At 42.9% G+C, this 143,090-nt stretch overlaps 5 protein-coding genes across 20 annotated transcripts in view; 3 read left to right on the top strand and 2 right to left on the bottom strand.

Moving 5' to 3' along the window:
* Tceanc2 (transcription elongation factor A N-terminal and central domain containing 2) overlaps positions 1–27,534 on the bottom strand; it is a 38,676-nt gene extending 11,142 nt beyond the window's left edge. The window contains exons 1-3 of the mRNA XM_034502325.2: positions 27,380–27,534; positions 26,686–26,824; positions 15,289–15,430 (exon numbers count right to left, since the gene is read on the bottom strand). Coding sequence (XP_034358216.1) covers positions 15,289–15,430; positions 26,686–26,784 — 241 coding nt within the window. The 5' untranslated portion in view covers positions 26,785–26,824; positions 27,380–27,534. The remainder of the gene's footprint in view (positions 1–15,288; positions 15,431–26,685; positions 26,825–27,379) is intronic.
* A 12-nt stretch (positions 27,535–27,546) lies between these two features.
* On the top strand, positions 27,547–46,660 carry Tmem59 (transmembrane protein 59). Its single transcript, XM_034502324.2, has 8 exons — positions 27,547–28,078; positions 33,667–33,772; positions 35,506–35,600; positions 38,181–38,333; positions 40,152–40,233; positions 41,020–41,101; positions 43,334–43,442; positions 46,028–46,660. Exons 1-8 carry the CDS (start codon positions 27,890–27,892, stop codon positions 46,181–46,183), a joined length of 972 nt encoding a protein of 323 aa, XP_034358215.1. The 5' UTR covers positions 27,547–27,889; the 3' UTR covers positions 46,184–46,660.
* A 7,122-nt stretch (positions 46,661–53,782) lies between these two features.
* Ldlrad1 (low density lipoprotein receptor class A domain containing 1) lies at positions 53,783–78,268 on the top strand. 7 transcript variants are annotated; one of them, XR_013110532.1, is made up of 7 exons: positions 53,812–53,938; positions 54,196–54,340; positions 56,640–56,765; positions 58,831–58,968; positions 60,270–60,398; positions 66,648–67,534; positions 76,893–76,949. XR_013110532.1 is itself a non-coding variant. In XM_076934536.1 (6 exons), the coding sequence occupies exons 1-6, from the start codon at positions 53,903–53,905 to the stop codon at positions 62,043–62,045; spliced, it is 633 nt and encodes a 210-aa protein (XP_076790651.1). In that variant the 5' UTR covers positions 53,783–53,902; the 3' UTR covers positions 62,046–62,290. The 7 variants fall into 7 exon arrangements, 4 of the variants coding, with proteins under 4 accessions (XP_076790651.1, XP_076790649.1, XP_076790650.1 ...); XR_013110531.1 differs by lacking the exon at positions 76,893–76,949 and adding an exon at positions 72,452–73,928; XR_013110530.1 differs by lacking the exon at positions 76,893–76,949 and adding an exon at positions 68,236–73,928.
* Positions 75,944–97,410, bottom strand: Lrrc42 (leucine rich repeat containing 42). Of its 2 annotated transcripts, none has more exons than XM_034502792.2 (8): positions 97,265–97,410; positions 91,629–92,115; positions 85,011–85,142; positions 83,024–83,142; positions 81,838–81,926; positions 81,286–81,399; positions 78,224–78,308; positions 75,944–76,417 (listed from the first exon to the last, which is right to left on the bottom strand). In XM_034502792.2, the coding sequence occupies exons 2-8, from the start codon at positions 92,099–92,101 to the stop codon at positions 76,164–76,166; spliced, it is 1,266 nt and encodes a 421-aa protein (XP_034358683.1). In that variant the 5' UTR covers positions 92,102–92,115; positions 97,265–97,410; the 3' UTR covers positions 75,944–76,163. The 2 variants fall into 2 exon arrangements, with proteins under 2 accessions (XP_034358683.1, XP_034358684.1); XM_034502793.2 differs by lacking the exon at positions 97,265–97,410 and adding an exon at positions 97,107–97,162.
* On the top strand, positions 97,234–135,296 carry Ift25 (intraflagellar transport 25). 9 transcript variants are annotated; one of them, XM_076934538.1, is made up of 7 exons: positions 97,234–97,368; positions 102,943–103,042; positions 106,461–106,573; positions 129,341–129,447; positions 130,945–131,013; positions 133,223–133,266; positions 135,090–135,296. In XM_076934538.1, the coding sequence occupies exons 3-7, from the start codon at positions 106,476–106,478 to the stop codon at positions 135,201–135,203; spliced, it is 432 nt and encodes a 143-aa protein (XP_076790653.1). In that variant the 5' UTR covers positions 97,234–97,368; positions 102,943–103,042; positions 106,461–106,475; the 3' UTR covers positions 135,204–135,296. The 9 variants fall into 9 exon arrangements, with proteins under 9 accessions (XP_076790653.1, XP_034358686.1, XP_034358687.1 ...); XM_034502795.2 differs by having other exon boundaries at positions 97,258–97,374; XM_034502796.2 differs by lacking the exon at positions 97,234–97,368 and adding an exon at positions 97,563–97,696.
* The last annotated feature ends 7,794 nt before the right edge of the window (positions 135,297–143,090 follow it).

Below are 143,090 nucleotides of genomic sequence, written 5' to 3'. Positions count from 1 at the left end.
GACAAGATCTGTTTTGAACCTGAAGCTGACTGCTTCAGTAAGTCTCACTATCCAACAAGTCCTGGAAATCCTCCTGTCCCTGCTCTCCCACTGCCACACGTGGCTGTGTGGGTCCTAGTGACTGAGGCATAGATCTTCATGCCTACACAGCCAACACTTCGCCAACCACCGACCCCCCAACTTCCCCCCCCCGCCCTCACAAAACAAACCCTAAAGGAACACTTTTTATTTAACTAATATGACAGATCGATAGAAGACATTTTGTGGGCCCTGATAAACGATACAGCCGGAAAGAACTACCAGTGCAAGGAAAGGCTGATTGGGGGGGGGGGGGGAGCAGGGTGGTGTACTGCCATCTTCTGTGTCCTGACCCCTATGAGAGGGTCTGAGACAAAGGATCTGATCGCTCTGCCTATGACTAGTTCTACTCGTCTCCCTCAGAGAAAAATAGGAACCACAATCCACTGGCCATTCAAAGGTAACTCCCAGGCTCCAGGAAACCTGTGCAAGAGGAAGAAGCAAACACATTCAGAACGTGGCCATTCTACAAGACAACTGACAGGGTTGCTTCAAGCCAATGACATTGTTCACAAAAGGACAGCTTCAGAATCTGAGTCCTGGTTACCAAGTGTATGTGTGATCTAAATCCTGGACAGAATCACATAAATGGAATTTTGAAATAAACAAGAATATGGATATGCACTAAATGTTAAATTATACTAGTGAGTTGTTAATTTGGTTAAGCATGAAGACCATGTTTTGACTAACTACAAAATATATAGATGTTGTCGAGGTGCACACTGATGCCGTGTGCTGGAGCTGTGGTGTCCGCTGAGCTCAGGAGTCTCTAGCGTTGTCCATCACAGCAGCCAGAGCAGACTCTTCACTGCCTAGCATGTCTTCTGTGAGACCGATCCTACCCACGGTGGCACTACCTGCTAAATGAGATTCTCCTCATTTGTTTTCTTACTTTTTGGACATTTATTTATTGCACTTAGTGTATCCATCAGCATGATGTGTTTGTGTGGGCGTGGGGTCTTCTGTTTGCATGGCACACATCTGGAGGTCAGAGGACAACCTGTGAGAGCTGGTCCTCTCCTCCACCATGTCGGCCCCAGAGACCAAACTCAGTGTGTCAGGCTTGGTGACAAGTGCCTTATTTGCTGAACTATGTCTCTAACCTGGATTTTCTCTTTTAAAGATTTTTTTTCCCCTAAAACATAAGTTTGATTACTTTACTCTTCTGTTTGAACCCCTAAGTTCCACGGCCAACTCTTTCACAGGAGTCTTCACATCTGCCACCCTTCCACCCACTCCCTAGCTGCATTTCCAGCTGCCCTCTTCCGGTCATCCCACGCCAGCTGCTTGTAAGCCCCTAAAATGCTTGAGTGTATTTTCTTGTCTCTTTACTTTGGAGCACACATCCCTGCAAGCATTCTGCTGCCTGGAATGCTCTCGTTCCTCTTCGGCCAGCTAGCTTTCAGCTCTTAAAACTCCTCCAGGAAGTCTTCCTTAGTTACCACGGCTTTGCTGGCAGCCCACCCTGCGCCTGTGATCAGAATGATCACTAGTGTGCCGTGTACCTATCTGCCAGGCAACTGTTGCTCACCAAGAGAGCCTCTTGAAGAGCACACTCCTCTTTGGGTCTCCATTGGAGAGGACAGTAACAAGGTCAGGCTGGCTGAGACCCACAGGAACAGCCACACATACTTGACTAAAGCACTTAACAGGTGACCTGAACAAAATGGACTATATCACGTGGAAGGCTGGAAGGAGACACACAAGACACCAATAGACAGAGAAACCACCAGCAGAGAAATGGATCTGCAAACTCGGGGTGGCAACTCAGGGTTGTGAGGTTAATACTCAGGAGTGGTAGCAGGCCACCAAAAGCTCATATCCTTGGTTACATCTCAAGTTTGAGAACAGCCTGTGCTCTACATGAGACCTTATTTAAAAAGAAGAGGAGGAAGAAGAGGAAGAGGCTATGGATTTAACAGGATCTCATTTAAAAAAAAAAAAATCACAGCTGGGCAGTGGTGGTGCACACCTTTAATCCCAGTACTTGGGAGGCAGAGGCAGGCAGATTTCTGAGTTAGAGCCCAGTCTGGTCTACATAGTGAGTTCCAGGACATCCATGGCTGCACAGATAAACCTTGTCTCAAAACACACACACACACACACACACACACACACACAGAGAGAGAGAGAGAGAGAGAGAGAGAGAGAGAGAGAGAGAGAGAGAGAGGAAGGAAGGAAGGAAGGAAGGAAAAACTATAGTAGGTGGTTTTTATTGGAACATAAGTATTTCTAGACTAACTTTGAAACTCTGTTGCACAAGAGCATAAACGACTACGTTGAACTAGGGGGGGAAATCTACTACAGGTATACATTATAAAACAACATTACTTAAAGTTACTCAGACCAACACTAAAACGAATGGATGAATCTGTGAAATAAAAATAAGGCTCAGAAACAAATATTTAGGAATCTAACATAAAGTTGGGTGTGGTGGCATGTGTCCACAGCTCCTCAGAAGGCTCAGGCCGCATGGATAGTCAATCACTTAAGCCCACCAAGTTTGAGGTCAGTTAGGTAACATAGGGAGATCCCATCTGAGAGAAAGATGAGAAAGCACAGATTTAATAGTACTAAGAAGTTACTGAACAAAGGGAAGCAAAGATTTCAATTGAGCAACAGTCAAACCATCTCCCCAGTTATGCCAAACACACAGCCCCAAACTGCGTAACTCACTTTTCTCCACACGCTTGCCAAAGGCCATTTGTACAAGGTTCTAGGCCAGGCACCAGTCATGCAAGGTTTGAAAGAAACTATCGTTCCTCTTAAAGGGTTCTGTGAGCAGAGTCCTGGGGATGAAGAGAAGATAACAGTCCACAACAGCAAGTGTAACCTTGAGTCTAACCAGTTATTTATGAAGGCTTCTCATCTCTTGCTATGTCAGCACTGCTCACTCACACTGGGAGACACACAGTGCTCATTAGACATGTCTGAAGGTGTTTTTCCAGCTAACAATTGCTCAGGAGAGTGCTTCTGAAACACACATCACCTCAAAGCAGGGCCGCTCCCACTGCACTCTCCTCTCTAGAGGCATTCTCCTGTCCTTGGGACTGTTAACTCCCAGACAGCTCTTTATGCTGTTGGTCGGTGTTGGAAATGCTACAATCACAAGGATGGTGGCTAAGAGAGAACTAAGGGTGAGTACACGTGCTGAGAATCCTCTATGGATGTAGTTTCCAGCACCAGAATGAGAAATAAATAAAAATACAAAAAGGAAGACGACATTGCAGGAGTCAGGCACAGAGACTCTGCTTTATGCCCAGAACTGGGGACAGAGGTGAATCCAGAGGTCAGCTTTCACTCACCCTGTCAAAGTGTGCAAAGAAAACACATGAACAGAAACATTCCCCTAAGTGCTATTTAAAATAAGAGAAAGCTAGGATCAGCCTATGAGCTCACCATCAAGGGTCCATTCCAATGGTGACAAGCGCATAGTCCTACAAACTGGAAGAAGAAAGCTGCACACACCAGTAGACACCTGTAACCTAGCACTCTGGAGGTGGAAGCAGGCCAGGGTATACAGTAAGACCCTGTCTCAAAGAAAATCCACACTATAAAAAAGTAGAAACAAATAAACAAACACAAAAGGCAAATACTCTACCTATAGAAAGATAATCACTTCTCAAGTAAAGTTAAAAAGCAGAAGAGTATGAGCCAATATTTATTTTAAAAATTACATATGTAGATACATGTAAACACCATATTTGTTTATATACAGAGAAAAAAGTCTTAAAGGATCCACAACAAAATTATTAACACTTTCCTTCTGAGCAGCAGGCCTCTGTCTCGTCAGTTCAGCTCACACACCAAGAGGATGCACATACGGCCCTTAACAGCAGCAGTGTGTGCAGCCGGGTCCTTCTCTTCCCCTGGTACTCACTGTGCTCTCCTAGAAAAAGCATGCTGGTCTCCAGTTATGAGGGATTTAAAAAAAAAAAAAAAGATGCAGTCTTCTGTGTCAAACCCAGGGGCCTTCTCTGTCCCAGCACTACCTAGACTCCATGGCTTGCTTCCTTCTGAATGATTTTCTTCCAATCCTTCTTGGATACTATCTGTCACATCTGGGGTCTGCTGCCTCCACATTCTTTAACACGTAGTCACGTGAGGACCCCAGCCTGAACACTATCCCCGGCTTCTTACTCTCTCTGCTTTCTCTCTAAGCAACTTTACTCCTGTGGTCCAACTTCTGCCTGAAAGCAGGTATCTTCCAAATATGTATCTCTAGCCAAAGGTTCCCCGGGCATGGGACCACATCTGCAGTGTTTTACGGGACACCTCCTGTCACACTCGTTCGTGTTCTCCTGTCCTCACTTCCTACCTCCCTGCCTCTTCCTCCATCTCCCTCTCCACCCCTACTACCCCGACTCGTTCTCTTCTCTCCCTGGGTCTATTCAAACAGTTACATGCTTACAACTAGGAGGGGAAAGCAGGTATTTAAATATTCTAGGCAGGGCTGCTGACGTAGCTGAGTAGCAGAGCTTTTGCTCAGCATGTGTAAGAACCTGGACACTTCTGTCCCTGATCTGGTCCTTTCCAACTCATCTACCCCGAAGCCATAACACCGTGTTAAGGTAATTTGATGAGGATAGGAGGATAGCTCAGTGGTAACCACTTGCCTAGTAAGAGGGAGAGAAAGACAGAGAAAAAGGAGACGAGGAAGAAAATAGTGAGGGAGAATATGAATTGCAAAATGCCCTCAAGTTAACATCTAAGTATAGCATTAAAGCTCTGGATATCTGGGGCCACTCTGGCCTAGCCCCTCCCCTGTATCACCCTCTGCCATTCCAGCTCTTCCACAGAAATTAAAATTGCATGTCTGCTTTGGGTCATGCTGTCTGACCTTGTTACATTTCTGAGTCTTAACACACACGACCCCTGCCTGGAATATTTGTTGTTGTGCTGGAGATCAAACTAGGGTCCTTACAGTTTCTGAGCAAATGTTCTACCAAAGGATTTGAACACAATACCGTGACTCTAACAGCCTGTGCTGCTCCATCATGAGAGCCTGGCACAGTGGCCATTGAGGTGCTACCGACATAATGCAATGCACCTTCTTAGAAATCTTCAACTAGAGGACAGGCCCTGAGAAACAGCTAAAGGCCAGAAGGCTCGACAATCATGCCAGGGCAATGGAGTCCCTGCTTTTAGCCTTCAGGGGCCAGCATATTCCACAGAGCTCCCACAGAGGTGATGCTCAGAGCTGTAAGGAGGATCCACAGGTTATCAGTCTAGGACGACAACCGAGGAAAAGCCAGGTTACAGGGAGGGGTACAACACTTGTAACAAGAGGCAAGAATATCATCATAAGAGTGAGATGGAGGACTGTTGAGGCCCGAGCTGGCGCCTTACTTTGTGCAGCCAAAAATGTTGAGAACCGCATTAGTCCCTGTTCGGGCACCAAAAATGTTGCGGCCCTCTCCACTCCACGCTTGGCGGCCACTGTATCCCAGCCCAAGCTGCCGCTCTGGTCTGCGGGTCGGGGTTCAGCAAGAGAGAGAGTGAGGATGGACTCGAAAAATGGAGACCAGACAGAGTGTGATCCAACCCCGTTTATTCTTCAGTCTCTCTTCCTAGTCCAAGTCTTGAGTTCCTAGTTCCTAGTTATACTCCTTCAGGTGTCTGATTCTCTGTTACTCCAAATTGTTCTGAACTCTCCTGTTTGCCTCTCGCCTTTTATATGTCTCACTTCTAAGCCATGCCTTTAAGTCACACCTTTAATCATGCCCTTAGGTCTTATCTCTAAATCTGATCTCTCAGTCACACTCTTAGTCACACACCTTTAATCTCACACACCTTTAATCTCAAGGTATCTAAACCAAGATTATCAGAGTGTGCTCAGCTGTTGTAGGCTATTGTAATACAAGTCTCATGTCAGGGTATGTGGCTCAAGATGGCTGCAAAACTGATAGCCGCTTTCTGCTAAAAGTTAGCCCCCAACAGAGGACCAGAGAGATGGCTCAGCAGTTAAGAGCACTGACTGCTCTTCCAGAGGTCCTGAGTTCAATTCCCAGCAACCACATGGTGGCTCACAACCATCTGTAATAAGATCTGATGTCCTCTTCTGGTGTCTCTGAAGATAGCAACAGTGTACTCACATATGTAAAATAAATATAAATTAAAAAAAAAAAAAAGTGAGATGGAGCCGAGCAGTGGTGGCGCACGCCTTTAATCCCAGCACTTGGGAGGCAGAGACAGGCGGATTTCTGAGTTTGAGGCCAGCCTGGTCTACCAAGTGAGTTTCAGGACAGCTAGGGCTACACAAAGAAAAACCCTGTCTCAAAACAATAACAACAACAAAAGAGTGAGATGGAGAAGGGCCATCTGGTTGGTCTGAGGCAGTAGTAGAGCAAGCTTGACTGCCCAGTTTCTAGACAAATGTGGGCTGAACACATTTAGGACACAAAGGGAGAGTTAAGTAGTAAGAAACTATTTTAGGGAGTTGTCCAGTTGTGGTGCAGTCAAATGCTTCCCACTGCTCATGCATTGGAGGCCGGCTCCCCTGCTGGGAAATGGTGGAAGCTTTAGAAGGAGGGACTAATTGGAAGATCACGGTGTTGCATCTTTGAAGGGAGTATGCTCCTCCTTGTCTCTGCTTTCTCGTCGTGGGAGATGAGCAGCATGAGGTGAGGAGTCAAACACACAGTCTCTACCATGAACTCTGCTTCACCATGACTTGGGAACAAGGAGCCAAGTGCACATGGCTGAAACCCTGACCCTGGTCAACATGGGTCTCTTCTCTTTTGAACTTCTTAGGTATTGTCATGGCAACGGAGAGCTGACCACAGAGAATCTAACAACTATTGCAAGCCCAGGACAACCTTTAGAAGATGCAACAAGAATTCCCTGTCTTGTAGGTGAAGAGCCTAAGGTCCTGAGGGCTAAGTAACTTGGGAAGCATGGTGGAACTAGGGGCTGGTGGTCAAGGGCATACACAAGCAGCCCAGCATTTGCCCTATTCTGTCACCTCTAGTGATCAAACAGTCCTACCTTCTCCGCTTTCAATAAAAGAAAGAATGAGGTTCCATGACCTTTCCCCAAGGTTACAAGTTGGTCAGTAGCTACATCAAGGAAGTTAATGATCTGCAAAAAGTCATTATTTGCTCCATGAAGTTTATATTTTAAAGTAAACAGTGTCACTGCTGGTCTTGTGACCTGGGTCAGGTCCCCAGGGTTTAAGGTTAAGGGTTTCGGCATCCTAACACATTGTTAAGACAAATTCCCCACAGGAAGCAACCCTTTGCTGATTTAACAAACATTACTAAGTACCAAGTATATTGCAGGCCCAGGCTGGGCACTGGCCAGAATGCTGAGCAAAACAGAGCCTTGCACTAAGGATCACCAGGTGGGACTAACACACTGACTCATGATGCTATTTATGGGACCTAAAATATTACTGAAGAGGGTCTCCAAAGGCCCTAAAGAACAAACTAGTCAATTCAACTAACCAGGGAACACCACAAAAGAGGCAGTGTTTCCCCTGAGTCTTGATAATTACTCAAGGAGATAAGACCAGCATAAGGGAGCAGGAACATGGAATCTTGAAACAGTAAGCATAAGGGAGATGTGGTAAACAAAATGATGCCAAGAGGCACCCACATCACCTCTGTGACTGCAGCATCACCTCTGTGACTGCATTACTTTATATGGCAACGGGGCTTACAGGTGTGACTCAGGTTAAGGGTCCTGAGATCAGATTAGCCTTGATTTCCCATAGTGGGCTAAAGGTAATCACATGCGTCCCTTGAATTGGGAAAAGGTGTCTGTGTGGAAGGGGCAGAAGGATGGCTCAGAGAGATACTGGAGAGTTCTAAGTCACTGAAGATGGAAAAAGGGGACTGCAAGCTAAGGGACACAGGTAGTTTTTAAGAAGGAGCCTTCAGAAGGCGTGTGACCCTGCCAACAGCTTCCCTTCAGCTTTGCAGACATTCAGGTATCGGAAGTGGAGGACACAGTAAAGAACAACATCTTAGTACCGCTGCTCCTCATTTGGCTGTCTGACTTGGAGCAAGTTACTTTAAACTCTCCAAGCTTCAATTTTCCCATTTTCAAAATGGAGAAAATAATTATAATGACTTTATAGGATTGTTACATGGGTCAAAAGGGTCATGGATGTGACAGCACTTTATAAATATGAGTAGCTATTTACTGCAGTTAACCAACTGTGAGTTAACGCAGCGAGGCAACTCTGAAATCAGGTCACTAGATGGACAGAAGGCTTTCCCTGGACTCTCACACGTAGAGCCGCAGGTGGGCATGCCTGCTTGCCAGCCTTCATCCTTGCCTCATCTTCAGTTTGCTTGATACCCCTTGCCCACTGGCTTTATGATAAAGAATCCACTCACAGAGGCCCAATGACTGCCAAGCCTTTTCACGGCTGGCCCTTGGCTTCCCTGACCATTTTAGAGTCTTGGGGCCACACATTTCCAGTGTCTCTGAAGGCACTTGTCCCTAGCCCACATGGCACTTCCTGCCCTGCTTTTCTCTGCTCTCAACAGTCTCTTAGCCTCTCACAGTTGCCCTTCTTCCCACTTCCTTACCATGAATTTCCTTCCAGGTTCAAGCCTTCCCTTAACTCAGAGAATTCATTCACCTTTGTGATTCTAAACAGATGTTTCCTAGAAACTTACTTCCAAATATGTATTTCTAGTCTAACATTCTTACTTGAGCTGTGCACTTCCACTAAAAGAGTTTATAGAAGAATTCAAAATGCAGGCTGAGTGTGGTGGCACATACCTTTAATTTCAGCATTTGGGAGGCAGAGGCAGGAGGATCTCTGTGAATTTGAGGCCAGCCTTCATCTACAAAGTGAGTTACAGGATGCCAGTGCTGTTATACATAGAAACCCTGTCTCAAAATGATGTACTCTTACCAGTAAATGAACAAAGAACACAAACAATTTACGGGGGGGGGGGGAGGAAGAGTTAGAGGAAGAGGAAGAGGACAAGAGAGGAAGAGAGGAAGGAAGGACGGAGGACTGAAGAAAAAAAGAAAGAAAGAAAGAAAGAAAGAAAGGAAGGAAGGAAGGAAGGAAGGAAGGAAGGCAGGCAGGCAGGCAGGCAGGCAGGCAAAAAGACAAATGGCTGACAAGCCTATTACAAACACTTAGTCTACTTAGTAAATGAAAATAAGAATCTATTTCTCTGACCTATCTATTTTTTGGCCTGTTGGATTATTGAGAGTTTAAGAAAAATGAAGGCATGCAAATGAGAAACGCTCCCTGCGATCTAAGATTCCCAAGCAGATCAGGACAGGAGGCGCACAAGGCAGTCTAGATGAAGGCCCGGGGTAAGCTGAGCCGTGCACACGGCTGAGTGTGGTGGAATGGCAGCTAGAGGCTGAGCTGCCCTTCCCTTTCCCCTTGTTGGGGAAAACAAGAAACAGATAGAAGGTGAGCAGAGCCATGGAGAATCCCGCCCAGTCCGGTTCCTTCCCACTCTTGGACAAGCACATTCTACACTCCAGTTCTGTAGCAGTGAGGTGGGAGAAGAACACAACAGCACAGGCCTGCTGCCATGGGGTTACTGCTCAGCAAATAGAAAATAAAGAGGCAAATAATTAAATAAGTAATTACAAACTGAGATAAGAGCCAGGAGGGAAACCGGCTAAAAATACAGAAGTAGCAGCCAGTTCAGTGTCACTTATGCCAAGAGAAAGGGAAATAATGGTTTCAAATCACAGGTCTGGGAAGATGAGAACCGAGACAAGACACTGGATTCAGACAGAACAAAATCACTGTGTCCTGCGAGAGAAGTGTGAGTGTGGGAGAAAGAGAGAGGCCAGAGAAGGGCACTGTGAGCGGCCAGCATTTAGAAAGGGAAACAGGTGTCTGGGAAAGCGGGCAAGGACTGCTAACAGGGAAGAGGAGGAAGGAGAGCCAGTGAAGACAAGGCTCTGGTGACAGAGGAGAGGTACTGGGTCACCCCACTTCCATAGTTGGTCCTTGTGAAGTCCAGCTGTCTGCAGAGCTGTTTCTCGGCTCCATTCTCAGCCTTTCATGCTTCTATCACGTCTTGCACTGTGACCAGTCACACTCTGCTCCCATGGGTCACACTCCCTCCCTCACACCTGTTTGTTCACTGCCAGCCTTTCCCATGAGCTATCACCATCTACCATCACACAAATGACTTCTGTTTTTTCTCTGTGCTTTGCTTCCTTGTGTTACTGTTTTGTTTTTTGTTTTGTTTGAGACAAGGTTTCTGTATCCAGGAACTCACTGTGGAGTCCAGGATAGCCTCAAGCCCACGGCAACCCTTCTGCCTTGGCCTCCTCAGCACCAGGATTACAGATATGATCCACCATGCTCACTACAGCAGAGATCTTTGTCAGTGTCAAACACAGGCATCCATTACAGTGCCTGGCACTCGGCAGGGGCTGCAGATTCATTAGTTGATGTAATAAAATACTGTGGCAAAAGTAACTTAGGGAAGAAGGGTTCACTGGGTCGACAATTCCAGGTTACAGTCCATTACTGCTGGGGAGTGAAGCTTCCAGCTGCACAACCACAGTCAAGAACAGAGAGCATAAATTCCGAGCCCTGGTCTGCTTGCACTTAGCAAGCCCTCTTTACCACCACAGTCCAGGGCCCCACACCTGGGAACGGAACGGTGCCTCCCACAGTAGGTGGCGCCTTCCTCGACCAACTAATCTCCCAAAGAAATGTCTATAAGACAAGCAGATTCAGAAAATTCTTCAAGGCTCTCTTCCCACGTGATTCTAGGATGAGCTGACAGTTCAAAAGTAGCCAGCACAGCATACACTGAATAACTATTTGCTGAACAAATCCTGGATGGCCTCCATGTGGTCTCCCTTTCCCTGGTATCCCTCACCTTTACTTTCTTCTCTTAGCCACCAGAAGCTCCAGTTATGTATCCCATAGCTTAACAGCATCAAATGGTTACAAGTGTATTTGTTTAACCTTATAGGTTGCTAATAAGATATTCTATGAGACACTTTCATAAATAACCCTGAGTTAAAACCAAAACCAAAGACAGACAGGCTTGTTTGTCTAATCATTTTGGCCCTGCTGGAGATTGAACCTAGGGACTTGTGCAAACTACACAGGTGCTCTACCATCAAACTACATTCCCAGCCCAGCTTTCTTTCTTATGGGATTTCTCTTAGCCTATTACATAAGACATTATGATAAAAATCTCCAGTAGAGAGGAGACAGTAACTCAGCACTTTCTAAGCTTATCTGAACCCAGAACACTACCTTCGAGTGTACTAGAAGACAGGACACTGGCTATAAAGCTCAGACTGGGCTGACTGTCCAGCAGTCGGGTTTCTTTAAGCTGCTGCTGCTGCCCTCCCAGGCATCCATGTTCTAGGATGCTGTTTCAGGACTTCAGACCTTCCTTTCCTTCCTCATGCCTCAGCCTGGAATGAACAGGAGCTCATTCTGCCCTATTGCATTTTTAGACTAATCTTACTTGGCAAAATGATAACCTCAGCTATGGCTGACCGTACCTCCCTAGAAACTCTGACTCTTTCCTTTCATTCCAATGACAAATAATTCCCACTGAAATGGTTACAATCTTTCTTTAGTTTCAGCTTTATCCATCTAATACCTTTTTTGTTTTGTCTTGTGAAACAGGGTTTCTCTGTGTAGCCCTGGCTGCCCTTGACTTAGAGATTTGCATCCTGATTGTTGGGATTAAATGTTGCATCCAACATTTTTTTGAACATTTCCTCTGGGATATACTTTAGTTCTAGAGGAAATAGGAAATAGGAAAATAAAACAGGCTTTGAAATAAAGAGCTCACGAATGAGTCAGAATCAGCAGAAGAGAGAATTAGCAGTTTGGAAGACATATATCTGAAGAAATTACCTAGAGTGCTAAGAGAGATAACAGGATAAAGAATATGACATAAAAATATAAAGAACAGGTTCAACACAGTTCTACCTGTAGACGCTCAGGAGGAACTAGAGAAAATAAAAGCACACTTGAAGAGAGAATGATTATAAGCCAGGCATGGCGGCTCATGCCTATGACCCTAGCCCTTGAGAGCCTGAGGTAAGACAACCACAAGTTTGAGGCTAACTCAGGTACATAGTGAGTTTCAGGCCAACCTGGGCTACATAATGAAACTCAGTTTCAAAAAACCAACCAAAGAAACAAACAACAAATTGCGGCTTCCGTATTGGTTGTTGTTTCACTTTCCTGTCCTTTTCGGGATCTCTGACTCAGGGGGCTTCAGCTGCTGTGAGGGTCAGCCATGATGACAGGCCCATATGACAAGGAACAAAGAGCCTTCTCTGAGCAAGCCTCTAAAATGTGCATCTAGGAAGCCCCTTGGGTGACTGAAACTCTAAGCAACAGCCCAACTGGGCTTTTAAGAGCCCAAGCTCTTAAAAGACAAGGAGGGTGTGGAGCCTCTGATCACAGTACTTAGGAGATAGGGAGAAGAGAGTCAGGAGCTCAAGGTAAACTACATAGCCAGGAAAACTGTAAGAGCCCCTACCAAATCAAACCAAACCACTCTGAACCAAAACCACTCTGAACCAAAACCACTCCCATAAACTGGCTCCTGGATTTCGGACCATCAAAGAAACTATGTGAAACAATACTTCCTTCTTTCTTTCCTTCCTCCCTCCTTCCTTCCTTCCTTTCTTTTTTCTAAAAAAATATTTATTTATTTATTTATTTTATTTACATGAGTACACTATTGCTCTCTTCAGACACACCAGAAAAGGGCATCAGATCCCATTACAGATGGTTGTGAGTCACCATGTGGTTGCTGGGAATTGAACTCAGGATCTCTGGAAGAGTAGTCAGTGCTCTTAAGTGCTAGCCATCTCTCCAGCCCAAAACAATACTTTCTTAAGCAGCTAGATTTTAGGGCAATTTTACATAGTAATAGATAACTAATATATTGCCAGAACCAAGCAGTTCTGAGTTGCTTACAAAAAGCCTTCTCCATCTGGTCCAGACTGGCTCTCGGCTGCATTTCTTGCCACACTCTCTGGCATAGTACATTTTAAATACACCTAACAACTCGGAGCTTTTGGAACATGACCATGTTCTCTCTCCCACCTCCACCCTCCACTCAGTTTCCAGAATGCATCCTCTGCCTGACACATTCTTCAACACTTTCTTCCCTACTTCCATACATTTGGCTAACTTCTCCCCGTCATCAGAGCACTGCACTAAGCTACAGAACAAAGTCTTATTAAACTGCCTATGTTTCCATCAGATTTAAAGCTCCAAAGAGAAGGAAGCAATTCCTGTCTCCATTATACTCCGTAACTCCCAGCACACAGAGGATACTCTGCAGATATTTGGTGCTTACATCCCACAAGGTAGGGAGGCAGGAAGGCTAAAAGTTGAAACATAAACATTCTCAGGAAATGATCCAAATAAGACTTTCATCTGATATAACTGTAAAGGAACCAAGAACCCTCTGCATTCCATGCAATTTCAAGTTTGAGGAAGGCTCAAGTAAGGTCAGGGTTCAAAAGTTGGATGAGTTCCAATTCCTGCTAAGTCAAACCTTATGGTAGTTCTCTTCCGGCCCTTGGCTGTAATCTCTGAATACTGGACACACCCATTCTTGAAAACACTACACTATACTCAGTGGTCAAACAGAAACACAGTTTTTAAAATCATTATCTGTTCTGTCTTTTAGGACAATCCTAGCTTATTATGTTGAGATTTAAGATCTGATCACGTATGGCATCTGTGGTATGTGTCTAAACAGGATCATATATATATATATATATATATATATATATATATATATATATATGCATCAATAAACAAGTCATAAAATATTAAACACTAGTACCCTCTACTGGTGGAAAGACCTTACAGGCTCATGTGAATGATCATATTGCCCTCTAGTGACCACAACCTATAAAGACAGCAAATCCTGCAGCAGATGGGAGCATCTCCTTGGCTATAATGATAGGGTTTTATATTCTTTAAGCATCTAATTTCCTCAGATTCTGGTTTATATTACAGGGGTGCAACTCTAAGACTCTCGGGGGCTCCCTGGGGACTCTGTAAAGCTCTTCCCAGCTGTTAGTGACAGGGGCTGCTGCTCTCTCCTGCTTCTCAGGAACAGGAGGTCAAGGGGAGACAGAGGAGGCGATGGCTGCACTGGTGAGGGCAGGGGCAGCAGCTGTGAAGGACTGCCCTGGACTCCCCGGGGAGCTGAGAGCAGCTTGAGGAACACATGTTGTTCTTCCCTTCATATTAGCCACAGTTGTGTGCTGTGCTAAACAGGCAATTCAACGCGCTCCCTCCCTCACCTCTGAAATATCTCCAAAGCTATAATAAATGACACAGTGGCAAATGTTGCTATCATTTTGTTTTATAAACCAGGCTTCGCCAGATATTGCCACTGTTGACAGATTAAGCTGGGTTTCTTTCAAGATTTAACTGAATCACCACTTCCTCTATGAAGCCTTTTTGAAGTCCCCAGATTGTAGCGACTGCTCTATCTTTTCTGATCGCATACAGACGTTCCAGATCGAATGGACAGAGTGTCGTATGTGCTTGTTTATAGCTACAGTAGGGTACTGCTGCTGTTTGTCTACACCATCACCTCTCTACCAAACCCTCAGCTCCTCAAGGTCACAACCAAGTCTTAATCATTTTGCACAGTCATCATCAAGCACACTCAAGATGTTACCTGTATGAAGTCTATGTGTTAAATACAGATATTGGACACATGCTTTTCAAACTTTATATTATAACTGTTATTATATGTTAGCAACTCTGCTAACTCTAATCAAAAGGTGGGGGAGATATAGCAAGGAGGCTCAGTGGGTAAAGGTGCTTGCCACCAAGCCTGACAACTTGAGTTTGATCCCAGGACTCACATGTTGGAGGGAAAGAACAAACATCCACTAATGTGTCCTCTGATCTCCATATGTACACTGTGGCAAACACATACCCAACCCCATTCCCAACACACAATAAAATGAAAGCAAAAAGTTTAAAAGATTGAGGGCTGTGTTTTGTGTATTTTCATTTCATTTTTAGAAAATTTTTACTATATGTTACTATATTTTACTATATATTACTATTTCACTATATGTTACCATATATCACTATATTTTAACTATAAATTCCTAGCCTGAGGCTAGTACAGTGTTCTAAACAGCAGTCCCTCCAGCAAGTGTGAAAAGCATACGGGTCAGGTAACTCACGGTGTACAGGAAGAAGGGAGACACTCTGGAGGTACTTTTTAGGGCCCAGGAGCATACCTATCCTTGTCGACCTCAACACCTCCCTGGAGGGTATTTTCTTCTTTAATTCTTGTAAGGCAGCAACTAGGTTTTCTTTGGTTTGATCAGGAAGCTCCAACATAGTTTTCCATCTTTTTATGTCTTCTATAACCACAACTCTCTGCGAAAAAGAAAAGTTATTTGGAAAATGGAATCCTTTCATTAGAAAGACATTTGCCTCCACCTGAGCTAATGGCTCTCCTATTGACATGAATTATTGATTATGACCTGAACCAAAGCAGTGTGTCTGATGGCCCCAAATGATGGGTAATTGCTAAGAAGCAGGTCCTGCCTACTGCAGATGTGGAGAGTTGCATCTATTAGGAAAAGTCCAACGTTTCATCTCACTGAACCGGGCACCACGGCACTGCCCGTGAGAGGTGAAGCAGGAGAGGGAATGAAAAGTGGGTGCTAAGGAGGACCAACCTCACAACTCACTAAGTGTCCTAATCGACATGCTCAGAGCAGAGAAGCCATAAAGCCATGTTTACTTCAACAATAAAGATCACACAAACAGTTTTCCACATCCCAGAGAAAACTCAATATTATTATTTTGTTTGTTTGTTTTTGGAAAGAAAGAAAACTTCTTTTTAAAAAAAAAAAAATAAAAACTTCAAACGCACAGGAAGGTCAGAGAACAACGCACTACTTAATGAGACTATTATTGTGCCATTCCTCGGAAAATAAAGTCCCTGCCCTTCGAAAACTCGCTTCCCTGCATCCTTCCCGGAAGCTGCCACTTTAAGACTGGTCCTCGGGCTTCCTTTAAACACTAGGGATTAGGAATGGGGTAAGAGATGGGAAAGCTTTTGGACTGTTATGTGATTTTTTTTTTCTGTAATTTTGATGTAGGTTAAACTAAGAACTTTTTAGTAAACAAAATTGGCAGAGAAAAAAAATAAAAAAGCAAAGTAGCTTTTATAATTGAAAATTAAATATGTTAGAGCCGGGCATGGTGGCACACACCTTTAGTCTCAGCACCCAGGAGGCAGAGGCAGGCAGATCTCTGAGTTTGAAGCCAGGCCACCACCGCCCAGCTTCCAATGACATTTCAATACAGCCATGTTATAAAGACAATCCCATAAAAACCGTATCTCCTTCCCTTGGGCGAGAACATAGAAGCCAAGGGTGAAAGGAGGGTCCATCTGTGCGCTAGCTCCCAGCTCCCAGCCTGCTTGCATTTGTTTTGCTTTCTAGGTTCAAAGCTAGGAAGAAAGCAAGGAAAAGATTTGAGGTCAATCCAGTTTGGGTGTCTCTGAACAGGTGGGCATTTAAAGATGACTCTTCCCTGACAAGATGACTTCTGCAGGTCCCTGGAGAGCTCTCTGCTTGAGAATTCACCTGAAGCACCTACTATATTGGTAATGATTCTTCTAGCTGTCACTTCACTACACACACACACACACACACACACACACACACACACACTAATAAGGGGGGGGGGGAAGGAGACCTGCAGGAAGGGGGAGTAAAATAGAGTAACGGAATTCATGTGACATGTGAACAGAAGGGAAGGGAGTAAGGAAATATAATTTAATGTATACCAATGCTATAATAAGAGCTGGTGAGACAGCTCAGAGGATACAGGCGCTGCCAAGTCTCATTCCCTGAGCTTGATCCCTAGAACCTACAAGGTAGAACTGCAAGTTGTCCTCTGACCTCCAGACACCCACAATAAGTAAATAAGGAAATATAAAAAAGAAGAAAATGTCAATGAACCCATTGTTTTGTATGCTTTCTAAATACAAGATCAAAGTTTCCAGTTTGGGGCAACCTAGTCCAGACTTTCTCTGTAGGGACCCCAGAGCCCTTCTAAGAATACTGTGAATCCAGCCACTCTATTTAAAGTCAGGGTACCCAGCATTCTCTCCTATGATTACCTGGAAAAACTTCCCAAGGATAACAGCTTCCACTTCTCCCTCTGGCATTAGCCAGCAACTGTGTGCACTTTGCCAAGCACAGGTCTGGTCTAGGTGTTGACCAACCCCAGGAACAGAGTTGAGTTCTGCAACTGAAACCACCACAGAAGCCTCCCACTTCACACAGAGGAGTGAATGCACTTGTCTCTTCTGTTAACTTCCACCTTCATTATGGCCCATGGCAGGTGGTGGGTTCAGGATTCTGAAACTAGTCTTCGCATACTGCTTGCACATATTCCAGAGAAATGGTGAAGATTGTCACTTGGAAATGCCATTTTACATCTACTCTGTCCTTGGCCCTAAAAGACTCAATCAAAACTGAGAGGAAAACCTTTTCCTATGTGCTACTGTAAGTATTACTATTAAATGGTTTTAAAAAAGAGACAAAACCTAAGCCACATAAGAAGCTATTTTCTATTGGAAGGTATAAATCAAGTTTTTCTCACTCAGTATCTTTTAATGATGTTTCCATAGTAATATTTATGGTTAGAGCTGACCTACTATGCTAGCAATACTGACTCGTAATCCTAGTATTGTATACACACATCTTAGACTCTTGAAATCTACTTTCCTAACAGCTATTGAGAGTTTCTTCCCCGTGTATTTCTACTGTTATAAATACTGTCTCAGTGAACTCTTGACTTCTCTGTACACTATCTCCACCTGTTTACTTTTATCTTCTCTGTATCTTCATGCTCTGAGTAGCGGGTGCTGTGCTGTTTTGCTCTCCCACCACTGTTCCAGTGGAGTCTAAGGATCTAGTTTCCAATATCCTTATTTTCGTCCATCTGTATTACTCACTAGAAATATTTTTCTTTTACTTTTTGTCTCCTTTCTTATCATCTGCTAAACTACATTTGTTTTGTTTGGAGATAGATTCAATGTACCCTACATTGTCCTCCAGTTCTCCATCCTCTTGTCTTAACTTTAGATTGTTGGTACTACTGGTGTGCTCTGCCACCCTGGACTCTCAGTTTTCTTTATAGTTTTTTTTTTTTTAGTTTAAAGGTAATTGTACTTCTTTCACTTAAATATTGCCATTTTCAGAACAAACATTCAAAGAAATCTGGGCTGGTCTTACCGTTATCTTTCAAAGCTATTTTTTTCATATTTCTTTTTTTCTGTGTGATGTATTCTAAATAAATGTCCTTATTATTAAGCTTTCAATTCATCATTTTCTCTTTAGGTACTAATCTGTCTACTTTAATTTAATCTGTTCAGTATGTTTCTGTTTCAACAAACATGTATTTTTCATTGGACAAATTGTTTCACTTTTCATTTTTCTTTCTTTTTTTTAAAAGATTTATTTTTATATATATGATGAATACACTGCAGCTGTCTTCAGACACACCAGAAGAGGGCATTGGATCCCATTACAGATGGTTGGGGGCCACCATGTGCTTGCTGGGAATTGAACTCAGGACCTCTGGAAGAGTAGTCAGTGCTCTTAACTGCTGAGCCATCTCTCTAGCTCTCATTCTTATTTCTATTCTGTTCCTTTTAAAAATCTTTGTGAATATTACAAACATACTTAAGATTTCAGATTGTTCTCTGATCCTCATTTTTTTTGGAATAGAGAATTTATTACAGCTACCCATTCACTCGCTGTCTATGTAGCTTACTTTCTCATAGGGTTTATTTGAACCATGAATTCTTCTCTAAAGAGGATTGCTTTTTTGGGGAGTCTTGTGTGCTCTAGGATGTGAAGTGTCTTAATGGAAGGTCACATCTGCCTGTGTTTTTGGAGTTTCCTGGTTTTACATTAGACTTCATACTAACACTTCAGTTTATACGAATGGTAAAAGGTATCTTCTTTTATCTAAGACCCCAAGAAGATGGCAATCTTCACTGTTTTCTTCAACTTGAGAAGTTTTTGTTCACTGTTCACAAACATGGTAGACTTCTTTTAGTTTCAAATTCCACTGAGAGCATAGATGTCCACTTCATCTCCTAACAGATGAGGCTCTGAGGTCTGCCCCATACTGACATCAAGATCTAAGCATTACAGCCACTTTCAACATTCTCAAATAACTCAGCACCATTGTCTACTCACAGCTCCAGTTTCAATTTCCTGTCTCTTCTTAGACCTTAAGATTTCTCTTTCTATAGTCCAGGCTATCCTGGAACTCAGTCTGTAGATCAGACTGGCCTTGAACTTACAGAGATTTGCCTACCTCTGACTCTCCAGTGTTGGGATTAAAGGTATGCCTGTCTTATTAGACTTTTAATCTAGCATCTATACATGGTTGGAAACAGGTTAAGAATCCCAAATAAAATCATTCTGACTTATGGACCAAGTAAGTCCAAATATTTTTTTCCCTTCAAGACAGGGTTTTTCTGTGTAACAGCCCTGGCTGTCCTGGAACTTGATCTGTAGACCAGGCTGGCCTCAGAGTCAGAGATCCACCTGCCTCTGCCTTCTGGGTGCTGGAGGAGGCTTAAGTTTAAACTCTTACACTTGATATAAAAGGTCTTCAGGACTTGTAATCCTGTCAGTCTCATTATATGCTCTAGATACCATCAGCAGCTGCACTGCAGCACTGTACACCCACTCCCTAGGATGGTCTTCCTTTGCCTGACAGCCATTTGTCTTCCAGAGACTCTCTGCAGCATCAACTTTTCCTTGAAGCCTTCCCTACAGCCTTTGAACACATCCCTCTTTGTGTTCCATTTACTGTACCTATGGTTCTGCATGCACTCACGAACAAGACTACCTTTCCCACCAGACTACAACTTGAGAGTCCAAACAACTTCTTCTTACTTTATTTCCCATCCTCAATGCAAAGAAGGTAAAACAAAGCAAAACTGTTATAATAGTTTCAGGTCTGAAAAGTAAGGGCAGAAATCAGAGAGAGGACCAAAAAAAGAAAAGAAAAAGAAAAAAAAAAAAAAGAATTCTACAGATATCAACATATATCAAAGAAATATTTTCTTATTTTCACTTTTTTTTTTTGGTGGGGGCAGAGTGTGGCCATATACAGCCAGGTTCCTAGCTTTGAACTTACTAGACAGTTGAGGATGACCTTCAAGTTCCACGTTCAGAGTGCTGGAGTTACAGGATTATAAGTATATGCCACCCCTACTGTATCCATATAAAGCAGTCTTTCAGATTCTTACCAGCATTACTTATAACACAAACAGACACAGAGAAATGGATGCAGACTATAACTGGGAGAGCTATTCTGAGTATTGAACAGTTATCACTGGAAAGATACGCTTTTCATCTGGTCTTATACCTGGGGAAGGCTGCAATGCCAGGATCGATCACAGAAAATAATAACTCATAAGCAGTCATGTGTGCACCGTTCCACTGGCTGGGGCAGGAGACAACACACTGGCTGGGCAGCCTACAAGAGAAGGTTCATAAAGCATTAGCACTTTAGAGTGCTAGACCTGAATGAACCAGCATATTCTCTATCTTTTAATAATAGTAAAAAGAAAAAGTGTTCTTGGAACTAAAAGAAGAAATCACTTCCTAAAGGATCAAGATGAGATTAACCAAATTAACCTTTACCATTTAAATGTGCACGGCATGAGTTCCACCAAGTATCTCTTTTATTGAATGAGATAAGACTATGGTGAAATTACTTGTAACATGCTGATAACAGAAGTAAAATGATCCTAAGATTGTTATGCCTCCCCAGCTTGGCACTCAGAAACCTCTACTTTCTTTTTAGTGTTAGTGGGTAGACTATATGGACCCAGACTGTCTAGTGCAGATCCCAGCTCTACCATGTGGTGCTGCACATGGCAGCCGTAGGCCAACCACTCCACCTCTCCATGCCCTGATATCCATGCCCTGGTTTTTATTATGAGTTTTTGCCTGCATGCATGTCTATTTACCTTGTATATGCCTGGTGTCCTCAGAGGCCAGAAGGGGGCATCAGATATCCTACAACTAGAGTTTTAGACAGCTGTGAGCTGTCCAGAGTGCTGGGAATAGAATACTGATCCTCTCGAAGAAAACCCAGTGTTCTTAACCCCTGAGCCATGTCTCCAGCTCCTGGAATCTTCATCTGTAAATGATGAAGCCACAACTTTCACTGCTGTTACTACAACTTAAGAGTTAATATCTGCAAAGCATTAGCATAATGTCTGGCCTATAAAAAGGCTCAACTAATGCCATTATCATCATAACAATAACCCCATCTTGAACTCTAAACTTTTTTCCACATTTTTAATCCATTTATTTTGTGCATGCCTAGGTCGTAGAGCATATGCATTGGTCAGAAAACAGCTTCTAAATTGGTTCTCTTTTTCCACTATTTAGGTTCTGGTGGCAAGTGCCTTTACCATCTGAGTCATCTTGCTGGTGCTTTGGGGAACAAAACAAAACAAAAAAAGACCCACCCACAAACCTATGGATCTTCACTACATGTCAGGCATAAGGCTAAGTCAGCCCTCTCACCAAGCATTTATTTGTGAGTTCTCTGACAATTCTGCAGACTGGGTGTTATTAAGAGTTATTCCTGTCACTGATGAGGAAAACCAGGTTTCAACTTCAGCAGATTCTCCCATTAAACCAGAATGCTAGTCAGCCACAGTGGCACATGTCTCTGATCCCAACACAGGGTGGCCAGGCAGGAAGACCACAAGTCAGCTTGAGCTATACTGTGGTGCTCTAGCTCTAGACAAATAAAAACTAAAGCTGGTGCATGAGAAGAAGTGATTGGCAGAGAGCAGATCTAGCAAATTCTCTAAATCACACAGTTAACACAACTTCCTTTTAAAATGCTGCCACTGTACACATATAAAAGAGAACACACAGAGACACATGGAAAGAGAGCAGTAAACACTCATGGCTTTGTGTGTGGCCTCCCTTTATCTGGGCAAGCCTTCCTTTCATCCTTTAAGGTACTTGTCAAGTAGGCTTCTCTAACCACTGAAACAGTCATTTTTTTTGGAATGGGGTCTCATATAGCCCAGGCTAGCCTTGAATTTGCTAAGCAGCCTAGGATGATCTTAAACTTCTTGATCTTTCTGCTTTTATCTCCCAAGTGAGGAGATTATTGGCATTTGTCACAAAACCTGACTTGCTCTCTTCTCTATTGCCTATATGATAATTTTGTAATAAATCCCATTTTATATTATTATTACCTCTCACACCCTTATTGGAAGTCTCATGAGGCTTATATTTCGATCTCAGATTCCTCTTATGCTGGGCATAAAGCTGTTTCACAGTAATAGTTGTGGAAGAACTATCAAGAGTGCTACAAGGGTCTGGAGAGACAGCTGAGTGGTTCAGAGCACTGTCTGTTCCTCTGGAAGACCTGGGTTCAGTTCCCAGAACTCAGAAGGCAGCCGACAATGGTTTGTAATTCCAGATCCTTGATGGTCTGATGCCATTGTCTAGCTTCCACAGGTACTGGATGCGTATGGTGCATATATATGCACAGGTAAAATACTCATATACACTAAAAAATGAACAAAAGTTGAGAGAGAAAGAAAGAGAGAGAGAGAGAGAACTGAAGACTGGAGGCAGAAGACATGCTTAATGACTCTTTAATATATACCAGACACTAATATTTTCCAAGGGTACAGAGGTAAATATCTCAGAGTCCCTGTATGTAACTTATGAGCTAAGTTTCCAAGGAAAGTAGTTCTTGATTGAGTAGATAAATGAGAAATTAACTCTATAAAAATAAAGAGAAAGATTTTACAGGAAAAGGGACCAGCATTAAGTCAAAAGAAAGCCCTCACATCTTGAAAGAGACAAGCATAAAGGAAGGACCAGGAAAAGAAAGAAACAAAGGGGTCATGGCCAGAACGTCCTTGCATAAATGGAGAGCCACAGGCATAAGTCATGCTGGAGCCAAACAGGAACGATCTCATGTGCCATGCCAAAACTTGTAGAATTCTAGGTGACCTGGTTGTTTAGAAGCTATCCTACATGTCAGGTCTTGTACACATAAAACTAGGAGGGTCCGTGTGTTCAAGGAGCGCAGAGTGCAGCAGGGTGCACACATGCAGAGAGACAGGTTTGAAAATGCAGGAGTGCAATAAGAGGAAACACTTGAGTTATTCGAATGGCACACAGACTATCCTTCTCTGTCAGAGTGCTTCTGTTCCGGGAAGATGGACAGAAACACAAGTTATGGGAGTCAGTCCTCTTCTACCACGTGATTTCCCAGACTGAACTAAAATCTCCAGGCTTGGCAACAAGCACCTTTGCGTGCTGAGCCATCTTGCTTACCTGGCTCCAGCATATTTTAATCACTATACTATACTGTTTTCAAGACAATGGGATAAGTAAGAACATTCTTAGCAAAAGGATTATAGATGTATGGGGGCTGGTGCTAGATACAGTTCCATGGCAGAGTCTTTACTCAGCATTCAAGAGGCCTAGAGTTTGATCTTCAGCATGTCCCCACCCCAAAAACTATCTTGGCAGGCCCTCTTCACTGCTCTCTAATACAGGTCTGGTAAGTCTGGTAAGAGCACCCAGGAAAAGAACTTATCTAGGATCTAAGCCAAGTAGATCTAAGCCTTACCACCACCATTTTTAGCTCCAGATGCCCTCTCAGCCTTAGAAATCTAGACTGGAGGAGCAGGTATGTCAGTTACATACATAGAGAGCCTTGGGATGAATATGGTCACCTTGGCTAAGCATACAAAACAAGGCAGAACTCTGGGGAGCACAAACATTAGGAATCTCATGGATAAAGAAGCCAATGAGGAAAACTAAAAATAAGCCAGAAATGCAGAAGAGGTAAAAGTGACCAAAAGGACTCTGCAAGTTGTTCTCAGTATAGCACAATTCATTCAGCATTCACATGATTGTCTCTGTGTAATTTTGGGGGGTGGTGGTGTGATGGGAACTGACTTCACACATGGCAAACAGGCACTCTACCACTGAGCTATACCCTAATATAGTTCTTTTCCTTTCTTGAAATAGTCTTGCTATGCAACCCATAACATTCTTGAATGTTCCATCTTTCTGCCTTAGCCAAGGCCTATTAGTGTCTCCTGGTATGTGGGGCAGTGGGCTGTGAGAGGCAGCTGGGTACCTGGTCAAGAACAGACCTCGAACTCTGGATAATACCCTAATGGAACAGTAGATGTTTGGCCTTGCTCCTGGGCCCTGGTTCCTTTCACTTATCCACAGCCCCTCCCAAAGAAAGGTTTGTGGCCTTAGGTAACGTAGCACAGATAGAGGGTGTGACTACAGGCCACAGAGCTCCATATTAATGAGATACCTAAAGGCCAGAGGGTGTAGCCAATTAAGCATTCCTTCCCAGACCCTCCTCCTTACAAAAGATATTTAACCTCAGGCCCACTCTGAGGACACAGGGTACAGCTTCATCCACTTTCTGCCATGACAATAAACCTTTTAAAACCATGGACTTCTTCTCGTACTTGGGGCCTGCTGTGGAGAACCGTAGAGGGGGGCCTTGAACCAATGAGCCATCTGGGGGACAGATGCACGGGAACCACAGCACAGCCCAACAGGACCCACACCCACACATGGGCACCACAGACCCACACTGGTACACTTAGCTTGCCTGATTATTTGTAAATAGTCCTTGCTTCTTCCTAACTAGTTGGTGTACCCTTTCCCCCACCATGAGCAGGCCTGAGAGACCTTGTTTACCACAACAAGACCAAGTGATAGGATCTAGGTGGAGTTACCCACCTTGGCTGCCCAGAACTCAGAAGCAGAACTGCCCCTGGGCTTGCCTTGAGACATCTCTGGCCGTGACCTGGAACGGACTATGGATTAGCCCACCCATCTGAAACCAGGAGGGGTTGTGGGTTGAGTCTTCCCCTTTAAATTGAGAGCTGATCATTAAAGCTTTGAGCCTTGATCAGAGAACTTTGTCTTGGCTTTGTCTCTTCCCGCCACTTCCCTATTCTCAGCCTCTCTTACAGGTGAACCCGGTTTAACATTGTTGCTGCTGGCGGCAACAAGTTGGAATCAAGCTTAGTTCCAGTGAGCAAACAATATATTTAAGTCTCTGTGGTCCAGGGTGGACCTGTGGAGCCATATGAGTCATGAAGCCATATGCTACATTCTGGCTAAAGCACTACATATAAGGTGTCAGAGCACTATAAAGCATCATCTTTTACACTACACTAGGTTTGTCTAGAGCAGTGACTAGAGCAGACCTTTCTAATGCAAACTTCCTAATCCTTTAATAAAGTTCCTCACATTGTGGTGACTTCCAACCATAAAGTTATTTTCATTGCTACTTCATTACTGTAATTTTGCTACTGGTATGATTGTAAAGTAAATATTTTTTCTTTCCCAATAGTCTTAGGTGACCCCTATGAAAGGGTCATTTGACCCACAGATATATAGAATCCTACTTGAAACTTTATTATTCCTGAGAAAAACTTTTGGGATGGAGAGATTGATGGCTCAGGGGTGGTTGAGAGCAGGTACTGCTGTCAGTGATCTGAGTCTCAGGGGTCGTTTGGAAAAAGAGAGACACTGGAGGACATATTAAAGCCTTGCTGGCAGGAGAGAGATCCAGTCTCTGTGGACTGAATCTTGAAAAGCCATGCAAAAGCAAAAACAATAGTTGTTTTTTAGGTGACACAAGTTCCTCATTCCAAAGCCCCTCGTCTAATCTGTATGTTTTATAAAGGTAACATCACACCCCTACAACTTTAGTCTTTATTGTGTACTATTTGCTGTGGCCAATCTTGCAGGACATTCCAAGTGTGCCAGGCAGGACTGTCGTGTGACCAAAATCATGCAAAGGCTGTACAGCTCCTTCAGAAAAGCAACTCTACGGATAACAGGAGACAATCGCCGTTTTCTACAGCGATTTCTTCAAGGTTCAAGTACTTCTAGAACACAGCAGTTCATTCTGAGTTTACCCTAGATAGAGTGAACAACAGCTATTTCATCCTAATGTTCACCCTAGATATAATGATTCTACTACAATTCCTGCTACACACTGCTCCTGCAGAGGACCTAAGTTCAGTCTCCAGCACCTCAAGTTTCCACTCTAGGCAGTGCACCATCACTACAGCTCCAAAGAGACCCAAACATAACCTAGTGAACATAACCACACACAGACACACATAATAAGAATAAATCTTAGCCAGGAGTGGTAGCACACACCTTTAATCCCAGGACTTGAGAGGTTGAGGCAGGAGGATCTCTTGAGTTCTAGGTCAGCTTGGTCTACAGAATGAGTCTGGGCCACACAGTGAAACCCTGTCCCAAAAACTAAAATAAATAATAAATGAATCTTTAAAAACAAAAACAAACTTTGTAATCAAGGAGGGGTGGTGGTGATCCTAGCCACCATACCCTAAAGCCAGAATAATTGGATTAATTCAGGGTAGCAGAGGTACAGGAATTGATGAGTCTGTACAGGGTATGTGAGAAAAAAAAAATATGGTCCCTGAAGGGTGCTTAACAAGATTCCCTACAATGGAACCCATTGGTCCTGTCTCTTTATGACAGTCCTTTGCACATTTTCTCTGATCTCACATTCCTCCTCACCTTCAAAGACTCGATTGTGGCTTGCTTGTAAACCTTTTCTCCGAGTTTCTTCTTCGGGCTATTCTGGATCCTAGGTGTTCGAATGACGAATTTATCCATTGCTGGGGGTTCGACTATCTTCAGGTGCTTGAGGTGTATTCTATTCAAGAAAGAGGGTGAAACTTCAGTAAGATTGAGATGTGTGTTCCCAGAAGTGACACGCCTGGATTTTCTAAACACTCCTGAATTATGGAGGCTTCTGGATCATATTTACAGTAAGTAAGATTTCTTCTCGAAAAAGGAACTCTCTTCTGAAAAACTAAAACTATAGTTACGTTTACTTCCTGGGTTAGGTTCTTAGCTTCCAGAAGGGCACGCTATGGAGGGAATAGGATTCCAATACCCAGGATAATGGGGTGACTTGTGAAATCCTTTTCCAGTTTAGGTTGAGTTATGTCGGAGTTAAGGTTCCATTGGGCTCAGTGAACCACTCTTTGCAACCACCCCGCGGCAGCCCCAATCCTAAGAATTACTCTACGGCCCACAACAACCATCTCCAGACCCCGGAACAATACAGAAGCAGCTCCAGAAACCACTGTTCTATGGTCAGAGAACCCCAACCATGACCATGAGCAAGGATTTCATCCTTCCCTTGCCCACAGCACTCAGAGGCCTGGAAAGGGGTTAGCCAATCACAGCTCGACGTGAGACCCACCGGGAAAATCAGCCTGCCTACAGCTTGGTCTCTTGACCTCTCGAGACCTCCGGCCCGGCCACGGCCACGGCCACGCGTCGTAACTGTTTGTACACTTCTTCCCGGGCCCAGGTCCTCGCCGGTGACTCGCAGGAACTACACTTTCCAGAAGGCACTGCGAGGCGCGCGGAGGCCGTGGTTGAGGGAAGCAGCCCCACCCCCTACCCCCAGCTCGCTCCAAGCCGCGGAGAACTACAGGCCCCAGTCGGCCTGGCACGGAGAAGAAGGCAGGCGCCGCTCTGAGCCCAGAGCTGAGATGGTTGGCTGGGTCCTCAAGCCCGCCCACGAGAAGATTCCTGTCCCAAAGACAGGCCGGGAGGCGGCACCTTGGGCGGGCCAGGGCGGAGCCGAGGAGCTCTCGGAGGCGGAAGCGCAGGCCGGAGGGGCGGGGAAAGGGGTTGGCCCGGAAGAAGGAGAAACCCTGAAAAGAAAACAGCAACAATTCGAGCTGCTGTGACAGAGGGGAACAAGATGGCGGCGCCAAGGGGGAAGCTTTGGGTCCAGGCCCAACTGGGGCTCCCGCCGCTGCTGCTGCTGACCATGGCACTGGCCGGAGGCTCGAGGACTGCAGCGGCCGAAGCGTTTGATTCGGTCCTGGGGGACACCGCGTCTTGTCACCGGGCCTGTCAGCTGACCTATCCCTTGCACACCTACCCGAAGGTAGGTAGGGCCCAGCGATACCGAGTTCCCCTCATCCCTCGGTGCCCCAGCTCGCGTCTTTCCACATCGGTGTCAGCGCCGGGACCCTAGTGGTGAACCTGCGCTTCAGCTGCTCCCCCCTCGGCGTAGCTGCAGTTTTCCTTGCTCCTGCTGTAATTGCCGGAAGTTTGTGCTGCAGGACTGGATGATAGGCTGGGGGAGGATACAAAAATGAGAAATAGGCGAGCCCTCGGGAGCCTGCGGGACCCCAAGGCTTGCTAGGGTAGATTGAAGATGAACACGAGGTCTTGACCTACTAACAGCGCGGGGGTGGGGAGGGAGGCGCGGATGCACGCGTGCACAACATATTGCCTTCCAGCCCGGGTTTATTGCGCGCCTCTCCGGGAAGAAGCGCGTTCTGTTCCGCGAGTAGGAGAAGCTGACAATTCCTTTGTGGTCTAAAAGTGTGAAGTCAGCCTCAGTAGTTATGAGACACACTAGAAAGGCGGACTTCCTGTCTGTGTTGAGTGAGTGTGTGCGAGACGCTGCCGCTGGGGACTGGATGCCTTTGTGAGGCAGCAGTTAGGGGGTCGGTCTTCAAAAAAAATAAAATAAAGTAAAATAAACATCTCTCAGTGCAGAAGATAAGGAATCCGTGGAGTGGATCAAGAAATTCGACTGTTCTACTGAAGACCTATACTACGTAGCTAGGGGAGGGACCGATCCCTACCCCTGGTCCCTCCCCGCAGCCGCTGCCTAGTCTTTAATTTTGCCTTCTTAAGTTGTTTTTCAGTTTCTTATGAATTCTGTTTACTCAACATTCTAAATTGCTTGGTGATTCTCCCCACCCATTTTCCATATATAATTAGGGTTTATACCCCTCCCCACCTGGCTTTGTGAGGGCTTTCGCTGATGCTGGTGGACAGCCTTAGGGAGGAAGAGGGATTCTGTAGACTGCAGTCAGTAAAGCTCTCTTCATCCAAAGGTTCTACACAAAAGTTCTTCAGTACTGATTGGCCTAGAATTAGGCTGAGGTTTACTTTATGTTTTGTTAGTGTTTGGTTCCCTCTTTTAAGGTTTTCCTAGCAAATTTGAAGCGTAAGCCAGAATACCAGGAACATAAATAGTTTGAAAGATATAGATACCAGGAATCTTCAGATATTTCTTGGATGTGTTTGTTTTTGAGACAGGATTTGCCTACAGTTCAGGTTGGTTGTTAAGTCTCTTGTCTTCCTGCCTCAGGTTCCCCAGTGCCGCTGGGTTTACAGACATGCATCATCCCAATCAGATGCCTTAGGCATTGTAATATTCGCTAGTTGCTAATAGTTGGTATGATATTGATAAGTCATTTTCACTAATTTATTAATGCTGCTCCTAACCAGAACTCCAAATCATTGGCTCCCTGTCTGTCCTGAGCTTAAGTTTGGTTTGTTTTTGAGACAGGATCTTGAGTTGGCCAAGAACTCAAGATAGTCCCCCTGCCTCACTGCCTGAATTCTAGGATTATCCACAAATTTTAGAATGTTTGCTTGAGACAGTATCTTGACATACAGTCCAAGATGGCCTCCAACTAACTCCCTGTTCTCTTCCCTCCATTCCTAAGTGCCAAGGGCTGAGATTATAGGCTTGTCCACTGCACCCAGCTCAAAATTTACTCTCTTACTGGGCATGGTGGTGCACACCTTTATTAATTCCAGCACTCAGGAGGCAGAGGCGGGCAGATCTCTGAGTTTGAAGCCAGTCTGGTCTACAGAGTGAGTTCCAGGACTGTCAGAGGTATACAGAGAAATTCTGTCTCAAAAGCAAAAACAACAAAAAAGGAAAAATATAAAAAAAGAGAGAGTAAAAAGTTAAAGATCCTAAAACTAGGAAGTGGTAAAGTGGAAATTGGGTCTTCAAGCTGGCTGCCCTATGCTGTTGCCAACAAAGAATGAAGTTGCGTTACAGATACTTACTTCACTGGTTTCTAGAGGCCCTCACTGACTTTTACTGTGCATTGCAGCACAGGCAAAAAGTGGTGTGTTAATAAGTAAATGAATTATAAGTTTCACATTGTCTCTCTTCATCTGATAAGTGGCAGATAAAAATCTCATCTTAACGACTTTATAATTATTTTAAGGGCATAAGAGTATTATAAAGACATAGAGTAGATATTCTAAAATTAATATATTTTGCCCTTTGTTCTCAAAGATTTAGTTGTATGATGTCTGGGTTCAAATGTAAGGAACATAAAGGCATATTGTTAATAACTAGACTGTGGTCAGTTTTTTACAGGACATGGGCTTCAGAACCCTGCAAGCCTGCAGGCCATTCTGACTCCACTGTTAACTGTATTCCTGCTGATCAATTAATTTCTTAGAATTTAATTTTGTAAACTGTAGGACAACCACATGTTTGCCGAGCTAGTATGAAGATTGAAGATAATTTGATGCTTTCAGGGCACTGCCTAACACAGCCATAGGTAGCTATTTCTTCTCATACTGTGCAGTTGGGGTTGTGCACATTTGCATTTGTAGTACTGAGAAAGAGAATACTTAAAACCAGGCATGCAGCTCATGCATGTAGTCCTGCACTTGGAAGGCTGAGGCAGGAGGATTGCTGTGAGTATGAGGTCAGCCTGGACTGCAGAGAAAGACAAGTTACAAACAACGGTAGCCAAAGCAAGGGAAAATTGACTTGGCTAAGTTAACAAAGGGTAAGATGTATATGAAAGCTATCTAGGTAGCAGTGTTGTTAAAGGACCTTGAATTACGTGGCTGGTATTCATTATGATGAGAAGCACCCTTTACTGTTCTGTTAGGAGATTATGTTTTCTGTAAGCTTGTCAGTCACTTGAGATGCATAGAACTGAAATGTTTACCATATTTGAATTTATATTCAAATACCATATTTGTATTTTGTAAAATACAAAATACCTGAACTAAGAATATGATTTTTTTTTTTTTTTTTGCTTTTAAAAAATAGTATTTTTATTTTATGGGTATGGGTGTTTAGCCTGCGTATCTGTCTCTACACCATGCAAGTGCAGTGCTGGCAAACACCAGAAGGAGGTATGGATTTCTTGGAACTAGAGTTACAGACTGTTGTGAGCTGCCATGTGGATGCTCCGAGCTGAGCCTTTGTCCTTTGGAAGAGCAGCCAGTGCTCCTAACCACTGAGCCATCTCTCTAGCTTACTCTTTATGGGTGTTGTATAGTACATTAAATGTTAACATACAGCCTAGCACATTGTGAGTGTTTATTTATTGACTATATTATTAGTGCAATGTCTACCAGTACAACATAATATGAATGTATAATGTTCCTAGTGTGTAAGATTAATGTGACAGTATTCTTATTTACAATTTAGACAAAGCTGAGACTCAGAGAGATTAGTAACTTGCCCAAGGCTATACAGAGTAAGTGGAAAGGCTGAGCTTTTGGAGTTGATTCTTGACCCACTAGACTCTTCAGCATGCCATATGGTTTCCTGACGTTGGTTCTGGATATCTTTTGGGGTTGGTTTAACAAAAGGAAGCCTATCTGAGCTGGGTGTATTGGCACATATGAGCAATCTCAGTAGTCAGGACCTAATAAGATGGGGATTAAGGGTTCCAGGCCAGTTTGGGATACAGACCAAGCCCATCTGAGAGTAAAATGTTATCTGGTAGAGTTCATGGTAATGAGCTCTTTTCTGTGAAGTATAAGGAAATATGTGGCGTTCCAAAAACAGGAGCAAAATTCTGATAAATAAAATATAGTTTTTGCCTTAGCAACTAATGCAGGTAGAACCAAGGTCACAAAATGTACAACCTCCAAAGTTGAATAATAAAACCTCATGTAGGACTTACAGCCATCTCTTCATGTGGGTTACTGCTGCTGCGTTAGCCTTACTAATTCTTCTGCTGTATTAATAACTGGAATATGTGCATGTTTTTTCATTAGGTGCCTGACAGTGTGTGCACAGAGGATCACACATAAAGTGACAAGGACATTAGTTTTTTTTTTTTCCCAATGCTGTATTTATCAAAGGAAAAACAGCTGGTTGATCTCACTGTTTATAGTCTCATTATGCACTTAACTATTTTCTAGGCGAAGAACTCTTCTAAGAAAAAAGAAAAAAATCTTATTTTGATTTTCACACATAGCTTTCAATCCTTGTAGTTATTATTTTCTACTTTTAAAGCATATTACTATAAAAGAGAAAAATATTATTGTGATTGTTATTATTACTAATATTTATTAAGCACCTCATGTGTCTCATACATTTTGGTAAGATTAACGGTCTCCCGGAATAGTGTTGTCTTATTTCATGATGTGAAAATTTGAGATTTCAACAGGTAAAGTAACTTGCACAGGCTTTGGTTTTTGTTTGTTTGTTTGTTGTTTTTGTTTTTTTACCAGAAAAATTTGATTCTGGTCTAGCTGATTGCAGTAACTGTTCCTGAATGTCACCCTGTGGCTCTTGTTTGTATTCTCAGTTAAAGTTAGCCAATTAAAAATTAAAATAAAAACCCTTGGGGCCGGAGAATGGCTCAGTGGTTAAGAGTACTTACTGCTCTGGTAGAAACCCTAGGTTTTGCTCCCTGCGACTATGGCAGCTCACAACCTCCTGTTACTCCAGTACTGGGGTTCTGCTGTCCTCTTCTGGCCTCCCCAGGCTCCTGTATGCACAAGGATCTTGAGTTCTCACATAGGCTCCATAAACATACATACAGATTTTTTTTAAAAAACACTTTTAAACATATAAAAATCCTTCCACATGAGTATTTGTGTAGATACCTCATCTTTGCTCTGCCGTTTGCTCTATGAAGCTGCTCCTGATACTTTGCTGATGAGTCGATGGTTATGTGCTTGGATGCAGCAGAAGCGCCAGTGACCCCTGGGTGCTTGCTCACTCCTTCCTGCCTTGTGCAGGATTCTTATTGTCATTCTTAGTTCTAGTTCCAATTTTTTTCTACCTGTTTGTTGTGGCCACAGAATATGCAAAAGGGGTGGTATATTTAGTCACTTGGCTTTTTTTCTTGGAATCTCTTTTAAAATAATGAAATAGGGACTTGGGATGTGGCTTAGTTACTAGGTTCTCAATATTCAGCATTACACAAACCAGGTGTGGTAGAACAGGAAATCCCAGCATTAGGAAGATAGAGACAGGAGGATCGGAAACACAAACTCAGGACCTGGAGAGATGACTCAGGAATTAAGAGCACCAGCTGCTTTTCCAGAGAACCCACATTCCATTCCCAGCACCCACGTGGCAGTTCACAACTGTCTGTGATTCCGGTTATAAGGCATCTAATGCCCTCATTTGGCCTCCATGGGCACTGCATGTAGGTGATGCTCAGACATGCTTGCAGGCAAAATACATAAAATAAAAATAGGTAATTCTTTAAAAACAAAAGTACAAGGTCATCGTTTATTGCACAGGGAATTAGAAACTAACCTAGTGTGTGAGAGACCATGTCTATACCCGAATAATTTAAATTAGAAACTAAAACTTTGCCCTTTTAGTACAAAACTTATTGTATGGTTTAAAACAAACACTAACTCTCTTTTCTAATTGACCTTTTTTTCCCATTTGAAAGAAACATCTTATTTTTTGGTAATCTTCTTTGTTCTTGAACTTCCCAGGAAGAGGAGTTATACGCATGTCAGAGAGGCTGCAGGCTGTTTTCAATTTGCCAGTTTGTAGATGATGGAATTGATTTAAATCGGACCAAACTGGAATGTGAATCTGGTAAGATACTATGCTAATGACATCATAACTTTGGGGCTTTCTTTGAGTTGAGTTCTGCTTTTTCAGTATTTTTCCTAGAAAAGACAGACATCCTGTTTAAACTAGTCACCCACCATATTGTAATTATAAAATTAGAGTTCAAATAGATGCTGCTAAAAATGTCATGGGCTTTAATCCATCTGTGACCGAGACAGTGTTTATTTTGTGCTATGGATAAGATTCCTTTGTTTAACCAAGTATTCTGTTTAGACAAATGCAGAGGTAATTATCTAACTCATAATTCACCACTACCTTTTCATGAATAGTATAATTTCCCTAAGCCTTTCCATCAGTCAGCTGGTTGACATAGCTCCAAGGTTTTTACTGAATCTGGCCTTTGGCTCTCAAGTGTTTTAGAGTATTCTTTATCAGTCACGCCAGTGAAAATAGCCAGAGGCTTTGTCACCACTTAACTACTCTTCTTACTTTTTGGTGAAAGAGAAGTGTTTAATAAAAGAAATTTACAATCTGGACACAGGGAACATTCAACTTTGTAAAGAATGGTAATGGAATCTTGTCTTGGTGTCTTCCCCCAGGCCCCCTGCAATGTACTCCCTGTGGTGGGACACAGCTGTTCCCTGAGGAGGCTCTCACACACTATTGTGTGACATTGTGACTTATTTTTGTGGCTCAGGCTCCTCCTTACTGGCAGTCTTTGTATATTCCTAGTGCCCTGTTAGCTGATCTAGAGCCTCTGAGAAGGACCTTACATACCTGAGTGATGAGCTGTCACTTCACAAGAAAGAAATGGGCAGTGAAGGATGTAAGTGTGTTCCACAAGGCCTTTTAAGCTGCTGCTTGTCTTAGGAGTGCTGAGGATCGAACCCAGGACATAGAGCATGCCAGGCCACTGTTGTGCCTCTGAACTACAGCTCCAGCCTATTTCAGCCTTTAAAATCCCCATTTCAGAACATTTTCTAGTTCCATTTTCTTAGAATTTAGCATAATAGACTGATTGGTTTAGTCCCCCTCCCCTTGCCATATTGATACCTTTGTTTCTCAACTGAACAATCCTAAATATTTATATAAATAACTAATGTACATTGTTACATTCTTATATTAGGTAATAGTCTTTCCATTTCAGACTTACAGAACTCAAACTAGGCCTAGTGGTACAAGTCTGTATTCCCAGTTATCTGGGAGGTAGAGGCTGGAAGGTTCAAACCTTGTCTGGACTACAGAGTGAGTTCACAGCCAATCTGGGCAACTTGGGGAGACCTTGTCTCAAGTAAAAAAAGAGTTAGAGATATAGTTCAGTGGCTGGACGCTTATCTAGTTCATACAAGGCCTGGCGGGGGAGGGAAATGGGGGCTTGGAAAAAATCAGTAGTCAGAGGTTTAGTCCCTCAGCCCAGATTAAGGGCTACTTTCAGTGGCATCAGAGGATATCAGACTATTTCTTCCCTCTCCACAAACTTGTAGCTGTGAGGATACCTTATGTGAATGTCATCATACAGCCAGAGCCTAGGTGTGAAATTAATAGACTTGTTCATCAGACATTGAACTTGTAGGAGAGAGATGAAAGAATTCTATTGTTTTCTGCTTTTGCCAAGTTTGGCAGCTCATGGAGATGAAATACTGAAGAATGTCTTTGTGTCTTTCCAGTCTTAGAAGTACGCCAGATCTCTCTCTTCTGCAGCCTTTGTCTTTACCACCTTTCTCCTCTTTCTCAGAACTTGCTGTTTCCTCTTTCAGCGTGCACAGAAGCGTATTCCCAAGCTGATGAACAGTATGCCTGCCACCTTGGCTGCCAGGATCAGCTGCCGTTTGCTGAACTGAGACAAGAACAAGTAAGAGACAACACTGCCTTTCCAGGCTGCCTGCTTATGTGCTTCAGCGTGGGTTACGTAGTCGTTGCCAGCCTGGTCTTATTTCACTGTTAGATTTTCATCTTACTTTCCATCCATCAAAATTATGTTTGCAGATGGAAGTTACTGGAATACTTTCTAAAAATAGTTTTCTGTAAAATATTATATCCATAATCTCACCTTTTTTTCCTCACAGTCCAGTTAGATACCTCCATTTTACATGTGCAAAAACAAACCCAAAAAACTCTAAATTGGCTAAGAGGAGGTGATATTGGAGTCCCTCTCTCTATCCTCTTTGCCGCTGCCTCGGGTCATCAGCATCATTTGTCGTCTGTAGTGCTCAGTTAACTTTTAGACTGCTTTTCTATGTTAGACTTTTCTAGTCCTTTCTTTACCCTGGGTCTGGGTATCTTTCTAAGTGGAAGTCCTACTTTACATAATTCAGTAGTTCGAAATTATATACAGGGTAGAGTACCAACTGCCTCTCAGAGATTATCTCCCAAGAGCCTCTACAGTGTTGTCTCTGAAAGTTGCTCTGTCCTGAGGAAAGGATGTTAATTTTTATTTCTGTTCATTCGTTCATTCATTCATTCATTCTGGTTTTTCGAGAAAGGGTTTTTCTATATAACAGCTTTGGCTGTCCTAGAATTTGCTTTGTAAACCAGGCTGGCTTTGAACTCACAGAAATCCATAAATCCTTTGTCTCCCAAGTGCTGGAATTAAAGGTGTGTACCACCATGGCCTGCTGGATCTTAAGTTTTAGGGAAAAATGTTTTTAATTAATTATGTTTTAGACAATAATTTTTCACTTTTGTGCATAAGCATATAGTCTGTGTGAAGCTCAAGATACAGTGTTTACAACTCAGAGAGTGTGTTTCTGTCATTTGTTCTCAACACCTATGCAGATGCTTCCCTGGGAGCATTGCTGTTTCTCCACTATGCAGCCAGGGTTACTCATATGCAAGGATATGCAAATGATTTTGTTGTTAATGTAAGCATATAAAGCTTATCTTTCACTATATGATATTCCATATGGATGCATCATGGTATCAATAGCCCCTTGTTTGGGGGTTGTTTGTTTGTTTGTTTTTAGGCAAGATCTCACACAGTCCAGGTTGGCCTCAAACTTGGTATATAGATGAGGGGTCCTTAAAGCTACTGATTCTCTCTTCCCCTTGATTTTAGAAATACAGGGTTGAGCTGTCACACCCAATTAAAGCAGCCTCTTGTTAGTGAACATAAAGTTCCTTCTAATATTTTTCTTTTATAAGTGTTGTATATTTCATACATTTGTGAGTATATCATAAAATAAGAACATAGGTTTAGAATTGCTGAAGTTTGTGCAGTTCTAATTTTGAAAAATAGAGCAAAATTGTCCTCCATGGAATTTGTTATATTTTTTTAATTTGACAAATAATTCACATATTAAAAATCCACACTTCTAACTTCAATGAATTTTAGAATAAATTGCAATTGTACAACCATCATTACTATCTAATTCCACAGATTTTCATCACCCCCAAAAAAATCTCACACCCACTAGCAAATAGTTTCCTTCTCCCCCTCACCCAGGTTGCAGTAGGTTTCCCTCCTTTCATATGCATGCTGCCCTGTGCTAATCTCTTTCCTAATTGAAGTATTTTGATTTAACACAGGTGTACATTGATGATTAAAATAGATATTGTGATTAGACATGCTTGTAATCTCAGCTTTCAGGATGCTAAGCCTGGAGGATTGCAAATGGGAGGCTAGCCTGGGCCACATAGCAATACCCTATCTCAAAAAATAAAAACAAAAACACCTGGTCGCTGATCTCTTTAAATTTGTAGCCTCAATAAATACTTTTGAGTGGACTTGTGATAGGTCTTATAGCTATTACATGGGAAAACTGGACCCTGAGTACAGATTTTCTTATTTCAAAAGTTGTTCTTTGCATTTCAGTAGCTCTTGGTGGTGTGTCTCCTGATGTCAGATGAGCCAAAGCTATCCCTAGAGCTCAGTAGTCTGCATCCCAAGTTTGTGCTCCAGGGTCAGAGCCACTTAGTAAGTTAAGAAGTCAGAACTGGGGTTGAGTGAGGTTGTGCCAGTTGATGTTGAAATCTTGTCACCAGCATCCATCACTTAAATTAATACTGTAGAATACCTGTCAGCATTCAGTGCAACCAAGTCTCATATTTCCTGCATACATTTTTGTCTTTGATGTTCATTAAGTTATGATTTCACCTCTTGGGAATGTTAAGGATAAGAATGATAGAATTTTTTCCTTTCCCATTCAAATCTGTCTTCTGGTGGTCCATATTTAATGAGATCTTAAGAGTTTCCGTCTTCTGGGGCTTGATTCAAAACCTATTATACTGATAGAAGTCATGAGTGAATTTGAGTAGCCTGGGATGTTAGCTTTCCCATAGTTAACTTGCATCAGTAACAGAGTGTAGTCTAATGCTGATGATTGTGACTGTTGGTGAGATTATCTGTAACCTCCCCCAGCAAAATGTGTTCTCTTGCATACACACATCATAAATAATATATTTATTACTTAAAAGTTTTTGTTTGTTTGTTTAGCTCATGTCCCTGATGCCAAGAATGCATCTCCTCTTCCCTCTGACTCTGGTGAGGTCATTCTGGAGTGACATGATGGACTCTGCACAGAGCTTCATAACCTCTTCATGGACTTTTTATCTTCAAGCTGATGATGGAAAAATAGTTATATTCCAGGTGACAACTGTCTTTCACACATTGACCTAAATACAGCAATAGTCAGTGTCCATGTCTTACATGAGGGTCTTGGCATAGAACCATGTAATCATTCACCTAAATATTTTTGTCAAATGCTGTTGCTTAAGTGGCCTTCATGGAAACCCTGAGCAGCAGGACACAATGTAATTACCTGTCCTTCTGTCCCTTGAAAGCCTTACCTCAAGCTTAGTGGTTATCTGGTCTTCTTGATTTTATAGTGACTAAATTGGCCAAATGAGAAATTTAGATGGGAAGGTAAGAATCATATACCTTGAACATAAATAGTGGCATATAACATAGACACTAGAAAAGGCATTAATGACATTAAGGGGAAGTTTGTCGTAGTTTTCCTCTAACTGCCTGTATGTGGTACAGATGCATTTGCCCTCTAGGAGGTAATTTTTCTCTTGTCTAATAATTGGCTGTAATAAGATGTTAACAAGTGCTAATATAGAAAGTTATATACAGTTGTACCTGTGAGTGATTGTTCCAGGATTCTGAGGATGATAATATTTGGGATGCTAAATTTCCTAATATAAAATGACATTACATTTACATATAACCTAGAAACTCCTTCCCTGTGCAGTTATGGTCATTTAACAATGCAGTATTCTCGACCTGAGATGGCTGTAGTATTACTAGGTGGTAATGTTATTATAGCATTGCTGTCAGTTATCTGAAAAGTCAGAAAGTGCATGACTGCACTTTAAATCACCCCTGAGTTGCTTGTGAAATCTGCACAAATAATTGTTATAATGCACTGTTTAATGATGACAGAGATGCCTATGCACACTCAGTACAGACTTTCTCCCATGATTAATTTACTCATATATATGAAATGCAGTGACATAGAACCCGTGAGTATAGCGAACTGACTGTGTTGTCTGAAATCTCTAACCAGTTTCACGTGGCTGTACCACTCGTGCTTCTAGATGAGGAAGCTGAGCATCCACCTTGCTTCGAGTCATGCTGCTGGTTCCTAGTGATGCTCAGCTCAGACTTGGGCCTGTTAGGCTCCACACCCATAGAGCACCCTAATACCCCATTTCCTCCATTTAGTACGTTCCTCATATATATCAGTCAGCAGGCTATGTTGTGACACTGTCTTGCTCTCAAGCAGTAAGCTACAGCTTTTAAGTGTTATCGCTAGTTGAGTGATTTACTGTATGGCTGCTTTGTGATTCTTAGCATTATCCTCAGTTTGGGGCCTTTGTACTTAACTTGATGGCAAGAAAACACAGTGTCTTCTTATATTTTTGGATAAGTTCTGTGTCCTAAAGCTACTTACATAAAAACATCTTCAGAGGATGAGAGATCACCTCTTTCTCTCAAGTCTATGTCAGCTTTGAGTGTAACTTGGATGGAGAAAGTCCCTTTCCAGAGGCTCAAAGATAGGAGGTGTGGAATGCATGGCTGTAGTGTATCGAATGCTTAGAGTTAACAAAAGAACAGAATGCTCCAGATGAGAGAAGAGATCGTATGTATAATCTGTATTTGGTTAAAATATATTATTATAATCAGGATAATATGTAATATATATTTGGTTAAAAATTTAGGCAGGCTGCTAAATTATTTCTGATCAACTGAAATTAGAATTCATTTTTACCAGATAAATAATATTGAAGTATTGTAGTTGATGTGTTTTATCTGATATGTTTTATCATTTTTGTGTTGATCATTTGTGTTTACTTTTTTTTTCAATTTAAATGTTGATAGTATAGATGGTATATTCTAGAACTTGTTACTAAAAACAATGTCTGAGGTATAAATGACGTAATGCTTTCATCACCATTTTAGTCTAAGCCAGAAATTCAGTATGCACCGCAGTTGGAGCAGGAGCCTACAAACTTGAGAGAATCATCTTTAAGCAAAATGTCCTGTAAGTTTTATTCTAAGTAGATGGATGAACCTTAGCTGTCAGATCTGTTGTAGCTGCCTACTCTGACTTCCAGTGCACTGGGTCTGGTTCCATCTACCTGGGGGTTTGCATTTCTAATGAGCTTCACATCCTGATAATGCTGCTAGCATGGGGACCATGCACTGTTCTAAACACTGTTTCAAAGCTTTGAATGTGAACTGACAAAGTAGTGGGGGTTTTTCCCCAATAAGCCAATAGTGACACTACCTTGAAAGTATGGGTTTCCTATTCTCTTTTTATTTCCATGCTAGATATGAATTTTAAATCATAGGACATCAAACATCAGGCTAAAGCAGTTTACCTTTGAAAATGTTCTACCTACCATATTTTACTTATTGATATAGTTGACTTACTGATTTTATTATTGAGTGGGAATGAGTAGATAATGCTAACAGACGGTTTTGATTAGGATAGAATAAAACAAATTTTGTTACTCGAGTTCACATGTAATTCAACAGAAAATATCAGTATCAAAAACATTTGATTCAGGCATGATAACACACACCTTTAGGCAGATGGCTGTGAGTTCAAGGCCACCCTGGGCTACAACAAACAACATTTAAAAGTAAGGCAGGAAATTCATAATATGGTAGAATACTTATTTGGTTTTGATGGGACAAAGGAATTTTAACACATAGAATGTGTCAGATTACACTTACAAAACCTCCCTGCAGGATGTGCATGTCTGGAAGAGAGTGAGACAAGCATTTAGGATATTCATACAACACTTGTGCCTTCTTATTTCAGATCTACAGATGAGAAACGCACAAGCACACAGGAACTACCTTGAAGAGGAAGAAAGTGATGGCTTTTTAAGATGTCTATCTCTGTATGTATTTCTTCTTAGGATGCACACAAAAGATAAAGTCTGGTTCATTCCAGTCACTCTATTAGTTTTAAATTAGAAGTTTAATAGTTAAAAAAAACCCTGAATATTTTTCAACTTCCTTTACAAACTTGTACTTTTGAATAATTAATCTGCTGAAGGTAATATGGCTACTACTTTTTAAATAGACACATACTTACACAAATATCTAGGATATGGTATGCTAATTTAATACATTTATGCCTCATGTAATGATCAGACAGGATAATTAGCATATGTATCACCTTAGACATTTACATTTCTTTGAAATCACATTGAAAATCCTCTCATAGCAATTTTCAAACACTACATTACTCTTAACTCTGGTCATAATGTTGCACAATAGGACAGACATCCCTTTCGTCTCACCTGTTGACCAGCTAACTTTTAACTAGAAGTTTATTCTCTAGAAGTTTCTGTGTATAAACATGGGTTATTATAACATATCCTATATTTGGTTAAAGAGTGTCAGGAACAATTCTGTATATAATGGACAAAGGAGTCAGGCTGGAGAGCTGTGAGCAGGAATTACAGGGCCAGATTAGGGCAGTAGCCAGGGAAGTCAGGATGCCATGGTGACATCTACAGATCTATTTTGCTTTGCGGTGGAGGTTAAGGAAAAAGATGTACTTGAAGATGAGCCCCGGTTTTCTGTCTGTACTAATTGCTGCAGTCCAGATATCAGATCTGTCCCCACCCATGGAAGTGAGTTCCTTAGGTCCAGGAGAGGAGAGCACGCAAAGGAGAGTGAATGCTTTTTAGTAACATCATTTCTTACTGTTACTTTTTAAACATTGGAATATTTAAAATTTAGCATCAAAGTAGAATTGCATGCTTTCTAGAAGTCTACGTCTTTTAAAGTAAACATAAAAATATTTTATTTATTTGATTATGGGTGTATATGCCACAGAACCATATAGAGATCAGAGGACAGTTCTTTCCCTTTACTATTTAGATTGCTCAGTCTCCAGCAGCCCACTTCCCTCTTTTGTGGGGAGACAATGAGTGGCATGCCATTTCCTTAGGCTGTGGCAAAAAATGAATGGATCACTGGTGATCCACAGTGTAGGTCTTTTGACCATGAATGAACGTGTGAGAATTAGGGATTGTCACAGACTTGAGAGTCCTAAACGCCTCCTCCGTAGCCAGCCTTCGCCACTTGTCAGGTTCTTCATTTTCCCACCCTTTATCCCAGTCACGTCCATCTCATTCCCCATCACAGAGTAGGAGAGAAAGAAGGATAGAGAGGAGAGAGAAATAGAACTCTGTGAATGTAATTTCTTTCCTTTTGTTTCTTCTTTAAACTACTAACAAACTACAACTACAACCACAACCACCCCCTGAACAACCACCAACCACCAACTCCTCCTCTTGGGGCCCTAGCATTTCCCTCTGGAAAGTTTGCAGAATTCCAAACATCACATAATCTCAGAAACTGTCTGCAGCTGGCAAAACCATGCCTTGGCTAGAACATGAGGCAAAACAAATGATCCTTTCATAATTTACCTTAACTTTTAGGGATATTTTCTTAAATGAGTATTATTGCAATAGCCTACAAATTAAGAAACATGATGTTCAATTTATAGGATATGTGTGTGCTTTGTCTAATTTAGTAATTAGAATGTATTCTCCAGGTTTGGTGATCCAAACTTGCAATCCTAGTGGGGTAGGAAGGCAGGAGCTTCAGGCCAGCCTTATCACATACTAAGTTTGAGGCCTGATCTCCATGAAGCCTGTCTCAAAAGTAAATAATTAAAATGCTCTTGACAGTAATGTGATGGGAGTTGTTTGTGGTGTTGTGGGTTTGTTATTGTTGTTGTTGTTTTAGAATAGGGTCTTACTGTATAGGTCTGACTGTCCTAGAACTCACTATGTAGACCAGGTTGTCCTGGAACTTAGAGATCCATCTGCCTCTGCCTCTGGAGTGCTGGGATCAAAGGTGTGTATCACCAAGCCCATCAGTTTGAGGAAATTTTATATACATAGTAGAAAGTCTCTATGTCTGATTTCATCATTATTAATTATTATTGGAATAGTTATTTAGCCGCGCTACAGACATTTTAGAGATAAAGAACATTAAATCATCCTATAAACCAGATGTAGTATATCCTTGTAATAAATAATTTTAAAGACAAGGCAGAGTTTTGCATTGTGTGTGTGTAAGGCACTGTGACTGATTGTTGTGTTGTTTTGCAGTAACTCTGGGTGGATTTTAACCACGACTCTTGTCCTCTCGGTGATGGTGTTGCTCTGGATCTGTTGTGCAGCTGTGGCTACAGCTGTGGAGCAGTATGTCCCCCCTGAGGTGAGTCTCATTTTAACCCTTGGGCTGCTTGAAGCCAGAGCCACATGAATAACCAACTTAAGTGCCCGTTTAACTAGAAAAATAAGGCCCTGCTGATAGAATGAGAGATTTGATGGGTTTACTCTGGTGAGGTTGGCCCGAATGAGAAGCCCAGCCGCAGTGGCTCCCACTGGGCACTGGCACATGTGTGCCGATGGGCTTGAGCACAGCACCCTCACTGCTGCTCAGAGACTGAAGAGGACTGCTGGTACTGCTATCTAAGCTGGATGTGGGAGAGGGCTTGTGGAGCCACTTAAAATTCTGAATTGCCATAAATACTGTTTTAGAAACTAGGAAACCAGTCTTGATTCTGAGTTTCTCTGTTCTGGTAGCTAACCTCAATGAGATTATGACCTTGTTTCTTAGTAATTAAAATTTAACTGGCTCGAGAAACAGTTGTTAAGGTAAAGGATATTTGTTTGGGGAAAAGCTATAATTTGCTGATTCAACTTAGTTTCCAAGAAAAGAAAGTTACTTATATAATTAAATGTGGGATACTGTCTGTTGACATCAAATCCAACCGAAACAAGCAATAGTTCTGTGTGTTACACACCACAGGAGAAGAGCAAGGAGGGAAATGCAGTAGAATGTGTGCTGAGTCACTGCATGGTACAGCAAGTAAAGGCCCTGGAAACTGGGACAGGATGCTAACTAATGCCAATGTCGTCCTTTAAGATTTGCAGAGTGTTTGCTTGAATGTCAACCCAGTGTCCAGCAATATCCTACTGCGTGATTTTCCTCCTTCTTGTTTGCTTTTTGAAACAAGTTCCAAGACTGGCATTGCAGGCCAGCACTACCATCTGTGGCTCCTTTTTATTTTAATGTTATGTGTATGGGTGTTTTGCCTTTATGTATATATGCACACCGTGTCTGTGCAGCACCCACAGAGGCCAGAAGAAGACTGGATCCCCTGGAACTGGAGTTACAGATGGTTGTTAGCCACTAAGTGAATGCTGGGAATCAAACCCAGGTCTTCTGGAAGAGAAGCCAGTGCCCTTAAGCACTGCATTGTCTCTCCAGCCCCCATGCCTGACTCACAGCAGGTCTTATTTTATATATGAATAGGCAGCCTTAGAAAATCTAGGTAATGTTTCTGTGATTGCTTAGCTATGAAAGCAGTGAAGATGGAGTGAAGTCCTTGGGAGATGTTTGTTTTAGGCTTTCAGTCTAACTCCAATGCCTTTGATCTTTTTGTCTGGCCTGGAGTCATAAGCTGGGCCTTGCGAGCTGCTGGACTCAGCACCCACTATGAGGCTGGGAAAGTGTCCCCCTCTTGACAGGTGTTTCATGCTTTGCCCTCCCTTCTCCTCACTTGATTGGGAAGAACTTATTGGGATGGTCTCACATAACAATTCCTCCCATTCAGATTGCTCTTTAAAGATACATTTTATGTGTCTGTGTGTGCCTTGAGTTTATATGCTCTGTGTGTATAGGAGCCCATGGAGGCTGGAAGAAGGCATTGGATCCCCAGAACTGGAGTTCAGGTGGTTGTGAGTGGGCGTGTGGCTGCTGGGAACTGAACCCAGGTCCTGTGCAGTAGAGTTCTTTCTCAACTGCAAAGTCATCTCTCTAGCATGACTTGATTTCTCTCTTTTGTTTTGATTGTATAATTCCGTGAGACAATTTCTCCATTTTTTTAAGTTCTTTGGGGATCACCTCACTTAAAGTGATTTAGTTTTCTGTTTTCCTTCTTTTATTTTATATCTTAAAATTTTTTTAATTTAACTTAATTTTATATGTATGTGTGTGTGCCTGCTTGTCTATAAATGCATATAGGACCTACAGTGACCAGAAGACAGATCAGATCTCCTATGTAGTTAAAGGCAGTTCCAAACTGCCCGTTGTGGGTGTTGATAACTGAACCCAAGTTCTGCAACAGCTGCAAGTACTCTTAACCACTGAACTGCCTCTCCAGACCCTGCTTCGTTAGTGTCTTATTGAATGTTAACAGCATGAGAAATTATATATATTCGTGAAGATCTCTCTACTGATGTTAGAATGTTTGTTTAAAACAGTATGACAAGTAACTTGTATGACAAGTTAGACATCTGTATAAGTCATCTTCTAACTGAACTTAAGGTCATCTCGGGCTTGGTCACTTGAGACATCTACCAAAACTCCAGAACAAAAGCTCTCGATGTGACCATGTTAACTTCTTTTAAACCAAAGCCCATTTACTTGGTACTCATTTGTTCGACTCTAAGGATTAAGTTAGGATGAATGGGAACACTCCCTCGGGCCATGTACAGAGGACCGAGCTCATCCAGAAACATTCTCCAGTCTCAAAGATACAGATGGAATTTCTCAAACCAAATATCCATAGATGACTTGTGTGTTTCTTTTGTGTGCTTTGTGTTTTAAGACTGTATCCTACTGTGTGGCCTGGCTGGCTGGCCTGCTGCTTGCAGGGCCTCCTTCTGTTGCCTCCTGAGCACTGGAATTCACTACCATGCAGCTCCAGGGAGTGAACTGTTGCCTGGAAACTTAGGTGGAGAGATTCTTGAGCGCCCAAGTTAATCGTGTGTGCTAATATTTTTTTTTTACAGAAGCTGAGTATCTATGGTGACTTGGAATTTATGAATGAACAAAAGCTGAGCAGATACCCAGCCCCTTCTCTTGTGGTTGTTAGGTCTCAGACTGAAGAGCATGAGGAGGCAGGGCCCCTGCCCACCAAGGTCAATCTTGCTCACTCAGAAATCTAAGCTTTTTAAAAAAGTGTCGTCGACACGTAAACTTCCATTCCTCATAGAGCTTTTTAAAATGGTTTCATCGGACATAGGCCTTAAGAAATCACTATGAAATGCAAATAAAGTTACCCAACTCTGCGAAGACTTTATTTGCTGTGACTTTACCTGTATTTTTCTAGTCATTTAAGATGGACATTGGGTTGTATTTTTATTTTACTAATATCTGTAGCTACTTTGTTAGTTGCATTGGTTTTGGTTTTTTTTCCTCTCTTAGCCAAATTCTATGAGCTGATCATTGTCACCCTGCCCCTGCCATGACCCTGTCAGTCATCTCATTAATAAGCTGAAAACTTAGGATGTGATGCTTCTGCCTGGAAATGGCCTCCAAACTGTACTCTGAATTATAGCAGAAAATGTTATTTAATGACACTACATTTTCGGTTGTATTGAATTGAAATCATTAAAATTTATTTGAATAATTATGTACTGAAACTTGAGTATTGGGCTTTCTTGTTCTTCCCTCTCACCTTTTCCCAGTGCAGAGTCATGAGTTGCTTGTGTCTGCTGTTCTGGGGCAGGTCGATGCTGCGGTTAAAGCAAAAATGACCTTCTCAGAAGTGGCATTGGATGTGATTTTTAGAGAGAGAGAGAGAGAGAGAGAGAGAGAGAGAGAGAGAGAGAGAGAGAGAGAGTGTGTGTGTGTTTTGGATGTGGGGACATTTGCATGCCACAGCATGTGTGTGGAGACCAGAGGGCAGCATTCTTTCCCTTACCAGGTTGAGGTGGGTCCTGCTGCTGCACTGTGTATACTCCAGGCAGGCTGGCCTGAGAGCTTCTGGCTTATTCCAGGAACTCAAATGACAAATTCAGGTTGTTGGGGTTTTGAAGCTAATGCTTTGGTCCCTCAGCCATCTCTTATGAAGTCCCACTTGATGTGGTTTTTGCACAGCTTAGAATTGAAAGAATTTTTCCAAAGGAGCTATTTGACCTCTTTAAAATTGCATCAAGGTATTTTTAGAGAAAATGGCATTTTAACATTAGACTTCTCCTGTGATGCAGAGTTAAGTATAGATTTCACTTGGTAGAAACTGACACTGTTGCCCTTCCTTTACCATCAGTGATAGAGAATTCTTATTTTTTTAGATATTTATTTTCTGTATATCAGTGTTTTGCCTGTATGTGCACACTTGTATGCTTGCTGCCCACAGAATTCAGAAAAGGATATCAGATCCCTCAGAACTGGATTTACAGAGACTTGTGAGCTGCCATGTGGATGCTGGGAATCAAACCTCAGTCTGGAAGACCGGCCAGTGCTCTTAATGCTGAGGCAGGTCTCCAGGCCTAGTAATAGAGACTGAAAACAAGAGCAATATCAGATAATGCCTTACACCAGAGCTTAATGTGGTTCTGAGTCACCACACAGGAAATGTTAAACACCTTTGCTAACCAACGTCCTTGATCTCAGAGCTGGGTGGCAGCTGCAGTAGAAGGCTGTCTGTCACTAGAAGGCCTCTCACTTTCTGTGGCAAAGTTGTCAGGTTTCTCTTAAGTCAAGAAAATACAGCTGACAGCTAAGCAGGGAAGATTTTGGTCACAAAATATAGGCTTTGTTTTTAAGATAGTGTGTCTTGATTTGGAAGACAGAAGACCGAGGGCCAAGTCTCAACACATTGTTGTGGGGGCATTTTACATCTGAACCTGGGTAAGCCTGCACTTGGGAGCATCACTAATTCTGGGAGGAAGTGGTGGCCCTCTTCAGCCTGGAGGGAAGGAGGAAAGTTGGGAAAGACCCAGGACCGTGTTAGGCAGTGGGCATAGTATGCTTAGGCTGAGAGACAGGCCAGGGACTGCAGACTGTTGAGCAGGTCAAGCTAGGACATAGATATGAATAATAAAAGACCTTGTTAAGCCTCCATCCTGCACATAATGGAGAGTCATTGCATAGATGTTAAGCCGAAGGGTCTCCTTGGACATTGGGTCTCAATGATTCTGAGATAGCAATGTGGAGCAGCCTGGGGATGGGAGCAAAGGCAGAGGCAGCCATAGCTTAGCCCCATTGTTGGTTGGTTTGTACTGTAGACCAAACCCAGGGCCTTGTTCATGTTAGGTAAGCTCTGCAGTATAGCTGTCCTAGCCCTGGGATTTCTGAGGCAGCCTCTGTGTAGCTCAATCAAGCCTTGAACCAGATCTTCCTGCCTCGGCCTCCTGGGATTCCTTACAGGTGAGTGAGCACCTTACTCCAGACTAATTTTTATTAAGTGAACTACAGTCCTGTTCTCTTTACTTACATTGTTTAGACTTTGTTCCCTGCAATGTTGGTGTAAGCCTAGGACCCCTGCATTGTGGTCACAGCAGTGTGTGACCCAGATCAGCAGGTCTCAACCTGTGGGACACAGCCCTTTGGAGGTGGCATATCAGATGACCTGCATATCAGGGATTTATATCACTGTTCATAACAGTAACAAAACTACAGTTATGAAACAGCAACAAAATAATTTTATGGTTGGGGGCCCACAACATGGGGAATTGTAGGAAAGGGCTGCAGCATCAGGAAGGCCGAGAACCACTGCTCTAAGTGAGGCCAAACAAAGGGAACACAGATCCAGCCACAAACTGCTTCCTGTTGGGCTGAGTTTTCAAGCCACACTGTCACATAGTCAGCTTACCACTATGTTCAGTTGCACGTTCATGGGGCAGGCTCACCTCAGCTGCCCTTGAGCCCTTCTCCCAGGCTTCCGGTTGCTAAGCATCCTGTCATCCCGTCCTGTTTGAGTGTCATCAGCTCCGATTACCTTTTTAATCTTTCCTTAACCATTAGTGCTACATTAGTCTGGGTTTAAGGTGTGGCTTGCAATAAAGGCTGAGACACTGGAGACTGCTTTGTCTTCTGTGGAGACCTGATTTGTACAGTTAATGTGGCTTCCGAGGCACAGCCCCTACCTCACTTGAAATTCCTAATGATGAAAACCATTTTCACGTTTCACTGCTAAGTGTGCTTCTAGACCTGTTAGTAACTGACTTGTTTAGAACAGGGACGTTCTGTTGGGGAGTGTGTGTGTGTGCATGTGTACCCCCAGTGTATCCATGTGTAGCGGTCAGAGGTCAACATCAGTCTCCTCTGTCGCTGTCCACCTTATTTTTAAGATGTCTCTCACTGAACCTGGAGCACAAGTCCAATAAGCTGGCCGGCCAAGCCCCTGAAATCCTCTTCCCTCTTTGCCTCCCCACATGCAGCACCACACCCTACTTTTTATTTAGGTGCTGGGCATCCAAACCCAGGTCCTCTTGCAGATTACCTACTGAGCCATCTCCCCAGACCCCTAGAACAGGAATTCTTAAGCTTCTGTGCCACAGACATTTTTGGAGATCTTATGGCATCTATGGACCCCCTCTCAGAATTATGTTTTTGTAAACATAACACCAAATATGAAGGCTTACAGGAAAACTAATGCTAATCAAAATGTTTTCAGAACTTTGATTTAGTAATGTATATACATCTATTCATACAAAATAACATTGAAGGGTAATTGTAAACTTCTGTGATCTCAGAGTATTTTTTTATTACTATTAATTGACATCTACTGCAATGTGGGCTCTAGTGGTGATGATGTCACAGGCCTGCTATACTTGAGTTCAAATCTAGTGAACCCTGAATTAGCTTTTCCCCCAACCAAGTTCATCTAGCCTGGGTCAAGGGGTGATCTGAATTTTCTTTGATATGTTAAGAGTAAGTTGTTGTAGTTTGCTTGCTCAGTTCAGGTTATTGGATCGACCTGATTTGATTGGAAAAGAAAGATTTTGACCAAAGCGTGTGGTGATGCTTTCTGAAGGGCACCATGTCGCTTTCCCCTGGGGCACCACACCTCGTAAGTTCATAATGTTCAGCCGTATGGACTCTAATAAAGTTTGCAACATCTGAATGAAGCAAGTATCTAATTAGATAATTCATGGTAGGTTTTGTTTATTGACACCCCTTTTAGAAGTCTTGTATCTCACAGGATCTGTCTTCAGTCTGCTTTCTCGGCTGAGCTATTTTGGTGGCTGAAGAATCCTTCTAACACCCATGTAAGGAAAGCAGATGGACCAGACCGTCTCCATCTTGACAATGCCGTCTTGGGGGGAGGATGCGGTGACGTGCTATAATTCCAAGGCTGTGAAAAGTACCTAGGAGAGCAATAAATGCTGAGTTGGGGATCAGGCCACTGTTCTAGACAGCTAGATGCAGCTCCCTCAGACTCTAAGGCCCCTGTAATTGAGGTACCCATTTAGTTTAGATGCTTCTAGTGCTACGCCCCAGCTCTCAAGAACATCTCTCTGACTGGAGACAGATCAAGGTGCTCAGAACCCACAGAGGGCAGACTTACTCCATCCTGCCCACAGCTCGTGTGTTCTTACCCCATTCTTCTGATGAGACAACTGAGGCTTAGAGAGATTGCTGCTGTTTCCTTAGATAGTAACTTGCCAGAAGGAAAACCAGGGCTGTCCAACTCAAGCCAGGTGTCCTATGTCCAGTGGGTCTCTCCTGGCTTCAGCACACTGAGATGTAGCCAGAAGCTAAAGTATGTAAGGAAAGGTAAGACCAGAAAGGAGGTGTGATAGCCAAGGATCCCTGGAAGGAGGCTTACCTAGCCTGGGCAGGGAAGACAGGAAAAGTAGAGGGAACCTGCACAATTCCTCAAGCAGGTGACCAAGCACAAGCCAGCAGAAGGTTACAGCCCATATAACAAGCTGTTCAGATCAGGGTTGATGGTTCCTATCTGTTACTCTATCTTTAGGGAACTGAGGCAGGTAGACCACCCTTCACCTCCAAACACCTCCAAACAAAGGAATCCCTTTCTACAATGTCTGTGAGCTGGGCTTAGGGTTCAGCTTTCTGAGTTTCCCTGACCACGAATAAGCTGTTCCTTAGGGCCAGATAACTGAGATATCCTGCTTGCCCTGGGGTGACGTGGGGTTTTCCACCATGCTGGCCCTTTGGGACTCAACATGCTTGGGTCCCATTTCCTGGCTGGCAGCCAGCCTATCCCAACAGTCTACACCTCAACTATAGGAAGAAAGGACCTAGAAAGGAAAAAAAACTTCATTTCCCTGCCTCTGGGCCCCAGCTGTGGGCAAAGCCTGCCTTTTATATTCTGAGTAATTGTGCCATTGCCAAGTGATGATGAGATTATGTGTGATGGAGCCCCAGAAAATATATGTTCCTACAAAACAGAAAAACTCATAAGTCAATAAGGAAAAAAAAAAACACTTATTGAAAATTGAGCAGCCTCTGAGCAGTGAACAAGCATCCACTAGAGATGAAAACCCTCAAGACACTGCCTTCTTAAAAGGACCAACAGTGGAGGGGGGTGGGCATCAGGCTCTGGTCTGTGGTCTGAAAGGCAGGCCTGCCTGTGGGAAGGGGTATAAGGACGTTTCAGCCAGCTGGTCTGCAATCCTGGCTCTGTCCTTCAGATGAGAGCCTTGAGCAAGTAGCAAATGCCTCTAGACCTGTTCCCTCATTTGAAAAATGGATGGGATAGCTTGTCTCCATGATGAGGAAGACAAGGTGGGTTAACTTACAGAAAGCATGCCATACAGCAGATGGAAAGTAAGTGCTCAGAAAATGGTACCTTTGGAGCAGGGAGGTCGGGGGAATAGCCAGAGACGTAAATGAAACCATCACCTTGTCATATGAGCCAGCCTGGCAGATGTTGGAACATCTGGGGGTTTCAAGGAAAGGGTCTCTAACTGTTTACACAGTGCAGTCTGGCACATCACCTTGAAGAGCAGCTTGAAAGCGCCCAAGACATCGCAGCTGCCCACAGTAGGACTGCAGGGGCAAGAGATCAAGCACATAAACTAAAATGATACGTAAGACCCCTGCTGTAGGTTCCTGGTCACAGCAGAGCCCTGGAGAGATGTGATTCTTCCAGCCAGCCATGGCTATACCTGCACTGAAGGAGAAGTCCGAAGGAGGAAGCATCAGACAGATGAGGAGTATTTCTGTAAAGGAACACAAAGCTGATGTGATGGTTTGTCATCGCAGTACTTGGGAGGGAGAGGCAGGAGGATTGCCATGAATTTGAAACCATCCTGGACTATAAAAACAAGGATGATAGGGATACAGACAGACAGACAGACAGACAGACAGACAGACACACACACACACACACACACACACACACACACAAAGGGACACTAAAGAATCAAGAGTCCATGGAAGTCAGAGACTAAAGGGCATATGTTGTCCAGAAACATACTCTAGTCTTTTAATCTGACATTCATGATAGGCATTACTAATCAATCATAGACCCTGACCCCAACATCCTTCTGAAATCATGTTTCTCAAAGTCTCTACTATAGTTGTCACTAAAGAAGAAATCTAGGTAGCATCCTTGGTTTATGTCCATCCCCTTTGGCCTTTTCCTTTTCATGGCTTATCAGCCTGGCCTGCAACTGCCATTGGCTTCCCTTTGCCCACCACAGGCCAGTGGAACTAGGAATAAGAGAATTGCCAACAGCTTCATCCAATGGCCTGCAAGGTGGGACACATGTTCCGGTTCTCTCAGGTGAGTGCCTTCGAGATGCATCTTCACCAGTGTCCCAAATGTCTCACAGAATCCAGGTGCTACCCCATATCGGTGAGCAGTCTTCTCCTTCACCTCAGCTCCCTTACTCCACACCAGCATGTCCAGGATCCTTCCCATTGAGACCCACTCTCCTCTGTTCTTGTCAGAGGGCCCAACTCTGAGAAACCTACACTCAAGCACCCCTGCACCTTCATGCCTGGGAAAGAAAGGGTCTTTCCCAAGCCGTTGGCAAGGCCCTTGTGAGAACCAGTGCTTAGCTGGCCCAGTCCACTGGCTACCTATGTCCTCAACCTCCATGGTTTGGCATTTATTTCCCACTGCAAGAGAAATGGCCCAGCAGGGGAATCCCTGATGGGAACTTCTGGATCCCTGGAGGTGGGTACTACCCTTGGGGTGGGCCTCTGGTCATCCCCATCTGCTTCCAGGGCCTCTGTCTCCTCCACAGACTAGATTGCTAAGAAATCTGCGCCATGCTGGGAAGCAGCTAGCTCCCACCCAGATACCATCTCAACAGAGTTACAAACATGTATCTCTATGCTTTTAACAATCCCAATATCTGTCTCTCTCTTTTAGCTATTAATGTATGTGTGTGTGGCAGGGGTGCATGCATGCATGTATGGAGTCAGGACAGCTTTGTGGAGTGGGCATTCTCCTTGTACCTGCACATTTATCCTGGTCCTCAGGCACTGAGCCATCCTGTCAGCCCTCAGAAGTACATATTCTTCTGACCTAGATCACCTACTTAATGAACAGTTCATCAGTGGGTAAAGGAACTTTGCCTTCTGGCCACTGAACCAAGACTCATGGCACTTTTGCCTGTGGCTTCCTTCAGGTGGGGGGGTCTTGCCATCCTGCAGTCTGTTGATGCAGAGGAGGGAAATGTGCGAAAGTCCTGGTTCATCTCGCCCACATATAGTGAGACTTGAGGCATAAACCCCAGCTTGTCATCTGTGGAATGGGATGTACCACTGTCAACTGCAACCTAGGGAAAGACTTGGTAGGAGCAGGTACCCATGTCCTTCCCTCCTGGGAGGAGAGTGTCACAGGGGAGGGCACAGCCCTGACAAAGCCTGTTGCTGTCCTTCCCTCCCCCAAGCTGCCCTTGGTGACAAGGCAGAGGAGGCTACACTGAGCTCTCTTTACTCCACCCTAGTTCCTGGAGATGAGTGTTGGTGCCATGAACAAAATCGTCCCCCAGGTAAAAGCTGCCTGGGCCTGACTGACTCTTGACCTAGGGGCCATCCTGGGGATGGAAAGGGCTCTGGGGAGGGGACCCTAGGACCTAGGCCACATTTATCTGCCCTGGGGACTCCCTCCAAGTGAGAGCCAGGAGTGCTGAGTGGCAGCACCGAACACCTAGGCGTGTTAGGGCACTGTCACCAGGAGGGCCTGCCTGAGTCACTTTGGGGGACAAAGGAGGAGTGGGTACTGGGCAGAAGCCACTCTACTGTACAGGTGAAAGTCTGGGAACGTGAAGCAGGCAGGATGAGCCTGGGCTGTGAGAGACCAGACGTTTGCCCAGTCTGCTTCTGGTCTCTTGGGCAGGCAGATGTGGAGAGCAACACGGCCACGGGAAGGAAAGCCCGCCCTGGAGGTGAAGGTAAGGACAGAGGTGGGGGTCAGGCTGGGCGCTGTGGGTCTCTCCCTGGGAACTACCCTGAAGCTGGGCTTAGAGCGTCCAAGGCTACAGCTCTTCTACCCCAGTGTGGGTGGTGATATCTGCTCCCAGCTTCCTGGCCTTCAGGACAACTCTGGGTGGGCAGGGTACTAGAAACAGCTGAAGCTAAAAGAGGTTGGGTGATCAGGTCAGTGGTGATATGGCATTGGATAGGAGGCCCCTGGTTGCTTCTCCATGTTGGTGACTATTTCCAAGTTGTCATTCAGTGTGGCTGTCTGTAGCTGTGGTTTTCTTCCTCTGCCCTGGGTGGGCAGTTGCTGCAGTTTCTGGCTATAAAGTGGGCATCTCCACCAAGGCAAGCGCTCTGCCTGATGCTCCAGTCTTGCCTGCAACCCCACCTTGCACACAACTTACTCTGCACAAATATTTGAGGAGCGACCAGTCAGCTGGCCCTGCTGCCCAGTGTCAACACAATCTCCCTGGTGACCCAAGTTTACTGTGTTACTGACCACAAAGGAACCACCAACCAGGGCTCTCAGAGTCTAGATTTTTGATGTACATTGTGTTTCCTGTAGGCCTGTTGTCTCCTCTTACCAGCCCACACCCACATGCCTTCATTCTTCACCCCACCAGGCCTCTCCTCCCACACCCTCTCCCTGGAAGGCCTGCTCTTTGAGGCCTCTGCCCTGCCCCACCTTATAAATCAGCTGGTTTCCTAGAGGTCCCTGTATCACCCGGAGCTCCTCAGGGTCCTGTCCACACCTCCCCAGACACCTTTCATTTGACACTGCAGGCACAGGTCTTGCTGACAGGTGACTGGAAACTTGAGTGGCATGAATTAAATGACCCCAATCAGGATCCTCCCCTTGTCTTCTGTATCTCTAGTTGGCACGCTTGCACATGCACACACGCACACACCTAAACACACACTGCATCAGTGAGAGCTATGCCTGCCTCAGAGCCTGAGGGTTGAATCAAACCTGCCTCTGCCCTTCTGTGGCCTGACACAGGGGACTTAGTTCCCACCCTCCTTCCTACTTGACCATGTGTGGCCCTCCAAATAAGGCTGAGAACTCTCTGAGGTGGACAAAAGCTACTTTCGTGCCTTCTACAAAGCAAGGTGCCCACAAGGCACCCAATAAAGCTGCTTTGCTTCATTTTGCAAGCAAGCAAGAATTAGAGGAAGTAAGCCAGGCATAGTGAATGGTACACAGGCTTAAGCCTAGCACTTGGGAGGTGACGGTAGGCAAATTTCTGTGAGCTCAAGGCCAGGCTGAACTTACTGAGTTAGGATAGCCAGGGCTATATAGTTAGACTCTGTCTTGAAAAACAAAAAGAAGCAAGAAGAATTAGGGGAGCCAAGCAGTTCTAGAGCATGGGACATCTGCCAGCTACTCCTGTTACTGCTGTCTCCGCATCCCTAGAGAGAGCATGGCACTTGGTAGACAAACAGCAAATACTTAGCTCACACTTAGCACCTGCTGTTTTAGAATAAGCGTTCAACAATCCAGCCCCCAGCAAACTACAGTAACCCTCGTGGTATTGGCTTAGCACTCAAGGAGACTGAGACACAGAAAAGCAAATGGCTCACTGTGTGGCCCAGCTAGGAATCCATGGAGCTGGGACTCCAGGCCGCATTCTGGGGGAATGGCTGGAAGTGAGCAAAGGGTCTGGGTTTTGGCATCAAATGGGTTCACACCCAGAACAGGGGTGACCAGGACGATTGCTTCTTTGAACCTCAGTTTGTCATCCACAGAAATAAAATTCAAGGTACAGTCCACCGAGTCAGGGAACTCAAGGAGCTGGAGCGGCTGGTCATATCACACCCGCGATGGGGAACAGGGATGAATGCAGTCACTGCTTGCTGCTCAGCTCTTCCTCCACTTATGCAGTCCAGCATCCCATTTAGGGGACGGTATTGCCCGCAGTGAATGAATCTTCCCACTTCAATGAATACAACCAAGATGATCCTCCCCACCCCACCCCACCCAGTGCAAGCAGGCACTGAGGCCCCTCTGGGTCCACAGATGTCCACTGTCCTATGTCCTTGGTCATGAGGATAGTCTAGGAAGGACAGGAAGGAGAGACAGCCTCTATGGAACAGGCTAGCCCCTGATGGCATTTGGTGATGACAGAGGACAGGCAGGACCAGAGAGTGTCATGGAAGGCTTAGGAAGGCTTCCTCTGGCCCTAGTACTCCCTGACTAAGGAGGGCAGCCTGCAGGGTGGGGTGGGATCTTGGGGGAATCTCTACACCTCTTTGTTGTCTTCCCCTCCACAGGCTGTGGCCCCCTCTGCTGCTCACGCCGTGGGGCCTGCCTCTCCGTCTCCCTGCTGCTTCTGCTGGCCATGCTTGCCGCCCTGCTCGTTGTGGCCACCGTCCTTGGACGTCCATCCCGCACACCAGGTCAGCAGGCAAGAAGGAGGCATGGAGACTCCAGCCCTGCCTGGCTTCTCCCTGAGTGACTTGAGTGGTTCCCTAAGGTGTAAGCGGAGATACCTGTGCATGCGTGGATACAAGTCTGAGAGACCATTTGCATACGCATTCTTGACATGCGCTATCTTAATTTCTTCTTTTAATCTTTAAAGTTTGTTTTTATGTGATGAGTATTTTGTCCGCACATATCTATCTATAGCTATTGTGTGCTTGATGCCTGGGGGTGACCGAAGATGATGTCAAAACCCCCTGGAACTGTACTTACAGATGGTTGTGAGCATCCATATGTGTGCTGGAAATTGAACCCAGGTGCTCTGGAAGAGTAACAAATGCTCTTGATTACTGACTGAACCATCTCTCCACCCACAATGTGATCTACTGAGAGCTCCTGGTTTTGATGTTACTTCCTCTAAGAAATTCTGACTCCCGGGCTGGGCTAGGAGCTTCCTCTTAGTGCCCACAGCCACTGCATTTCTCATCCTCCTTGCTGACTGCCCTGGGTATCTCAACCACACATCAGGCTATGTCCAGAATTTCCCTGCTTCAGTCCTGAACTGCCCAGTGCAGCCCCCACCTCAGGGAGCAGTTTAGGGAGCAGTTTAGAGAGCTATGTGAGTTTGATCCAATAAAACTCGGGCCTAATGGGAGATCAGGAGTCTGGAGCCAGGCTCTCCTCCAATCAGTGTGGTGGGAGTTAGGGTGGGAAGCACCGTGGGAGATGGAATAGACATGAAGTGAGAAGGGAAAGTGAGGATCGGTTAGCAGGGAGCAAAGGGATAGCATCCCCGGCATCGGGAACAACATGTGTGGAGGAAGCAAGAGGGCAAGAAGACAGTGGATATGAGCAAGTGGGGTCAGTGCCCAGGGCCTCAAAAGCTGCCCTTGGCAGAGAGGTCATATTTCAGGAGCCTGGGGAGGGGGTGGTCCCATCCTTCTTCCTAGATGCCTGAGAGACGGCTGCATGATGAGGGACAAGGAAGTGTGAAATCAGCATTCCACCTGACAGTGCAGACCATGGGCTGTGTGTGCACATGTGTGTGTATGTGTGTGCATGCAGGTGCCTGCTTGCTTGTGTTCACTTGTGTGTGAATCACTGTATGTGTGTAGTTACCTGCCTGCATGTACATTAATGTGCTTGTCAGTGTGTTTGTGTACATGTGTGTCAGTGCATGTATGTGTGTTTGTGTGGGCATCTGCTGCTGTAAGCATGTGCACAAAGGTGTAGATGTGTGCATGTGAGCACATGTGAGTGCATGTGAATGTGTTCATTTTCCTGTGTGCATCTGCAACAATGTGTGTCCCTAAGGGTGCCTCTTGTGACTAGCTGAGGTAGCTCTGGGAATGGAGACATGACTCCTACTGGCTCAAATACACTTGCACATGTGCCCATAGGCACAGCCTATGACTTCCATCTCTTTAAGTCAGTTTCTCCTTTAAATCTTGGGTCACCGTTAGGGGTGAGCATCCCTCTTCCTCAGGAAGGGTTTAAGGGTAACACTTCTTACAAGTACTTGGAGGAACAATAAAAAAATATGGAAGTTTGCTGTTAAGGTATACCCAGATGAAGGGGATTATGACACGATGTCCCCAGACAGCCAAATATACAGTTTCCAACCAGCTAACCTGTTCCAGGAGATCCATCATTAAAGCTGTGTGACAGATGACATGCTGTTCTTAGTGCTTCCTGTGTGACCAAACCACTCTGCACAGCCTGTGAGCCAATGTCTAGAACAACAATGTTCCTGACGTCCCACATACCTCTGGGGCTAGGCTATGACCTCTATTTTGAGGACAAAGACCCTTAGGCTGGAGGAGGCCAGGTCACCTGTGCCTGCCATGCTGTGGCATTGCAGCATTGGCAGAGTAGCAGCTTCAACTCCACACATGCCTTGGAGTTCAGAGCCTCTCTGCTGCCCTAGGCCCTCCAGGGGCTCAAAGGGGCTCCCTGAGGGACCCTGTGTATTGCCACCTCGCCCACCCCAAGGTGGCATTTATGAGCTCCACCTTCACTCTAGGGCCTCTCTTGCCTCTACAGAGACTCACTCCTGTGTGACACTGGCCAACAGGACGGGGTTCTTGTGCCATGACAGAAGGCACTGCATCCCAGCCCATACGGTGTGTGACCGCATCCGCACCTGTCCTCACGGTGAGGATGAGGCTGAGAGCTTGTGTCGTGAGTATCCCTCAATCCCACACCCCTCTTCATTCCCACAACCACCTTAGCTTCCCTTGCAGCTCCGTGGAAATTCCTTAGTACCACTTCCATGTCCTCACATCTGTGGTGACATGGCACCTCAGCCCAGACCTTCTGCTGTACACTGGGGGATCTTTTGATGCCATCTTCACTCAGCACCTGTGACTATCCTTCCTGGCAGCCTTCCCTGACTCCTGACAGAGGTCAACAGCCCTGTTTCGGGCTCTTACTGACCCTTGCTTCCTGTGTCATGTCCCCAGTCACACTAGCATCACATGTGCCACCCCATCGGGCTATGAATACCTTTGTTCTGGTCTGCTTGATCCTGGGGTCCCAGCACCTGGGACAAGGGTATCTGGAATGACTTTCTGAATGGATGAGCATGTGAATGAATGAATCAGAAGACCTGGCTCCATGCCTTAGACACCTGTTCTTAGGAGAACGGAGCTCGGCTATGTGAAATAAACACAAAAGCATGAATTAGTGGGGAAACCCGAAGCAGGAAGACAATTATGATCTGGGGCAGGGGTAGGGGTCACTGCACCTCAGATCCTTGAGAGCTGGATTCTGAAGAACCAAATCATTTATCCCAAATCCAAGAGCTGTGCACATTTTAATCCCAGCACTTGGAAGGTGAATGCAGATGGTCAGGAGTTCAAGGTTAACCATTTCAAGTTTCAGGCCAGCCTGTGTAAATGAGACCCTGTCTCAACAACAACAAAAATCTTCACTGGGTCCACACTCCAGCTCCTATCCCATGAGCTACTCCAGCAAGCCAAGAGAGGCCGCCCAGCCTCTGCTTAAGTGTTTCTAGGATGGGGAGCTCACTCCTTGAGGCTGGCCTGGGTTTGTGTGAATTTGGGTCACCCTGTCCACAACTCCCTGATGTAGATGCTACTTTGGAATTCTGGGGCCCATGTGTAAGAAATCTGGTTCTACCTGCTACTTTCTGATGAGTGGAGGCTTCCTGGAGGGAACTAGACCCTAGATTAAAGGTGGCAGGTTAGCAGAGGTGACAAGGGGGACTTCTGCAGTGAATATGCACACAATGCTGAGGGTGGGGACATACAAGGGGTGCTCTCAGGGACCCCTTATCACCCCATAAGGATTGCACAGAGTAAGAACACTCTACTCTTTGGAACAGACCTCCTTCCTGGAAGACCTCCTATACCCTTTCTAGAATGAATGGGGAGACTGTGGTAGGACAGGGTGATCCAGCTGCAGGTGGCTGAGGTATTGTGGTCAGAGCTGAAGCTTGTCCTGCCCTACTTGTCCTACAGGAGATGTGCCCCAGAGCCTCCCCAGCTTCCTCCTGACCACCTGTGGAGACCCAGATTCCTGGATCTACTCAGACCAGAAATGTGATGGCACCAACAACTGTGGGGACTGCTCAGATGAGCTGAGCCCAGGTGGGGATCTGGGCACAAGCAGGTAGTGGCCAAGGGTATGGGCTGAGCAGGAATCTCTACGGTTCCCTGTGTACTGTCCCTGAATCCTGGGAAGAACATTTCCACTCCCACTTGAACACCCCTGGGTGCTTGCTATGAGAGGCTCTTCTGTGGAGAACGCTTATCTTCAGGGTACTGATGGGCCCTAGGACCCAGAGGGTGACTGAGCAAAGAGACTGTGAAACCTTTCTGGATCTGAGCCTTCTGTCCTAGGCACTTCCTAGCAAACCTAGGAGGAGGGCAAGGCAGAACTGGCTGCCCCAGTTCATATGTGGGCAATCCCAAGCACCAAGAAGGGAGCAGACAACTACGGGAAGGGACTGTGGAGTAAACAACCTCCTTAGACATCCTGACATTCTCTCCCCAGCACTGGGAGATGCTTAGTCAGTGAGGCCCTGCTGCACAGCATGAAGACCCAAACCCATCCCCATGGTAGAAAGAGAACCGACCACAGGTTCCACATGCCACACATGTCCCATGTCAGGTGCACACTCACACACACAATAAATAAATGTAATAAGACAAAACTTTAAAGGTAGGGTGTTAAGGACGCAGCTCAGCGGGTATAGTGGTTCTCTAGTGTGCACGAGCCCTGCTCTGATCCTCAGCCCTGCGTAAATGAGCTATGGGTACATTTCTATAACCCCAACACTCTGAGAGTAGAGGCAGGAAGGTCAAAAGTTCAAGGTTATCATTGGCTTCACGGTTGAAGGCCAGCCCGAGACTCTGTCTCAAAAGACAAAAGTTGAGGGACAATCAAGGAAGACACTGTAGACCTTAAGCCTCCACACTGTCTGTGTCTTCTTCATATGTGTACATGCCTGTGTGGGCACACATGCACACACATTCTATGCCCAGTGTTAAATCCACAGACATCTTCCGAGCACTGCTAAGGTGGCCTGTGCCAGATTCTGGAAGGGAGAGTCAGGAGTCAGACCCATCCCCTAGGACCAACCCATTCTGGTGCCAAGAGGAAGTACTAGGACCTTGGAGACTCTACCAGCCATCTCAGAAAAGGCATCACGGAACAGGCCCTAGAGAACAGGGGCCAACAGTCAAGGCTAGTGTGTAAAGAGGAATGGGGGAGCCACAGATACAGGACAGGGGACAGAGGAGTGAGGCACCCCCAGAGCATCCGAGGGATCACTGAGGCAGAGTGAGAGTGGAGCTGAGTTGGGTGGTGCAGCATCTCCGCATCCATTAATCCCTAAGCACTGTCTGGTTGAGCAGCTAGGAAGTGAAGCTTAGCCAGGCGAGCAGGTTACACAGCCTATGTAGGAGCGGTGAAGCTGCAGTTCTCTCTGCTTCTGCAGGGAAGCTTGCACAGTCATCCCCACGCTGGATGGCCTAAGGCTGTAGGAGCTATGCGTGTTGCAGATCTAGAGAGCACCCTCTTATCTGGAGAGCCCAGGACAAGAGCTTCAAAGGCTGCTTCTTCCACTGGCTCTTGTCTCCCCAGTGACTGCGTGCCCGCCCTGTGGCCCTGGGTGGTGGCGCTGCACACCAACTGTGTTCAAGTACTGCAGCTGTGTTCCGAGGGTTCTGTGCCGGGACGGAGTGCAGCACTGCTCTGACTGGTCAGATGAGTTCTCCTGTCCTGGACCCTGAGTGAGCCTCCCTCCACAGCACAGAGGTTGGCACCCGGAACCTTTCACCAGAGCATCAAACCCTAGACCACAATAGCAGGAAGAAATCGTTGCCATCCACAGTGACACCCGGCCCCCATTGTCTCTGAACAGGAATTGTCTTTCCTCTTTTCGAGTGTCTCAGCCTCCACTTGGGCACATTCAATGACAAGGAGCTCACCACCATGTTAGGCAGATTCTAATAAAGACGAGGTGTCTGCCTCCGTCCCTTTAGGCCTGTCAATGGGACCACATAGAAGAGACATGCTCAGCCGGGCGGTGGTGGCCCACGCCTTTAATCCCAGCACTTGGGAGGCAGAGGCAGGCGGATTTCTGAGTTCGAGGCCAGCCTGGTCTACAGAGTGAGTTCCAGGACAGCCAGGGCTACACAGAGAAACCCTGTCTCAAAAAACCAAAAAAAAAAAAAAAAAAAAAAAAAAAAAGAAAGAAAGAAAAAGAAGAGACCTGCTCCTTGGCTCCAGAACAGGCCTCAAGTTCCAATCTTGTCATCCCTTAAAGAGATAGATAAATTTGTGTCTTAAATGCCAAGTGAGTTTAGTCCCATGGGTTGAAAACAAAGCGCACACACATTGACCGTCATTCGGTGCCTAAGTCAGAAACTGCAGAACTCAAGGCCGCTGTAGCTTGTTGCTCAACTCGCCAGCAGCCCCGACTGATCACGTGAGGTTGCACGTAGCACTTGGGACCTGATATCGGTCTAGTTTCCCAATCTCCTGGAGGCTTGTGGCTGTGGAATAGAAGACCCAGAGAAAGCCCAGCTTAAAAGAACCCCTCAATGCCTTGCTTCACCCCACAATCGCCTACAGGTTTATATTTCTGTCCTGAAACCAGAACGAGCCATTTCCCTGCATACCTTCTAGCTTCATAACACCCAAGCAGGCAAGAATGGGTGTGTTCATTAGACAGATGAAGAGACTGAGGCCCAGGGGATGACTTGTCCAGGATGGACCCTGGAACTGGGACTCAAAGTCAGTCTGTGTAACTCTGACTTCAGGGCCTCCTCCACTATTAAAGAATAGAGCCACACCTTGGCTGGGGACGGGGGGGGGGGGGACCTGTGAGGAGGGGGTATTAAAGAGGTAGCTTGAGGGACAAAAGTATCTTGTCCTTATCCTGAAAGACAGACTTGGGATCTGGCTATTGGGGCCCCTGTTGGAAGAGAGAGAAACAGCCCACTAGAAATTAACAGAGCTGTTTTTCTTTGTTAATATCTTGTGAGGCTTGAATTGAAAATGGCACCCAAGAAGCACCACTTGTGTATTCCTTCAGCCATTTCTGAGCTGAGCTGGAGGCTGGGGGCTGGGGGCTGGGGGCTGAGGGCTGAGGGCTGGGGGCTGGGGGCTGGGGGCTGGAGGCTGAAGGTTGGGGGCTGGGGGCTGGGGGCTGGAGGCTGGGGGCTGAAGGCTGAAGGTTGGGGGCTGGAGGGTTCCTGTGGTGCCACTTGGGACCGCCAGCCTCAGCAGTGCCCCTTCAGTTGGGGTCTCTGTAGAAGGTGGGGGCGATCTTCAGGAGGAAGGACATTACAAGCTTGGCCCATATGAGAGCCATGTAACCGCTGTGATTAAACCATGGATTATTCGACAGGCTGGAGGGGCCAAAGCGTGGGCATATGCGGGAAACAAAGATCTTCACTTCATAGTAAGAGTGCTGGAAACTCAGAATAGCAAAAGCAAATCAGTTTATTTTGTGACCTTGCAAGGCAACAGCTTAGAGGGCAGGCTTGCCTAGTGAGTACAGAGGGTATTTATAAACCCTAACGTAAGACCGCCCCCTGTCGTGAATGATCGGGAGGGCACAGCCTTACAGGCATGGAGGTCTCATCTGTCCTTTGCATTTGCGTGCATTCCTCTGTTTTATATCCTGTGTATTTCAAGGCTTATCAGACGCAGGCAAGCTTGGCTATGAGTAATTTTCTATTCTCAACTTTTTGGTATGGATGGGGGTGTAGCTTAGCATAGTGTGTATAGGGGTGTGCAGAGCGGCAGGCATTAGCAGAGGGCCAGTGTTTTCTGTTCAGTTTTCACTGGGACTAATTTGGCTCAAGGCACCTTCAAAAATGAATCATCAAAATTTTCTTACAAGGTATGTGTGTCTTGGGGGCACAGTAGAGGAGAAAGAGTAAATCAATACAGGTAGTGAGAATCAATACAGGTAGCATCTCAGTTTATCCTGCTGGCAGTGACCAGTGAGGGTGCCATCAGGGAAATTAAGCCCAGAAAGTGGACTGTTTAAACAGAATCTAAAAACTGTCTCTTGCTTGGTAGTGGTGGTACATGCCTTTAACCCTAGGACTCAGGAGGCAGAGGCAGGTGAATTGGTCAGTTCAAGGCCAGTTTGATCCAGGATAGCCAGAGCTACATGGAGAAACTCTGTCTCAAAAATAAATAAATAAAATAAAAATAAAAATAAAAATAAAATAAAATATAAAATAAAACCTGTGTCTTAGTTAGGGTTTTACTGCTGTGAACAGACACCATGACCAAGGCAACTCTTATAAGGACAACATTTAATTGGGGCTGGCTTACAGGTTCAGAGGTTCAGTCCATTATCATCAAGGCAGTAACATGGTGGCATCCAGGCAGGCATGGGGCAGGAGAAGTTAAGAGTTCTATACCTTCATCTGAAGGCTGCTAGCAGAATACTGGTTTCCAGGAAGCTAGGATAGGGCTCTTAAAGCCCACACCCACAGTGACACACCTACCCCAACAAGACCACACCTCCAAATAGTGCCACTCCCTGGGCTGAGCATATACAAACCATAACAACCTGAGTCTTAGTGTTTTGGGAGATAGAGATCGAAGTGCTTTCTGTGTAAGCACGAGGACCTGAGTCTGAGTTTTTAGCACTTACAGGCAAGGCAGGTGTGGGGGTGAACAACTGTACCTCTAGTGCTGGGGGTATGAAGGTACAGTGTACAGACAGGATCCTGGGGGCTGAACAGCCATCAGCCAACCTGGGGAACTCTGGTTCAGGGAGAGAGCTTCTCTCAAAAGACAAGACAGGGTGATAGTGAGCTGGCTCAGCAGGAGAAGGCCCTTGCTGCCAAGCCTGATCCCTTGAGTTTGATTCCTGGGACCCACAAGGAGAGAACAATCTCTTGGGGCTTGTCCTCTGTTGACATGTATGTCCACACATGCACACAAAAATCAATGGAAACATAAATAAAATAAATAAGGTGGAGAATAGGTGATGGAGACACCCAGTGCCTCCATATGCGCGCGCGCACACACACACACACACACACACACACACACACGTATGCACCATACATAGTAAATAACTTGATTAGTTAAAACCTATTAGGGAGAGGCAAGGTGGCTTGTGCAAAGCTTCATCGTCACATTGTGTGCAGATTGCATAGCTTGACATTTATGGAGCACCTCACTGTTCCTGAGCATGGTAGTCTCAGTGCCTGGAGTGTGCAGAGCAGCCTTGGACGCTGGCGCTGGCTTCTGAGCGGGGTCTTGGCTGCAGGCCACAGTTGGTTTTCAGCAGGAGGAACACATTGGATCCCTTCATGTGAAGAGAAACATGGAGGCTGGGGAATCAGGATCTAGCCCAGGCTTTTCTGCAGGCTCAGTGAGAGGAAGAACATTTGTAAAGGTTCACGCAGAAGACTGGGGTGCCCAGAGGACTGTGGCTCTCACCAGCATTAGTAGTGGGGGATCTGTATTTCCCCTGTACCAATGCACACTACTGAAAGCCCTTATCAGCCTGCCTCTGCGACCCCATTTCATCTCTAGCCTACCACCATGCCTTCTTGGTATCGTTGGACACAACTTCCCAGCAGCACAGAGAGGTATCACACAGCTTTTTAAGAGCCAGGGGTTCAAGGTTGACAGCCCCAAGTCCAAAGGCTACTCTGAGCCTCCTGAAGTCTTGCTCCTTCAGCCAGGTCTCTGCAGATGAGAAGCTGGAACCTGGCAGGTGCCACAGAAGGTGTGCAGAAGGTAGATGGCATGTGTTCCTCTCCTGTTTATTGGTCCTACATAAAGGAGCAGGTGCCATAGCCACCACCCAAACAATTCTCTATAAGGGATTCCGGGAAGATAAAGGCCTGGGGCCTGGTCCAAGCTGACCCACCCCTGGCGCCAGGCTGCAGAGCAGAGAGACAGCTCGGCAGTCAGTGCCAATATTTGCCCTAGCCCCGCCTCCCTGGCCCCAGCCCCGCCTCCCTGGCCCCAGCCCCAAGATCAAGGCTCTACACCAGGTTCTTGGCTATGCAAACAGGAAGGGCTGGATGAATGGAGGAATTTAAAGTGGCTCCAGCTGGGCCCCAGGGTTTGGGTTGAAAATCTGCTCTGGGTTAAGTGCCTGCCATCTCTGTTTGCCGGGGCTCTCCTTTCATCCTTAAGCTCACAGAACCAAATTTGCTAGAGTCCCTAGGAGGCTCAGGCAGGCTTTTGGCAAGAGGACACTACTTCCCAGAGAGAACAGGGGTTGGCCCAAAGCTGCATTGCCCAATGGCTAACATAGGGTTCTGGGGGCCACACAAACTCCAGAGCCACACAAGTAATGTCTGTGTCTCAGAGTCCTTTGTTTCTCTTTTTTTCTTTTGAAACAGGGTGGCTTCTAACTCACTATGTATTCAAGTCTGTCATGAGTCTATACTAACACACACACACACACAAACACACACACACACACACACACAGAGAGAGAGAGAGAGAGAGACAGAGAGAGAGAGAGAGAGAGAGAGAGAGAGAGAGAGAGAGAGAACACACACACACACACAGGGACAAAACACACACACACGGGGGGGGTGGGGAGGGAGGAGGAGATTCTGTCTCAAAAAATTAAACACACATAATAAAAATAACTAATAACAAATTATAACAACGTACTGAAAAACAAAGCTGCTGGCTTCATTATTTTTATTTGGGAACTAGGTTGCTTTCCTTCTTTTGAGATAGAATCTTGCTATGTGGCTCTGTCTAGCCTTGAACTCACAATCTTCCTGGCTCAGCCGTCCAAATACAGGGATTATAGGCACATGCCACCAAGCCTAGTGGGGGTACTGTTAAGTAGGATAGTACACAAACAGTACACTACCTCAATGAACCTGAGGCTGGCTAGAAGGCTCAGTGGGGTAAAGGTGCTTGATGCCTGAAGATCTGAGTTCCACCCCTAGATCTCATATGGTACAAGGAGAAAACTGATTCAAACTAATTGTCCTTTGATCTCCACAGTTTGAGAGTGTGAGACTATGCATGTATATAGTAGTGTGTGAGTGTACATGTACATGTACATGTACATGTACACACACACACACACACACACACACACACAAAATACAGAATAAGTAAATGAGACATTAAAAGAATTATCAGCAGGCCTGCCTGGCCCCCTCAGCTTTGATCGGCCGGAAGAAAGACACCCCAGCATTCACCCTGGCCCTCCTGTTCCTTAGCAGCTACTGTTGAGCTGGCGTGGCCACTGCTGTCCTGGAAGGTAAGGACAGATGTGACTGGAGCTCTGATGGCCCAGACTGCTTTCTTCTTGGGCTTGTTCCTCATAGCATACCAACATGGGTCACATTTTTGACAAACAGCCCCCACACATCAGGTTTTCCTTTGGCTGCCTTCTCTACTTCCAGTCAAGTTGCCTGTGTCTGTCTCCTGTGCCCTTTCTGCCCAGAAGCTGTAATTGAGCGCTGCCACCATCTTGGTCATTCTCTCCCTCCGTTTCCATAATGGCACATTGTCCTGTCTTCCTGTTTGACCATTACTTCTCACTAAGCCTGTCCTCTGCCTCCCTTTAAATACTGCCATCCCCTAGGGCCCCATCGTAGCCATCTATTTGTGGAATTCCTTTCTTCCCTTTGGAATATAAGAATAATTGCAGATCCTTGCCACAAACTAGAGAGAGAAACTCCCTTCTAACCCCATAACGTTTAACATGTAACTCCAGGTTCTTAGCCCGAAAGCTGTTTTTCTGCCTGATTCTTTTTTTGTTTGTTTGTTTTTGTTTTTCGAGACAGGGTTTCTCTGTATAGCCTTGGCTGTCCTGGAACTCACTCTGTAGACCAGGCTGGCCTCCAACTCAGAAATCTGCTTGCCTCTGCCTCCTAAGTGCTGGGATTAAAGGCGTGTGCCACCACTGCCCAGCTTTCTGCCTGATTTTATTCTCACCTCTGGCTTCTGTTCTTCCAGACTCATCACTGATGGGCACGAATTCCTCTCAGCTCCATCACTACCCCCCGCCCCCAGCTGCTGTGTCTGTCTATTCTGGCTGGCTCTTCAACACTAAGCAGAGAGCCTGCCTGGCAGCAGGTGCTTCAGCAATATGCCATGAGTGAAGGACCTGCTCTGTTCTGCATCCCTTTGTCTCGCCTCATGTCTCACATCGCTCGCCTGTGGCCTGCCCTCCACACCAGCCCTGGAGGTTCCTTTCTGAAACATGGATCCCTCCCAGGCTAAGTTCTTCAGTACTCTATGATTTCCTGGATTGGTCCTCGCCAACTACTCTAGCTTTATCACACAACTCTTCACAGCTTGCCTCAACTCCACACGTAGAAATACTGTCACTAGTTCCCACACTCCACAGAACCCTGAAGGCCTGGCCCCTGTCCTCTGAGACTTGCTAGCTCATATTCACTTGGGAAAGAGACATTCTCGCCTCACAGCTTGTGATTACCCATTTGAACATCTTGCTACGGACTCACACTTCCCAAAGCACGCAGAAATCATAGCATTGGCTACACTCAGTGGGAGGTAGAAAGTCACTTGTCTGTTTTCCTTAATTAAAAGGATGATGTGACTGGAAGAACAGAAGCCAGAGATGAGAACAAAATCAGGCAGAAAACAGTTGCTTGAGGGCAGAAATTGTCTCATTTGCTCTGCCTACCTGGGCCTGCACTAGGTGCCCAATAACTGTAAAGAGATGACTGTGCTGGCCAGGTCTCCTCAGAGAAGCAGAACAGATGTGTGTATTTCTGCCCATCTACCTGTCTGTCCGTCTGTCCATCCATCCATCCATCCATCCATCCATCCATCCATCCATCCATCCATCCATCCATCTTCTCTATCTCTACATATCTGAGAGACTTCTTTAAGTGAACTGGCCTGTGAAGATACATGGGCTGGCAAGCCTGAAGTGTTTGGGGCAGGCCAACAGGCTGCAAGTTTCCCTTCTTCACAGGGTCTTGGTCTTTTCTCTCAAAGCCGGTTGCATGATGGGTAATCTGTTTTACTCAACGTTTACTACTTTCAATGTTAAGCTCATATTTTAAAAAGGAGCTGATGTTTTGGAATATATGTATAATATATATGCATAAATATATATAAAAGATATATTAAAATATATAAAAAACAATTTTTAAAAAGAGGCCATAAATTTGAAAGAGAACAAAGAGACACAGATGGAAGAGTTTGGAGGGAGAAAGGAGAAGTAGGAAGTGATGTAATTATATTATAATCTAAAAAAAAAGTTGGGGCTGGATATGTAGCTCAGAGTAAGTGCCTGCTTAGTACCTGAGGCCCTGAAATTGTTCCTTTGAAAACAACAGTTCGTTTTCAAGCAACATGTGGGCTGGTGTTTGACCACATCTGGGTGCCATATCCAAGTCACCTTGACACAAGACTGACAACCACAGTGAACCTTGGCTTCCTTACTTATGAAATAAATAGTTGTTATCATGTTCTAGGATTCCACAGAGAAATCATAATTATAATATCTGGGGTAGGCTTGCGGTCCCACTCACTATTGGGAGTCCACTGTTAACTCCATTTTACAGATGAGGAGACCAAGGCATCAAGGGAAAGAGGTTTACTGAGTCCCAGAAAGAAGGACTAGACTGGATTTTCTGATTCTCAGCCTAGAGCTGATCCATCTGGGTCTGAAGAATCATCTTTGAAAATTGGGAAAAAGGAAATTGTGAGAAGCAGGAACTGACCTCAGGGGTCACATAATAAGCCTGGTGTTGTCACCCTGATGTCAGGATAGGTCTGGGCTATTTATTTATTTGCTTGTGTAGAAGTTTCACCTCCCAACAATAAGACTCAGACTCAAAATATAGTTTCAATACCTTGGCCATATTGCTAGGCTTTTCTCTTATTATATCATAACTTAAATTATCCCATTTATTCTCATCTACATTCTCATACCTTCCTCAGGCAGATCTATGCCTGGCTCTATCCCAGAATCCTTCCTGCTTTCTGGATGTCCTGCCTTCTATTCTACCCTTTCCTTTAGGCCATAGGTTTTTAAATTGGCAGGTGAAGCATCCATACAATATTTAAGAGGAGGTGGCTGAGAGGTTAAAACCAAGGCCTGCTAGTCCTTAAATGCTCTGGCTTTCCCATTCTTCTGTACTTCCTCCAGACCCCAGGGTTTGGTGATGGGGTGACCCACCTCCTTGCCAGTCTTCAGCCCACGTAGCCCCTTCACTGCATTACTCCAGCCCCGCACTTTCCATCACCGCATGCTTTATTACTGATTCTGACCCTCTGCCTCCTCTTGATAAAGATTCCTGAGATCCCTGTGGATAATCTGGGATAATCTTATCCAGGGCTTGTATGTGGCTCAGTGGCAAAGCAGTCACTTAGCATGCACAGGCCCTCAGCATAGTAAAATAACCCCTCTTGAATTCTCTTAGGCATATCACCACAGTCTCTGTTCTTAAGCAACGTATCCCAGGTTTTATGGGAGGCTACTGCTAGGCTTGCCACTGAGGGCACACATGTGTGTCACTTTGTGTGCCACACATCACAGAGGGAGATCTTGGAGATGGCTAAGTAGTTAAGATCATCTGTTCTTCCAGAGGACTCAAGTTCTGTTGCCAACACCCACATTAGGTGGCTCACAACCACCTGTAACTCCGTCACTCTCCCCTGGCCTCTACAGGCACCAGGCATGCATGCAGGGCACTTACATAAATTTAGGTATTAATCATACACATGAAGTGATGAATCAATGGTAGGGGGGGATGCCGTTTCAAAAGACAAATTCCAAATGGAGTCTTCTAAACTTCACAAATGCGCATTCACACACATCGTGAGCGTGCACACACACACACACACTACAAAACAATACAAAAATCAGACTAAGAAATAAAACAAGCAGTAAACAACTACAAACAATTTCAAGGTAAAGCATTACTTATCCTAAGTGCCAGGGATCTAGCTTAATGATAGAACATTAGCCTGGCACACACAAGGCCCTAGATTTGATCCATAGCTTTAGGAAGTTTAAAAAAAAAAAAAAAAAAAAAAAAAAAGGCCTGGACCTCCCATGTTTGTCAAATATGAAGTAATTACCCTAGCCATATTATACCCAAGTAGGCTGTTGACTCCACATACTGCAAGAGCACTGGGCAGGCAGGGACAAGAACACCACCTGCAGGCTGGCCATGAATTCTTGACCTGTTCCTCAACCACTAAAATAAAGCCTAGATTTCCACTTGAAAGACACAATGAACTGTTGAGGTCACAACAAGAAATAGTTGTTTAAAGATTCATCAGTACAGGGAAAGGAGAACCTTAGAACAAAGGATTTTTAAAAGGGAACTCTTAAACCAGGTGTGGTAGCACACGCCCGAGCAGTCAGTAGGCAGAGGCAGGAAGAGATGATGGCGTGGCAGTGATGGTGCGTATTTTGGGTGGAGTGATCAAATTAGGCTCAGGTTTGATTGACAATATACACTGTGTTTGATGAGCAAAGTTATTGGTACTAGGAACTTGGTTAAGGTATGCTACTGTCTGCCTAAATAACATTTTAGAAACAACTTTTAAATATTTATTTTAAAATAGGTGTCTGTGTGTGTGTGTGTGTGTGTGTGTGTGTGTGTGTGTGTGTAGGTGCTGAGGCCAGAGCACCTTTGGGACTCAGGTTACAGGCAGGCCTGAGCTACCCAGTGTGGGTGCTAGGAACCAAGCTCCAGTCCTCTGCAAGAGCAGCATGGTTTTAGCCACTGAACAATCTCTCCAGGCCCATAAATGACTTTTTGTTTTGTTTTTTTCAAGACAGGGTTTCTCTGTGTAGCCCTGGCTGTCCCGGAACTCACTCAGTAGACCAGGCTGGCCTAGACCTCAGAAATCCACCTGCCTCTGCCTCCCAAGTGCTGGGATTAAAGGCATGTGCCACCACTGCCCGGCCATAAATGACATTTTAAAGCTCAATCTTATGTGCACAAAACCCTGTGTGCACTATGCTGGTGAGGTCTGTGTTTCTCTGACACAACATCTGAGACAAACAACCTAAGGAAAGATGCACTCGGCTTACTGTTTCGGTGCCTTGGTTCTGAGCTGGTGATAAGGAACAGCAAGGCAGGGAGTTGAGTGTGGAGCAAAGCCTCATGTCAATCTCACAGCAACCAGCGAGGAGAGACCTCCACTTTATAATAAAGTGCATCTCTCTTTTTGTTTTGAGGCCTTGAATTTGAACTTGCTGTGTAGTTGAGGATGACCTGAAGTTTCTGATGTTCCTGCCTCTACCTCCTGAGTACTTGAATTACAGGCAGTCACCACCCTTCACTCCGTTTGTGATTCTGCAGCTTGGACCCAGGCTCTTACACATGCTAGTCACATGTTCCACTGAGCTACATCTCCACCGCTACACTCCATTTCCCAGCACCAGTTTTCTGCATTGGCTCTCCATGGCTTTAACAAAATACTAAAAAGACCCGTGGAATACCAACTTCAGAGAAGCGCTCAGACTAGGCATGCTAAGTGCCATTAAGGTGGCACATGCTTGTAATCCCTCATTTGGAAGTCGGGGGCAAGAGGGCTGTGAGTCTGAATTCAATCCTAACTACACGCATATTGAGTTCAAGGTAAGTATGGAATACATTAAGACCCTGCCTTAAGGGGCTGGAGCAATGGCTCAGAGGTTAAGAGCACTGACTGCTTCTCCCAGGGTCCTGAGTTCAATTCCCAGCAACCAAGTGGTGGCTCACAACCATCTATAATGGGATCTGATACCCTCTTCTGATATGTCTGAAGAAAATGACAATGTACCTCACGTACATAAAATAAATAAACTTAATTTAAAAACCCTGTCTTAAAAAGAAAACAAACAAACAAACAGCCAAATGGTTCATCGAGGAGACTTTCAGTGTATGCCTGTGATTTGGTTTGATTCCCAGAATCAATCTCTCTCTCCTCTCTCTCTCTCTCTCTCTCTCTCTCTCTCTCTCTCTCTCTCTCTCTCTCTCTCTCTCTCTCTCTCTGACACACACACACACACACTCTTTTCCCCCCAAATGGGAGACTCACTACGACTCACAGTTGACAAATCTTAGTCCACAGTGGCTTGGCAGAACTCCTATTAGGCCTGTGGTGAGACAGGATGCCAAGAAAAAAGTATGGAATATAAGTGTGTTACAAGCCGGGTGGTGGTGGTGCACGCCTTTAATCCCAGCACTTGGGAGGCAGAGGCAGATGGATTTCTGAGTTCGAGGCCAGCCTGGTCTACAGAGTGAGTGCCAGGACAGTCAGGGCTACACAGAGAAACCCTGTCTCAAAAAACCAAAAAAAAAAAAAAAAAAAAAAAGTGTGTTACGCATACAAGAGAATCTATAACATGACCCCAGACATTAGCACAACAGACTCCATGATGGAACCATAAAACTCAGCACATAGACAGCATCACTTGCCAACACTAAAATAAAATTCTAATCCATCAAAGTCCAAAGTTCTGGGAAAAGTCTCTAAATGTATTAACCTTGCTTTTTCAGCCTCTGTAGTACTGCTTCTGGCTAACTGTTCTTGTTAACTGAAGTATGTCAACCCAGAACATGGTTTCTGTGCTTAAAAGCTCACCCTGAGAAAGGCTCAGTGCTATACTGGGAGCCCAAAACCCCAGTATAATTGCTGGCTGGCTAATAAAGACTTCCTATTGGCTTAAATCCTTGTACGAGCAGTGTTCTCTGGTGGCTACCCCACAACACAAGATGAAAGCTGCTTGAACCGACTGCTATCAAGTGAGTGACAAGTGCTTAGCTTTCTAACAGATTCCAAGCCAGAGCCATTAAGACACAAACCCACAAATGGTTTAATCCATAAGGAAGATTGGTGCCCTCATGATCCAGTCACCTCCCAAAGCCTGCCTGTGAGCAGGAATAAGCCTTCAATATCTGAAACTTGGGTCCATTTAAAATCCTAAGCTTAGTGTGGTGGTGCCTACCTGTAACCCCAGGCTAAACCACATAATGAGACACAGTGTCTCAAAACATCAAGACGAGAACCTCCAATCCATAACATGCTCTGTATTTGCCTTGTCACAGATTTCACAAATCTGAGCTTTTGTTGCTATGATCCTGGGTGGTCTTCTGTATAGCCGTAGCACCATGCATAGCTCAGAATAGCAAATGCAACCCAAGACCTACCTTTAATAAAAACTTGGCTAACCTCCAGTGTTTCCAAATGTCAAATCAATGTTTTCAATTCCTTGAGATTATTTTCTCCCTTCTTTAGTTGCCTATAAGTCTTGCTGTTAACAGCCTTTTAAATACGGGTATGTCTAGAACATTTCTCAATCTGTGGGTTGTGACCCTTTGGGAGTCACATATCAGATGTTTACATTATGATTCATACCTAGCAAAATTACAGTTATAGAGTAGCAACAAAATAATTGTATGGTTGAGGGTCGCCACAACATGAGGAACTGTATTAAAGGGTTGCAGCATCAGGGAGGTGGAGAAACTCTGGTACAGAGACAGAAATAAAAGATAATTCACAAACCCAAGTCATGTATGTCATCTAAATTTTCCTAGTAGCCACATTAGAAAAGTAACACCAGGCATTTATATTTTTATGCTTTCTGAGTCACAGTCTCATACGGCCCCAGGCAGGCCTGGAACTCACTAGGTGAGAAGGACCTTCAACTCCTCTCGGTTTTCCAATTCAGTCTGCCAAGTGCAGAGATCAGAGGCATGTGCCACCACCTCTACTCAAAGTATTTTTCAATGACATTAACACCTGAACATGGAAGCACTCTATGCTCAAGCTTCCAGATCAAAGTCTTTTCTATCCAGTGTCCAGTGTTTACACGGCTAGGAGTTACAGCCTCGATACTCACTGGTTATCTGTCTTCTAGGTGCTTGCTGGAAATCTTTTAATGTAACCCAGGCAGGCCTTGAGTTCCTGATCATTTGGCCTCCACCTCCAAATTTTGATAGACATATGCTGTGCTCATCTAGAAATTCTGAATCTTAAGTCTTACTACAGACCTGCTGCAGTTAACTCTTGCTAAATTGCTTCAACTGCACAGTTCTCACTGCACAACTGCTTTTAAACAAAAGCCTCCTGGTGCCAGGTGTAGTGGCATGCACCCAAACTCTGGCTAATTTGCCAGCCACCTGTCTTTGTAAACAACAACAACAAAAAAATGTATTGACAGGCAGCCATATTGATTTACTGTGTATAGCTGGGTATTTCTAAGAAAATTCTTGTGGTCTGAAAAACCTACAATCTTTATCATTGGGCCTTTTCCAGTAAGTCTCAGGATGGGAAAAGCTTCTGCCCTATTACTTCCAAGACTGCCATAAGTCACTTGGGTTTTAATGAATACCTTCAATGACTAGGATGTCAATAAATGCTAATGATTGTTGAGAAGGCAACAAAACAGAATGGGCTTTGCAGCCAACTAGAGAGGAGTGTAAACTCTCATTTCCTATCGTAAGCTCTGTGACATTGAACATGCCACTAAAATTGAGGTTGAATGTTCTTGGCCCTGAATTTTGGCTAGTTTCATGTATATGCTGCGAGGCCAGGGCGTGGCCCAGGGAAGCATACAATCAGCAGCAGCTTCATTCTACACTCTATCAGCCGTTCCAAACTGCAGCAAGAACAGGTCATGGCAAACTTGTTAGTTTACATGATGCCACCTCCTGTGGCTTCAATCTGCAATCCACAAGCAGAATTCAACGAGAGCAAAAGAGTTTATTTGAAAAAATTACTATGTATTGAAAATATACATTAGAAATTATTACATACGTCCATAGCCTTCCCTCCCCCACCACAAAAGTAGAAATATCTGCTTGCTATGCTAATGCCATAGGTAAATCCAAACCAAAAGAAAATCACCAGCAGTCTCCCCTCCTCATGTGCTGAGGTGAGGGGAGGTCGATTGTATGTGTCAGTCAATAGGAATTGAGCAAATCCCAGTCTTCCACAGCCAGACACACACACTTCTGCTTGGCCGACTGTGGCGAGCTCTGCTCCTGCTCTGACTCCTCAAAAGCTCTCTTCTTGCTCTTCTTTGATTCTTGGCTCAAGAGTGGCTCATGGCAGTCCAGAGCCTTCTCCCTATAGAACTGGAGTTTCCCAGAAGAGTTCATGTGGGTCTCTGCTAGGGGACATTTCCTTGAAGCTTCTGTGAGGGCTCGTTTCTGATCTGTAGGAATAAGAAGTGGGTGAGTTTTCTGTGCTCGTGGGCCAAGGCCTGGCAAAGTCTGAGACCACCCAGGACTAAGACAAGGCCCTGGGGTGGTCTGGACTAAATGCCCAGCAGCAGGAGTGGCAGATACACTACCATGGCAGAGGGAGAGGTGGGCACTTACTGGGTTCAGTGAGTCTAACAAATACCTCAAGAATCAATTTTCTCAATTTCCTATGAATAAAAAAATCTAGGATGACACAGAAATAAATAAAATAATGCATATAAAGGGACAGTGTCAGTTACACCCTTAAAGCTAATAAGCTGTTGGCTTCCTTTTTCCTTTCAAAACCTGGACTTGACTCTGACCTCTGCTTCTGGCGTGCCCTGGGGTTCTGATTTTCTTATTGTTTTCTTCAGCTTGTCACTTAATTCTTGTTTAAAATGACAAAAGGAACATTTTAACCTATCTCCAAAATGTTTCTATTTTCAGAGCTCATGGACCCAGAGCCTTGTGCATACTAGACAACTATTCTACCACAAGCTGCAGCCCTCGTCCTGTAGACACTTCATTGCCTCCGTTACTGTGTGTTTGTGGGTAGGATGTGAATGTGTACACACACATGGCACTGTGCACGTAGCGATCAGAGGACTTTTTGGAGTCAGTGCTCTCCTTTCATCATGAGATCAAACTCAGGCTGCCAGGTTTGCGTGGATGGCAAGCACCTTTCCCAATGAGCCATCTTACCAGCCCAGAGAACTCTTCACCTTATAAACTAAAAGGCTGTAACTATTCAGTAGAAATCCCTTACTCCCTCCCTCTAACTACTTCTCTTTCTCAGTGAACCTGATGCTCTGGGAAGCACACAAAAGAACAATCATAATATAGTATTTTTCCTTTCATGACTGTCTTATCTCATGTAGCACATCTTCAATGTTCGTGTGCCCAATGTCCTTACCTTTTTAAAAAAACAAAGGATTGGGGCTGGAGAGGTGCCTCAGCAGTTAAGAGCATTGGTCGCTCTTCCAGATGACCCAACACCCCCATGGCAGCTCACAGCTGTCTATAACTCCAGGATCTGACACCCTCACATATATATACAAGCACTAATGCATATAAAATAAATAAATAAATAAATAAATAAATAGTAAAAAGTTAAACAAAAAAAGATTTATATCATTTTAATTGTATGCAAGTGTGTGAATATCTGCACATGAATGAAGGCATCCGGGAGGACAGAGATATTGGGTCCCCTGGAGCTGGAGTTTCAGGTGTTGTAAGCCACCAGATATGGCTGCTGTGAACTGAATTCAGGTCCTCTGGAAGAGCATGTGCACTCTTAACACTGAGAGAGCCATCTCTTTATCCCATGTGTCCTTGCTTTTTAAGACTGGATCATACTCCCTTGTACATGAACACTGCATTCTGTTAACCCACCTATCTACTGCAGGGCACTTGGCTTACAAGTCTTTTTTTCTCTCATGTTTGAGATAGAACACATGGCCTTGCCCACGCAAGACTCCCTTGATCACTGAACAGCATTCCTAGTCCTGCTCCAATCTGTTGGCTGTCTCAATTGTCTGTGCTGTTTTCTTCTGTGCGACCGTAGGTCTTCATTGGAGCGAGACAGATACAAATAAGTAATAAGAAGAGGCCTTTCTGATGGCGGTGCTTGCACCGTGAGCTATGCTGAGGGAATGATTTGTCTCAGTGATCATAATAAGTTAATACAACTACAATTAATTTTCCTATAGAGAGAAGATGGGCTGAATGTTTTAAGAGTGTAAAAACCCAAGAGCAAAACTCCAAAACAGGATTCTCACAGAAGTACTGAGCTGCCTTTCGAGGCTCCGCATCTTTCCGCTGCCGCACAGCTTCCACGCTCACTCGCTCCCACTGCAGAACGATCTAAAAGAAATTTGGAAAGACTTGAACCCAAACAAAACCTTGCCTTTTTAACCTCAAACTTGTCTCATTCTTCCTTGCTCCCTTCCTTTTTTTCTCCTCTTTTTGTTGTTTTCCTTTTTTTTGTACCAGGGAGGCAAGCACTGTTCCTCTTAGTCTCTGCTCCCTTTCCTGAAACACAAACCTACCAATAACTTTTATTTGTTAACAATCAAGTCAGACTGGTTCCAAAAATATGTATGTGTATGCAGCAGGCCAGCCTGCTCAGCTCCCTCCTGCCCAGTTCCATTCTGTTCTAAGCTAGGAATCAACTGCATGAACTGCATAAACTAAACACTAAAAGCCAAAATAATAGTCATAGTACATTTCACACATCCCCAGACCCTTATGCCTTGAAACACATCTGTGATAACTCACCTCTATGTGTGTAGGATGTCCATATTTCTCTATCTACATGTTACAAGTGTAATTTTACTTATTAGCTATTGCTACTTTCTTTAGAAATATGACTGGATATAATAAACTATATATGACAGGATGAAAAGTAAGTAATCATTTCAACATATTTTGAGTAACATGGACTTTGCATTTAATATTTCTTACTAATGCAATGCAATGATCCTAATAACCATAAATGATGAAAAATACTTGCAGGACACAGAGCCGTTCAAGTATTACAGACCTAGCATGGTAGAACACACCCGTAGTTCCACAAGTGTGATTCTGGGGCCAGCCTGGGTTACATAGTGAGACTCAAGATACAGACAAATAAAACTACAAACTGTAAGAGCATATTTACTAGCCAAACAGCCCATAGCTAGTGATTTAACCTCTGAGTCTCATTTTCTTGACATGTTAAATAGATCTTAGTAATGGTATATATTCCACAGGGCTGTTACAAGGACTACCCAGAGGGTCTATCAGTGTCTGTTATGCATAAAGCACTTGGAACATATTAGTTATGAATTCTTCAATGGTATTTCCTGGTACTAGAAGATGGTTACTGTTACTGATCTAAAGGAAGCCAAAATGGACGAAGTCAATTTGGTGACTTGGTAGAAAATAAAGACACTGTCCTTCCAGCAACAGAAACAGAAGAAGGGCTAACTGTGAATACAGAAAAAGAAAGCAAGTTTGGACAAACTGACTCTGAGGTGCCAGGAAAACACATGTAGGTAGTATTTAGGAATACAAATGGCTTCTGATAGATTAGTCATCCTTTCAGGACACTGAAAAATATAAGTATCAGCTAAGACAGAAAAACTCCAAGGCATGCATGATTACATTAAATGCCACATAAAGCCAAGGAAGGTGAACACTAGGCTACTTGGCAGCTTCCAGAGACACTTAAAGTAGAACAGTAAAGGCCAAAACCAGACTGCAAGGGAAGGCAGCAAGGTGTGTGAGAGCTAAGAACAAAGAGAACACAGATGCCCTGGTAGTGAGGGACTCACTTGAATAAGGATAACTGATATTATATAGAGAAAGAAAGCACCACCAGAAGGTGATGCTGGGGATGTGGGGGTGAGGAAGCAAGGGAAATACAATAACTTTGACAAAGGAAGCTGAAGGAATAAGATTTAGGAATAAGATTGAAATAAATAAACTTGCATAGTTGTTTCCTTTAAAAAGAAGGGAAGTAGAATACGGCTGGAAAAGTAGAGAAATTTGGAGACAGAAAAGGAAGTGGGTTCCTGTTAGACAACCTCCCTCTTCAGGGATGGGTCAGCCTGTAGTTCCTGCAAAGGATCAGTAGGAGGCCAGGAAACCACTCCCTCCAAGCTCTGGAAGTCCCAGGTGATGGCAGGAAGCTACCGACTTCAAGTCTACACTGTTAGGTGTTTTACTTGGTCTTCACCAAACTCAAAGAGAAATCCTAGCTTTTGTAAAAAAAGACTCAATGTTTGCTCAGTCATACAGCTAGCTACTGAGTTTATGAGGCTCAACTCTTGACTCTCAGTCTCTGACTCCACAACCTATGTTTTTTCCATCATGTCACTTGCTACCAACCTGTAGGAGGTCTTGGCAAGAAACATGTGTCCACCAGATGCACCTAGGATGGAACCTGGGGTCCACTCTGGCAATTACTGAACCATGCCTATCTAGAGCCAGCTCCAAATGGTTCTGAAACACTTGACACAGGACCCCCTTCTTATGGTGAACAGGTTCTCCACCATGCCTTCTGGCTCAGAGCCAAGGAAGAACTCAGGACAAAGTCTTTCATGCTTCTGCCAAGAATCAACAGTTAAGTGTGTGAAGGGGAAAGGTGCCTGACACAGGTGAGCTGCTATCTACCTGATACCTTTTGACTTTCTATTCAAGGCTATACTTTACCACTTGGGAAGGGCATTACGAAGTCAATAGACACTCAAAGGCTAGATCTTTCACTGTGAAAGTGTGACACCAGTTAATTCTCTCTGGAATACAGCATACTGTGAAGACAACAGATCAGACCTCTTCCTCCTCTTCCTCCTTCCTGCCTAGTGAGCCATAATTTACTTATTTCCTGAATCATTTGTAGAATAAGATGGTATTCTAGGCATGAGGCCCAGTCTCTCAAACAAAGCAGGGAAATATTAAGATGTGACATCTAAGACTACTACCTCCTTAAGTAGATGGGTGAGTAACAGACTATCACCATTGATGAGTGAGGTGAGAAGTACAATTGAGGCAAAAGAGAATCAAAGGGATTCATGTTTATTTGACATCTAAGTACCTAGAATTAAAATGAAAAGCTGTATTAACTGTAGTGAAGCCGGGCAGTGGTGGCGCACGCCTTTAATCCCAGCACTTGGGAGGCAGAGGCAGGTGGATTTCTGAGTTTGAGGCCAGCCTGGTCTACAGAGTGAGTTCCAGGACAGCCAGGGCTATACAGAGAAACCCTGTCTCGAAAAACCAAAAACCAAAAACCAAAACCAAACAAACAAAAAACCCCCAAAACAAAACAAACAAACAAACTGCAGTGAAAAGCCTGGCGTACCTGGTCAGCCCAGCCCTCTGTTTTGCAGTTACTATGATCAAATTCCTTCAAAGGCACTTTGGAGTGAACAAGGCCTATGTGTGTCCGGAGCTTGTCCTTAACGGCTTTGATATCCTAGTGAGGGAGAAACACCAGAGACATGAATACATTTCCAATTCTTTCTTGTTTTCAGTAGCAAAGACCACCATAAATTAGGTATGACAGTGCACACCTATACTTCCAACACTCTGGAGATTGATGCAGGAGGATCATGAGTTTCAAACCAGCTTGGACTAGCCAACAAGACCAAACACCAAACCAGCTGGACATGGTGATATATACCCGTGATCCTAATATTCAATAAGCTAAGGACAACCCTGAGTTTGAGGCCAGCCTAGGTTACATGCGAAATTCAAGCCCAGGAAGGGCTACATAGTAATACTATATCTCAAAAACAAAACAAAACAAAACAAGACCACCATAAATACTAGCTCTTTCTAAACTTCAAATTATAGCAGAAGCAAAGTCCCATATCATAAAGTCTGTAAGGCTGAAGGAGACCAAAAGCTTTACCTTTAGTCCTGTTCCAGAGATATCCAAGCAGTTTAGTTTTCTAAAAGAAAACAGGTATCCAATTCCAGCATCTGTTATCTCAGGGTTACCTAGACATCAAAACAAGGCAGCCTCCTGTCATAACTATTGGTAAAATCCTCACAGTAAGCTCAGGGAAAAGCACAGGGCATCAATGAACAGGGTATGTGAATGTCCCAGAGTGAATTCAATATGAATTCTTATTTTTTCTACTTGTGACATGAAGCAACCACACTAGCTCCTTCACAGTCCAACTACCTAGGACTCGGATGAGTAGACAAATGCATGATTAAGGCAGTTATCCCACATGACTAGGAGCTGCAGAACTAGTGAAGTGGTGCATACTATCCTGTTCACCAGCTCACCTCTGAAGTATTACAGGCATGTGTTCAGTTTGAGAAGACTTTCAAGGTACTTACAAACAAGGACTATCACTACTCTTACCATCTTGTTTTTTTTCAGAAACTTTTCTTACAGAGTGCCTTTTCACATCAGAGAGTCCTGCTTTAGCTGTTTCCTCTAGGAATACTAAGCATAGTGCCAGCAATACAGCAGACACTCAACAAGTATTTACTGAATAGGTAACTTCCCTGGGAGGTATGCCAGGGGATTCAGCAACATTATTGTACAGAGGCCAAAACCAAGGCTCAGAAGTCAAACAATTTGCCCAAGGGTACAAAACCACCCTCTGCCCTTGCCTGTGCGGTTTCTACTCACTGGGAACCAACCACCTTGCCACAGATTACAGTATTACTGGACTCTCAAACTGCTGACTTCCTATCACTGGAGTCAAGTCAATCTTAAGTTACCACAGAGTGATTTATTCTGCTTCTTATTAGGTAAATACTGACAAAAAAACAGCTGACAGAAGACACCATGGATCAGAGATCCAAAGTAAAGCCAAATGTCCTTATGTATGTTCTTAACATGACAGAAGGGCCCTGCTGGCTATATGCTGAGTGGCATGAGAAATCCGAAGGGCCTTTTCCTCTCTGTAGGAAGTGGTGATAAGCTGCAAAAGGCACTAGGTCAGGAGTCAAGAGGTGCTAGCTTCAGTCCTGTCACTGGACTGTTATGGCTCCTAGGCCAGCTTGTCTTTTATCCCCTCGAACGAGGGGAATGATGACCCTAAAGCCATTCTCCAGACATTTAACACCCAGTAACTTACAAGACAGGTCTAACAGCATTAGATTCTCAAGGCCTCTTTTCATCACCCGGACTGGTGCTGTCATTTTCCGAATGCCTGCATCAGATAAGCAATTATCCTTCAAGTGGAGCTGAGTTACACTAGAGAAACAAAGGCCATAAAAGTATCACTTGATGAATGTTTGAGAAAGTACTTGGAAACATTTTACTTAAAAACATAAAACATTAATATCTCCAAACATTATAAAAGATCACCCAAATCTCACTATTGTTCTGTTTACAACTGTTCTTTCCTGCTGATATTCTTGAATTTTTGTACATTTTTTTTCTTGTTTTGTTTTCAAGACAGGGTTCCTCTGTATAGCCCTGGCTGTCCTGTAACTTATTCTGTAGACCAGGCTGGCCTTGAACTCAGAAATCCACCTGCCTCCGCCTCCCAAGTGCTGGGATTAAAGGCGTGAATCACCACTGCCCGGCAGTAAATTTTCTAAAAATAAATTATACGTGCACAGTGTTTTGTCTGCATGCATGTCTGTGCACCACATTTGTACTTGACAAAGCTAAAATTGGGCACAGGATCCCATGGAACTGGAATTACAGATTGTTGTGAACCATCATGTGGGTGCTGGGAATTGAACCCAGATCCTCTCCAAGAGCAAGTGTTCTTAAACACTGAGCCATTTTCCAGTCCCAAATTTTTGTAAACTTTTTGTTACATGTATATATTTTGTGTGTGGACAGGGGAGAGATGTATATGCCATGGTGACTGTGGGGAATCAGAGGACAACGTGAGGGAGTTGGTTCTTTCCCTCTACGATGTGGCTTCTAGGGATTGAACTCAAGAGTCATCAAGCTTGGTGACAAATGACTTTACCCAATGAGCCAGGTCTCTAGCTGCAATTTTTTTTTTTTTTTTTTATCACTTGCTATAATAAACTAGGGCAAATAAAACGGACAAACAAGGGACAACATTTTTCTTTCTTTTTTTTTTTTTTTTTTTTTTTTTTTTTTTTTTGGTTTTTCGAAACAGGGTTTCTCTGTGTAGTCCTGGCTGTCCTGGAACTCACTCTGTAGACCAGGCTGGCCTCTAACTCAGAAATCCACCTGCCTCTGCCTCCCAAGTGCTGGGATTAAAGGCGTGCGCCACCACCGCCCGGCGGGACAACATTTTTCAATTCTGATGGTTTCAACTACTACAGGTTAAATAAAGGTAACTTAGGGGCTCAGCAGTTAAGAGCACTGACTGCTCTTCCAGAGGTCCTGAGTTCAACTCTAAGCAAGCACATGGTGGCTCATAATCATCTGTAATAGGATCTGATGCCCTCTTCTGGTGTGTCTGAAGACAGCTACAGTGTATTCATATGCCTAAAATAAGTAAGTAAATCTTAAAAAAAAAAAGTAACAAAGGTTACTTAGAAGCTGGGCATGGTGGTGCACACCTTTAATCTTAGCACTAGGGAGGCAGAGCCTGGCAGATCTTTGGGAGGCCAGACTGATCTACAGAATAAGTTCTGGGACAGCCAGGGCTCTGTTACACAAAGAAATACTTTAACAAACAAACAAAACCAAAACAGAAAAGGTCATTTAGAGAAAAGAACAAATACATAATCTCTCCTAAGAGCTTTCCAGTCTGTACTGCTATACCAAGTGAACAGAAGTCGAAAATGTTTTTAGAAAAAAAAATTAGTAAATTAGGAAATTAAGTAACATTAGGAAAATTAGGAAAGTAAGTGACATTCCTTAAAATGATCCTACTGGACCATCCTTTTAAAAATAAAACAGGGCTGGAGGATGGCTCAGCAGTTAAGAGCACTGGATGCCCTTCTAGAGGACCTGGGTTCAATTCCCAGCACCCATACGATAGCTCACAATGTTCTGTGTAACTCCTGTTCCAGGGGATCTGACACCTTCACACAGATATACATGCACTCAAACCACCATTGTACCTAAGGTAAAAATAACTAAATAAGTAAATAAACAAACATTTACAAGTAACAGTGGGATGGTACCTGGACAGGGCCTCATTGGTGAGATGTTCTAGAAGTTCGTGTTCATCTCCAAGCCAGCAACAGGAAAGATCTAGGCGGGTCAGCTCCCGGAAAGACTTGATCTCTTCAAGTTTTTCTGCAACCACCAAATACCTGTGCAGTAAGAGCAATCAATAGCTTGTCTTCATCTTTTCAAACTTTCAGGTTGTGACTTTGTGCCACAGTCAACATGACATTACCCCAAAGTGCCAAGAAATAAGCACAAACTGATGATTCTATCACATGGGTTGGACTAATTAGTAAATACCTCAAAAAAAAAAAAAACCCTTTGTATATGATGATAGAATAAATATTTTTTAATAAACAGAAGACTATGAACAAAGGCAAATCACAAGGAAAAAAAAATCCAGTTTTTAATTAGCCAGACCTTGGCGGTAGTGCTGGATCTCACCTGGGAATTTCCAAACTTCTCACTCCCCCCTTTTTTTTTTCTTTTTTTGAGGGTCTTACTCGTAGTCTAGGCTGGACTTGATTTAAAAGTCTCCTGCTTCAATTACAAGCATGAGCCCACACTTTAATCTGCATATACTAAAAAGTATTTCAAAAACTATCTAGCATATTACAATTTCTCTTGCTACTGAAGCTCTAGCTTGAGCACCGGTCTACACCACTGGATCTGTTACCCTAACTACCCTCACAGGATGCTGCAGCATGACTCTCATTTAGATGCTTATTAAGACAAACTATGAACATAAGTGACTTAATTACACTGGAGCACCTTGCCAAGCTGTTATCAAGAAGCATCAGGGAGGCCTCTGGAGAGGAAGAGATCAAAATGACATTCCACAACCTGGCTGGGCTCTGCTCTGTCTTCTAGTTGTTCATCTATTTCTAATGAGGTCAACAGAAAAACATGCAAGGGATTAGGGTGACAGGAATGGGAGAAGAGGTTCCTAGCGTATAGGGAAGCCTGACAGTGGCCAGAGCATCCACTTCTCATCTACCTTCCTCTGGGAGGCCTGTGATTCCTACGGCAGAGTATGCTAGGATTAGTGCACAGGGCTCTTACTCAGCAGGATCTGGACTGCCAAAAAAAAAGATAATCAGACTGGCATAATGGGGTGGAGCTTTTTCCTTCCTATATCCAAATTAAATTATCAGTGTTAAAGTGACAAGTGGCCTACTAGATAAATGGCTTGAGGTGCTGGGACCCTTTTTAAATTGAAAAGTTTAAACTGCCTGGAGACAGAGCTCAGCTGGGTACACGAGTAAGCATTACTTAAACAGACTATTGTACCTGCACTGAACATGAAGCTGCTTTCTACCTTCTGATCACATTCTCAAGTGTTAGTGGGGATTTAGGGGGTTCCTGGCAATTAGAGAAAGGAAAACACACATCCTTTGATCAATTACCAAAGGATTTTTGTTAATCCTGAAACTAAGGGTGAAGAACATAATACTGTGTAATGTGATTAAGAAACATTGTGGAACTGAAGGCTGAAGGTTGGCACAGACAATACTAAATGCTAATCTAGGACACCAGGCTCCAGATTCTTGTTTGCAGCTTGTCTTCCAAATGACCTTTGAAGGCCCGATGGTAAAGAAACAACAGAATACACACACATACTTCAGTGCAAGACAGGCCTGAGTTTGAAATCTTTTTATTTTATTGTGGGGGAAGAAGCAGAGACACAGACAGAAAGACAGAGACAGGGGGAAGAGAATGAGGGAAGACAGTTCTCTCTTTCCTATTCATGTGAGCTGCAGGAGTCAACCTCAGGTTGTCAGGTGTGAATCACTGGGAACTGCCACTCTTTACCTGCTGAGCCATACTCATGGGCCCAGTCTGTATTCAAACAGCTTTAAGTACTTGCTCCATCACTTAACTCTTTTGAGCTTCAATTTTTTTCACCTATAAAACTGCATCTTCCCATTCTTCCTTTCCAGAATTAAGAAAAACAAACATTTACAAAGTATATGGCAGCTTAGATCACCCTTTAAACAGTAGTGATTATTACTTTGTTAACATAGGGTGAAATCTTACAGGAGATGGACTTGCTCTCTCTGAGCACCATTAGGATTAAAACACAGGGAGTTTCGTCTACTTGGACCCCAGCCGTAGTAAAGACACTGGCTTCTCCTCTCAGCAGGCAGTTTCTGGGCCTAATAAGGTGCTCTCACCTGCCTGATTCTCTTATTTTCAATTATTTTCTCAAAGTTCTTTCCTCTGGCCTGACCCCTTTTGTGTTGGTACAACCACCTCTGCTGCAGCAGCTCTAGGCTGCAAATACATCCCTACAGCCCTTCCTCTTTAATGTTCTTCTGAGTTGACAAAAGAGAGGGTTTTGGTCACAACCATAAACTAACTTGTACCTGCACAAAAAATGCAAAGTTTGGAATTTAACAAAATACAATCTAAAAGATTATATTGAAGATGTTCCCTATATATTTTTTATAAATACATGATCATTATAAATACAAAATACAGGATCATAAGGAAAATGGAGGAGGGATTAAGAAACTACAGAAGCTGGGCAGTGGTGGTGCATGCCTTTATTCCCAGGACTTGGGAGGCAGAGGTAGGAGGATCTACAGAGAGAGTTCCAGGACAGCTAGGGCTACATAGAGAAACCCTGTCTCAAAAAACCAAGAAAACAAATTACAGAAAGTACAAAGAAAATAAACCAATTGCAATCTTCCCTCACAGACATTAGGTTTTTTCTTTCAGTAATATATAACAATATTTTTAAAACAAAATTTAGGGTTAAAATAAAAACAAAAGTCACTACCTTGAATTCAATCACTAATACCATGTGGAAAAAAATTAATGTTTAAAAAAAAATAAATGGGTGGCTGGAGAGATGGCTCAGAGATTAAGAGCGCTGACTATTCTTCCAGAGGTGTTGAGTTCAATTGCCAGCAACTACATGGTGGCTTACAACCATCTGTAAAGGTATCTGATGCCCTCTTCTGGTGTGTCTGAGGAGAGCTATAGTGTACTCATATACCTAAATAAATAATTCTTTAAAAAAAAAAAACCAAAAAACAAAAAACAAATGGTATCTGGCCAACAAGATGGCCCAGTGAGTAAAGCACTTGCTATTCAGGTCTCATGACTTTGAGTATAATCCCTTACATCATTTCCAGAAGGTGGAAGAACAAATGAACTCCACACAGTTGTTCTCTAACCTTTATGTCATGGCACACAGCATATGCCATGACATGCTCGCACCTACTAATGCATACAGTAATAAAGTGTTTTTTTAAAAGCCCACTTGCATCTGGGCATGGTGATATATGCTATTAGTACCAGAACTTGGGAGGGAGAGACAGGCAGATCTCTGATTTTAAGACCAGCCTGGTCTATTCAGTGAGTTTCAGAACAGTCAGGCTACACAGAGAAACCCTGTCTTGAAATAAGTAAAAAAGTTTAAAAAAAAAAAAAAAAAAAAACCCATTTGTCTAAAAAAATTAAAAAAAAAAAAAATCTTAGAACTGGGGTTTTGCTAATGGCCATGTACTGGCTTCATCACTTGCCTTAAACTCATGGTACTCTTCCTGCCTCAGTCTCCTGAGTGCTGGGATTAGTTAGTCAATATGTGTAGGTTCATTTTTTCATTTGTCACATTCTGAACATTTAACAGTCATTTAAATTATCTCAGAATATTATGTTAACTCCATTATCTGACTATACCATAATCTGCTCAAAAAATTCTCTAGCTTTCATCTTCTCACTGCTACAAAAAACAATGTTACCAGATTGAATACACTTTTTAAAAAAATATTATTTGGGTTTTTTGTTTGTTTTGAAATAGGGTTTCACTGTGTAGTGCTGGCTGTCCTGGAACTCTATGTAGATTAGGCCTTACAGAAATCTGCCTGCCTCTGCCTCCTGAATGTTGGGATTAAAGGTATGGGCTACCATGTCCAGCTTAAAAGTTATTTTTAAGCCAAGTCCTCACTATGTCATCTAAACTGAAAATGAACTAGGCCTTCTGCATCAGGACTTCAGTTGTTTGCCATCATGACTGGGCTCACAAGAGAGGCTCTTTCCTCTGTCCAGTTTCACCTCCTGTTTTTTCCTGAAGCCAAGAGTAAGAAGAGAAACAAGAAGGATGAATCCTTTCACTGTATAACTTCATTTGCAACAACCACCTGCTTGGAGCCCAAATTTCTCCTGTAAGACAGATATGTTCCTCTATAGGGTTATCACCATGCCTGCTGAAATAGTCTTAATATGCAGAATTATAGGCCAAGCATGGTAGTCCATGCCTGTACACTCTGACAGAGCAGTAGAGGGAAGATCAGCCATGAGATTGAGGCCAACTGGATTTACAGTGAGTTTTGGGCAAGCATAGCTTCATAGAAAGGCCTGTCTCAAAAAACCCAAGCAACAAAGTGAAGAAGAGTTGAACAAATCATGTAGCTGTTTTTAGGTTTCTCAATAAACACTGCCAAACTATTTTCCAGAAATGTTACACTCACATTATTTTGGTACTGGAACTGTTACATTATTTATATGCTCATCAAATGTGAATTAAAGTGTTATCACAATTTAACCAATCAGACTACAGCCTATTAGAGACAAACAGCATTTTCAAAAGCATGGGAACTATTAGACTGTAAAGATAACTGGAGAAAGTGGAAAAGTAGAATCCCAGTTGCAGAGCATGCACTCTATAAAGGATGTATGTCTTTGAGCATTATTGCTGGGGGAGAACTGTAAAGCTTTTCATTTAAGTTTTATATATTCTCAAATATGGAGTTTGTATATATAACTCTGCTTTTACCCTTCTAATTTTCTATAATAAACATAAATAACTTGGAATAAAATACAGGATCGAGGCAGGGCAAGGTTGGCCATGCCTATAATAGCAACAAGGAGGCAGAGTCAGGAGTCTGGCAGTATAAGGCCAACCTGAGCTAGTACAAGATCCTACCAAGGAAGGAAGGAATAAGGGAGGTGGAGGGATAAAATGTGAAATAAAATGACTTTGTCATTCAGCAAGATAAGTGTTTTCCTTTCATTGGCAGCAATCCCATGTAGGCTACAGCACAGACAGTTTTCAGGAAATGCCTGCTTCATGCAAGTCCAAGGTTCTGCTCTATGTTCTCTGGCTTAATCCTTTTAAAGCAACATATGCAACCTGATCTGGGGTGAATTCATTAACTCCATGAACCAATTAAATAAAGATAAATTATGCCTTTCTTCATGTTTTATGAACAAAGATCCACCTACCTCTGCCTCCTGAGTACTAGGATTAAAGGTGTGCTGTTTGGCTTCATTTTATAGGTTGTATTTATTATTCATCTGAATGGTAAACTGGTGAGTTGGGAGATATGGCTCAGACAGAACACTATACTAGTATTAGGTCCTGGGTTGGATCTTCAGTATCACACACACAAAAAATGAATAGCAAACTGCCTTTTACTCATAAAAAAGTTCAGATGGTACATTATAAAACTAAGTCTACAATACTGATTACAAATAATTTTCAAATTATGTGAAGAGAGAAAGGTACATAGGTATATAAAACATGTAGTCATCTACATTTCCAGTTTGACAAACTGGAAAGCCACAGAGATGTAAATGTTCAAAGTATCTCTGGAATGAGAAAAAAAGTGGTTGGGCTCTGGGAAAGGAAACAGGAGGTTTGAACTGTTTGCCAAGGTCATTTTTACTCTTTTAAAAGTAGTAGATGTTCTCAAAGTTTTCTTAAATGATAATAAAATAAATATTTTAAATATATACAAAAATGTACACGAGCAAAGGCAAATCAGTCACAAGAAAAAAGTCTGCTTTGTAACGAGACAGGCCTGGATGTTGGGAACTTATTTGAGCATTTCCAAACTTCAGGATGTTTGAAATTTTAATCATGAATTTTAAAAATGTTACCATTTAATCTAACAGTCAATATCTAGTGTTCTTAAAACTGAAACAGGACCAAGACTTCTGAGTATTCATGTTCATATTCCCAAGGCTATACCAAGAGGTATTTGGCAACTCCTAAGTTTCCTGTATTCTCTTATGAGAAAAGTTGATTCCAAGGGAGTAAGATGGTATATGCTTACACCTAAAATTTGAAGGAGAGAACAGAACAGTTTGTGTCCTTTTTTTGTTTGTTTGTTTTTGTTCTTTTTAGATTTTTTGAGACGGCATTCCTATGGGTAATAGCCCTGACTGTCCTGGAAATTGTTCTGTAGAGCAGGCTGACCTCAAACTCAAGAGAGCCACCTGCCTCTGCCTCCCAAGTGCTGAGATTAAAGGCATGGATCATCATCACCTGGTGAGCCGAGTTGTTCTCTACCAGCCTGGGAAATATAGCAAGACCATATCTCAAAGAAAAAAAAAAAAAAAAAGGAGAGAAGTTGGCTGCCAAGTATTTTTATCTATTGGAAAAGCTGTGGTAGTCAACCTAATCCTTACAGAACATTTTCAAAATAAGGCTAAATGTTGTCTAAGAGATGAGGAGAGAAAACCAGATAGTGATCCCCTCCTGCCTCCTCAAACCCCCCTCAAAATGACCTGTACTTTAAATGTATTAAGTTCTGACGGTAGAGCTTGTGAGCCTGCTAAGTCCCAGGGCTTGACAGGATAAACATCCACTGAAGCACTCACTAGCTAATGAGAATACCCACCTGTTTCGCAAGCACAGTGAGCAAAGCACCAGACTTCCATAGGCCTCAGTGAATTTCTGTAAAGCCCTCAGCCCTGCACCTGGCTCTGTGAATTTCTGTCTGGCTTCAGCAGCAGAAAACAGCTTCTCAGCAATCTGCTCAGGAAAGCCAATAAGGGAATCAATGTGATCAACGTTGTCGGAGATGAAGCCCAGCACCAGGCTGAAGAGGGATTTAGCAGAGTAGCGCAGATTCCCCTCTCGGGTATATGTGAAGATGAAGTGATCAGTCTTCTCTTTCTGTGCAGTGTCGTCTTCCCTGTTCATGCACAGCTCCACGGAAAAGCCTTTGGGAAAGAGTCTGAAAGGCCGTGGCTTCTGCAGGCTGTTCTTAACACCATCCAGAGCCAGATTGACCATGTGTAGCTGCCCATTTTCTCGAACATAGATGGGCCCTGGATCCAGGTGGGCTTCTGAGTTGAGGTAGTAAGCCATTGCCTTGGTTGCAACTGTAAAAGCAAGGTGTGTGGAAGCAAATCCAATTAGAATGTCATCTGCAGTATGAACTTCACCTTGCTGTGCCCACAGCTTATGATCCTATCGCTATGAGGAAAGCCAGCCTCACCAGTTGCTGAGAACTTTGTCACTATGAAGCTGTTCCACTGTTTCTACCTTAAGTGCCTCTTTTGTATTTTTCTCACCAATTTAGTAATTTACTAATCTTTAGGAACTTGAGCTAAAATTTCATTTCTAAAATTCACCCAGAAGTTACAAAAAAATGCCAGCAACAATTCTTTTAGAAGTAGATTCACAGCAGCACAGTTTATGTTAGCAGAGCAATGAGGAACATCCTACATGGCCAACACTTCAGTATTAGTAACAAAGCATCCACTATTTCATCAGGTGTTATGAACCCACTAGAATGCTGGAATTAAAAAATGTTTACACACAGAAAAAAGTAACTCCCCTAGCTGGTTTGGCACCTTCCACACATCTCTTTGTTGCACTTGGCTCACTGTCTTATTGATTTGCTTCTGGGCCTGTCTTTGCTGCTTTGCACATAGAAAGACCACATTTAATTCATCCAGACTCCATAACAGGACTCTGGTACAGTGCAGTCCTAGTTCCATAAGCCTTAGGTAAACCATGAGCAAAAGGATGTCTTGAATTTACAAATAAAGGCCTCCACAACAAAGGCTAAATAAAGTCATTATAGTCCCTCAGTGTCAGATGTGTTCAGATTCTGTTGGAGCACTCTGAGGTAAGTTAAAAACCAAAAAGCAGTTGTGTTTTTCTTTAATCCCATTGGTGACATTATGCATCAAGAATTAATTGTAATAAATACTGTTTTCTTGAGTAACTGAGATTTCAAATTACACAAGAAACTGCTATGTTAAATAAAGACATCTGATTATCATTTCTACAATAAGAAAGGGGGAAATGTGGATTTCAATACCATGTAGGCCTATCAGTACGTCTAAAGGACTCTGAAACTATCCCTCAAAGACTCTGGTTGACTTTGGAGTATATCAAGTCAGCTTCTACATCAATATCTACAATGTGGCCTGAAGCCACTTACAAGTGTCAGCAAACAATTAAGTCAGTGACAGAAATGCTGAGTCTCTGAAGATCAAACAATGATCCTGTTTGTGGGAATCACTACTATTCATTTTTCTCCCGAGAATAATTATGTGTATGCAGCACATCAGAAAGGAGGGCCCAGCCTAGCCCTGGAGCCTCACCCTTTCCGGCTCATCTACTATGTCCTATTCTGTGGCCCTCCCAATGCTACATGGGTAAACTGTCATTCACTTGACCCACTGGAATTAGCTTAGTTTACTGCTTTTGGTTGTTCTGCCTGACTTAGCTATTTCCTGTTCATCATTAACATTCAGCTCAACCATCACTCAGCATTCTCCTGGGAAACTTCTCCAACCCCAGTACCAGCCCATGCCTGTCTGGTTTTCCCAGAGCACCCAGTGTTTCCTTTTACACAACACTTAGCACTGTGTACTATGTTCATTTGTTACTGTACCCGAAGCTGTGAGTTTTTTCTTTCTCAGGCCAAACATGGTGCTTAGTACTGAGTAAGCACTCAACAGATACATGCTGAACTGAATGAGACCTCAAAGGGGTGGATTTAGTGCTGAGTTGAAGGGCCTGCTGATATTGTTGCTAGGAGCCAGCCGTTCTTCCAGGCAACAGCTGCAGGCTCCTCCCCCACTTGTCAGACCCTTCTGCAGGTGGTAGAAGCAGAGCAGATGATGGGGCTATATTGCTACTGGTACTACGTGGGGAGTGGGGGGAGGAGGGAGGGAGGAGGGAGGACAAAACAACTAAAGTAAAACCAGTTTTTTTTTTTTTTTTTTTTTAAAAAAAAGTCTTGTCATAGTGCCAGCTCTTACACTTCATACTCTTGCCAGCATTCAAAGGCTGCTTCTGAAAAAATGCCCCTCCACCCCCCACTCGTTATAAGAGCTTCTTTCAGCAGGGGCAAGCATTTGGCCCCTTCGACCTCATAGACCTTAATCCTAAACAAGAAAAAAATATCCTTCAATCCTTAAAACTAGACCTTCAGAGCCTACTCTATCTAAATATCAGAAAATAGATACTAGGTATAGTATAAAAACAAATTATTTAATACACAGACAAGAAATGATCAAATGGGTGAGTGAAGGAAAGAAAACGTTTTATCATTATCACCATTTTAGAGCAGCCTGAAATTTAGTATGTAGTCCAGGCTGTTTTCAAACTCAGAGATCCTTCTACCAGAACTTTCCAAGTCCTGGGATTACAGTCATAAGCCACTATATTTAGTCTAATGATCTACCTGTAACAGCAGAAAGGCAAATTCTATGAAGATAATGTGTCTTAATGGGTCAACATGCCATAATGCTGACAAGGAGGAGGAAGGAAAGCCGAAAACCCAGGTTTTTCTTATATGCACTGCTCTTAATCCTCACCTCTGACCTCCCACAAACTCTGGAGTAAAACGGAATGAATGGATGACTTCTCATGAAAACTAGACGCATGATTCCACCCAGCAGAGGGCACAAGTAGTGTGGGACCAGAGTTTGGATACCAATCCCTTACTCGGCCCCTCTTGGTAAACTTTACCCTCCAAGGATCATTTTCAAAAAAGGGGGCACAGTTATGACTATATCATATCTTCTACTCATCAAACAGTATTCTCTTTTTAAATGATTAAAAAATTCAATATTTACTGAAGAGTAAATCTGTATTCTTTGTCCAGGCAGTAATCCAAGGCTTTGCTTTCTTCAGTTATTTGAAGAACTACTCTTAATTTATGGAATCATGCATGGTAACCTTTTTTTTTTTTTTTTTTTTTTAAATCCTGTATTCTCCTAATAAAGTACTTCCTGAAGTTTGTGAGGTACTATAAAATGATCTAAGGATTAAATGAATGTCTGAACTTTCAACTTTAAGAACCATAAAGGGTAAAGCTTCTATGCTGGATATTACTTGCACCTCACTATTGTTCATGTTGGCCTACTGCAAACTGGCCCCTTAAAAGACAGCTTTTTCTTGCCTGGGGATGGGAGTGCTCATTTAAACTGAAAAATTATAACAATGTTCAGTGGAGATCTCTTCCAGCTATGTGTCAGATTAACAGAGTGACAGGCGGTCTGGTGGTATTCTAGCCCACTACAGAGACGCAGCACTGTGATCTACCTGAGCATTACAAAGTATGGTACAGCCGTACATTAGCATGACATTAGTGAAGCTGAAGTTAGCACAAAGCGTTTAATTTCTTCAAATAAATGAAACATAACCTTGGTATATTAAAAATTTAGTTCTCTACAACTTCTTTAAATAAGAGACAAGATAAAATAATTAATAACCAAACATGAGTTTTAAAACCTTGAAGCCAGTTTCTGAGGAAAAAGCATAAAAATTATCCCAGACAGTGGAGAGGAGAGAAGGCAACAGGATAATAGTGCTAAAACTGTGGGCTGAGCCTATGGTTCAGAAAAAAAAAAAAAACAAACAACAATCAAAAAGAACACCTAACCTTAGTAGATAAGTTAGTCTTCTAAGAATAATAAGTAATTGATCAACGTAATGATCAATGGTAATGATTCCAGATGTGATTGAAAGCTACCACTTATTACATACCTACAAGCTGGCAAGCACTTTTAGGTACAACATAAAATGATGTCATGCAATCACTGATCCTATGAGGTCAGTATTGCCATTTAATGGATGAAGAGCCTCAGAGAAACGAAGGAACTAACTTAAGGCTCACAACTCCTAAATGACAGAGCCTGAATTTAATCACAGGGCTGTGTAACTCCAAAGCACAAGATCTTTCCACTTGTGTGATGCTGTATCTCAAGAATAAAAATACGACAGCAGCCTTAAAAATGTTTTTAAAACACTCAAAATTAATCTCACCGGCCATTTGATCTCTCTGAAACTCACAATGGCTTAAGATGGGGATTAAGAGGCAGGGAATATATTAAAAAACAAAACAGTGGTCATCTGAGGAAAAGAGTGGTGGAAACAGAACCAGGGCTCACTTAAGGATGAGGCTTCCTCCTTCACTCTGCCAGGGCAGAAATCCGCCATATCCACACAGCAGGAAAACATCTGTCAACTCATGACCTTCATCTCAAAACTGCAGACATCTTTGCCTTACTTGAAAATGTAGTGGTTTTTAAAAGACTTTTTCTTAACATAGCAAGAAATCCGAAGAGAAAGTAGTTCTAAAGTATCTGTAACCAACTATCAATCCACCTTCATTGTTCTGTGTCACCGCCATTATTGAATTTCCCACTACTTCTTTTTTCCTGTAACTTGCCCTTCCTACCTGCTTTCTCCCCTAAACTGCAGAAAGTCATGTCATATCCAGGCCCATACTTTGTCCAAAAGCAAGCTAATCTCGCCCACATCTTGATAGTTTTACTACTCTAGCTTTTCAAACAGAAAAAATTCAATCCCCCACTCGCCAAATTCTAACCTTCCCCATCCACTCCCAGATCTTCGACCCATCTTCCTCACATCCCAGACTCTTCCGTGCCCCTCAAAATTCGGCCCGGGTCCTCCAAACTCAACCCCACCTCCACCTGCCTCCTAGCGACCCGTTTCCAGCCCCCATCCTTCTCTCTTCACGACTCTTCCTCTCGCCATCGAGGTTCCTCTTAGCACCCTAAGTCTCTCCATCTCTTTCCCGGTTTTGATGGTCCTCAACCTTCAGAATCCCCTTTCTTCACGCCTCACTATCTCCAACTTCACAATCCACGGCCTCAACTAGTTTCTTCCCTGCCCCCAAGCCCCACCCCTCCCCCTACTCCAACCCTAGCTCCTTTCCTCCGTGCACTCCTCAACCCCTTTTCTTTTCCCCCTTCCCCGGCACTCCCACCCAAGCCTCTCCCCAAGTCCACCTAAGCTAAATCCGCTCCCTCTCCCGCCCAGAACCCTAATTCTCACACACCCTCAGTCTAACCCCGGACGCCGCCGACCCCACCCTTAAACCCACCTCAGGCACCCCTACATCTTCATCCTCCCACCTCTCCCACCGCGAGCTCTACCTCGTCCCTAGGGCCTTTCCCCTCCCCCCAGCCCCTCACACTCCGCCCCCGCACCCACGCGCTGCCCGAGGCTCGGCGAGCGGCCCGGCCCGCGGCCGCCACCTACCTGTGCCCCTGCCCGGGGCAGCGAGCGGCTGCACCTCACTGCCGGCTCCTTCCTCCACTGAGCGGCTGACCAGGAAGCGGCTCGACACCTAGGCCACAAAGCCCGTGAGGGTGGGACACACACAGAGGGTGGCAAGAGGGAGGGGCTGGGGGCGACCTGGTGCCGCGGGACCGCGGGACCGGCGGGGAGGGGGAGGCCTCGGCTGGGTAGGCGCGCGTGCGCGGGGCCGGCATGAGGGGCGTGGTCTGATCTGGGCTGGGCGGGGCATATGGTGGGGCGGGGCCTGAGTGGGGTGGGACAGCGGATCTGAGAAAGCCCAGCAGTCGCAGGAAGGGTGAAAGGGGCGGGGCGGGGCTGTGCGTGAGCGTGCCCGCGCGAGGCCGTGTCCCCTGAGACCTCTGGGGGGGCCCCCCGGAGGCAACGCGGAGCAGAGTAAGGGTAGTCCTGAGGAAAGACGCGCAACCGAGGTGGCGCATCTAGGCGGGTCCAGTGCCAGGAGAGGGCGGGGCGGAGCTGCGCAGGGCGCGCGCCTGGGAACTCCGCTGAGGCCGAGGCGGGGGCGGGGCGGGGCGGGGCGGGGCGGGGCGGGGCGTGCCGGGCGGGGATCCCGAGCCGACTGGGTCCTTTCGCGGAGCTACCGAGGCCCTGGCGAGCGGATCTGTGCAGCACGGTGGGCGGGCACCGGAGAGGTGGGAGCCCGGTGGCGAGCCCGGAGGAGGGATGCGGGCGGGAAGGAGCAGGTTGTGAGAAGACGCGCGGCGGGTGACCGTGGGAGGAGCAGCGATGTTGCTGGGAAAGGACAGTCTGACTAGGGCCTGGCCTCTCTCTAGGCCCCCTCCCCAAGAACTTTTAGTGCCCTGAAATGATGCTCTGACCCTTAAGAGGACGAACAATTAGAAATTACAGTTAATATGCCAAACGTAAGACGACATCAGCATCATTCAACCTCAAACAGGAACAATATTTAAAAGTCCATGTGGGTGCATTTACGTTATTTGAAATCATTTGGGTCTTGGAGGTGAGAGGACTGTGTCCCGGCTGCCACCCTGGGAGACAGAGAATGACCGATTTTAAATTTACGCCAGAGCTACCAGTATAGGAAAGGATTTGGGGCAGGCAGATGTAAGAGCACTCAGACCCAAAGGTGCTGGTCAACGAGAAAATCAACCCAGCACTTGACCCAGAGGTTTTCTGAAAGAGGTACCCGAAGGGGCCACTCTGTATATGTAAGAAAATCAATGGCCCTGGTGAAGGATAGGGAATCCACCGCCCCTGTCTGTAAAACACAGAAAGGATGGATGGTATCCTAGAGCCTACTTTGGTAGAGTCTCTGAAGGTATCCATTCATGTTTAGATCAAGCATGTCCTCTCAAACCTGCATCTTGGAGCTGTGTGGAAACATGTCTGTTGAGTGGTTTTATGGGTTCCTTGGGGTTGGTTTGCCTCTTTCTCATTAACTGCAACAAAAACTTAATGAAAGCCCAATCTCTGCCCCTTGTTTTACAGGACAGATATTGGTAGTTCAGGTATATTCATTTTGTATTAAAGTACTTGTATATTCATTCTGTAGAGCTCGTTTGTTCTTTCCTTAGACATCTTAGATCATTTAAGAAAAAAAAGCTGAAAATTTGAAGAGAACACACTGTATCTTATTCATCTACTATATACATAGATATGAGAACATTTCCCTAAATGGTAATGGTAAATTTTTTTTGGTTTTTGTTTTGTTTGTTTGTTTGTTTGTTTGTTTTTGAGAGCAGGTCTATTGTAGCCCAGGAAAACCTTAAACTCTCTTCTGACCTTCACAGTACATGGGACATCACCCCTGACTTGTAATTCTTTTGAGAATGTATTGATTCTCCCTTCTACATTATTTATCCACATGAGATATACATCCTGTGTTTACCTGTTTTGAGACATTCACACCAATTAAGATAGTAAAAGTCGAATTTGTCTGTCATCTTTTTGCAGGAGGTGTGCATCTTTAGTATATAAGCAGCTGGAGGGGGCCACTGGAAGTTTTGTTTGTTTGTCTTGTTTTCCAAGACAGGGTTTCTCTGTATAGCCCTGGCTGTCCTGGAACTCACTCTGTAGACCAGGCTGGCCTCGAACTCAGAAATCTACCTGCCTCTGCCTCCCAAGTGCTGGGATTAAAGGTGTGTGCCACCACTGCCTGGCTGGAAGTTTTTAAAAAATGTTTGTTTATTACATTTATTCGTTTGGGGGGAGCATGCTCATGAATTTTTTTTTATCTCCCCCAAACAGTATAGAGCTTAATAATGTCCTTGAAAGGTTCTGAACTGAATACCGTATTCTGGATGTGAGTCACATTGTTAGCACCCAGCTGCTAGTTGTGTATCTGTTATCAGCTTTTGCCATATCAGCATTATAAGTGCCTTGGCCCTTAGTACACAGGGACTCTTATTGATTTAAAAAAATTTTGATGAAATGTACTACCTCTTTAATTTCTTAAGTTGTGTTTTGTTTTGTTAGACTGTTGGATATCAAACCTGGGGCCCATGCCTGCCCATTGGCACTTTCCCATTGGCTACACACTCAGCCTAACTTTTAGTAAATCTAAAATAACACTTTTAAATTTTACCTTTGGTACAGTGTTGTTTTATGTTGACTTTGTCAGGGACTAAAGTTAAATTTTAATACATCTAGATCAAGGTTCATAAAGGGCCAAATATTATTTTAGGCTTTATAGTCTGTGACAGCTACTCAGTTCTGCCACACAAAGGCAGCCATAGACAATATATAAATGGATGAACATAACCTTGTGTCAATGAAATGGTTCTATTTTGTTCTCTCTCTCCCTTTCTTTCCCCGTCTCCCTCCCTCTCCTTCAGTGAACCCAGGGTCATGAACATGCTAAGCACATTCTCTACATCTGTACTAAGCATCCCTCTCCCTCCAGCATTTCTTTTGAGAGCCAGTTTTATTATTCAGCATATAAGTTGATGTTTCAGCTTTGTCATGTCTAGAGTTGGTAAGCACACTTCTTATGCCCATATTTAACAACATTATTTCTTTTTTTTTTTCCCCCTTTCTTTCTCCCTCTCGATGGCTGTGATCCACCATGTGGTTGCTGGGATTTGAACTCATAACCTCTGGAAGAGCAGTCAGTGCTCCTAATTGCTGAGCCATCTCACCAGCCCAACAATGTTATTTCAAATACCTTTACTTAATTCTGCTCCCTGCTTCCTTTGGCAATAGGATCTTATTCTGTAGCTGAAGATGGCCTGGAGTTTACTATGTAGCCCAGGCTCCCTGCCCACTTGTGATAATCTTGCTTTTAGCTTCTCACATGCTTTGATTACAGATCTGTGCCACTATGCCAAGCCACATAAATTTTGAATGGGATTATAGATCAACAGTAGATCATGTGCCTAGCATTCTGAAAGCCCTGAGTTTAATTCTTAGCACTATAAGAATAAATTTAAATTTTGAGAAGTGCTGAATAGTACAAGTTCATTTTGTTTTGCTAACAATCATTCTCGAAGTGTAGCTATTCAAAGAGCTATAAGTAATTGTTGAAGTATTCTCTGTCATTCAGCCCATAGTTTCCTGGCCCAGAGTGTATCTTGAAAATATTTATTAAAATCTTCAGAAACAAGCATGTTCCTAATTGGTAGGAACTCCAAGGGGAAAAAAGAAAGTTACTTTGGTGTAACTTGATAGTTAATGTTATTATTTTCAATTTTAACTTGTGTCCACATTTTCAATTTGCAATAAACTAAGAGTTTTGTTTGTAATTAGCATCTAGGTTCATCATTATGTGTATATATATATATATATATATATATATGTGCATATGAGTTCTCTATTTTCCTCATCTTTAAGAATTAACAATATTTATCCAATACCAGTTCTCTGGTATCAGTAGTATAAAGGTTGTGATTAGATTAGTAAAGAAAAATGCACACAGAAATGTTAGAATGTGTCTCTCTCAGTATGACTACAGCTTTCAGTATTCTGGATACTGTTTGGAACTTTAATAGAAAGTGAACTTTTTTTTTTTTTGCTAATATAAAGACCAAAAAGAAAAGAAATAAAAGTTACCAGTAATTAACATAAGGCCTACAAGATAGCTCAGTGGGGAAAGTGTTTGGTACATAACCCTGGGCCATTTGAGTTTGGTACCCAGAACCCACATAAAGGTGGAAGGCAAGAACTGACTGACTCTTCAGAGTTGTCCTCAAAGTTTCCCAGCCACCACAAAACTCACACCTACATAAACATCATAATAAACATTCAGTAATAATATTAAATAAAATTAGTAAAAATTAAATTATAAAAATGATTCAAGAACTACCAATTTGGAATTAAAAAATGGCTCTAGAGCTGGACTGGGTGGTACCCAGATGGATACACACTTGTGATTCTAGCCTGGGGAGGCTGAGGCAGAAGAATCACACGTTTGAGGCCAGTATTATAAACATAGTGAAAGCTTGTCTTAAAAAACAAACAAAAAACCAGGCCCTATAAATACTTAACCAGGTATGGATCAAATAACCTCTTTATGTCTCTGCCCCCCCCCCTTTCTCTGTCTCTCTGTTTCTCTCTGTCTGTGTCTCTCTCTCTTTCTTTGTCTCTCTCTCTCTCTCTCTTTCTCTGTGTGTTTGTGTGTGTGTGTGTGTGTGTGTGTGTGTGTGCACTTGCACAAGTTCAAAGCCAGCTTAGGCTAAATAGAAACACCCTATCTAGGAAGAAAGAAAGAAGAAAAACAAAGTATACTGTGTTCTATCATTTGCTTTCAGTCTGTGTCTTTATAAAATTAAAGTGTGTCTCAAAAATGTTATTTGGTTGATTTTTAAATCCAGGCAAATAAGCTACTGCTTAGTTTATTAATGGTAAGTGGAAAGATAATATACTTATGTTTAAATCTGTCTGCCTGCCCTCTTTCAGATAGTCAAGTGTTTTTCGGGTATTGTGGTTTTTTCTTTTTTGCTTTTCTGTTGGCTTTTATCTTAGTCTGTTTGAGTTTCTATAAAATACTTGAAGCTGGGTGATTTGTAAAGAAAGTACGTGTATTCAACACACTGTTCTGGAGAGCCAAGAACTTGCTAACATCTGCTAGTGTGGGCAAGGACCTCATAGGTGATAGATAGGAAATAAGAATAGGGGGAAAGAGAGCTCACAAGGCCAGAGATGGAAGCAGGAGCGCAGGGACATGAATCCACTCCTATAAACGCAGCCTCCTCTCTGAGACCCTTGTTAGTAATCACTTTAAGAGGCTTTTAGGACATGTTCACCTCCCAGTAGGTTTCATCTCTTAAAGGTCCCACTACCTTCCACTCTAGTTATAGTAGAGTCCAAACTCCCACCATTTGAACCAAAGAAGCCTTCTTTCTTTATTTGTTGGTTTTGTCTTTATTGGCTACTATACAATCCTAAGATTATGACATGACTTCTTAACATCCTAGTGTTTCTCTTTGTCTGTCTCTGTTTGGCTTTGTAGTACTGGAGTCTAACCCAAGACATTGTGTATGTGAGGCCAGTATTCTACCGCTGAGCTGTTTCCCCAGCCCCCTGGTCTATTTTGAGTTAATATTATTTTGTTTCATGTTCAGTGTTAAGAACTTTACTAACATGATCTATGGGTGCAATTTCATTACCCTCTTCTTGCTTTATATTATTTATTGTCTTTGTTTGTTTTTATTTTTTTGAGAAAGGTCTTATATAGCCAGATTGGTGTCCAGCTTGCTTATCCACTGAGGAGAGACCTGAGCTTCTGACGGTCCTGCCTCCACCTCCTGAGTACTTGAATTACAGGTGTGTGTCACTCACTATTACCGGGCTCATATTTGCTAATTCTGCATCTCTTAAGTCTCTACTTTTCATTGCTATTATTTTTTTGGGTCATTCAGTAGACTTTGGGAGTCTTTTCTGTTCTTGTTTTGCTGCTGGGGCTACAACCCAGGACTTCTTGTATATAAGGCAAATACTCTTTTACTAAGTCACACTTGCAGCCCAAATCCAGAGTCCTTTAAAGAGAGTTTTAAGCTAGTTTCTCTATAACATATTCTTTGTTAACAGTGTATTTAAAATCACTAGATTTAATCTAGAAACATTTACTGTGATAGTTAGTCTTGAATGGACTAAACCCACCTACATTAGTAAAGTACACCTCTGGAGGAATCAGGTTTCCAGAGATATGTTATTGTGGGTTTTGCTCTATTTTGCTTTTTTCCTTTCTCTTTCAGCAATAAACTAATCGTGCCTAAGTAGAATCTTCTATGTGTTTGTTCAGTTTAAATTTCAGAGTTATTTGCAGTTGTGAATTTACATTTTAGATTATGGGAAAATGTTAATCATCCTTCTTCATATTTTTCTTCTGCACTATTCAGTTTCTCTCTCCTAAGATATCAATTCCGATTGTGCACATTTCAGACTAGTTAATATTATTTTATAGGTCTGATGCTCTGTTCGCTTATTTATTTTTTAAGTTAATTTATTTTTATTTTATGTGAATGGGTGTTTTGCCTGCACGTCGGTATACCACATACATGTATGTGTTTTGGAGATTGAGCTCACATTAGGCATGGCTGGAAGTGTTCTTCCTGACTGAGCCATCTTACTAGTCCACTGATCTTTAATTAATGCTAAATTCTGTCCGATGTTAAGCCTAGCTAACATTTTTTTAAAAACTTTACATAACTATATTTTTTAATTCCTGAATTTCTGTGTTTTTTTTTTTTTTTAAGTTTTTGTTTCTCTTGTAAAACTTTCTGTTCACCCATTTTGTCTGTGTTCTTTTAAATTACTTAACAGATTTCTATTTAGGTATCTTTGTAGCTTCTGATATAAATTAGTGCATGGGTACCACCAGCACCTGAGTCATTTGTTGAGCTGTTTCTAACCTTGTTTGATTCAGTGTCTCAACAGAAGGTTGAATAAACAAGTAATTTTTCCCCTAGAGAATTCGTATCTTTTCCTTTGTCTGGGAGATAGCATAAGGGACAAATCAACTCTTCTGCTTCTTTAGACCATGTTGCAATTTTAAATACGTTTAATTTACTTCTTATTCCAAATAATTAAGTAGTAAGCTTAGTTTCTCCTTCGTTGAGTCTGACTCTTATGTACACAAGACCAAAGGTACACTTCTTTGCTTTTCAGCTAGTAGCAGCTTCCTGTGGGGCTTCACAGGGGCTTGTTTCTTTGATCTCATCTCAGGTGACATGCATGGGGGCTGTGCTGCAGCTGCACCTAACTGTACTTAACGTGCATATGACATTGATAAATCTCACAGACATAATGAGGGAAAGATGCCAGGTACAGATAAGCCTGAACTATGATTCTTTGTATGTGAAACTTAGACAGACTTTATCCACAGTGTTAGAAATGGGACCACTGTTCCTGAGGGGAGGAAGGAGAAGTGGTGCTTGTGAAGGGATGAGGAAGACTTTTCACAAGCTCTAATATTTCTTTACCTTAATGGGTTTTATTTGTAAAGCTTTATTGAATACATTGCTTGTGATTCGGTCCCGTTTGTGTGTGTTATAGTTCAGTAGACAACTCTTGCATCAAAACCAAACAAAGCCCAAGCCATAAACCGAGTATGATAGAATATATCTATAATCCTAGCAGTCAGGAGGTTGAGGCAGGAGGATTAGAATTTGAGCTAATAGCAAGAACCTGTTTTAAAAACAGAGTTAAAAAAGAAAAATCAAGCATGAATTTGGAGAAGACATTTATAAACACACATAAAATAGAATTTGTATGTAGTTTGTATTTCTAAGATTTTTTTCATTTGTGTGTGTGTGTGTGTGTGTGTGTGTGTGTGTGTGTGTGTATGTGTATGTGTATGTGTAGTTCTGAGTTGCCCAGTGTAAGTGCTAGGAACTGAATTCTGGTCCCTGGAATCTTTGTAAAAAAGCCAAATGGCATGTGCTAGTCAACTTAGTGCTGGAGAGGTACCAATGAGCAACCCTGTCTCAAAATAGGTAAACGTGCGTATACACATACTCGCACACACACGTCTGGTTACTATGCATCTATCTGCATCAGAACAGGTATGTGAAGGAGAGGATAAGATCTGAGAGACTCTTTTCTCTGTTTTACCTTCTAATATCCTCTGTAGTGGAGTTTAACAAGATTCCTTCATCAGAGATGACCCTGACCAGGTGACTAGTTAAGAATTATTTATTTTATGTATATAAGTATACTGTAGCTGTCTCAGACACACCAGAAGAGGGCATTGGATCCTACTACAGGTGGTTGTGAGCCATATAATTGCTAGGAATTGAACTCAGGACCTCTGGAAGAACAGTCAGTGCTCTTAACCACTGAGCCATCTTTCCAGCCCATAGTTCAGGATTTTTAAGTAATATTATCACTTTCCTTATTTCATGTTTCTATTCAGAAAATGATGACTGCCGTTGTTGCACATCCCTGTAGTTTTAGCTGTTAGAGAGACTAAAGGAGGGGATCACAGGAGCCTTGGAGTTCTGAGGACAGCATGGCTAACAGAGCAAATCTCTCATCTCAGAAAAGCGACCAAAAGCAGAGTTCAAATGTAAATGAGCCTGATGTGGTGGGCAGGCCTGAAATCCCAACTCACTGGGAGTAGATGAAGGAAGATCCTGAGTAGGAGAGACCTTGTGTTTGCCACCACCCCCAAAATGCAGCCAGGTGTGGCAGCTCATGTCTGTAATCCTAGCATTCGGGAGCCGGGGCAGAAAGATTACTCTAAGTTCTAGGCCAACCTAGGCTACTAGTGGGTTTTAGACCATCTTGGGCTACAGAGTGACCCAGACTGAAAAACAAAAAAACTAAAAGTAAATATTGTTGATACTTGATTGATAAAGGTATACATACTCACAAAATACCTGTTTTTAACCCTCAAACTTAAAAAGAAAAATACAGCTATAAACAGTAAAAGTCGCCCATAATTTATGTCACCATTGCTTGTTAACTATCTTTAAATAATTACTGAGGGTTTTAATTTTAGAAGTAGAATAATGATGTCAGTTCAAGTAGTCATTTTGTGGAGCATAGCAACGGAAATGATTGTATTTTATAGGTCATCCTAGGGAGAGGGCAGAAGTTTGCAGAAACAAACATGCGTAAGTCCCGCCCACGTTTGAATAGCTTGGTTGTTAAACTGTGTGCTAGGCAACAGCCTTGCTTCCTTTTCTGTTGAGAATCAAGAGTTGGTTTTTTATTACTGTATGTTTATAAAAAATTGCAGGCTAAACATTTTGAGATGAGGAAGGTGGATCTCTGCTCAGGCACTGAGGGGACAGAAGTAATTCTGGCCACGTCGAGTGATGAAAAGCACCCGCCTGAAAACATCATTGATGGGTAAGAGGCCTCTTCCTTCTGTCCTAATTCCAGGGTTGTGTTAGATCAGGGAGCCCCTCGAGTACTGGGGCCCATTGCATAACAACTGACACTGCTAGGCAGTTTAATAAATACTCAGTGAACTAGATGACTTCATAGTATCTATTTGCAGAGTCATTATTGAACTAATTGAGTTGTGAATACATTTTTTTATCTGTAATAATTCTTAGACTGACCTCTTGATGCAAATAGGTTCAATTTTTAAAATTTTATTCTTTTTTTTTTTTCAGTACTGAAAATTAGACCCAGGGCCCTCCCATGGTAGACAAGTACTCTACCATCATGCTGTTACCCCAGCTTTTTTGTTTTTATTGTGATTTGGGTTATCTAAGTCAGGGCCTTACTGTGTAACCTAGTTTAACTAGTTTTAACTGTTAACTGTATTTAACTGTTTTAAATTCAAATTCTCCTATCTCACAGTCCAGGATTATAGTTGTGTTCTGCAATTCTTACTTTGCAATTAGATGTGCACAAGTGTTCTAAGATTTATTTGTTTTCATTTTACGTATACTGGTGTTTTGTTCATATGTAAGTATATGTACCATATGTCTGCAATGCCCAAGGACAGAGAGGGTACCAGATCCCCTAGAACTAGAGTTGCAGATGGTTGTGAACGGCCATGTGGGTGCTAGGAATCAAATCAGGTCATCCACAAGAGCAGCGGTGCTCTTAACTACTGAGCCATCTCTCCAACTCATAAATAGGTTTTAAAGAGTGTTTTACTGAGACAAAAACAACAACAACAAAAACAAGATGTCAACTTCATTTTACGGAAGAATAGAATTTAATATTTGGTTTTGGTTTAGTTCTAGATTTTTCTTAGAAATAGAAACATATAAACATTGTCACTTCCTATGTATTGTTTGCTTGCTTGCTGGTCTAAGCAGCATCTTTGCTGAGCTAAAAAATGCCTCGCTTCTTGCCCTTTCTGTATCGTGTGCTTCATTCCAGTCCCACTTGGCCAGGGCTAGAGTGCATTCTAGGTAGAGGAAAGTAGTATTTTTCAGTCCTTTCATTCCAGGAAAAGTGACCAATCGAGACTACACTACTTTTGTTTATTTTTATATTTTATATGTGGATTTTGTCTACATGTATGGCTGTGCAGATGTATTCACTACCTGGAAAGGCCAGAAGAGGATGTCAGATCCCCTTGACTGGAGTTACAGACCATTGTGAGCCATTGTGTGGTTTCTGGGTCTTCTGGGAATGTAGCCTGTATTCTGTCTAAACTAAGGACACCTCTTTTAAATAGTTCTAGCTTATTCTTAAATTCTTTCAATTTGTGTACTTAACCACATCTGACTGGTGGAATCATATCGTTTTAGAGCTGAAAGGATTTATTAGAGTATCTTTATTTTAGACTTAACAGTTGTACACATTAAATACTAGTTTTAATTATTGAGGCAGAGCCAGTTGTAAGATGGAGCTGTTATAAGTCTCCCTAGTCTATTGTGCTTGGACAAGATCTTGACTGTCAAGGTCAGCTGCTGCCCCTTTCTCACACCTTTCCCTCAGGTGGGGTTACTTCATGGCTTTGCTAGACTCCAGGAGCATTTGGTTTTAGTCCCTATTATGAAATTGTATGACTTGATTTCTTTCTTTCTGTCTTTTTTTCTTTCTTTCTTTCTTTCTTTCTTTTTGTAATTGTTTATCTGTAATATTATGTTCTTTCTTGGTTTTGAATTCTTAGAAATCAGCCTGGGTTTTGCTTATCTTTGACTCTACAGAATCTTAAATTGTTTGTTAACTAGGTTTTTTTATTTAGAATATCAAATATTTGTTAAACTTGGCTAATGTTAAGAAGCATGAGAGTATAATTTATATGCATATACAATATATAAATGTATGTGCATATATACACATATATATGACTGCAGATTTTTTAGGGCTTTTACAATTTAGGAAGTAGTAAGCATATATAAAACCTGTTCTCAACTGGGCATAGTGTTTTATATCTATTGTATTAGTCAGGGTTCTTAGAGTCACAGAACTTATGGGTAGTCTCTATATAGTAAGGGAATTTGTTGATGACTTATGTTCTGTAGTCCAACTCCCCAACAATGGTCAGCAGCAGCTGTAAATGGAAGTCCAAGGATCTAGCAGTTGCTCAGTCCCACAGGGCAAGGAGGGGAAGAAGAGAGGGGGTCTTCCTTCTTCCAATGTCCTTATGTAGGTCTCCAGCAGAAGGTGTGGCCCAGATTAAAGGTGTGTACCAACAGGCCTGGATCTGGAACTTGCTTTGTCTCAAATGACCTTGAACTCAGAGATCTCCTTGCCTTGATCTCTCTGGTTTCATAGGCACTATGCCTCAAGATCTCCATGCCAAGATCCAGGTCAGAAACTTGTATCTCCCAGCCTCACGATCAGGATCACAGGTGAGCCTTCCAATTCTGGATTGTAGTTCATTCCAGATATAGTCAAGTTGACAACCAGGAGTAGCCACTACAATCCACCCCTTGTCAACTTGATATAAATAATATCTCATGTCCACATGAAACAATAACAAGATCATGAATATGCCTAAGATGATGTAACTATTCCTCATACAATCACAAACACATTTGTAAATTTACAATGGAGCAATATCCCTTGGGAACATTCTTTTAGTATCTCAACTTAAATACCAATTGATGTTAAAGAAATTAGAAGAAAGACAAATGTATTCTTAACAAAATATAACAGAAGCATTCATATTACTTTATAATTACTTTATAATTCTAGTTTCTGCAACTGGTTACATGGCCTTAGCTGGTATTTATAACTACCTTCCTCTACTACCCATTCTGTATTTCCTCTACCTTCTGCAAGCACCTCAGCAGGTCTTGGCTCTTTTCCTGGAGGAGTGACCCATACCTTCATTCCTGATGGGTCTGTGTCCTTTGTCATCCTGCTTAGATATTTTCTGTTGTAGTTTCCCACTGACTTTAATCACAGGACATGATAGTACTAAGAGATGCCCTAAGTCATCTCCTGCACTCCAGACATAGTCCTTCTTACCTCCATTGTGGAGAGGCAATCCAATTTCCCCATGGTAATCTAGACCTGTCACCCCTCCTAACACTGTCATTCCTTTCTTAGCTTGTTGATTTAAGGGCATTAGAAGTCCAAAATGACCAGGGAGGAGTCTGAGCTTCCAGTTCAATGGAATGTTTGTTGTGGTTCCTGATAGGAGCACTCCCTCCTCTGAAACCAAAACTTCTGGGCCAGCAGAACCTAGAATTGTGGGGACAGGAAACAAAAATTTTCCTAGAGGGTCACTAGGAGTGATAGTGAGTAGAACTAGTCCCTTTTCCACCCCTTGATTCCTGGCTATGGGAGAAACTGTACCATATATCGGACACTGTTTCAAAACATATACTGCCTTCTGAAGAACTCTGCCCCAGCCCTCCATTCTGCCACCTAATTGGTGCTATAACTGAATCTTCAAAAGGCCATTCCATCTTTCTATCAGACCAGCTGCTTCAGGATGATGGGGAATATGATAAGACCAGTGGATTCCATGATCGTGGGCCACTGTCACACTTCTCTGTCTGTGAAATGAGTTCCTTGGTCAGAAGCGATACTGTGCAGAATACCGTGACAATGGATAAGGCATTTTGTAAGTCCACAAATGGTAGTTTTGGCAGAAGCATCATGTGCAGGAAAGGCAAATCCATAACCAGAATAAGTGTTGTGGCCCACACTGACCCACGCTTTGGAGCTACTGTGTTGCAAACCGTTCTGCCCCATGCTTTGAGGCCAAAATGTCCTGGTCTGCTCTGTTGCTCCGGTCCGAGGGTCAGGGCCTAGCAAGAGACGCAAAGAATGGAGACAAGACAGGGTGTGTGATCAAGTCTCTCTTGTTTATTGTCTCTCTTCATGTCTTTCTTATTGTCTCTCTTTCTCTTATTTTCTCTCTTATTGTCTCTCTTTCTCTTATTGTCTCTCTTTTATTATCTCTCCTCCTCTGAAGGGAAGTCCGGGGTATTTATACACTTTGTCACATGGTATTTATACACTTTGCAGGCGTGGATAGCACGTGCACCTTACAGGCATGTATGGTGTGGATAGCACATGCAACCGCATGCCTTGCGGGCATAGATACCACATGCCCCTTGCAGCTGGGGGCACTAAACAGCAAAACAAGATATGTGGGATAAACAAGATATTTATCAGAGTGTGCTCAGTTGTTGTAGGCTGTTGAAAAACAAGTCTCATGTCAGGGTATATGGCTCGAGATGGTTGCAAAGCTGATAGCTGCTTTCTGCTACAAGTTGGCTCCCAACAAATAAGTATCTACTTACTGTCCTTTCCATGGAGGAAGTGGTCCAATGTAGTCAACCTGCCACCAGGTTGCTGGCCGGTCACCCCAAGAAATGGTGTCATATCTGGGCTTCAGTGTTGGTCTCTGCTGTTGACAGATCTGGAATTCAGCAGCAGCTGTAGACAGGTCAGCCTTGGTGAGTGGGAGTCCGTGAGCCCAAGCATAACCTCCATCTCAGCCACCATGGTCACTTTGTTCATGTGCCCATTGAGCAATGACAGGGATGGCTGGGGAAAGAGGTTAACTGTCCACAGAACAGGTCATCCTGTTCTGTAGATAACTTGATTACTGAACTCCTCCTCAGCTGAAGTCACCTTTCGGTGAGCATTTACATGGGACATGAATATCTTCACATCCTTTGCCCATTTGGAGAGATCTATCCACATACTTCTTCCCCAGATGTCTTTCTCACTAATTTTCCAGTCATGAACTTTCTAAGTCCCTGACCATCCAGCCAACTCATTGGTTACATCCCATGAGTCAGTGAACAGTCGCACATCTGGCCATTTCTTCTTCCAAACAAACTGTAATACCATGTGTACTGCATGAAGTTCTGCTCACTGTGAAGATTTTCCTTCACCTGTATCTTTCAGGGTTGTCCCTGGAAAGGGGTTGTAATGCTGCAGCTGTCCACTTCTGGCTGTTGCCTACATAGCATGCAGAACCATCAGTAAACCAGGTCCTAGTCTTCTCATCTTCAGTCAGCCGATCATAGGGAACACCTCATGAGGCTATAGGTGCATGCTTGGCAGCAGATGGCATTGTAAAAGGAGTAGAAACCATAGGCAGTTGAGCAACTTCTTCATGTAACTTGCTTGTGCCTTCAGGACCTGCTCCGGCCAGATCACATATATACCACTTGCATTTGATAACAGACTGCTGCTGTGCCCGTCCTACTTTATGACTTGGAGGGTCTGATAACACCCAGCTCATGATGGACAGTTCAAGTCACATGGTAACTTGGTGTCCTATTGTCAAATGTTCAGTTTCCATTAAGGCATAAATAGCAGGCCAAGAGCTGTTTTTCTTTTTTTTCTTTTTCTTTTATATTTTATTTACATTTAAGATGCCATCCCCCTTCCACATTTCCCCTCCCTAGAACACCCCTGTCCCATGCCCCCCCTTTCCTTTTTACTTTTATATGATTTTTTAAAAATGTTAATCATAAGTTTGGTAATGCTCAATCAGAAGTGTAACCCAATACCCAACCTAGATATAAAAACTATCTTTGACTGGTGGAGACATGTGAACATCTGCCTCCATGCCCCCTCTCTCTTTCTCTCTCTCATCACCTAGCTTCTCCTCTTCTTCATCTTCTCTCCTTGCTCCATCCCTTCCTCTCAGTGCTCCTTCCCACTTAGCTCCTCCTACATATCACTCTTCCTGTTAAAGTAAAACTTTTCTCTCAAAGTACAATTAGAGCATACTTATTCCTAATTGTACCAGTGAGGTACAAGATAGTCCTAACACCCAGTCCATCATTTTGTTGACTAACTAGAACCTCTGTTATCTCTTCTAACTAAAACACTTACTTTTGATCCTGGCTTTTTTGGCTTTAGAATGAATGTCAGCTGAAAACCATCTACTCAGATCTTTTCTCTCAAAGTAAATAGTCAGGATTGGCTATGAAACTATAGGTCTTCAACCCCATCAGAAATCCAGAATGACTGAGTTAACTGAAGTTATGGGAAGCACTAAACATAACTTCTAAAACTTAGCCAATTTATAGAGACTGCTGAACACCTGGAAAGCCCCTATACTACTAAACGTTGTAGCATCAAATCTTCAGCCTTCTGGCCCAGAATCATCTGACAGACCTTAGTGATGCAGGATTATTAAGGGCTGATTACTCTGTCTAGGCAGATATAATCAGTCGACTATTCTGCATGTGTGTCCTTTTCTGGACAGTAATTTGTCTGTAGATGGAGAGAGGCAATTCTTGCCTAGTGGCTGTCACCACACAACTGGAGTAACTCCAAGGATGCTCAATTTCTTCTTAGAATCCACGACAGGAAGCTGTCAGGAGCAGACAGGTCTCTAATCAATATAAACATTAATATATAAATATTTGTAGCATCAGTTCTATGGACTTCTGATGTTTTGAAAACCAACTATTCATGTAAGGTAACCTGGACTGTTGTCTGTTCACTCCTCTCAGCTATTTCTAAATAAAATATGGAAAACACCCTAACAATAAACTCAAAACCATGAATTTGCTATAGTCCCTTAACTCATAGGTTAACCATCCCAAATCAGTTAAAAAAGGTAAAAAAGGGCTGGGTCTAGGCATTGTATTCCTAAATGTGTTATACAGGCACAATGCCCATCAGAGTATCAATATTCATCTCATTTTTATATTAATAAGAGGCTTGTACCAATGAAAACCTTAAATTTGAAATCAAAGTAAATTTTGTACCATTTAAGAAATTATAACTTCATCTTGATAATAATTATACAGATTTCTACCAATAGGTTATGGCTATGCAATAAGTCCTAGCTAATCCCCCCTTGTTCCAACAAAACCACTACTTTTCCCTAGAAAGACAGACCATTATTAACCACATTAGTCCCCAAGCTCAGGGAATAGGGGCGCTGACTCTTCTTTAACTTCTTCAAGCTGATTAAGGGCGTTGAGATTTTAGAAGAGGGGTGAGGGGAAGAGTAAGTTGATAAGCCTCTAATGCTGTGTCTTCACTGAATCCAGATGGAATTCCAGGACATCGGAGGTTTGGGCAGATCTCTTCAGTATGCTTGATGAGTAGATACACCAAGGCTGTGTATTCTGCAATATACAATTCTCAGAACAAGTTTTAGTATCAAGAAAAGAAAAATTCCCCCCCCCAGGGGGCTGGCTTTTTTTTTTTTTTTAAAGATGTTGGTTCTCACAACTTTTTTTTTTCGGTTGTTAAAATTGGTTGTAGTATTTACGTTTCAGATTTTATCCCCTTACCCTACTTCCTCCCACCACCCAGAAACCTCCTATCCCATCCCCCTCCTCATGCTTCTATGAGGCAGTGACTGCACCTATCCCCCCTCATTATCCCCATCCCGCCCTCACATCCCCCCCCCCCCATCTGTGTTCATTTCTTTTATGGGACCAAGAAACTCCTCTCCCACCTATGTCTGACAAGGCCATCCTCCCCTACATATACCTCTGGAGTCTTGGGCCCCTCCCTATGTGTTCCCAGGCTGGTGGTTTAGACCCTGGGGGGCTCTGGTTGTTTGGTATTCTTGCTTTCCACCTGGGGTCACTAACCCTTTCTGCTCCTTCAGTCCTCTCACTAAGTTCTCCATTGGGAAACCCCTGATCATATCAGTGGTTAACTGTGAGCATCGTCCTCTGAGTGTTAGTCTTTGGCAGACCTCTAAGGAGACAGCTATATCATGTTCCTCACATTGTGCACTTCCAGCCATCCACAACAGTGTTTAGCTTAGGTGGCTGTACATGGGGTGAATACCCAGGTGGAATGGTCTCCTGATGGCCCCTCCTTCAGTTTCTGTTCCATGTTTTGTTTCCCTATTTGCTCCCTTGAGCATTTTTGTTTCTCGTTCTAAGTAGAACTGAGGCATCCCCTCTTGGTCTTCCTTCTTCATGAGCTTCATGTGGTCTGCGGGTTGAGTCTTCTGCTAATCCAAGCTTTTGGGCTAACATCTGTGGAGATATGTTTGTGTAGCTACCTTCTTTTACAGTTTTGGAAGATTACTTTCTTGCTTTTTCTAGGTTGTAGTTTCCTTCCTTGTGTTGTAGTTTTCCACCAATTATTCTTTGAAGTGCTGGATTTGTGTTGAGATACTGTGTAAATTTGGATTTGTCATGGAATATTTTGGTTTCTCCATCAATAATGATTGAGAGTTTTGCTGGGTATAGTAGTCTGGGCTGACATTTGTGTTCTCTTAGGTTCTGTATGATATCGGTCCAGGATCTTCTGGCTTTTATGGTCTCTGGTGAGAAGTCTGGTGTAATTCTTATAGGTCTGCCTTTATATGTTACTTTGCCTTTTTCCCTTACTGCTTTTAGTATTTTTTCTTTGTTTTGTACATTTGATGTTTTGACTATTATATGACGGGAAGTATTTCTTTTCTGGTCTAAACTATTTGGAGTTCTGTAGGCTTCTTGTATATTTATGGACATCTCTTTCTTTAGGTTAGGGAAATTTTCCTCTATAATTTTGGTGAGGATATTTACTGGTCCTTTAAGTTGGGAGTCTTCCCCCTCATCTATACCTATTATCCTTAGGTTTGGCCTTCTCATTGTGTCTTGGATTTCTTGTATATTTTGGGTTAGTAGCATTTTGTATTTTGCATTTTCTTTGACAGTTGTGTCAATGTTTTCCATGGTATCTTCTGCACATGAGATTCTCTCTTCCATCTCTTGTATTCTGTTGGTGATACTTGTGTCTGTGACTCCTGATCTTTTTTTTTTAGGTTTTCTATCTCCAGGGTATTGTCCCTTTGTGATTTCTTTATTGTTTCTACTTCCATTTTTAGATCCTGCAATTCCTTAAGGGATTTTTGTGTTTCCTCTTTAAGGGTTTCTATCTGTCTACCAGTGCTCTCCTTAAGTTCTTTGAGAGTGTTATTTATGTCTTTCTTAAAGCCCTCTATCATCATCATGAGAAGTGATTTTAATTCTGAATCCTGCTTTTCTGGTGTGATGGGATGTTCAGGGCTTGCTCTGATGGGGGAGCTGGGTTCTGATGATGCCATGTAACTTTGGTTTCTGTTGCTTACGTTCTTGCGCTTGCCTTTTGCCATCTGGTTAACTCTAGTGCTGCCTGTACTTACTGTCTCTGACTGAAGCCTGCCTTTCCAGTTATCTAGCTTGTGTCTGATCTCCTAGAAGTCCAGATGTCTCTGTGATCTTTTCCAGCTGCACTGATTACAGTGGTACCTCTAGGATGCCTCAGGATATGGTGCCTCCAAGGTAGCAGTCCAGCTAGGTATCTGCTGTTCTGGGTGCAGTGTCTCCTCTAGAATATCTCAGGATACGTTGGCTGACGCTCTGAGTTCAGTTGTTCCTCTGTGGCTCTGGGTTGAGTGGACCTTCCAGTATGTCTCAGGTGGAATCCGGGGTCCACACAGCAGCAGACCTGGCAGAGGTCTGATCCAGGCCTCAGATCCGAGAACTAGTTTCTAACACACTGTCCAAGTTAGAGTGCCTGGATCCCTGCTTCCTCTGGGATCTTGGAGGTTGGGGACAGAACTGCCACCCAAGATCTGCTCAGTGCTCTGGCCCAGACCAAGAGCTGTTTTTCAAAGGGAGAATAGTCTGCAAATAATAGAGCTTTGCTCTAAAATCCCAAAGGTCTCTTCTGTGATTCACCTATAGGGGCCGCCAGAGGCTCCAAACAGCATCTCTATCTGCTGGATCATATGGTCTGAGTGGTAGAGCAGCCTACACAGCAGCCTACACAGCAGCACTACACCTACAATCTTATTGTACTGAGACACTGAAGCAGGAGAATTGCCTTGAATTCAAGGCTAGTCTGAACTACGTGAGACCCTGTCTTTAAAAAAGCAAGGGGGTGGACTGAAGAGAGGTCTCAGAAGTTGAGAGTACTTGCTGCTCTTGGAGAGGAAAAACTAGAGTTTTGTTCTCAGCATCCACATTCGATGGCTCACAACCTGTGACTCTAGCTCCAAGGGATCTAAGATCCTTGTCTGACCTCTGTGGGCACCTGCATATATATAGCATAAACACACACACACACACACACACACACACACACACACACCACACATACACACTTGAATACATGGACTCATACACATACACATAAATACAGTAAACTTTTTGAAAGTATTTTTGACTGGGCAGTGGTGGTGCATACTCTTAATCGTAGTACTTGGGAGGCAGAGGCAGGTGGATCTCTATGAGTTCATAGCTAGCCTGGTATATAGCGTGAGTTCCAGGACAGCCAAGGCTACACAGATAAACGCTGTCTTGAAAAACAAAAACAAAACAAAACAAAAGAAAACAAAAACAAAAACCAATTTAAAAAGTATTTCAACCTGTTTTAAAAATTAACAAAAGAGTACCAAAGGTAAAATATGTTTGTTAAAAAAAATCATGCAGATAAATGAATGATAGAATCACCTAACATGTATGTTTTCTAACTCTCAATTAAGGGTTCTATATGATAACACAACTGTAAGGCTTGAATCAAAAACTTGATACCTGCCTCTTCCTGTGTCATAGTTCCTGTGAAAGTCAAATAATAGTTATTTATCCCACCTACTTGGTATAGAAAAATTAGTGTACATATATACACAGAACTGCAGAAATTTGTTTTTAAGTTGTTCATTTAGAATAGAGATCTTTCCAGAAATACCCTTCACTTTAATTGGAGATAGATCACTTTTCTAAGGCAAGATCAGTTTACCTTGCAACACTCCTCCCTTTTTAAAGCCTTGAATTAAAAACAGTTATTTGTGTGTGAGGGTTTTCTGCATGTATGAATGTGTATCACGTGCATGCCTTGAGCCCGTGGAGGCTAGAAGAGAGCATCAGATACCCTGAAAGTTGAGTTATAGGAAATTGTGAGCTGTGGTGTGGGTACTGGGAACTGAACCCATGTTCTCTGAATGAGAAATTAATTCTCTTAACTGCTGAGGTGTCCATTCAGCCTCAGAGATTTTAAATCTCTGTAGTTCTAGCAAACACAAACAGGCCTTATATAGACATTAAAATTATTTTCTGCTCAGAGACTGTTTTATATAAATGGATATAGCTGCAGAGTTACTTGGAGAAAATGGTGCTACAAATTATCCCCATCACAAGGATTATTTTGTGCCCCTTCGGCACACTGTAAGTTTCCTTATAAGTTAGTTGTATTGTTTTTTGTTATTGTTTGTTTGTCTGTGTTGTTATTTTGAGATAGTCTCATGTAGTCAGGCTGGCGTGGAACCACTATGTAGCCAAAGATGACTCGGAGCTCCTGGTCTTTCTGCCTCTATTCCCCCAAATTTGGAGATTACACTTAGCTAGAAAGAAGGGTTAAAGAGAATGTGTTTATTTCCCCTTTACCCTGACTTGTCCTCTGTACCTAGTATGTCAGTGAAAAGGGAAGAGAGAAACTCCACAGAGAAAACAACAAAGCTAGGTGTGAGGTACCTCGCACCTGTAACCCCAGCATTTGGAAGGCTGAGACAGGGGTGGTTCATTGAAACTGGAGGCCAGCATAGGCAATTTAGCAAGATATTGTTTCAAATCAAAAAAGAAAAGCTAGGACTGTAATGGCAGATCATTGAACACGTGTGATCTGGGCTCAGTGCCCAGTACATATTCATCCACCCCACACATTGAAAAAGAAGTGGTCCTTTTTGCAAGTGCAGTTGCATACTATAGTAGAATGATATAAATAGAATAATGTATATTGTGGTTTGAGTTTTTTTAAAAACAGGATATCAGTAGCTGAAGCAATTTACTGTATAGCCCAGGCCAGCCTCAGAGCTACAGCAGTCCTCTTGCTGTAGCCTTCCAAATGCTAGAGTTATAGAGATGTATCACCATGCTCGTCTCACATGAGATCTATTGTATATTGGTGTTAATTTTTTCTTAAATTTATGAGTATAGATGCTTTGCCTGTATACCCTGTATGTGCCTGGTACCCACAGAGGCCAGAAGATGGTATCAGATCCCCTGGCACTGGAGTTATAGATGGTTGTTGTGAGCTGTCATGTAGGTACTAGGAATCAAACTAGGGTCCTTTGCAAGAATAGCCAGTAATCTTAACCTCTGATCCATCTCTCTTTGTCTAAGTGTGAAGCTGACTGACCTGCCACTCTTGGTGGAAATCTGGCTGACCTTGAACTTGCCAGGATCCTTCCATGTTAGCACGAGCCACCACACCACACAGAGCATATGCACTGTTGTGCAGCTTCTTCACTTACTTGATGTAAGGTTCCTCTGTCTTGTCGTACATATCACTACTACTTGTTTTTAGATTTATTTATTTTATTTATATGAGGATATTGTAGATGTCTTCAGACACACCAGAAGAGGGCATCAGATTCCATTACAGATGATTGTGAGCTATCATGTGCTTGCTGGGAATTGAACTCAGGATCTCTGGAAGAACAGTCAGTGCTCTTAACCGCTGAGCCATCTTTCCAGCCCCATATTACTACTATTTTTCTTATTGTCAAATATTCAAATACATTGATAGAGCACATAGTATTTGTGTAATTTTAAGTTGAGAGACACTGTTTCTACTTTTCCAATTTTACTTAAAAACACCAGCTTAGGGCTAGTGAGACGACTCTGCAGGTAAAGACACATGCTACTTAGGCCTGACAATCTGAGTTTGAATGCCAGAATCCACAGTAGAAGGAGAGAACTAAGTCCCGAAAAGATGCCCTTTGACCTCCACTTAAGGGCCACAGTTTGCAATAATAACCGCCCCCCCCCCCCAAATAATAATAGCAAAGACAGTAACAATAATATAGACAAAAAGGAAATTCAATATAAAGGAGAAATATAAAGGGAAATAAAGCATCAGCCTACAAACCTAAAAACTCAGGAAACCCCAAGCTGGATAAATATAAGGACTATGTCTCAGCAAACACTGAAAAAGAGAGAAAAAGAAAGAAATGTGTAAACAGCTGGAGGGAAAGAATAGCGATTGGCTGAGGCACAGCAGTGCTGATGACAGCATGCCTGCTGACTAAAGAGAGCTCCTCAGAGTGTAGTATCTGACAGAAGCTGGTCAAGAGATGCAAATAGACACAAAAACCTGTCAACCCGGAATTCTTTCTCTTGCTAAAACATACTTCCAAAGTAAAGATATTTTTATTTGTTACAGGTAAACCTGCATGGCAGAAAATATTAACTGAACCTTGCAATTTGAAGACATATAATACCAGAGGAAAACTCAAACCTATATGAAATGTACTAGAAGTAGTAAATATTTTGATAACTGTAAATGACTATATTTTTCTGAGTTTTTTGAGAGATAGCTAATCACTCTATGATTTAAAAACATTATATTGTGAGATTAGTTATATGTAAAATATACAATAGCATAAACATGAAATTCTGGATGGTTTGACTATCACAAAGCTCTCTTTTCCCACTTTTCTATTTTTTCATGTGTTTGTGTATATTCTGTGGTTTGAATAAGAATGGCCCTCAGAAGCTCATATATTTGAACACTTGGTCCCCAGTTGGTGGAACTGTTTGGGAAGAATTAGGAGGTGTGGCCTTGTTAGAGGAGGTGTGTTACTGAGGGTGGGCTTTGAGGGTTAAAAACCCACATCATTGCTAGGCTCTTTGCCGCCAAGGATGTAAACTGTCATCTACTTCAGTGCCATGCATGTCTGCCTACTGCCATGCTCTCGGACATGATGGTAATAGCTAAACCTCTAGAACTGTGAGTCCCCAAGTTTTAATTTTTTTTTTTATTATTTCCTTGGTCATTGTGTTTTATCACAGCAATTAAAAAGTAACTAAGATAGTGTACATGAGTGTGTGTGTGTGTTTCTCTGTGTGTGGGTGTATGTAGAGGCCTGAGTTTGACACGTGGAATCTTTCTCTAGTAATTGTTCTTCTACCTTATTCATTGAGATAGGGTTTCTCAGTAAAATACAGAGCTCACCAGTGATTCGGCTGGTCTTGCTAGCCAGCTTGGTCTGGACATCCTTTGGTTCTGCCTTCCCAGGCTGGAATTATAGGAACACTACTGTGTCTACCTGGCATTGATAGTTCTAGAGTGCCAAACTCTGTCTCCCTTGCTGCCATGGTAAGAACTTTAGCTGCTGACCCATCTCCCCAGTCCCACAAGGTTCTTATATAGTAATAACTTTGGGAATAACCACTATAATACTTTAAAAAATAAACAAAAGAAAGAGCCACCCTGATGTCATGGTGTTTGCCTCTAATCCTACTACTTGAGATCCTGAGACAAGAGGACCAAAAATTTGAGGCTAGCTTGAACTATGTAACAAGATCCCCTATTAAGGAGGGGTAGGTGGTGGTGCATGGTAGCTCTGCAAACTTTTAATCCCAGCGCTTAGGAGATAGAGGCAGGTTGACCTTTGTGAGTTTGAGACCAGCCTGGTCTACATAGTGAATTCTAGGCTAGCAAAGATACACTGTAAATGGTTCCTTTCCATTTAGGCCCGGGCACAGAGCAGATCCCGGGTGGCAGCTCTGCCCTGAATCTCATAAAACCCAAAGGAAGTAGGCCTCCCAGGCCTCTAACCTGGGCAGTATCTTAGGTAAGGAGACAGTAATACCCACCCCAAACAGGGGTTAACTGGGACCCACTAGGAATTCACACCTGGCTTAGAGCACTGGTTCCTCCCTGTCTGTGCCTGAGCACTGAGCAGATCTTGGGCCCTAGCTCTAACCCCAGTAGTAACACCCACCCCACACAGTTCTGATACAACCAAGATAATAGGAAAGCCAGGCTCCAGTCAGAGACAGGGCAGGGAGCACTAAGGAGATACAAATGGCAAAAGGCAAGCGCAAGAACATAAGCATCAGCAACCCAGGGTACTTGGCATCATTAGAACCTAGTTCTCCCACACTAGAAAGTCCTGAATTCCCCATATCACTAGGAAAGCAAGATTCAGATTTAAAGTCTCTTCTAATGATGATGATAGAGGACTTTAAGAAGGACATAAATAACACTCTCAAAGAATTTGAGGAGAACACAGGTAAACAGGTAGAAGCCCTTAAAGAGGAAACATAAAAATCCCTTAAAGAATTACAAGAGAACACAACCAAACAGGTGAAGGAATTGAACAAAATCATCCAGCACATAAAAATGGAAGCAGAAACAATAAAGAAATCATAAAGGGAGACTATCCTGGAGATAGAAAACCTAGGAAAGAAATCAGGAGTCATAGATGCAAGCATCACCAGCAGAATACAAGAGATAGAAGAGAGAATCTCAGGTGCAGAAGATACCATAGAAAATATTGACACAACTGTCAAAGAAAACGCAAAATGCAAAAAGTTCTTAACACAAAACATCCAGGAAATCCAGGACACAATGAGAAGACCAAACCTAAGGATAACAGGTATAGATGAGAGTGAAGATTCCCAACTTAAAGGGCCAATAAATATCTTCAACAAAATTATAGAAGAAAAATTCCCTAACCTAAAGAACGAGACGCCCATAAACATACAAGAAGCCTATAGAACTCCAAATAGACTAGACCAAAAAAGAAATACCTCCCGTCACATAATAATCACAACACCAAATGCACAAAACAAAGAAAGAGTATTAAATGCAGTAAGGGAAAAAGGTCAAGTAACATATAAAGGCAGACCTATCAGAATTACACCAGACTTATCACCAGACACTATAAAAGCTAGAAGATGCTGGACAGATTTCATACAGACCCTAAGAGAATACAAATGCCAGCTCAGGCTACTATATCCAGAAAAACTCTCAATTACCATAGATGGAGAAACCAAGATATTCCATGACAAAACCAGATTTACACAATATCTTTCTACAAACCCAGCACTACAAAGGATAATAGTGGGAAAGCTCCAATACAAGGAGGGAAATTATACCCTAGAAAGAGCAAGAAAGTAATCCTTTTCCAACAAATCCAAAAGAAGATAGCCACACAAAGATAATTCCACCTCTAATAACAAAAATAACAGGAAGCAATGATTACTGTTCCTTAATATCTCTTAACATCAATGGATTCAATTCCCCAATTAAAAGACATAGGCTAATGGACAGGATATGTAAACAGGACCCAGCATTTTGCTGCATACAGGAAACCCACCTCAGTGACAAAGACAGACTCCACCTTAGAGTAAAAGACTAGAAAACAATTTTTTAAGCAAATGGTCCTAAGAAACAAGCTGGAGTAGCCACTCTAAAATCTCCAGCCCGAGAACACAAAGGGAGGGACTCATGGCTCCACCTGTATAGGTAGTTGAGGGCATCAGTGGAAGTGGACGGCCTTGGTGCCTGAAAGTTTGGATTCCTTAGTATTGGGGAATTTGAGAGCAGGGAGGCAGGAATAGGAGGATGGTGGGAGCACACCCTCATAGTAATAGGAGGAGGGGGGGATGGGATAAGAGGTTTGGAGGGGGGATGGGAGAAGAGATAACATTGAAAGGTAAATAAATAAAATATCCAATTTAAAAAAAAACAGATAATAGGGTCTGGCAATTGTAGTTGAGCAATCGAGACTTTTTGTCAACAATTTATTACGGGGATTTCATATAATCCTCAAGGACAAGATATTGTGGAAGAGGCCCATGGAACTTTAAAAAGATTGGTGAGACATACTGTTGCTGAGACAAAGAATGATGCCGACCTGTGAGCTTGCTGAGTGCCCTGACAAGAGTGATTGGGAAGCTGTATTGGACATATGTTCCTGACCCACCTTTGCTTGACTATATCCCAGATGGTTCAAGCTGCCTTGCCTCAAGTTTTTAGACCTTGTGCTATAGAGAATCGAAAAGAGAAGCTATGTCTCTTGCATTCTTCTTAAAGGTGCCCAGCTATTAGGACTCAGTCATGTACTGGTCTAGAAATCAATCCAATATGGGAAATAACAGTCTACTTTTGGAAGACTGGATCTAGACTTTGTCAGGAACATATTTGGAAGCTAGCTGTAGCTCACTATGATGTTAGGATAGCAAGAGATAATGTTGGGACAGGATCTGGATTTCAAACAAGGGTTAGTGCATGTTTTAAGGCTCTTTTAATTGTCAAGCTAAAATTGGTTTTGTCTCTTCTACAGCATTTATTGTAAGTTGCATTGACTGTATAATTTCCAATTATGTTAGTGTGTTGAAACCTGGCATGTCTGTTACAGGGGTCTATCAACCAGCTTTTGTCTCACTGCCCTGAGTATTAGAAAACCTTGATTCTCTGAAAAAAAGCTTGAAAGTGCTGGAAGAAGTGAGTTAGGCTTTAAGCAGAAGCAAGAAGGTAGCAGGCTTGATTATTGCTGGTATAACAGCTTTAATTCCATTAATTGCTAGTACCACTGCTTCTGCAATAGCACTGACACAAGAAGTTAAGACAACTATTTTTGTTAATCATCTAGCAAAAAAATGTTACTAATGTATTGAGTATACAAAAGGATTTATATAAGTATCTGGAACAACGAATGATGCTCTATAACCCATTCAAATTATCTGAAGGAGGTTCAGGGTTCAAGAGTTAGGAGCCATCCCAAGTGTCATGACAAATATTATTGGAGTAGTGTTACTTTTGAAATTCACAATGATTGTCATTATAATTAGAAAAAAGTTTAAAGACACCTGTAGGATATTTGGCATAATCCCAACACCTTTCTGGGTGTGTTAACTTTGCATAATGAGATTATGAATTCAAAGAATGCTTCTCTGTTGACCATTGATGCTGTAGATAATCCCAATAAAATTATCCATGGCCTGAGCTCAGTATTTTCATTTTAGACAAACCTCAGGAATGGCATATATAGCTTGATCAGGTTAGCCCTTCTTATCCTGGGAATACTTTTATTCCTGCCCATCACGTTAAAGCTTATCTTTAACAACATCAACATGTTGGCAGCCAAAGTACATGGCTTAAACCTGAAAATGGACCCCCAGACAAAGTTATTGAATTAATAGGCTGGCAAGCCAAGAACAGGTAAGATTCTGCACAGAGCCTTACCAATCTAAGACATAAGTGCATTGCCTTTGATAATACATATTCCATGACAGGTAAGGAAGGCATTCTTGTCAGAATGACCTCAGACAGGCTCAGTCCTGTTAACAAAATTAAAAAAAAGGGGAGAGGTGGAGAGCCTTTGGGGCTGCTTGTCAAGAAGCTGACATGGGCCAAGGACAAGGAAAGGGGCTGCTTGACAGGAATATGACATTGGCCAAGGACAAGGAAGTAGGCTTCAGGCTTCAAGCAGGAATCTGACACTAGACTAGAACAGAGAAATAATTTCAGGTAGGAGTCTAAATTGTAGGCTACAACAAAGAAGTAATCTCAGGCAGGAATCTAAATATTAGGCCAGAACAAAGAAGTAATTTCAGACAGGATTCTAAATTTTAGACTAGAACAAGGAAGTAGGCTTCAGACATAAAAATGACCTTGGGCTAGGATAGGAAAGTAGGCTCAGATACTTTGGTCATCCTGATAAGCCTTTAGAAACAGTGATCACGGGAGTTTTCACGTAACTGGGTTTAATGCCTTGCTTTTTCTTTGACTATTTGTGCTTATTTTATTGCTTGTTCCTTGACTATTTGCATCTATTGTATTGCTAGACCCTCAACCTAGAACTGACCTTATTACATGCATGTAATCAAAATGGTATAAAAGCATAAAGGAAGAGGGGGTATAGGATAGGGGGTTCTAGGGAGGGGAAATGGGGAAAGGGGATGACATCTGTACTGTAAATAAATAAAATATCCAATAAAAAAAAGATACACAGTAAAAACCTGTCTTCTAAAAACAAAAACAAAAACCCAACTCTTTCTTTTTGGGTGTTGCTATATCACCCAGACTGAACAAGATCCAGAAACTTGGCTGTGACTGTATGTATCAGTCAGCATTAGAAGCAGCCAGGAGGCCAGGGTAATACTGATAACATGCATCACCACAGGATCAACTTTGACAGATACCATCCAGGTGACTTTGGGAGAGTTAGTATGAAGCATTACCACATAATGAACCAGAGTTCTGCCCAGTGATCAACCTAGATAAACTGTGGACATTGGTCACTGAGCATTGGTCAGTAAGTTGGTAACCACTGCCAAAATAAGACTGATGATATCCTAATCACTGATGTAGTATGATCCTGATACTACAAAGCTCTGGGGAAGAGAAAGTTCCCTAAGCAGCCTGTCATTATGAAAGCCAAATGCTTCAGAAAAGGAGCCAAGGAGATTAAGGGTATTGGGGGTTTCTGTGTCCTGATGGCTTGAAGCCACATACATTAATTAAATGCCAACTCTCTTTAAAACAAAAAACCCTGCACAGGGGCCAGTGAGACGGCTCAGTACATAAAGGTACTTGCCACCAAGTATAGTGACTTGAGTTCAGTCCTTGAGACCCACACAGTGAAGAAACAGTGACTCCTGAAAGTTGTTCCTTGCCCTTCCTCTTCCCATGTGTGCTGTGGGTTGTACAGGTAAGTATATATACACACACAAAAGAAATGATAATCAAAAATTTTAAATGTCAGTAAGTAGAAAGTAAGTGAGTGAGAAATGATCTTCCCCACAAATTATATATTTGAAAGAGGCTTAATTATATTCATAATAAAGCAGAAGATAAGACAGAAGATTACTAGAAATAAAGGGACATTTCTATTAGAGGGTCAGTTACTTAGGAAGTTACATTTCTACATGTATGAGACCAATAATCAATTTTCAAAATATATAAGGGTAAAACTGAAAGATGAAAGAAATCTACAGTTGAATATTTTAACACTGTCCTCTCAAATAAAGCTAGAGCCACATGAGTGGTAAAGAATCAGATGATCTGTATAGTGCTATCCATCATTTGAGTAATTGACCCGAAATACTGGCATCGGTGGTGGCATAGCACACAAATGCACAATGAATTTCCCTGAATAGGTCCCATCAATCTCAGAAAACTGAAATCATGAAGAGAATATTCTTAGCTGGGAATGGTAGTTCACATATGCAATCTCAGAAGGCCTCTAGGCCACATAGTAAGGCCCTGTCTCAAAAAGTGAAGAAAAAAAAAAAAACAAAAAACATAAAAACAACATGAAGCTTCAACTTGGGAATCTAGAAAAAGGAATAAACTAAATCCAAAGAGAGTAGAAACTGTAACAGGACTGAGGATCAGATGGTGGATGGGTAGCTTAGCATGCGGGAGGCCAGGTACCAGCTCCAGCTCCAGTCTGTAATCCTAGTTCTCAGGGGGAGGCAGGAAAGTCCTAAGCTCAGGGCCAGCATAGCTACATACAGAGACTGTTTCAGCAAGCAAGCAGAAGTACAGAATGTGTGAATATTCAGTACTAAGAAGAAAGAAACTATATTAATGGAGAGTCTAAAAGAGTAGCCATTACATTATAAATAACAAAACTAAGCTAATAAATTTAGCAATTTAAGAGGAAAGGGGCTGATCCTCAAATCACTTAAACTGTAGAAATGGCCCAAGGTTGGGCTGGAGAGATGATGGCTCAGTAGTCAAGTGCACTGGCTGCTCTTCTAGAGGACCCTGGTTCAATTCCCAGCAACCACGTGGCAACTCAGATCAGTTTGTAACTCCAGTTCCAGGAGATCCGATGCCCACTTGTGGCCTACTCGTACTCACTACCAAAACTATCAAACACTCAAAGAAGAAATGTCAACATCTTACAAACCGTTACAAAAGTAAACAAAGCTGGAGTATAGCTCAGGGAGAGAGTGCTTGCTTACCATGCTTGAGGCTGCCTAAAATTAATCCTCCACAGATGGGAGGGGAGATCTCTCACCAAGTATCACACTAGCATCCCATTATCAAAACCAGACAGCATAATAAGAAATGTTAAAGACCTGTGTTCTTTCTGAAAGGAAATTAAAAATTTTTAGCAAACTATTTTAAATTACGTCAGCATTGTAGCACATTCTTATAATACCCACACTGGAGAAGCTGAAGCAGGATTATCATGAGTTTCAGGCTGAGGCCAGCCTGGTCTTTGTAGCAAGAACCTGTCTTAATCAAACAAAAACAAAAGCATGAAAGCTCAAAAAATAAGCCAAAAAAATGTAGTTTACCCTGGAAACACAAGGCTGAACCTATAATAATTCACCATAGTAGTAGAATGAGCACATGCCTGTAATTCTAGCATCAGGGAAATAAAGGCAAGATCAGACGTTCAAGGCCAGTCTTGGCTACATAGTGAGTGTGGGGGGGTGTCCTGGGCTATATGCATGAAAATTCATTATTCATCTTGGTATTGGCTCTCAACAACCTTGAGAAGAGAGTCCGCCAGTCTGATAAAGACTCATAAAACCTTTTCAGCTCAGTGGTAAAACTGGAAATACTTTCCCCCTAAGATTGGAAAAGTCCTCTCTGTTTCTGTCTTCTGGACATCTTACAGAGTATGGTAAGATAAGCAGAGATATAAAAGGTAGAGAGGTGAGAAACACAGTAAAACTCTGTTTACAGATTCTGTAGCTGTTTTCATAGAAAACCTCAAAGAATCTACAGAAACAAAAGCAAAAATGGTCATAATGGCAAAAAACTATAATCTAAGCACTTGTGAAGCTGAGGTAAGAGGATAAGGGCCAAGCAGGTGAGCACTGTCTCAACCCCCTGATTCAAAAGAAAATAAGGAGGTGGAGAAAATAATAAAGGTGGAAGTAAACTCAGTAATTTTGCTGTATTTTAGTTAGAAGTAAAAAAAATTAAACTTCACTTACTGAGGCTGGAGATGTAACTTAGTTGATAAAATACTTGCCTACGTATATGAGCCCAGGTTTATATTCCAGTTCCCAGAATGATATAAAATTGAGTGTGGTGGTGCATACATGTGATCCCAGCACCTGCGAGTTGGAGAGATGTAGAAGCAGGAAGAAGAAAAGTGCAAAGTCATCCTCAGATACATAGCAGGCAACCTGATGAGACTCTACAAAAACAAAAACAAAAAACAAAACAAAAAAACCAAGCTAAGGGTGGAGCCCAGCAATACAACCCTTGCCTAGCACATCCAAGGCCCTAGGTCACTCCCCAGGACCAAAGGAAAAAAAAACCTGCAAAGGAATGCATGGCTTATGGTGATGGAAATCCAAGCAGTTGCTGGCTAAGGGATATAGAAATTGTCTGGAAGAAAGAGAAGAGAATTTCTGGAGTCCTGAGAATGTTCCGTATTCTCATTGGGAGTATTGGTCACCGTAGTGAATCATGAGATACTTGAAAGTTCAGTTTCTTCAGCAAACATTGTTTATACACTATGAGTTCCCCACTATAATAGTTATTAGGGACATAAAACTAGAGAAAGGCAAGTGTCTGGGCCTATAGGGGACATAAAAGCAAAGAGTGGGCACAAATGCTCTGGAGCAAGCAGAACACACCGAGGACGTGATTCTCTTCTGCTGAGTTAGAGAAGAGACCATAAACCTTCACAAAAGGAAGAAGGACTTTGGGGTCCAGAGACCTCACTAGTGTAGGCATAGAAGTGTGTGTCTGATGAGAGTTGAGCAGCGGCTATGGCAGCAGTGATGGCTGATGCGAGGCAGCATACTTTAATGTGGAGTGAAAGACACTGGGCTGATAGTCACTAGGGACTGCTGAAGCCTTTTACATGGGACGAACATCAGTTCTCTTTCAGCATTTTAGAAGAGGGTATTGGTCAGTTAAAAAAAAGTACTAACATTGAGATTAGAGGCAGAACTAAATTAGAAAGGGATTGTAAAATAAAACAGTAGCTGTTTTAAATATTTATTCATTATAAAATTGTGATTATGTTTTTATGTCTGTCTATCCCCTTTCTTCCTTTAAAATGAACACTAGGAATCCAGAAACCTTTTGGACCACCACAGGCATGTTTCCCCAGGAGTTCATCATTTGTTTTCACAAACACGTAAAGATTGAAAAGCTTGTGATTCAAAGTTACTTGGGTAAGCAAATCACACATTAATTTTTATTATCCTTTAATTTTCCATACGCAGAGGCCACATGTAAACTTTTGGCAGAAGACTAGTTTTTTACAGCATGGGACCCAGTTTTATTACTGAAATGGGAGGATGGAGAGTCTGAGTTAACTGTCTTCAGCACAATTAGCCTCTTAAGTTGCAAACCCTTCCAAAGCGCATCATAATTTCCATGCAGCTTGCTGTGTGAACGTCTTTGGCAGAAGACTATTAGGAATGTAAGAAGCTGTTTGCCCAAGAACTGGGTTCTATGACATCCTTGTCTTAGGTTCATTTAGCCTGTAGTTCTCAGAGTCTTGCTGTAAATCTGATAACCCCAATTATTCTCATTAGATAGTTTTGATTCTTCCCTTGCTAATGACATTTTCTGGGGATTAGGAGTGGAATCTCCTCTTGGAACATAAAGTCCTGTCTGTGCTATAGTATATCAGAATCATGGCAGGAAACAGAATAGATCCCAGATGTTTCAAATGAAGAGACTTTATTAATAGATTTTCTTATAAAATTCTGGCTGGGGCTGCAGGAATGAATAAGGGATAATGGGGTCCTCAGAAACCAGCTACATCAGGGAGCCACTACTGTCCTGAGACAAGGAAAGGAAAGTGTTACCAGAGCCTGGAGGTGAGGGCTGGGGTTGGGGAATGAACAGGGAAGCCTGGTCAGCAGGAGCTATAATCTTGAAGGGAAAGGACCATCAAAGACATGGCATGAAGCAGGACAGAGTGTAGATAAGATATCCTGGTCTCTCTTCTCTGCCATCCGATCTTCTGGTGCCTGCCACTAGCCATCCCCCCAAAAAGAATGAGTTGGTAAATTAGTCTAGGAGATATAATTTGTAGGAGCCAGCTCCTCCAGAGTAGGACAGAGCAGGGAAGGATGGTTCTGTAGCTCATGTGGGGACAATGGAGAAAAACCCTGTACAGCAGGAAGATGCATGTGTGATATGCTTCTGTCATTCATTACGGAGGCCCTAGACAGGCCGCATGTGTAAACTCTTGTTCTGGCATTTACTAGCTACAGTTTACTGGACACCTTTCCTGACTTCTGTAAAGCCTATGTCCTCGTCAGAAAAGCAGGTTAATAATACCTTTCTCATAAAGACCTCAGCCAAGAGAATGAACAAATATGCCTGACTCAAAGCATGTTCTCATGACCGTGATTACTAGTAGTGTCACAGCCAGTATATAAATATTCCAAATAATAACCAGATTCAGAAAATCACTACTAGATTTGTACTCTGTAGTGATAAATACTAACAAGGCTACCATTATACAGGGTTATGCTTTACTATAGGATTTGTGGGAAAACAGTCATAGCTTCCAGGATTCCTGGTGCGAGTACTTTGTGTTGTCCCCAACAGTATATGGCAGTCAAGGGCAGCAGAGAAAAGAAGTATAGACACAACAGCATAGGATTAAGTGGCTAATTAATATTTTAATTTATTCTGTTTATTTATAATGCTAGTGCGGACTTTGAGGATTGAAAAGACCACATCTAAAGAGCCATTGGATTTTGAGCTGTGGGTTGAAAAAGGTGAGTATTCATGTCTCCAGTGCTGTTCTGAGCATGAGGGAGTGGATGAGGGCCTGGCCTCTGCCTTTGTGCTAGCAGTCCAACTGCATTTTGGTAAATAAAAGGTAACTTGAATGATTCTTCAACACACATAAGGCCTAGAAAAACACACATTTGTGCAGTCATCGTCATGCACTGTTTATGTAAAACACTGTCAAAATTTTAGGATCCTTATCAAAAATAGAGATGACACACTTAAGGCTTTTGTGAGCTGGTGGCTTATAAATGACAAGCAAACAAATATTAGCTTCATATCTTTCCTTCCAGATTAATGCTAGTGTTTGAGAATTAACTGAGCTGGGTATGGTGGCACATGTCCTCAGTCCCAGGATTCAGAAGACAGAGGCAGGGGGAATCTTTGAGATTGAGGCTGGCTTGATCTACATAGATCATTCTAGGCCAGCCATCACTACATAGTGAGTTCGTTTTTTTTAAAAAAAAAATCAATCTTTTTATAAATAACTGCAGTCCTCCAATTAAGCACGAACACACATAATTACTTCATGTGTCTATCTCCCTTTCTTAGCAAATCCTGTGAAAACAAGAGAAAGATAAAAAGGCATAAAGCTATAAGGAAAAAAATACAAACCCAGTGAACCAGGCAAATGTAGATCAATAAATTTTATGCCAGAGGGACAGCCTGAGCTTCTAGAACATAGCAGATTAGGCTGAAACCTGGTGCCTGCCAAGGAGAATAGCAAGAAGTAAGCTAAGGTATTAATGCAACCCCAGAAAGGCCTAGAATCTGAGAGCAGCTGGTGACATGGAATATGAAAGAGGTGTGGGTGACTGGTTTATAATATCTTATTTCAGCATACTGTTCATGAAGTCAGACCAGGAAGTGGGTATTAATTTCAGAAACTTAGATTTCTACTTACCATAACATAAACTTAAATGACAAATATATACAAAATAGAATATAACCATATTATAATTCCAGAGAAAACAACCTAAAATTAAATTTTAATGTGTATGGATGTTTTGTCTGTATGTTTATCTATGTACCACATTCATGCCTGGGGCCTACAGAGGCCAGAAGGCAAGCATCAGATCCCCTGGGACTGGAGTTACAGATAGTTGTGAACTGCTATGTGGATTCTAGGAACTGAACCCAGATCCTTTAGCAAAACAGTCAGTGCTCAAGCCATCTCTGCAGTCCCTCACTCTCAACCTCCACTGCTGCTTTTTATACAGGTTTTTATTCTGTATGTAGCCTAGGCTGGCCTGGAACTTACAATCAGTCCTTCTGTCTCAGTCTACTGAGTGCTCAGATTTCGGGTGTGTACCTCATAGCAGCCCAGAAGTGGAAAGCATGGCTAAAGAAGGCATGGGAATGCGGGGGATAGTTCTGTATTGTCTAAGGAAAGCATTAGGAAGCAGGAAATGGCTCCAGAATCTTACTTCCTAAAGGCTTCCTCTTTGGTAGTGGGTAGTTTTTGAAATTCTGTGCATTATTTGATACAAATTAATATCAAAAGGTATTATATTAACTAAATAGTTCATGTTTCTGAAAGACTATTCAGAGTAATTCATGGCTAAATAAACTGACCCAGCCTACCACTATGCAAATAATATACAGGCCATTCTACATCACAGTGAACTTTTCATGTAGGAAAAATGGCTTCCTATATAAAAGTCTTTTAGAAGCTTGATCAATAAAAGGGAGGAGCTTGGGGGCTGGAGAGATAGCTCAGTGGTTAAGAGCACCAGCTGCTCTTCAAAAAATCCAGAGTTCAATTCCCAGTAACCACAAGGTAATCCACAATCATCTACAATGAGATGTGATATCCTCTTCTGGCATGCAGGTATACATGCAAATAGGGCACTTATAGACATATAATAAAGACAGAATCATTTTTAAAATGGGGGGCTTTCTGTATTTTATCATTTTCTTACTTTATTTCTTTAGTATAATTTCTTTAGTAATATTTCTTTGTATAATTTATATTTGCATTGTCTTATTTATAATCACTAGAGGTATTTTATAGGTCATTTTTAAAACCTTTAAGCCAAATGTTTTATTAAATTCCAACCCCCAAATAATGATAACTCATGTAAATCTAGACTAAACATTAGTTTGCCAAATAATCACATTTTGGTGAGCACAAATTTCCATGGCTTTCTTCATATATTTGAGCCTTAATGTATTTCTATTAAATTTATGCTTTAGATTTAGTGCACACAGAGGGGCAGCTTCAAAATGAAGAAATTGTGGTAAGTGTATATACTTTATAGAGATAAGATTATCTCTAGTGAGAGCACAATTTAGACTCTAAGGTTTCTCAGTATGAATTATTCATGATAAAATAGCCTTGTGGTATTAGCAGTTCTTTGCCTATTCAACCATTAAATATTATTTTCAATAATATTATAAGCTAAATGTATTGTTAATTAGGCTCTTTTTAAAAATAAACTAATCCTGGAGAAAGTGGCTGCATGGATAAAACAGAATTGAATTCATCTGTTTGTTTTATTTTGCTCAGGGATTTATTTTTTTAAGTATTTGGTTACGTTGTTGCATTTGATTCTGTTGGCCATTTAGAATAGGACACTGGAGGGGTTGAGCTGTCAGAGTTGGATGGTAATTAAGTGTGAAAGGACAAGAGAGGCTTAGATAAGGGGAACTAGAGCATAGGATTAGCAACAAATAAGCCAGAGAGCTGAAGTGGAAAGAAACCAGGGGGTTTTCTGACAGCATTCCGCTGGGCTCTTGCTTGTCAAGTGGAATGAATGCCCACTGACAGGGAAGCTGCTGCTTCATCAGGAGTCTCTGTCTCTGCCAGTTTGTCACGCCCTAGTTTTGGACAAACGGGATCTAGTAAAATTCTCCAAGTGTGTTTAGCTGCCAGTGTTGGTAGCTCTTCTCCATGACATTTAGAGTGGCTTCTTACCTGCTAGGTTGGTGACTTACCACCCTCCAGGAGCTGCTGTGACATCAGCATTTCAAAGACTCCTCAGAGAGTGGTGGAGAGAGCTCAGTCCACTTGTAGTGCAAGTGTTAAGACTTGAGTTTGTTCTCCATCACACTCGTGTTAACCCAGTGCTGGGACACACACACACACACACACACACACACAGACTCACACACTAGAAACTCCATTGCAAACCTTTGAATCCCACAATTCACTTTTCTCCCATTGAAGTTCTTTCAGTGGGGAGGCCAGTAGGATCCAAAAAAAAAAAAAAAAAAGATTAATTATACTGGATTGCTTCTGCATTTTTTGGTATTGTGTTGAGGACGCACTGGGAAGACTTATAGAACATTTGCAAAACGGTAAGGCAAAATAGGAGCCTGGGAGCTACTCACACGTTTATTGCTGATAGCTGACCGACTCCGTTTGTTCTAGCTGCTGACCATAGAACTCAGGTAGCACAACAAAAATGTGTAGAAAACTTTATATCATCCTTTTAAACTTGATATTATATCCTAAGATTTATAATTGTATTTTAAGTTACTGCTTACCTATTTACATATACTTAAGCTAATTATGTTCTCTGTCATGGCAAGTAACTGACAGTGGACATTAATTAGCACACACTCTGGACATTATGACCGTCACCTTTTTCATTATTTTCTAGGAGTAAATTTCATGGGATGGAATTTCTCAGGACAAGAGTATAAGCATCGTATGACTTTTTATGTATATTGCCAAATGGCTTTCCAGGGAAATTATATAAATGTCAGAGTCTAGTCATGCTTTTAGGGTTAGTGTATTCCAAGGTATTATTAACTGACGGAAACTGGTTAGCATGAACAGTTCTTTACAAAGACACTTGTAAAACAGTTGATCAGAAGTGTGCATTTGTAATTTTTAGTCCTCCCATTGTTTTTCATAAAGCCAAGAGTGACAGATACCATGCCGAATCACCCGCAGACAACTGCAGTGATGCTGGCTTGCCTTCTGGACACTCTTGCCGTGTGTTTTGTTACATGTAGAAAAATTGCTCTTCATCAAAGCCTTTTGTTCTGCCAAATGCTTGTTAATAGTTTGCTGGGATTGCTAAAAGCATCCATATTGATTTTTTTTCTCTTACAGGCACGAGATGGCTACGCCACTTTCTTGAGATTCATTATTATGTCAGCATTTGATCATTTTGTATCTGTGCACAGCATTTCTGCAGAGGGACTGACAGTCTCAAGTCTTCCTTAGTAATTACAACAAAATGCTCTGAACTACTTTTAAAATATATTTATTGAAACACAAAGCTATCTTTGATGTTCACTATAAAATAGATTTGTATCACTCTGTTTCTATCTTTATTTATATTTTCTTCAGTATTTTGGGCAAAGAAATTCTGGTTCCATGAGTCACCCGTGTTTCCTCATTTTCCATAAGGAAATTTTGACTTCAATATACAGCTTAATCAAGGAAATGATAATTCATTGTGCCTCTGTTGCATCTCCTATAGACCCTGTCAGATCTCAGTGCATGAATTTTTTAATTTATTAAATGATTTTTGCCAAAGGCTAAGTGAGCGGTATAAGCAGTGACAGTGGCAGAGTCAAGGGGAGAAGACCTTATGTGAAGGCTCACTGCAGTCCTGGAACCTGAGCCAACCTTGGAAAGCAAGCCAGTTTGTAGTTGTTTGTTTATTTGTTTGTCTGGTTGGTTTGGTTTAGTTTGGTTGTTTCTAAAACAGATTTTTTCTGTGTAGCCCTAGCTGATTTGGAACTTGCTCTATGGACCAGGCTGGCCTCGAACTCACAGAGATCTGCCTGCCCCTGCCTCCCGAGTGCTGGGAGTAAAGGGGCTGCCGCGACAGCCACCACCACCTGTCATTTATTTGTTTGTTTATTTGTTTGTTTTAATGGTTTATTCAATTTTGGTGAAATTAAAAAAATATTTATGATTTAAGAAGACCTCAGAAAAAGATTAAAAAACATAATCTTTATTTCCCAGTGACAGTCATTATTGACATCATTTTGTATGTCTTGATAATTTTATAAAGCAAGGAACATAGTTGGATAGACTGATGAAATAAGAATTCTTTGACTGTATCTTACTATTCTTTTATTTTTAAAACCTAAATAACCAGTGTAGCAAAACCTAAATTACAAAGCAATTGCAAAATATACTTTCTTCCCTCTGGTTGCATGTCTTCATGTGTCTCCTCTTCTAAGGACACCAATCCTGTTGAATTAAGGGTCTACCCTATTCAGTAAGAGTTTATCCTGATTAGCCATCTCTACCCTGAAGTGCCCAAGTAAGATCCTGCTACTCATAGATTCTAGTCATTAGGACTCTAACGTGCCTTTGTGGGGATGAAATTCAACCGACTACATACTATATTTATATAAGGGTTAATTTTATTTATCAACTGGCTGGTCCACGGTCACTAGAGGTTTATCAAGCATTATTCTAGGTACTTCTGTGAGGTGTTTGCTTTTAATAAATTAAGCATTTAAATTGGTAGGTTTTGGATAAAGTGTATTGAACTCCATAAAGCACTAGGTCTAACCCAGCCATTTGGAGCTTCTCACCTCTGGGGTATGTGAAATCACTTCACAGAGCTCTAATCTGCATCTCATCCTACACTGCTATGGGATGATGGGCTTGCAGGAAGCACCAATGTACTGCTCAGGGGTGGAATAACAGTGCAGCCTAAGATGGGGGGGGGGGGGGGGCTCAGCCTGGGAGAGAAGCTACGCAGGCTGAGGCCCAAGAGTCAGGGGTTACCAAGCTCCTGGGTGTCCAATCACTGCTGGAAACGATTTGGAATTGGAGAACAGGGGGCCCTGTGGGCCTTCAATGAGGCTGGGTTGGGGGGGTGTGCAATTCCAGCTTTGCTTAGAGGGCAAGTGTCAGGAACCAAGGAGGGGCCTTCTGCGGGAGACTTAGGTGGCGGCTCTGTTCAACGAAGGCTTCTCTCCATGGTGGTTCTGGATGAAAAAGACAGTCCTTGCTTGTCTATACTATTTATTTGCTGTACCTCATGGAAAATGGGTGCATACCACTTCCTCAGGGTGGATGAGAGATTACATACCCTTTGCAGGAAGGAATGTCCTGGAAGGGAAGCTCATTGGCTAAACCCTCAGGGTCCATCTAAATACTTCATTAGCATGAAGAACTCAGTGTTCTGTGCTATGTGACCAATGGCCATGTTCTTTATGTGGGGAGTTGTGGTCATGTGTTCCAGGCCAGGAATCTGGTTGGCAGTAAGTGAAACACTTACTATCCTTAGGTATAAGATGCCGGGGTTCCTGAACCCACTCAGTCTTACCAAGTTTCCTGGCAGGGTCCACTGCCCCACAGGAACTCTTAACAGAACAGACTACATCCCCTGAACAACAAGAGACTAAAACTGCAGCTTTGGCTCTTCCATGGCTCTTGCATTTGCAAGCCTTCCCACTTCCTAGCAAGTTTGGACTTGCCAACTTCTTTGAACTAAGTGAAGTATAAGCTAGCTTCGGCTTAGTTCTAAACCAGCCCACAATGTCCCGGCAGAAGCAACAGCCTCACCTCACAATCTTGGTACACTGTTCCCAGTTTGTCCCTGACTGGCTGATGTCTATGGTCAGCTGGCAACTTAGTCTAGGTAACCAAGGTTTGTTGGATCTAGGTGGCCTCAAGCAGGATATTTCTCTGCTCCAGGAAGAGCTTTCAGTGGTCTACCCTGAGCCTCTTCGGTGATTCTGAAAAGTAGCAAGAGAGGGAGAGGAAAAGCCCAAGTGCAAGCATGTTTACAGTCTGCCCTGATTTCCAGATCGTGTTGCATAGGGCAGGCTGGTGTTACAAGTCTACCCAAGGACAAGAGTGTAAGAGGTGTGGGAGTGGGGGCTATTGATGCTAAAGTCCCTTATACTCACCTTAGATTCTCCTGCTCTGACTCTGTGAGGCACAGAGCAGCCTGTGAGATGCACTGGCCAAAACGACTGAGCTTGACTGTAATCGAGCTCCAGGATTAACTTCCATCTTCAGTTAATTCTCAAGGTAGGTAAACAAAGAAAATGATGCCAAGGGAATGAACAAACAAGTGGCTGAAATGTTCCTATCTGTGACTTCACTGCTGGTGTGCTAGTAGTCTTTTGGGCCTTCTTTGGGTACCATGTGATCAATTCTGGCCAATGAGAAGAAGAGTATATTTAAAGGCTAAACATTAAATTGCCTTGGTGAGACTCTTCAAGGCTCTTCTCTTCTGCTCAAATGGCCAGCAATGGTCTGTAGCAAATCCAGTCTGGGTTTGGGAGTGAGGCCAGTGGCTTACTGGTGATGGGCTTCACCTGAGTTGTCTTCATGGGAATGGAAAGACTTCAGTGTGCTGTGCTCAGGAGCTTCTGGAGCTTCCTGTCCTACAGTCTGACCTTGCAGGTCCCAAACCATATACAAGTGACCTGACTCTGTCAGTGTCATGAAAAACATTAAGGAAAAGTCTCCACTTTAGTTTCAGAGACATAGAGCTTCTACAACCACATGTCATGTGTGGATCTTATCTGGAGCCAACAAGCCAACGGAGAAAATATATTTTAAAGATAATTTGGGAAATTTGCTTGTGGGCCGGGTATTGTTCTTCTTTCTAGATATACTAGATGTAGCTTATGGTTTTTGTTTTGTTTTTGGTTTTTTGTTTTTTTTTTAAAAAAAAAAAAAAAAAAAAAAAAAAAGCCTGTTGAACCGGGAATGGTGGTGCAGGCCTTTAATCCCAGAACTCAGGAGGCTGACGCAGGTGGTTCTGTGAGTTTGAGGCCAGCCTAGTCTACAAAGTGAGTTCCAAGACAGTCAGGGCTATGCAGAGAGAACCTGGGTCAAAAAAACAAAAAATAAATAAATAAATCAACCAATAAAAAGTAAATTTAGAAAAAATTGCCCAGGTATTTCCATGATATACATGGCGCTATACGAAAGTAAAAATAAAGTAATAGGATTCAATTTTAAGCATGGAAGCAGGGATACTTATTATTTTGTAGCCAGGCAAGTGCTTTATTATTGAACTATACCTCAGTCCAATTAGAGATTCTTAATAATTTTTTTCAGGTTAATTGAAGACAATGTGTCCATGATATTGAATATGGGTTGTAGATATATGGGAGTTCAACATGCTAGCCTTCTTTTATGTATTCTTAAGATTGTTCAGGATGAAAGAGTAAAAATAGTACCCCAGAAAACTTTCTTTATTGATTTGTTTGCTTGTTTTCACAGATTGAACATATATCTATTGAAGGAAAGTGAGAGTAGGGTGGGTTTGAGGGGGCACACCTTGGAAGATCCCTTGTGCTTACAGCTAGATTTCTCAGATGAGACTTCTAGAAGGAATCAAATCCAAGCTGGAATAGCAGCTGATTGTTCTATTTGTTTGCAGGGATGAGAAATAACAGCCAGGGCTTCACACTGTAGGCAGAATTGCTCTTCCACTGAGCTCCATTCTCAGCCCAGGGTTTTAAAGCCCTTAGGATTCATGATAAATTGCTTACAACAATCTGTGACACCAATTTACTTCTGGAAAGTAAAGTCTGGGGTGGGGGCAAAGGAAGTCAGAAAGGAATGTGAGGAGCAATGTTGTCATGGAAGATGGGATGGCGAATACTCGCTCATAAATCACATCTGGGGCAGAAGGATAGAAAAGTCCGATGAAGCAAAGAGCCAGCTAATCATTGTGCCTGTACCAGCTCTCAAGTGCTGCCCTGTAACATGGAGCCACTACTGTTTTTGAGAATGTGACCTAGAGCAATTGCTTTCATGTTCAATAACATGAAAGGCCGAGGAGTTTCTTTTGCCAAGTTCCTAAACTGAAATGTCAATAATTCTTTGCACAAGAAACTCCATGTTAAGGCTCACAGATTGCTGGAAGGAGTCTCTGGAGTTTATCTGATCCACCTCTGGCACACGCCTCTGTGTATTCACAGTAGCTTCTGTGCATTCAGAGAACAGGGGTCATTGATGTCCTTGTAATACTGTTTCATATAGGACCGGAAAGTAGCTGGGGGTGGGACTCAGTGGTAGAGTGTGTGCCTAGCAGCTCAAGGCTCTGGGTTGCATTCCCAGAAACAAAAGCAAACAACTAACAGAGACAGACACCAAGCACAATTTGAAATCTGCTTGTTCTGGCTTGTCTCCCTAGACCTTAAAGCAGTCATTCTCACTGGTTGGCGGTGTGGGATCACCTGGGAGGCACCTCACTTCATTTCCATTTGCCTTTACACATTGACATTGTTGCCTTCCCTCTGCTGAACCCCATTCTTAAAGGTTCATTGGTTTTGCCCCTGACCCCCACTTGCTGTATGTAGGTGAGGTTCTGTTGTTCTCTCTGCTCAGAGCCCTCTTTCTTCAGCTACCTTCCTCATTTACTTTAGATGTACAGGTCCTTAGTAAACATTCATTGAGTGAACAGGGCCCTTGGTTTGCTTGTCTGTGTCTTTATACTGAAATCCTTGTGTGTGTGTGTGGGGGGGTGTTTTGTTTGTGGTCTCACGTGTCTCAAGCTGGCCTTGAACTGCCAGGAATGACCTTGAACCTTTGATTATCCCTCTTCCTCACCTTACCTCCAGAGTGCTAGGCTTTTAGGAATTAGCCATCATGCCTGTTTATGGAATTCTGGGTATCAAAGCCAGACACTACCAACTGAGCTCCAATCTCAGGCCCAAGGTTTTAATATAGTTAGCTAACAATATATACATTTTTTAAAAAAAAATCCAACTTGGTTGTTGCCTCTATTAATGTGTCCCCTTTCAATTTCTTCCGTCTACCCCAACAGAAGAAGATAGTGAAAGTGAGGGATTGTTGGGGTTCCAAGCCCCTTGGGCAGTTAGAAAAGGTATAGAAGCTATAGCAATCATTGGATGTGACAGAGGTTGACATGAAGAAGTGCAGCAGGAATAGGGACCAAACAAGGGGAAAGAAAGAAGCACTGGAAGCCTGACTCTCCCATTACCCTCCTGCTAAGGGGCCAGGGAGACAACCTCAAACATTAAGGGCAAGTCCTGAAGAAAGGGAATGTTGGGGTCAAGGAAGGGACTCCCCTCTCTTTGTAGAATGGAACACTGTAGGCACTATGTAGGAATGTCTTCCTGGTGCTTCTGGTATAGCTGCTCCATCATGGTCCTGGTGTTGTTGACAGAAAGAAAGCAGCATGCAAATAAATTTGCCTCTGGATCAAAAAGTAGAGTTGACCAACTAACTGTATGAGAAGGCACCAGATCAACCACTCAAGGTTTGGAAGCTTTTTCTACTGTCATCAGGGCTGCTCCTAGGATTTCCTTCAAATTTCTGTGCCCTCAGGTCCCTCTCTAGCTGATAAGCCTCTGCATACAAACTTCATTTTCTCCAGAACCAAGCGGAGCTGAGGAAACCCAGGAGTCTGATGTACAGGGTCAGGGGGCAGAAGTGGCTTCCACTCAGACACAGCCAATAGATACATTTTTGGATTACTTTTTGTGAGGCAGTGTCCATCACAGTTTAGGCATAATTAGTCAATAGTCACAAAAAGCAATAGATGCACCAGGCAGGTGGCTTACCCCTGTAATCAGAGGGCTGTGGAGGCTGAGGCACAAAGATTGCTCAGGCTTCTTTCCAGGCTTGCCTGGGCTCTAGTGTGCACCCCTCTCTGAGAGGAAAGGAGAGAGGGAGGGGGAGAGAGAATATGCTAATGGATTTTTTAAAGTCACAGTAAAGAAATATTACAGAAATGGAAGTTGTTTTGTCTATCCTTTCTGTAGAAACACTTTTTCTAAAGCAATAAAGATGTGTATCCTGTCTCAGGAATGCCCTTTTGTTGGTATGTTAGCTAGTTAATGTCAACTTGACACCAGCTAAAGGAAACCTCAATTGAGAAAATGCCCCCACCAGACTGCTGGTGCATTTTATTGCTTGGTTATTGATGTTGGGAGGGCCCAACTCTCTGTGGTTGGTGCCACCCATGGTCTGATAGACTTGGGTGCTATAAAAGAGCAAGCAAGCCATGAAGAGCAAGCCAGTAAGTAGCACTCCTCCATGGTCACTGCTCGTGTTCCTGCCTCCAGATTCCAACCCTGAATTCCTGCCTTAGCTTCCTTCAGTGATGGACTTATGGTCATGGTGTTTTATCACAGCAGTAGAAAACCCTAAGACAGTGGGCTTCATCTTCCAAGTGAGGACCCCAAAGTTCTTGTAACTTGAGCCTGATCATGAGCCTTCCAAAAGCTAGAGCTACTGCAGTGTGCATCAAAGTCTTAAACATACACACAGCCTTCGACATTCTTCATTTGTAAAGATATGTTTGAATGAAATAGATAAGGGATGACTACACAAAGATAAAGGTTTTCAGCAATGCTGTTTGTAAGATAGGAAAGCTGCATCTATTAAAAACATATGATATGGGGCTGGAGAGATAGATACTCAAGGACACACTTGTGCACGCAGGCACTGTCTCAACCTCTTTCTCAAAACCTGCTTTTGATAACAAAAAAAGAATACCATCAAGTAAATAGTTATAATTGTTGACCTCAAACTGGTATGCATACCTGTTACTAAGAACTACAGAGCTAGGGCTTTGGTGAAGGAGGAAGCTAAGCGCTGACGTGTAACTTCCCAGGGTTAGAGACTTACGTCCCAGTTGTAAAAGGCTTAGGCAGCCATCCCTTGAGTTCTGCCTGTGGCTTGCGGAAGATGGAGAATGACCCCATACAAGTTGGCTTGGATAACACAGAAGGGCATGTAGCAGGAAAATTTCCCCACAAGTTGGGAGGAGCTAAGGTGGGAGGAGTAAGGAGAGGAAGAGTAAGGAGAGGAAGAGGGGAAGGAAGAGGAGGAGCTGAAGAGAGATGTAGGAGCCTTGGAGAGCCATGCATGTATAGAGAGCAGTCCTGAGTAACAACTTATATCTAGGTTAGTTAATTGGTTAACACTTAAAATTGTGTGGGCATCTTGATATTTGAGCATTACCAAATATAAAAAGCTATTGAATAATCTTTAACCATTAGAGTCTCATTTCTACCGGGTACTGTGTGGATGGCAGGATGGTCTAGGCTCAGCCCAGGCTTGTGGAGACAGCGTGGAAGATTGGCAGAGCCATCTCCCACACTGGCGTCTTGTGAATGGCAGGGCCAGTGAGCTGGTGACGTGAGC

Source organism: Arvicanthis niloticus, chromosome 5 (genome assembly GCF_011762505.2).
Source record: "Arvicanthis niloticus isolate mArvNil1 chromosome 5, mArvNil1.pat.X, whole genome shotgun sequence".
NCBI classification, from domain to species: Eukaryota; Metazoa; Chordata; class Mammalia; order Rodentia; family Muridae; genus Arvicanthis; species Arvicanthis niloticus.
The sequence above is the reverse complement of the archived record's forward strand: the minus strand, read 5'-3'. Positions and strand labels throughout refer to the sequence as shown.

Bases quoted from the DNA above. Each gene is read 5' to 3' on its own strand.
- Tmem59 (XM_034502324.2), top strand. From the start codon at position 27,890: ATGGCGGCGCCAAGGGGGAAGCTTTGGGTCCAGGCCCAACTGGGGCTC. The intron at 28,079-33,666 runs GTAGGTAGGGCC...TGAACTTCCCAG, and splicing joins CCTTGCACACCTACCCGAAG to GAAGAGGAGTTATACGCATG. The intron at 33,773-35,505 runs GTAAGATACTAT...TTCCTCTTTCAG, and splicing joins CAAACTGGAATGTGAATCTG to CGTGCACAGAAGCGTATTCC.
- Ift25 (XM_076934538.1), top strand. From the start codon at position 106,476: ATGAGGAAGGTGGATCTCTGCTCAGGCACTGAGGGGACAGAAGTAATT. The intron at 106,574-129,340 runs GTAAGAGGCCTC...AATGAACACTAG, and splicing joins CCTGAAAACATCATTGATGG to GAATCCAGAAACCTTTTGGA. The intron at 131,014-133,222 runs GTGAGTATTCAT...TTTATGCTTTAG, and splicing joins TGAGCTGTGGGTTGAAAAAG to ATTTAGTGCACACAGAGGGG.
- Ldlrad1 (XM_034501568.2), top strand. From the start codon at position 53,903: ATGAGTGTTGGTGCCATGAACAAAATCGTCCCCCAG. The intron at 56,766-58,830 runs GTCAGCAGGCAA...TTGCCTCTACAG, and splicing joins ACGTCCATCCCGCACACCAG to AGACTCACTCCTGTGTGACA. The intron at 60,399-61,896 runs GTGGGGATCTGG...TTGTCTCCCCAG, and splicing joins CTCAGATGAGCTGAGCCCAG to TGACTGCGTGCCCGCCCTGT.
- Lrrc42 (XM_034502792.2), bottom strand. From the start codon at position 92,101: ATGGCTTACTACCTCAACTCAGAAGCCCACCTGGATCCAGGGCCCATC. The intron at 81,927-83,023 runs GTAAGTTACTGG...TTTGATGTCTAG, and splicing joins AATGCTGTTAGACCTGTCTT to GTAACCCTGAGATAACAGAT. The intron at 78,309-81,285 runs GTACGCCAGGCT...AATTTCTTTTAG, and splicing joins CAGAGGGCTGGGCTGACCAG to ATCGTTCTGCAGTGGGAGCG.